The 123902-nt window shown below is 39.3% G+C and overlaps 6 protein-coding genes, 1 long non-coding RNA gene and 6 pseudogenes across 12 annotated transcripts; 7 read left to right on the top strand and 6 right to left on the bottom strand.

The window, feature by feature from the left end:
- Window positions 1-2353: 2353 nt before the first annotated feature.
- On the bottom strand, window positions 2354-11577 carry LOC125201120 (lipase class 3 family protein). 3 transcript variants are annotated; one of them, XM_089064069.1, is made up of 15 exons: window positions 11107-11577; window positions 10505-10614; window positions 10001-10063; window positions 9715-9898; window positions 9476-9580; window positions 9280-9398; window positions 8630-9203; window positions 8339-8404; window positions 8068-8144; window positions 7216-7494; window positions 6661-6997; window positions 6418-6567; window positions 5713-6246; window positions 5288-5479; window positions 2354-3522 (listed from the first exon to the last, which is right to left on the bottom strand). In XM_089064069.1, the coding sequence occupies exons 1-14, from the start codon at window positions 11368-11370 to the stop codon at window positions 5291-5293; spliced, it is 3051 nt and encodes a 1016-aa protein (XP_088920195.1). In that variant the 5' UTR covers window positions 11371-11577; the 3' UTR covers window positions 2354-3522; window positions 5288-5290. The 3 variants fall into 3 exon arrangements, with proteins under 3 accessions (XP_088920195.1, XP_047955012.1, XP_047955015.1); XM_048099055.2 differs by lacking the exon at window positions 2354-3522 and having other exon boundaries at window positions 5176-5479; XM_048099058.2 differs by lacking the exons at window positions 2354-3522; window positions 11107-11577 and having other exon boundaries at window positions 5176-5479; window positions 9715-9866; window positions 10505-10577.
- LOC125201332 (ras-related protein RABA5b-like) lies at window positions 3162-4824 on the top strand. Its single transcript, XM_048099396.2, has 2 exons — window positions 3162-3489; window positions 4392-4824. Exons 1-2 carry the CDS (start codon window positions 3162-3164, stop codon window positions 4694-4696), a joined length of 633 nt encoding a protein of 210 aa, XP_047955353.1. The 3' UTR covers window positions 4697-4824.
- Window positions 11578-15107: 3530 nt separating the features above from the next.
- Window positions 15108-16813, bottom strand: LOC125202001 (uncharacterized). Its single transcript, XR_007173016.2, has 3 exons — window positions 16536-16813; window positions 15455-16444; window positions 15108-15377 (listed from the first exon to the last, which is right to left on the bottom strand). It is a non-coding gene; the product is annotated as an uncharacterized LOC125202001 (long non-coding RNA).
- Window positions 16814-21867: 5054 nt separating this feature from the next.
- LOC148932422 (uncharacterized) lies at window positions 21868-22361 on the top strand (annotated as a pseudogene).
- Window positions 22362-26634: 4273 nt separating this feature from the next.
- LOC125223006 (Tetratricopeptide repeat (TPR)-like superfamily protein) lies at window positions 26635-29142 on the top strand. 3 transcript variants are annotated; one of them, XR_016135505.1, is made up of 3 exons: window positions 26635-27952; window positions 28899-28937; window positions 29046-29142. XR_016135505.1 is itself a non-coding variant. In XM_089064676.1 (2 exons), the coding sequence occupies exon 1, from the start codon at window positions 26813-26815 to the stop codon at window positions 27935-27937; it is 1125 nt and encodes a 374-aa protein (XP_088920802.1). In that variant the 5' UTR covers window positions 26635-26812; the 3' UTR covers window positions 27938-27952; window positions 28369-28501. The 3 variants fall into 3 exon arrangements, 2 of the variants coding, with proteins under 2 accessions (XP_088920802.1, XP_088920803.1); XM_089064676.1 differs by lacking the exons at window positions 28899-28937; window positions 29046-29142 and adding an exon at window positions 28369-28501; XM_089064677.1 differs by lacking the exons at window positions 28899-28937; window positions 29046-29142 and adding an exon at window positions 28315-28332.
- Window positions 28447-31980, top strand: LOC125223026 (adenylyltransferase and sulfurtransferase MOCS3-like; annotated as a pseudogene). The gene is made up of 7 exons (XR_016135576.1): window positions 28447-28527; window positions 28899-28937; window positions 29046-29150; window positions 29445-29561; window positions 30039-30462; window positions 30751-30975; window positions 31854-31980. The product of XR_016135576.1 is annotated as an adenylyltransferase and sulfurtransferase MOCS3-like (transcript).
- LOC125222997 (receptor-like kinase TMK4) lies at window positions 31571-34518 on the bottom strand. The gene is made up of 2 exons (XM_048125942.2): window positions 32283-34518; window positions 31571-32196 (listed from the first exon to the last, which is right to left on the bottom strand). Exons 1-2 carry the CDS (start codon window positions 34516-34518, stop codon window positions 31736-31738), a joined length of 2697 nt encoding a protein of 898 aa, XP_047981899.1. The 3' UTR covers window positions 31571-31735.
- A 1770-nt stretch (window positions 34519-36288) lies between these two features.
- On the top strand, window positions 36289-38252 carry LOC125195253 (uncharacterized; annotated as a pseudogene).
- Window positions 38253-38835: 583 nt separating this feature from the next.
- LOC148932423 (uncharacterized) lies at window positions 38836-39490 on the bottom strand (annotated as a pseudogene).
- Window positions 39491-65865: 26375 nt separating this feature from the next.
- Window positions 65866-66515, bottom strand: LOC148932424 (uncharacterized; annotated as a pseudogene).
- Window positions 66516-66691: 176 nt separating this feature from the next.
- LOC148932425 (uncharacterized) lies at window positions 66692-67341 on the top strand (annotated as a pseudogene).
- Window positions 67342-72368: 5027 nt separating this feature from the next.
- On the top strand, window positions 72369-75912 carry CNX5 (co-factor for nitrate, reductase and xanthine dehydrogenase 5). The gene is made up of 10 exons (XM_048100543.2): window positions 72369-72814; window positions 72905-72960; window positions 73176-73240; window positions 73330-73404; window positions 73504-73582; window positions 73919-73957; window positions 74082-74190; window positions 74326-74444; window positions 74631-74747; window positions 75233-75912. The coding sequence occupies exons 1-10, from the start codon at window positions 72484-72486 to the stop codon at window positions 75629-75631; spliced, it is 1389 nt and encodes a 462-aa protein (XP_047956500.1). The 5' UTR covers window positions 72369-72483; the 3' UTR covers window positions 75632-75912.
- Window positions 75913-82989: 7077 nt separating this feature from the next.
- LOC125194950 (uncharacterized) lies at window positions 82990-84036 on the bottom strand. Its single transcript, XM_089064558.1, has one exon. It carries the CDS (start codon window positions 83971-83973, stop codon window positions 83110-83112), a length of 864 nt encoding a protein of 287 aa, XP_088920684.1. The 5' UTR covers window positions 83974-84036; the 3' UTR covers window positions 82990-83109.
- Between the last annotated feature and the right edge of the window lie 39866 nt (window positions 84037-123902).

The raw sequence follows: 123902 nt of genomic DNA on the forward strand, positions 1-123902 counted from the left end.
GAAGTCAAAGATTGGAAAGTATTAGATGAAGAAATTGAATTCAATCTAAAGATAAAACAAAATTTTATATATTTTTGTTATTCTTGATCCAAGACAGAAGATGAAGCATGTTGATCTTGCCAAAAGGAGACACGGAGTATCGAAGGAAGAAATGACAAACTTTAATTTATTGAAAATGTGGTCTGAGAATACACACAATCATGTTTGGAGTGAGATAGCAAGAGATTTATGTCAATTTTCATTTTGAGTGTTGCTTCTGAGTCTGCATTTAACATAGGTGGTCATGTTCTCACTCCATATAGAAGTTCATTGACTTGCACGATATTGGAGGCTTTGATACGAGTCAAAGACTTGTAATTTGGATAAGAAAGATGATGATATTGCTAACAAAAAACTACAAATAGAATTTCATAGTGGTAAGTATAATTACAATTACTAAACAAATTATATTTCCTTTTCATATTATAATTATTTGTAAATTATATATTAGAATTATAAATACCACCATGAAATTCCTTTTGTTATTATTCTTCAACGACATCTTTCTAATCATTCCTATCCAAGTTATAAGTTTTCTACCAATCTGTGGCACGTATTAAAGCCTTTACCATTTTCCAAGTCAATGAACTTCGATATGGAGTGAGAACATTACCACCTATTTAAACACACATTACCACCTATTTAAATGCGGACTAAGAAGCAACACTCAAAATGATAATTGGCATAATATCCTTTGCCATCCCACTCCAAACGTGATTGTGTGCATGCTTAGACCACCACTTCAATTAATCAAAACTTGTCATTTCTTCCTTCGATACTCTCTGTCTACTTTCAGTAAGATCAACACGCTTCATCTTTTGTCTTATCAAATAAAACAACAATATATAAAATTTTATTCAATTCAGTTCCTCCATCTAATATTTTACAATCTTAGACTTCATCCTTAAAGTCATGAAACTTACTTCATTGTCACTGCTCCTCACTAACTGACGGATAAATTTAGAGATACCACACATCTCTGGAAATAACAAATGTGTTGTTGGTTTTTGGTAATGGAGACGATATGAGTTAATGAGTGGAATGAAGCAGGCAATCATCTTCTTCACATTTCCCAATGTTCTTCCTCATGCGGTCCAATAGGAGCATTGTCATGCTTTCTTTCACGCAAATCTTTCTTGAAAGAAGAATTCATATTTCCAAATATCGTGAATACATCACCATATGGTACAATCGGCGTTGTCATCAAATATATAGAATTCCACTGAGTAGGAACATCAATGCACAATATCTTCTTGCAATCAATTTTGTCTCCTTGATAATCCAATACTTTTTCCCACAAACCAATCTATGTGGTGAATTCTTAAGCCATTTCCCAGACTCTCTAACTTGTCTTATGAAAATGTCTATTTCATTCAAACAATATTTTACAACCAAATTCAATATATGCACTACATAACACATATGGAAGTATTTGCCACCTAAAACATCTTTACTCAACGTCTCCATGTGAGACCTCACGACACTAATTACTTAGTCATTTGCAGATGTATTATTCAAAGTGGAAAAAAAATGTGTTAAACCTCACTCCATCAATGATGTCATTATTGCACCACCAATGACATTACTTGTGTTGTTGTAGATCTTGAAAAAGTTTATGTAGTATCTAATCTTTCCTAATGTAGCATGCAATAACAAATAAGTTATTATTCAATGAAGTTCAACAGTCTGTTGTGATCGATACTCTTCCCATGTCTCTTTTTAGAAAGAACTCCTAGTTTCTCTTCAAATAATTTCACACAATCCATTCTTAGCATTTGTCTCGAATGTCTTTGGAATTGTGGACAAACAAACTCCATGAAACTATGAAAACATTACCATTCAACAAATAAAAAGGAAGTTCATCAAGTAGGATCATCTTGCAAAATCCTAGTCTAATCGTCTAACTGGTTTACCAATGAGCATGGAGTGCTCATCCCAGCTCATCTAATCAACTAGCGTCCAGTCATGCCTCCAATGATCACACCCTCTACACCATCATTGATCTGTTCGTTCATTAAGGCGTCGCAGGCCATAAGGTCAAATCCACCATCCGGCAAATAAGGTGTTTTAACGGCACTAATCAACCTAAGCGACTTTATGTCATAAACATTAGTCTTGCAACTGGGAAGTTAACATCTTGCTTATAATCTTTAGAGGTGATGAAGAAGTAGGTTAAAGAGTAACATGTTTTAAGCTTCATAGCTAAGCATTGGAAGATGAAAATTGGGGATTACAGCTGCCTTTGATTACCCCCCATTTTGGGGATCCTTCATGCGTTGTTAAGACTGGCATAAATACAACTCAACAGCATTACTACTCACAGAAATAGAGCAGAGCTACAATATGATCGCATTATTTGTCACATCCAAATCCACATATAAAAGCATCAACATCTAGGAATTCGTATTTCTATACATATATCAGTAAGAAATTTTCTCATATAATACATCTTCATCTTGGTTGCATACTTATTTTGCTTCCGATTTCAACGTCGAAATTAGAGAGTACAGATCGCACCACTATTGAGCAGCTTTGTAACTTTGCAAAGTGAATCCAAATAACAAAACTATATATCAGTAAAAAATGTCGTACCTCGATAGCTAGCATTGAGGAAATAACAGCCGGCAGCCGAAGCTATTGCAGAAAATTTGAGAGAACTGAATGGTACAAATTGAGAAATAACGTGACGCAATTTCACTTAATTCGGCGGTGGCTGTAGCTCCGCATCCGCCGGAATGATTGGTACTTTGAGAGTAGCACTTTATTTGAAAACAACTAAAAAGACAATTTACCTTGCGTGAGCGCGGCGGCGAGATTTTTATTTAGGGTTTTAGTGGTTTAAATATAATTCCCTAAAAAAAAAAGTGGTTTATGGTAATTATAATATAACGTCGAAACTGATAAATATTTTACTATTTGTTTGGCACAACTGCCAATAATTATTGTATAGGAATTAGGAATAGGATTCTTCTTTGCATGCGTATCATTATTTTAATTAAATAGAGAAAAAAGAGACGAATTTATGAATCCTTGAATTGAGCAGCACGCCGCCAAAGTCCACTACAGTCCACACTGTTTCTTTCTTCCTTGAATCGCAAATCAATCGAAGCACCTTTTCGTCTATGGCGGAAGAGAGTGGTGAAGAGTACCTGTTCAAGATAGTGGTGATCGGCGATTCCGCTGTGGGGAAATCGAATTTGCTGTCGCGGTTTACTCGAGATGAGTTCGACCACAACTCCAAGGCCACGATCGGAGTAGAGTTCCAGACGCAGGTGCTCGAGGTCGACGGGAAGGAGGTGAAAGCGCAGGTGTGGGATACCGCCGGCCAGGAGCGATTCCGCGCCGTCACCTCCGCCTATTACCGCGGCGCCGTCGGAGCTCTCGTCGTCTATGATATTACTCGGAGGACTACTTTCGATAGCGTCAAGCGTTGGCTCGATGAGCTCAATAGTAATCTCTCTTTCTCTCTCTCTTCAATGGAATCTGGTTAGAATTCAAGTAGAAAATCAGAAGAAGAACAAAAAAGTAGACTGTTGAAGCTTATCAATTTGCTCAGTTGGATTTATTCTTCTAGCCTACAATTATTCATTTCTCTATATGCAAATTTATCTTTAAATTCTCCACTTTCTACATATGTTCGTTTCTGTATGTGCGAATCTACGACTATCCATAAACATATAAGCACATTTTACTTGCATTCATGTTGATTGCGAATATCTATTCAAGCTAATCAATCATCAAATCTAAGATAGATACGTTCAATTCACCTTGCATCGTGATCTTAGCACTAGAATATTGCAGTTTGATTATCTATTTTGCATGATTAGAACATTGAAGCTGAGATCAGTGGGGATAAGTTCTTGTTTAGTTTTGATGATCGTAGTACTATTTGTACATGTTAATTATAAATACGCCAATTTACTACCGCATGAGTTTCCTTTTTCCCTCCATTGATAGGAAGGTAGTCTGCAGCCATACTCGATGTTCAAGCAGACTAGAACATTGCAATTAGCTTTATCTGGTTTGCATTACTAGAATACTGAAGTTGGGATTGGTAGAGGTCACAATTTCTTGCTCTGTTTTGGAGATAATGGACTGTCACACATCTTATCTATATATCTATACGTCGAACAGCTGATTCACATCCAGTTTTAGTTGAACTTTTGCCTTGTGGATTAGTTTTCCTTGTTCATTTCGCCCTAGCTCCTATCCCACGATTCTCAACGTTTTAGTGATTATCTTGATAGTTTTGGCACCTGTGTAGCTGTTGGTGTTTTGGTGTCTTGGTGCTAGATGTTCGGTCTTAATTTCTATCTTAAGTGACATTCTGATTTTTCTCGACCAAAATGCAGCTCACTGTGACACTGCAGTCACACGGATGCTTGTGGGGAACAAGCGCGACTTGGAGAGCATCAGAGAGGTGACAACAGAGGAGGGCACGGAGTTGGCTGAAGAAGAAGGGATGTTCTTCATCGAAACATCTGCCTTGGATTCGACTAACGTGAGCAAGGCATTTGAGATTGTTATCCGTGACATCTACGAGAAAGTGAGCAGGAAAATCCTCAGCTCCGACTCGTATAAAGCAGAGTTATCTGTCAATCGTGTTAGCCTTGATTTATCGAAGCAGAAAAGCTATTTCTCATGTTGTTCAAGTTAGGTTGATAAGTGTGGGAATGCCTCTTATTTATTTCTCTGTTGCTGTACTGGCTTATATGTATCATTTATTTTGTCACAAAAGGAAAATAGCATTACTATTTACATATATAGTGTTGATTATTTCAGTCTTGTGGATCCTATTCAGTTTACCAATTGTGTCCAAGTAATAACTAACAACTTCATTTCACTGCTTTTTTTGGCCAATTTTGAAGTATTCTATTGTCCTCCCTTTATAAGTGGAATGAGAAAGTTAAGCTGCGTGTAAAGTGATAGGATTCACTAAACTTTGACTAATTTTATGCATAAAATATTTCTTTTTTGGACTAGAGCACTTATACAGGGACAGCTCAATAAGATAAGCTATACTACTAATGTTTTAGTATTAGTAAATAAGATTCTCATGAGCAATCATTCATTCATCTCCATACTAAGAAAACCAAATGCTTCTGTGCTTACTTGCCTAATGAAAACTCGTGTTACTCATCCAAAAAATTGAAGAATTAAATTAAAAATAGATTATATATGGATTATTCGTGTCTAAATATGTACAAGGAATATATAGCATCTACAAAAAATAAATTCGACAACCTACTTTTCATGGCTTCCTTAAGGCCGAGGCTGCTCCCAGGACAACTGCCAATAAGATCCCAACTCCGGCTCCAACAGATGCGCCAACAGTTGCTGCACCTAAAGTATTCGACTTAGCTGCTGCATCTCGATCTGCTCTTCCAGCAGCTGCACGCTCTCGTGCCAGTTCAAAGAAAATCCTATCTCTAGCAAGTTCCTATAGAGTAATGAAAGAAATTAAAGCAAAGAATCAAAAATGTCCATGATCAAGTAGTTATATACTTCTTCACCGTTTTTAACTGAGTTATTATACTTTCGTTTGTATAATATAGTAGATAAATAGATCCTAGTACTTCAATTCAGAAAAGTATAAGGGCATAAATATAAGAGAAAGATAGAAGTGAATGGACTCCATTAGAATTTAGGCACCAAAATTCAGAAAAGTTTTACCTGTAAGGCAGCTTCCTCATTGTTTCGGAGCACACGATGGACAAGCTGACAAAGAGATGTTACACCATCAACAGGGAGAATTGATGGTTTCCTTCGGAAAGGTCTCCGAACAAGATTGAGTGGGGCAAAAATTAGCCTTCGGCCGACAGATTTCCTATCAGGGACTGTGTCTTCAGCACGCCATGATAGTTCGACCCCTACTGAGGTGGGCATTACATATGGGCATGAATTGACAACCTCGGTTAGTGTAGGAGAGGCTTGATATGCCTGTAATACGCCATTAATAGCTGTCTTTTGCTGGTGTGCACTAACAGAGAATTTGTTTGTTATAGCAAGAACCCAAGGGATGCCAACAGTTTTAGCCTCGTCTAAGAGTAGTGACAGAGCTGGTTGTGGTGATGCATTTGATTGGCCATACCGGGGTATCCTATGAGATAAGTTGTGCACAAGAACAACCAGATCCGTTTTCTGGCTAAGATCACGGATACCCTTCCACAATTCATCCCTGAAGTTTGAGGCTTCCAGATTCAGATTCTGTACCAGAGAGAAGGTGGACTTGATAATAAGAAATAATAAGAAAATCATGCCGCTAGATAGTTGGCTTAGCAACTTGTACATGAAATGCTAACTACCTAATAAAAGAATAGTTCAATTCAACTAAATGAATTCAAACTTATACATGCTAGAGCAGTTATAGGTAAACACCTGCAGATTCACTCCTGTGGAATCTGAATAGAGCAAGCCACCAGCAATACCTTCCCGGACATCAACATCCATAGGAAAAGCGTCAAGGCTTGTCATGGTAGTTCTTCCTTGATTCAAAATAGCCTTCATAAGAGAGGTTTTACCGGCACCCTACAAGATACACAAGCTTCAATGATTACAAAATGATGGAGAAAAAAAGAATGCTTCTCAATGCACAAAACAATACACACAATTTTCAATCACCTCAATGCCAATTAGCCGCACCCTGCGTGTTCTTACATGAACCTCTTTCGCAACAGTAGAAAAATCTGTTGTACAAAATACAACAAAATCACTTAGGCCATCAGGATGGACAAAGTTTTCCTCCATTTCTAGAGACCTGTTCTTCAACTTCAGATCAACAGAGTTTGGATCAATGGAAAGGAAAGCAGGCATCAATGTGTCATCACATATTTGATGTTTTGGTGGTCGTTTTAATGGAGCTCCTATAGTTATTCGCAACCTCTGCATCTCTTGTTGCAATTCATGTTGTGAAGAATATGTTGGTGGAGAAGGGAAAGATTCCACAGTAGTTGAACACCTGGTGGATCAATCATGGATGAGTAAATATTCCAGTGTTGTGAAATTGCCTTGAAAAGAGAGTCGCTATAGATTAGTAGTCATATGCCACTTATTATACATTGAGGGGGCAAGGCTCAACCAGAGAAATAAAGATGAGACTGAGAAGCAAACTACAAGTGAGACGACATATGATTCATGAATATTGTAAATAGGCAGTTCATTGTTCAAGAAAAATACCATTTACCATTCACTCGAGCTTGAATCAATGTACATTGATGTAATCCAAAACCAGATACATCTACTTTCAGTTGATCTCCGTTCTTCTCGCTTGGAATACCAGTCCATCCCAGAGGAACCAAAGAAGTAGCCGCCCGGATTATTGGAGAGTCAACAATATGCCCAAGTTCAACTGTGCCAGCAACTGAAATTCCTAGCCATTTTTGCAATTGGGGAAATTGCAGGTCTTGCTCCCCCAAGAACGAAAATGCATTTTCGTTTACGTATTGTTCGTAGATTCTGTAAGAAATAACAAGTTATAGCAAATAACTAATTAACTACAGGATTCCATGAGAAAATGACAATTTCTATACGATTGAGTCAGTGGCACGTGTGACAATGAAACAATGTGGCAAAACTAAACATACGGCCTCAAATGTTTTGAAACAACCATATTATTTCAAAGATATCAATAGTTGTTTTTCGTTTGCGCAGAGATAGAGATACAATTGCCAATTTTCAGATGAACAAACTTTTTAGCCAAGGAGAGACTAGAAAAGATGACTTGAGAAATACAAAATATTACTCCCTTCATTCCTTGTTAATTGAGTAGTTTTTGCATTTTGGGATGTTCCGAGATAATTGAGTCATTTCTATTTTTGGCAAAAAAACAATGCTCCGTACAATTTCTCTTTCATACTTTATTCTCTCTTATTTTATTCGCTCTCCACTTAACACACTAAACATCTCTTTCTTAATCTCCGTGCCGAAAAAAAAGACTGAATTAAAGGGAGTACTTAATTTTTAGGGTTGACAAACATAACTGGAAAACAGCAACATGGGGAAAAGGAATACCGAGGTTCAAAGTAATACCTTTGAAAGCGGGACCTGTATGATTTCATGGAATGTGACTGGAAACGCTCTTTAACTTCAGCAAGTACAGATCTCACCTGAAAATGACAACTTTTTAATTAAGTTCAAGATTGAATGGCTATATAAACTGTATATGATGCATTTTATAATTAAGTTCAGGTTGGATGGCTATATAAACTGTATATGATACATAATCGTAAGGTCCAAAAGCTCCTGTAGAGGAGCACGAAGAGACGTCTACATGGCAGATATTAACAAGCACTCATCTTACCGATGTCAATTTTGAGTATTCTGAACCCGATAGTGATTCCACAGATGAATTTCCCAAAAGATAAAGCTGTTACAAAAGAATGCAACACGGTTGATTAAGAAATCATATATTGACAGCATCTGAGATTCAACATGTGGTTTTAGATGCATGTCCATATTAGTGAATAACCATTTCGTATAAATCAAAAGAAGCCAGACTTACAAGGCTCAATTCAACAATCATAGTTAGGTTGCCACCTTAATGAGCAAACAAGAGAACAACAACGAAAATGTAATCAACCGATAGTCTTACTTGACCAAATGGTACATATGATGGTAAGGAAGGTATCCTGCGCCATCTTCTCTTATCCCCAATGCTAGTATTACTAGCACCAGATGATTTGTCATTCTTCATTCCTCCAGTTATGTCTTCACTTTTATTGGGTAAAGGCCGAAGAGAAATGCCGTCTGAACTCTCCTCTATTTCAAGAGATTGTGGAGTAGTAACTAAGTCATCGATAGTTGATGTAGCAGAAGAATCAGTGGCAGATGTTTCAATTGGCTCAACTCTATTTCCTTTATTAGAAAACTGTCTCCGAAGACCTTCTATAGGAACAAGTCTAGAAAGTCTCCAAAAAGAATTCTGCACTGGACCCAAACCCAGAACCAACTGCTCCCCTTCATTCTCTTTCTGTCTATTCGCCTTCTGCTTCTCAAATCCTTCAACATATTTTGACACTGATGGTGAAGTTTCAGTCGTAGCCAACCCTGTTGGGTTCTGTGAGTTATAATGATGAAAGTATGCGGGGGATAATATTCGAGGCACCAAGTCTTCAGGAATGCAATAGGTCTTAAAATAGTGATGCCATCCTCTTCCGTTAACATAGCTGAAAGGAAACATGTCAGAATTCTTGCAAGCAAAAATTAGTTAATAAAGAACAACATATAGATCGGTAGACATACTCTCTAAGAGCAGCATTTCCCACTGGCGGCTGGGAGAATGTTATACACTTCACTTGTATCTTATCCGTAGATGTAACAGCGATGACTCTCAAAATTGCAAGGGTTGCCAAAACAGCTACCTAAAAGAAAATTAGATTAACTTCACCCAGTAACATAAAGGTAACGCGAGCTAATTTTACATTAGCGACAAACTTACTGCTCCACCAAGTGAGTGTCCACATAACACCAGTTTTCGTTTCTTTTTCTGGGCTAGCCTGTATAATTCCAATGCAGGAATTCCTTTAGCACGAGCCATGAATCCCTAGTGATGGATAAATATTATTAACCACAAATGAAGCATAAAAGAAAAGGTAGCTTCAGCAGTAAATAAAGGGGCATCCCCTGTGAATAAGAGATGATACATATCAGTATAAAAATGTAATGTCATAGAAGTACCCGATGAACGGCAGGTGTTGGGGCGGAATTTGTTGGTTTATAGTTGGTTTCGATATGTATTGTGCTGTTCTCCCCATTACTCATTTGACCATCAGTTTCTGTAAAATCCATTCTATTTATGTCTTCCGTTGTACTGTCGTGGAATATGGCACCTTGAAATATATTTGCATCAGCCATGATATCCCTTTGTAACAGGTAGCAGCAAAGAGAAAGCAAAGCACAATTCAAGCAATGATTTCAGAAAGAAAAAAAAATATCTAGCCAAAAGTATATGCACCATACTTACTTGTACCGCTTGGTCCCAATGAAGGAGGCAAATAAAGTGTCTCCTGCTTCAGCTAATAGATACCTATGAATTAGGATCAGAGTGAAGCTAAGCAAAAAAGAGAACTTATACACCAGTATGTGGAGAAAATAGAACAATAATAAGAAAGCATAAACATGCCTCATGAAAAAGGGCCGTAGAGCGTAGACAATTAAATACTACTCCCTCCATCCCGGCTAAGATGATACATTTATTAGTTGGCATGGGATTTTAGGAGTTGTTGGTTAATGTGGTTGATTGGAGAGAGAAATAGTGGGTGTAAGTATTAAATGGAGAGAGAAAGAGAGTTGAATATTTAATTGGAGAGAGAAAAAAGTGCTTGGGTGTATTAATTGGAGAGAAAATGTGTCATCTTGGTTGGGACAAACTAAAAAGGAAAGTGTATATCATCTTAGTTGGGACGGAGGGCAATGAACAAATGCATTCGAATAAATATTCACCAAAATAGCATGTGAATGTACACACCTGTGAGGAACATGATCTGAACATGGTTGGACACGCTCTAAGGATACTAAATGCCCTCCAAAGTCGGCCTTAAATTTGTTCACCGCCCGAAGCATCTCAGCAGCAGGTCTCTATCAAGAAGAGTATCAATTTCAGAAACTAGATAGTACAATCCCAATTCACATAAAGAAGATAGGTGCAAAAAAATTAGTTTCAATGCTTCGAGATCCAAATCTGGAAACTAATATGGAAGGTCCCCTGAACACAATCTATTGAATGACAGAAATACAACTATATATGGTATACCACGACCCGAAACTTCAGCAGATGATTGTGAAATCAAATAGTGCTTAGCAACAACGATACAAATTCCATTTCTTCACAAATCATACTACTATCCATTTTAACGAAAAATGGACTCTTAAACCTCATTACCGGGAGTAAACCAATAAATTAAAGTATCTGAATGACAATGCACTGTGATGTACCTCAAAACAGAAACCATATATATGCAAATTAAAAAAGGAAAAGGAGAAATCAAAGCACCACTCCTAGTTCACCAGATTTTGACCAAAACTCAAATAAGTCGAAACCAGAGTTTTAAAAGCGACAATGCCAAGCACCTTGTATACACACTCGGAGAGGACCATGCAGCACAAGATTTCCTGCAAATCGGAGAGCGTCTCCGCCTTGAGGGCGGCGCAGAGCTCATGCCATTGCTTCTTGCGGCGGTCGAGCTCCTCCTGGAGCCTCCTCTGCTGCTCGCGGCGGCCGTCCTGCCAAGGCCACTTGACAGTGATCCGCCATGGCTGAGGCCACGTGACCTTGAGGATTTTGGTGCTGTGATCTCTGATCCAAGTCTCCACCCTTCTGTGCAGCGTTTCCATCGCCCATTCAATCAATCTGAGACCCTAATTGGATTTAATTAGGGCAGAGACAGAGAGAGGGGGGAAATGTGGCGGTAATTTGCCTAATTCATCAAAGGGAATAATGCCCGAATCTGTACCTATTTCTAATATCTAGAAACTAGAATTCTGAATAACTAAAATTCGTATCCAATAATCGAATTTGACGAGGTTAATCCAGCCCAAACATAGAGTCGGTTCAAATATAAAATTTATAGCACTATTCAAATTAAAATTAAAATTAAAATAATCAGTTAGACCTAATCGGGCTGCTGGATTGTTCGGGCCCATACAATATGCAAGTCGGCCAATATGATTGGATACTGAAATTTGAAGAAAATAAATATCTTAGGATTTAGTTATATAGTTTTCAAGTTTCTTGTGGGTGAGTGTTTTGGCAATCCAATTCGGCCAATGCATGGATAGTTGCAATTCAACCTCTTTTTTTAACGTTTTTAAGTTTACCTGACTTTTCGTGCAGTTTCATAATATTTCTCACCAAAATTGAATCTAGTTAGATAGATTCTACTAGCTATTCTCTAGGTATTACGATAGTTATGCAAATATGACAATATCAATATGGTTGTGCTCCCACTTTTATATCCTGATCAATGGCTACATGGCAGACACAGGGTGAAGAAGATCATTTATGAAGTGCTGAAGGAGACTAAAGTTATCAATATGGATGCAAAACATCAAGGGTATATTTTGCTGAGTGATAGCTTTCCCTCTTTATATCCATAAAACGGTGATACTCGAGAGTGGACCTTTATGGTAAAATTAGTATCACATCCGTGCGTTGCACGATTCTTTCAATTTTCCTCATGCGTATTTTACATCATGAAATAATTCTTGAAATGATAAACATATCATCATACAAAATCCAAAAGCATAAAATATATACCAAAAATTCATTATATAAATATATAAAATCAAATATCACTTGAAAATTTAGAGGTGGCCAAACCCAACCGGACCGACGGTTAACCGTCGGTTCCCAACCGGCGGGTCGAAACCGGAACCGGAACCGAACGAGGTTCCGATTCGAAATTCGGTTTAGGGTTTATAACGGGCCGGTAACGACCGGCGGTTAACTGGGAAAATGTAGTCGTCGCCGGTAGGTTCCTAGGGTTGCAGGCGTAGGGCTGAAAACGGTCGGAAAACCGTCGGTTTGTGTCGGAAAACCGCCGGTTTCTGACACAAAACCACCGGTTCCCGACGGTTCAAGGCTAGGGTTGCAGGCGTAGGCGTAGGGTTGCAGCGTAGGGTCTGAAAAGGTATCGGAAACCGCCGGTTTTCGGTCAGAAACCGGCGGTTTTCGACCTTTTTCAAAGTCTCTTTGGATTTTACTATAGAATTTAAAAGTTATAACTAAAAGATTTAAATAAAAAAATAAAATAAGAACCGGAACCGGCCCGGAACCGCTGAAAAACCGGCGGTTAGTAACCGAAACCGGCGGTTAAACCGGAACCGGATAACCAGTATCCAGGCCGGTTACGGTTCAAGCATTCGACGAACCGGAACCGGCGGTTTTTGAACCGTGGCCATGTCTACTTGAAATCAACAAATTTGTAAAAAATATTGCTCAGTAAATTCAGCAAAAAATTCTCAATAAAATAAAATGACCAACTGATTGGAATCAACAAAAAAGCTTATTACTACTAATTAAGAATTAATCTACATCGATCTTCTCTTCTATTCCAATATGCCTTCATCTTCCTTCTAATCTCTCCCAACCTTTTTTATCTGCTTGCCTCCTTTTTCGTTCATCATCTTCAGCCCTTTGATCGCCCTATGTTGCCGTTATCTTCTCCATCATGTCGGATTGACTCCAGCTATATAAGAACTTCAAACAAAAAATAACAAAACTCTCCTCTTCTATAACCCTACCATTTTGTCATAGAACACACGCAATGACAATTGTTTTGTCGTCGGGCTTGGCCATCTCAAAAACGCGTATATATCTCATTTTGATGACCGATGGAGTATTGCTAGGCTATATAATTCATTAAGGAATGTGATATTCATATGGAAAACAATGTCTTGTTGGAGAAAATTCAATAATAGAAAGGGAAAAGTCAATGAAAAAGTGAGTAAGAAAGTATCAAATTAGACATATTTATAGAGGGTTTAGGTATATATTACGTTACAACCTCTCAACCAAATTAGGCTAGTGAACTTATTCGGGCATTTCATTAATAATTACTTACGCTGCAAAGTCTTGATAGGAATTAAATTTAAATTAAATTAAATTAATTTTCATGAATGGAATTATACATTGATACATGCTATAATTTGTACAATAATTATAATAAATTCACTTAATTTAAATTAGTGCCTAAAACCATATAACTTCCCATTAATTAATAACGGCATTACTTGAAATTAAATTGAGTAGTAATACTAATTCCTTCGTCCCACAATAATTGTCACTCTTAATCTATTATTGCGGGCACAAATTTTAAAAATTGTAAAGAAAAGTGTGTTGGAAAAGTTAGTGGAATGTGAGTCCTACCTACCATTTATGATAAAAATGAAGTATGACAATCATTGGGGGACGAATGGAATATTATTTAATAAATTTGTACTAATTTAAAGCTGTTGGATATCAAATAATAAAATGCAATTCTAGAAAATATATAAAACTAAGAACCTTGAAAGAAAAACAACAGTAAAAAGAATATTTGAAATATTATTTAAAATTTACTTAAAAATGATTCGGCAACTACATTAGCAATCAACGCCACTCAAAATAATACTCTCTCTGTCCCATTAGAAATGAAATGTTTTCCTTTTTGGTATGTCCCATTAAAAATGAAACGTTTCTAAAAATGGTAACAATACTCTCTCTACTTTTTCTTCTCTCTTACTATACTCTCTCTTCACTAACTCACAAAACAACACTACATAAAATCCCGTGCCGAAAATCAAATGTTGCATATTTAATGGGACGGAGGGAGTATTAAATATATATGTAACAACATTAATTTTATTTTTTTGTTTTAGGAAAATCGATAATGGTTTTAGAAAAACATTTTATCAGTGAAGTTAATTTAAATTTTGTGATAATAATAGCATATAAAAAGTGAATAATTCCATTTTAAAGAAAAATGTTTTTCCATACATTTAAATTGTCCTTCTCGTTAGAGAATCATATATAATTATATTTTCTTGATCATATTATAGCGAAAGCGAAATTGTCTTGGTCCTCAAATGCTTGAAATTAGATTTGTCAATAAGACTAATTTTTTATTCAGCAATTAGTTAATGAAATGGTTTAATATTTTTAGGTGAATAAAACATTATTGAATATAAATGTACCTAGAAAAAAAAAAAAAAAATAGTTTCACTGGAAAATAGAGAGAAGAAAGTGACAAATAAAATAAACACCTACAAAACACAACACACCCACAGATGCAATATTAATTGTAAAAACACAAATAAAAAATAATTACAAACAAAACTGGCTCAACCTGTAGTTACCCATAAGGCCAATCACAATAAGATGGCTTATCATCAATCGATTTAAAACCCATTCAAAATACATAAAAACTAATTCTAACTGTAATACCCGCACCATTAGTTTGCTTTCGATATATTAATGTGGAACTAGAAATGTAACGTCCTCTCTTTTCGTGAAGTTTTAGTGGATCTCGAGCCTTTAATGAAACTTAATCTTTTTAGTTGCGAAGTAAAAACTAAAGAAGTAAGTGAGCAAGTTAAAACAGACTAAAGACACACTTCGGAAAAATAAAATGTTTCGAATGGCATTTCATGTTCAACAAAATGAACAACTAATGGAATAGGTTACATGGATCAAAGTCCTTAAAGAAAGAAAACAAGGAAAGGAAAATATAAATTGTGGAGTGCATTTCGGGCCTTTTCTCCAGGCCCAATTTAGGGCCCGTTTCGGGCAGCCCGTCGGCCCAGACATCAAATCCAGGCCCGCTCGAAGTGCAGCTAGGTGGGAGCTAAGATTCCTCTCTCACCTGCAAGATAAAAACAAGTTTTAATGGCCATGGGACAAGAGTAATTAATGGAATACTTATAGAGGGGAAGAAACAACCTTTCTTTTCCTATGAAGACCAAGGACTTACCCAAAAAGGGGGCAAGTCCAGCCTGCAAAGCCCTTCACTAATGCAGCACCTGTTATACCTAGCCACAATCAAACAATGGGATTTATTCACCAAGTACCAAGTACCCAAACTAGCCAACAAACTACATTAAGACAAAGGGGCTGCATGATCAGAAAAAGAGAGATATGTTGTGATATGAAGACAAGAGAGATCAGCCCCATTTAATTCCCCCATAGTACGCCAAAGCCCAGCCTATAAAATCCCCTCCACACCACCTTTAAACATCCTCCTACACATCTCAAATTTTAGCAACTCTAGTGAGAACGAAGAACAAGCAGTAGCAAGTTCGAGAGGAAGAAAACTGAGGTTTTAAGAGCTGATTTCCTCAAGGCAGCCGCAGCTTCAAGAGGTATTCCACCTCTAACCCTTCTCCCAATCAAATTTGCATATCAACCATGTAGAAATCAACCCAACGCATGTTAAAGCACGTATCTTAAACCTGGGCTGTTAGCTGATAAAAGATGTAGTATAATTATAGAATCATGGCAATAGAGACCTCTAGCAAGTATAGAAAATCATGTTTAAAGCTCAAGAACTTAGAACATTAGGATTTCCACATCATACAATCTGTAACAAGAAATATCATAAGCTGCTTTAGCCAAGATCAGTAACAGTTTATCATGACTACTACCCAAGGAAGATCAAGCTTAAGCACACATAGTCAAGACCTTCAACACCATATGACTACTACCCAAATTTCATAAGAATGCTCTAAGTAATGAGAGGGGCAAGAGAACTTAGCTGTAAAGCCGAAGGGCTGCCCCGACGACCACCGCGAAGGCGAGGCTACAGGGGCAGCAACGGCACTAGCGAGAACGGACAGAGAGACGACGGAGGGCGAGCTGAATCCGTCTTCGCAGGCGGTGAGCAGGGCGAGGCGGTGGCAGCCCCACACCCCGTTTCGTCACTAATTTCACAACCTTCACAAATTAATTTCCAAAACTTTTAAATCTAAGATTATAAATCCTTAGAAAATGAGAAAAAAAAAAGGGGAAATGAAAAAATCCTTACCTTCTCGGAGTTTGGCGAGGAGGCAGAGGCCGGGGCTGGAGTGGCGCCGGGAAACTGCTCCGGCGGCCCGAGGCACGGAGGAGGCCGAAACCGCCGCCTGTACATGCACAGCAGCGGCGGCAGATCTGGAGAGAGTGGCGGTGGCGTGAGCGTGGCCGAGGAAGAAAGAGAGAGAGAGAGATGGAGCAGAGGTGGCGGATATGGTGCTCCGGCGACGGACAGAAGCGGCGATTTCCGTCGAGAGGGAGAGAAGAGAGGGATTTTGGATTAGGGTTTGGTGTGGGTTTGATTTGGGGATTGTGTTTAGAGGGAGAGGCCGATGGTTTTGAGAAGAGCGAGTAATTGGGCCTCCCTTATTTTTATTTTGTTGGGCCTCTTTAGTAATAGGTTGGGCCACCAATTAAATAAAGTATGGACTAAGAATTTATTTAAATCTTGGACTCTCCTATGTTATGGATTAAATAATAGTCCGCTAATTAATTCCACGAAGATAAGTCTAATTTTTCCGGAAAATAGCAAGAGTGCTCAAATGATTAATTTTAAGAAATTACGATACGCTAACGATGAATAGACCTCGAGCCAAATTTTTAGTACTTAAATGAATGGCTTAGGAGGTAACACCCTCAAGTTAAGCGAATAATTTTCGCAATTTAATTAAATCTACTGATTTAATTAATATTCATGAATTCTAGAACTCTTCTAGAAAATTAGAGAAAGAATAAAATGATCACGCACTTAGGATGCATTCATGTTTAAGCTTAACGGATATCTCAAAATCTAATTAAGTATCATTTTATTTCCTAAAGGGACGTCTTCGAACGTCATCTAAGACCAAGTTAAGGAAATTTTCGGAAGGAGCTTTAGCTTTTGAGGTGGGCATTCTTTCAAAACGTGATTTCAGTATGAAAATGTGAATCTTTGCTCAAGTATATTGTCATGACATGTTTTGTTTTATGATTACCTATCTGCTTGGCTATGCCAATTTAGTTAAATCGAATTCGGGTCCCAGTAGGGCCGCAAACCCTACTCGGACTAGTGTACACATGAGGGGACCGTGAGCTAACAAAGGAGTTGGCCGGTCCAGTGACCGTCGTGGAATGTGGCCACATTCCCGGTTCACATCAGTTTCAGATATGGTATATCTATGTTATGTGATTGCGCAATCAAATCTTTACTAAAGGAAAAGTATTTTAGTGACTCGGGTCTTTTAAGTAAAACCCCGTGATCACTCAACTGTGGCATTGACAATTAAAGATAGAACCATTTTTGGCAATGTGCCCACTGAGTATATCAAATACTCAGCCCTGCATGTTATTTTCAAATGTGCAGGTTGAACGTGGACGAGCAGGCGAAGGTGTTGGGACAAGCTTTTTTAAATAAGTAGTTAGGTAGCCCAAAGTAGCATGTCTTCATACGTGCTATTTTGTCTTGGACTCTTCCGCTGCAAAATCTAGAATTATGTGCTAGAAAGCTATGAACTTAGTCTTGATACTCTGAACACGTTTTGACTATGTACCCATATGCCTTTGATACTATTGATTTAAGTGATTTCATCCTTTTTATGTTTTCCCTTGATTATTGAGAATTGTTTAGTCGCGAAATAGCTACGCTCACTAGCACTAGGGAGTTGTGGTCGTGACACTAACAATCAACGCTCTCTTTGCCTCCCAACGTCGCTTGCTCTCTCTGTAGCTGTGACACAACCTCCAGGCGCAAACAGAAAAACAAATGCATGTTCTCTCACTCCTATATTGACTTGTACAGACATTGATGCCTTGGCGACATTGTCCGCTTTGTGGAATCGTCATCGTGCCATCGCCGAGTAAGTTTCTTTAACTATTTTCTATTTTGCAAATATTAACCCGAAATATCTGATCAAATATTTCTTTTCTTTCTGTAGGAATTTACAGATCCGCACCTTTTTAGAGAATGACATTTTGGGATTGATATTTAATTATTTATAATAGATTTGGTAGTGTTTGGAATTCTTCTTAGATGAATGATTTTTAGGGAGTGCTATTATCATTTATTATAAATTAAAGCAATGAAATGTTTCATCACTTTTCAATACTAAATTGTGTGATGACAATAGGAGTTTCTTTCCAATTAATGCGTTTTTTTTTCCAATTAATACTTTTTTAATTTTTATTTTGATTTGATGGTGGAACCAATAATTATTTGTAACTCTAGGCTGTAGGATTAATTTTAGTTTGCAGTTTTTTTTAAAATATGGCAAAGCAATAAGATGCTAAATAATTATGATTGGCAGTTACATCAAACTCTACTACTATTATTCTTTTAATTCATTCATAAGGTCCATAACTAATAACTATTTAAAATCTTACCTCAAATTTATAAATATTTAAAATGATGGTCAAAATTTGCCTTTTATATATGTATAGATTGTAACGGAATTATAAGACATTATATGCAACAAGGCCCATGTGAAAGTTGTCCTCATCGTGATATCCCAGTGCTAGGATCCTGTGAGATTTCTATATAAACTTGACACAAAAGTTTGTCTTCATTCTCTGTATAACTTTATTTACAAACTGACATTTTGTGAGGAAAAGATAAAAATGACAATTGAGATGAGATAATTATGGTGTGACAAACACGCATTTTGCATGTTTTTTAGGACTAGATTTGACTCGTTTTAATATCAATCATGCAAATTATGTTCTTAAATTGCATATGTTATACATTTGGTATTTTGGACATGTTTGTTGAGAAATGAAAGAAAAAGATAGAAAAAGTTGCAAAAAAACCAAGGTACAACAACCTCAGTTCAAGCCGTTTTCCCAACACTATTGAAGTCCAGTTAGTGATTAATTCATACCATTCTCTTCGTCTTTCGCGTGGGTACTTTGCATGACTTGATCAGAGTTCTGTGGAGAAAGTTATGACTATTCTACTAACATTACGCAATACAGTCAAAGCTAGCGGAAATTCTAGAAATGGAGAAATTATTGCCTGAATCTCTCATTTTAATTGAAGGATTAAAAAATAATATATTTTTAATTACTTGGAGAATACTTTTAACCGGAAAAATGGTATGCTGCACAAAAATCACACAAGTTATAATATCAACAAAAATCGAAAAGTTCAACGTGGTCATGTACATGACCAAACTATACATTTCTACATAATTTACTTCATCTGCAGATGAACACCAACACCACTTTCTATAAGACTAATTAGAAAGAACATCTTCCAATAACTAGCAAAATGCAAATCATACGGCGCACACATCTCAATTAGGCATTTTATCGAACAATTCTCTCGCTTCCACAATATATCCTAGGTGAACTAGCTTATTGGAAATTGCAGGGAAGGAAGCGACAGTTTCAATTCGGAACAAAGAAAGAAGCAGCAAAACGATGATATATTGTGAATTCTAATTCGAAATAAATAACATGGAGAGTGAATTGAGAAAATGAGTATATATGGAGTATAAAAATTGTGCGATGGGTTTTGATTTTCATAAAAGCAAAGGGAATTGGCAAGAAGGATGGAATTGGTGAGTGCGATAATTTCCCGGATAAATTGCACATTAACCATAGCGATCGAATTGAAGATCTTAATTTAGTTGTTGTTGTTGTTCTTCTATGATGGCGGTCAGAAAACTCTGGTGAAAACGTTAAAGATGCAGTGATAAGTTTAGAATTATTGTAGATTGGCAATGGGTATAGAAAATTGGTATAGCTTTTGAAATTAAGAATTGAACTAGAAAAAGGGTTAGAGACTTAGAGGTGTTTAGATATAATATCATAGAGAGAAAGGAGTGGTGACGTGGACCAGGCGCTCAAACTTGTCGCTCATTTGGAGCATAGCATAACATTTCTCCTTTTTACCATTTTAAATCTTTTTCTAGCATATAAATACTACATAACCTAATTCATAGAATTCATCTCAGAGCCTTCAATCATTCCCCCTCTCTACACATTCTTCCATACCATATTTCACACATAATTCATCCATCTTCTATTGAAGCAGAGATCTACAGATCCAGGCAAGAGAAGACTGAAGATTGAAGATTCAACCTTGGGTTTTATCAATTCATTTCATATCTAGTACTTTTATTATTGTTTTTACTACTCTCGTCGTTAAACATACTTTGTAGTTTTTTTGGTGAAGACTGTTATGAACATGCATGTTTTGATTTATTGAATTGAATCTTTTCGTAGATTTTGTGATTGTTTTGCCTGTTCTTGTGCTTTTATTGTTCTTTTGTCTGGCTAACTTTAGAACTATGTCCGTTTAACTAGATTTATTGAAAGATATCTAGTTTTATGTGGTAAAATAAACGAGTACAACACATAGGTTTATCTACACTCGAGAGATGAGATCATTTATGAGGGCTTGAGACTTAGTAACTTAAAGAGTTAGAATCTAATCTATTGGAAGGAAACTTTGATAGTTAGAGTCTAATCTACTGCATAGGTGCACTCAAGAGATGACTTAACCTAAAATTGCGACTTTCCTAATAATATTGGAGATAGGTACATAAAAGTTTTGTGAGATTAATTATCACTAGGTCATAGTAGTTTGATCTTAAAACTCTACATTCTTTAGCCTGCTTTGTATTATTTGTTTTATGTTTTATCTAATTTGTTTATTTATGTCTAGTTTGTAAATTCAAAACCAAAAACTCTGTGTCTCTAGATAGTATATGAGCCAGAAATCATAGGTGGAGGGGTAAAAATACTAAAATACAAATAAATAAATAAATAAATAAATAAGTATTCAAATATAATAAAATAATATATTATAAATATAATGGAAAATATTTGGGTCTTGGGTGATGGAGAGAGCCTTCCCTCCGCAGTTGTCTTAAAAAAGGAAGACAAATTATATACAGGTTTTTTATTTTCTAAAATTTTATATTTTTGTATTTTAATTTGAGCCTTCCCTTCCGTAAGAATTAAGTCCACACTCAGCTCTAAATATGAAAAATTAAAAGGTAAAAAGGGAATCAGAAACTAGCAGTTGGATGTTAGTTATAATAGTTAGGAAAGAGCTATTTCTTGGCTCCAATTCCATTAGGAGCCCTTGCCATTTTGTTTTAGCTACTACTTATAGCAGTTAGATATACTAGATATACCATGCATGCTTATAGGCATTTTTTAGTGCTAATAAATAGTGCATCATGGTATTGTAGTTTCTTGTATTTATAGATATGAAATGATTATTCTAGTTTTTGAATGGATGGCTGGGATTTAAATCTACTTTTACACTGAGTGTCTATGATTGGAAGCACGCAAATTATGCTTTTTTTTTTTTCCGAATTTTGAATGGATGGCTAGGATTTTAATCTACCTGTGCTTTCTATAATCTCACCCAAGGTATTGCTCCTTATCATGCTCATTATGTTATTCAAGGCAAAGAATACAATATGGGTTATTACCTAGCATACCCAAAGGTTACCATTGTGCAAACAATTCACGAGCCTCGTACCTCAAAGACAAAATATTTTGCTATGAGGCAAGAGGCATGTAGAAAAGATGAATAACGCGCATTTGGTGTTCTCCAATCACGTTTCTCAATTGTAGCAGGACCAGTGCGATATTGGGATAAAGAAGTTATAGTGATTACATGTATAATTTTTCATAACACGATAGTTGAAGATGAGTGTGACATGAGTTCCCCAATCAAAGTTGCTAGACAAGCACCACAACCAGAAGTTGAGATGACGACAAATGAAGATATTCGATTTCAAGAGTACTTGACTCGGTATGCCGCAAAAGAAATAAAAATGCACATCTACAACTTCGAAATGCCTTAGTTGATCATTTGTTGGAAGATTTCTCAAATATGCATGTTTGAATTTTAGCTATGTGGTGTCCTATATTTTATGTAATTGTGACGTCTTTAAATGTATTTTATTTTATGTTTGAATGTAATTAAAATATGTTTGATGTATTTTAATTTCCAAGTCATCGTACTATATTTTTTTATTGAATGTGTAATATATTTAATATATATAAATATATTAATAGGGAGATTCATAAGCAATTGTATTAAATTATTTGGAGGGAACTATAAAAATGGTCCCTGAACTTTAAAAATATCGCCAGTAGTCTCTGGACTAAAGGTTTATCTCGAAATTGGTCCTTTTGACTTTTTTTTGTACGAAAATGCCCTTTTGGGGGGTTTTGAGGGTTTTGGGCAATTTGGTCTTTTTACACTTTTAACATTTTAAATATGATATTATTTCAGTTATGTACTAAATTTGATATTATTTCAAAATTATCATTCTTCTTCCCTTTTGTCATCCTTCACTTTGTTTCTTTATTTCAATATTAGATTTAATTTTACAAAATTTTAAATTTTAATTTTTAAATATCAATAAATTTTTTAATTATAAAAATTATTAAATAAAAAAAATTAATAGTCATAATCATTATTTGAAAGTGTATAATATTTAATCAATATGAAAAGATTTAGTTTTAATCATAAATATATCATATAACACGATTTATTCTGAAATAAATATGCATATAATGTAAGACTAATATAATTTTTGTTTATTAATTTGAAAACAATCAAAATTTACTAGTAATTTTCAACAAAAATACTCCTATATAAAATTTTTAGTAGAATCAAATTTTTAGTCAACTTCATAATATTCAATCACAAGCAATTATAACAACCGAACGAAGGCTAAATAGAGTAGCTCTTATTTTTCCATCATGATTAATATTATTTGTGTGTACTTCTTCAATTCAGCTGAATATTATATTAAATAACAAAAATTAATAGTTTTAATCAATATTTATAGTGTCCATGAATTAATAGTTTAATTAAAAATTTTATTGATATTTAAAAATCAAAATTTAAAATTTAATTTTATAAAATTAAATATAATATTGAAATAAAAAAAATAAAGTGAAGGATGACAAAATGGAAGAAGAATGATAATTTTGAAATAATATCAAATTTAGTACATAACTAAAATAATATCAGATTTAAAATGTTAAAAGTGTAAAAAGACCAAATTGCCCAAAACCCTCAAAACCCCCCAAAAGGGCATTTTCGTACCAAAAAAAGCCAAAAGGACCAATTTCGTGATAAACCCTTAGTCTAGAGACTACTGACGATATTTTTAAAGTCCATGGACTATGGGCGAGATAAACCCATAGCCCAGTAACCATTTTTGTAGTTCACTCAATTATTTAATTATATTTGGAAAATTATGGATAAGTGTTGTAGGTAAGATTGAAAAAGTAAAAGTAAAAATGAATATGGAATATTTTTTTAGTTTAAGTTTGGGGTAAATGATTCGAGTAAATTTAGTATTGGATGTGATAAAAATTTAATGTAAATAATTGAAAATGACCTAAAATCTAACTCCACTTTTGGATCAAAGTGCCTTTTCAAACCTAAAACTAGTAAAATACATGACAACACTTCATCTATACATCTAAATGTGACAAATAAAAAATACCACTACATGCTCATAAAATAACGTATAAGCAAAACATTTCATAAAATTAAAAATTCAGTTTAAAAACAGTAATAAATAGTGTTTCAGTCATTAAACCATGAACAAAAGTTTACAAAAATGCAGATGCAAAGATAAAAATATTAATTTATTTATATATTTTTGCCGTCCCATTAAATATGAAACATTTACTTTTTGGTACAGAATTTTATGTAATATTATTTTGTAAATTAAACGGACAGAGAATGAAATTAGACAAAAATAATAATAGAAATGATGTTATTTCTATTTCGTGAAATGTGTCATTTTTAATGGAATGATCCAAAAAAGTTACGTTCATTTTTAATGTAACAGGAGTATTTTTTAGTTAAATTTCCAAACAAATTATGAAAGAGGATCAAAATCTCAAATAATTACTAAGTTTGAGATTTATTATTTCATTGTTCCATCTCCGACGAATTACGCATTGATGTGATAACGATTTAAAATATAGTAAAGGTAAAAACTGGTGCTGAACATATGCCCATTTTACGATTTTGGTCATAAACATTATCTTTTGAATTTTTAGATCCCAAATATTTAAACCCGGATCACAATCGGTAAAGTTAATTATTACGTCAAATTTTAACGGTCAACATTTTAATCCCGATTTTGACCAATTAAATTGTTAAATATGATTACTAACTCCCTAATAATATCCTTAATTATTTTAATAAGTTATCATTTAAAATACAAAATAAATAATATTAAAATTGAAAATGAGAAAATAAAAATAATCAATTCACGAGGGGAGCTTGGCCGTGTGGGGAGGGCGAAGTAGATCTGCGCGGCGTCGAGGCGGTCGGCAGGGGAGAGCAGCGGGATGTAGTCGTCGAAGTAGAGGCGGTCGAAGCTGCAGAGGAAGAAGGAATTTGGGAGGGGGAGGGGGGATTTAGGGATTGGAGCGCTTCGGTGGTGGTTGCGGGGAGGGGGAGACGGATGAGCTCTCCGGTGGCGGCAATTACGGGTCCGAGGGGAGGGGGGAGGGGGAATCGGAGGAGATGCATTGATTTTGAATTTCTAATTTTCTTTTTAATATTATTTATTTTGTATTTTAAATAATAACTTATTAAAATAATTTAGGACATAATTAGAGAGTTAGTAATCATATTTAACAGCTTAACTTGGTCAAAATCGGGATTAAAAATATTGACAGTTAAAATTTGACGAAAAAATTAACTTTGGACCGATTGTGATCCGGGTTGAAATGTTTGAGATTCAAAAATTATAAAGATAATGTCTAGGACCAAAATCGTAAAATGCGCATATTTTCAGGACCAGTTTTGGCATTTACTCTTTAAAATATATGGACAACATACTATTGGGCAAAACAAAAACCATTAAAAAAAAAGAAACAACCATTAGTTAAGTTCGAAATGACATTATGTCTATGTGTTTTAAACAGACAATAAAATAATTGCAAAAATCTCAAACTCGCCAATGTATTTTTAAAATTTTGAAAAATATTACAAATCAAAATGATTTAGTAATTTGTTCTTTATCACTATGCAAATGTAATCAACTAGAGTATACAGGGATAGAACCAGAAAAACGAACTAGCCGATGCTGAAATTTTTAAAAATATAGTTCTTCTTCCGTCCTATAATAGATGACATAGTTGGAGAATGACACATAATTTTAGGAGATGTTGTTTAGTGTGTTAGGTGGAGGAGAGAAAATACTATATTTATATTAATGTGAGAGATAACTTTTTCTAAAAAAGAAAATATGACATATTTTATGGGGCAAACTAAAAAGTGTGACATCTATTATGGGATAGAGGAAGTAATATATAATATACACTTCTTTGTCCCACTTTAGGAGTCCCAATCACTTTTCTGCACTCGTTTTGTAAAAATGCTAATAAATAATTAAATCGGAGAAATGGTAAAGTAAAAGAGAAAATAATTTTGATAAAAGTCTTCTCAACATTATTCTCTATCTTTACCATTTATCTACTTTAACTATCTCTCTCCGTCCCAAGATATTTGACCCGCTTCTTTTTCGCACTCGTTTTAGACACAAATAAGAGTATAAAATAGTTAGAGTGGAGATAGAGTAAAGTAAGACAGAGAATTATGTAGAAGATAGATTATTCTTTTTCTTATTTTACTTTTTCCCCACTTCAACTATTTTATATTATTTTTCCAAAACAAGTGCGAAGAAGAAACGGGTCAAATATCTTGGGACGGAGCGAGTGCTGAAAAGTGACATGGACTCTTAAAATGAGATGAAGAGAATAATAATAATAATAATTATTATTATTGTTATTAAAAGGTAATTTAATACAATTATAATTCAGTGTGTTGTTTTTTCCAATCTTAAAAACTTAAACGAATGAAAAAAATATAAATATGGAATCAAATTTAGAAAAAACTAATGCTAGTATTTTACTAGAATCAAAATACATTAGTTGTTGTAATGTTGTTATTTATCTTTTAATTTGATTTTATCAATTTATGTAACCAAATGAGTTTATCAATAATTGTTTTGTTAAGTTGTAGAGTATATCGCAGAATAGTTTTAAGGAATCCAACTAATTTAACTGACATAAATTAATAATCTCAATATATTAAATTAATCAAACCCCATTTAAAAAATCACAATTAACTTGAACCTAATAATCAAACAAGCCGCTATCTTCTTCTTTTATCTTTCTTCTTCGCGGGGCAGCCATGGCCAGATGGATCCTGCGCCAGCGCTATCTCCGTCCCTGAGAGTATATTAAGTGGTGGAGTAGTATAATTTTCTCGACTGATAACTCCATAGCACACGCCTTCCTCCGCCGCCAGTAATGGCCTTGATTTTACCTCGGACCATCCGAGCTTCCCTCCTCCGCCTCTCTGTCCGACATCTCACCTCCACCACCCTCGACGACCCTCCGCCGCTGCCGACTCCATCCGACACCTCCCCTCAACCCCTACCACCAAAACCCCCAAATCCGCGAATGGAACACCAATTCGAGTCATGGCTTCACAATCTCAAACCCGGATTCACCCATTCCAAGGTCCACGACGCCCTCCGGTCCCAGCCCGACCCGGACATCGCGCTCGACATTTTCCGGTGGACGGCGCAGCAGCGCCACTACAGGCACAACCACGACACCTACCTCGCAATGATGGAAATCGCCGTCTCAGGTAAGCGGTATCGCGCCGCCGAGACTCTCATTGATGAAGTCCTCGCCGGAGCTTGCTCCGCTAGCCTCCCGCTGTTCAACACCATGATCCAATTCTGCTGTGACCGTAAATTCCTGTTTAATCGCGCTTTCGATGTGTATAAGAAAATGCAGAAATCTGAGGATGCTAGGCCGAATTTGGAGACTTATGCCATGCTTTTTGGTTCACTTTTAAGGAAGTTTGATAAGTTGAATGTGTGTTATGTTTATTTGCACGCTGTGAGATCGTTATCGAAGCAAATGAAGTCTTCAGGGGTAATCCCTGATGCCTTCGTGTTGAACATGATCATCAAAGCCTACTCAAAATGCCTGCAGGTTGATGAGGCAATTAGAGTTTTTCGTGAAATGGGGCTGTATGGCTGTGTGCCTAATTCGTATACGTATAGTTATTTGGTTAAGGGTTTGTGTGAGAAGGGTAGAGTGAGTCAGGGGTGGGGTTTCTATCAGGAGATGAGATCAAAGGGGCTGGTGCCAAAAGTGACTACCTATTTGGTTTTGATTTGTAGTCTGGCGATGGAGAGGAAGTTTCAGGAGGCGATCGAGGCTGCATTTAACATGATAGGGAATTCTTTGTCGCCTGATCTTCTGACATACAAGACACTGCTCGAAGAAATGTGTAGGGATGGGAAGGGCAACGTGGCGTTTAAGCTTCTTGAGAGTTTTCGAAAGAGGGACAGTAACATGAACGAGAAGACATACAAGACTTTACTGGAGGGGCTGCACTTTTCAAGTCGGGATTTCTAGCTGCTTTGACTTCTTGTATGGTGATTATAAAAGCTCAGTTAAATGTTTAAGATGATAGTTAGAGCATTTTGTATTTAGGGAATGATTCCCTTCTTCATGTTCAGATAGTTTACCTTCCCTCATTTTATATGGAGATATTTTTGGCCTGGCAGAGTTGAAATTTGATCGAGCTGGAAATTACATGTTGAAGTGTCTTAAATTCTTCATGACTGCATTCTTTGTGAATGAAGAATACAATTTTGCTGCACCTTTTAACTGTTTAGACGACACAGTAAAGGATATATACTATTTTTAGAGAAATGTGAAATGGCTTTATTTTCCTTGCTTTTCTTGCATATAATGAAGGTTTTAATACAAATCTACTTAGTCAAATACAGATAGTCCCTTGTCGCTGATCATTGATGATTCCATTCTCTTTACTGCTATTTTAGTGCCATCAGGGAGTTCTCCTTTATAAACAATGCCAAATCCTCCCTTCAACTTCATTTTTGCGGTTTTCGGTGTATAACATGTATGACATTGTCATTGATGCAACGGATAACATACCCAGTTGTTACATGATCAATGATTGCTCTGTGGTGTTGGGAAAGGTGAGCAGTTGCTTATTTATGCAGTATTTCTCTTGGACAATTAAGTATGCAGAATGCATGGTATTGTTTTTATTTTTTTTGTATTTGTCGCTAAGATATTTGTTTGCAGTCTGAACTTTTAACTTTTGTCAATTCAACTCAGTTCTTTCTGTCACTATGGTGAGAGTTCTGGAGGTTTAAATTCCAGGGGAATCTTAGTGTTCAATGTTGTGACAGGGACCTTAAAGTGCAAATATTATTCTAATCAGGCTATGAACATTTTCATGAACGATTATATTTCTTCTCATAAGCCATAATATTATGTTTCCTAATCTTGTTTATTTGCATATGGACCTTTGCTCTACTGACCAAACACACGATTATGCTTGCAGCCTTTAATCTCTGGAGCTGCACTTGGACTGGAAGGACAGGTATGTTTCTTGATAAATGCATCCCCCTTTGGTTAATGGTTATCGATATGACAAAGGTCGCTTTTACTCATTTTTATGTTGCTCATCCGTTGTCATTTGCTTTTGCAGCTAACTGTTTACAATTACAATGGAGGTCTGTGCTATCGTTGCTTATTTCCTACTCCGCCCCCTTCAACAGCATGCCAGAGATGCTCAGACAGTGGTGTTCTTGGAGTAGGTATATCGAACATCCAACCTCTATATTAATAGTAGTTTTGGAGTGTGGACCTTCTCTGTTTCTAAATCTGGTATATGTTCAAAGACTAAATGCTCGACTTCGTGTTGTGCGTCTTAGTCTTATTCTTGCCATTCAATGTGAATTATTCATTTACTCACTTTAGCATAAAATTACTCAAATTTTTAATTATTATTTTCTCATTGTACTCATTTTGTCCTTCTTTTTACAAAAACAACTAGTCTATAAAAGATGTCATTTATATTCCTGACTTTTGTCACCACATTTAACAGGTCAAAATCAGAAGAAGGTCGCCCAAGAGTGAAGCTTGCTGAGAAAATTCAACATTGGCAGATGAGCAATTCTGTAATTTTGACTACGAAAATTTCACTCAATCTCCTCTATCCACGGTGAAATCGGGTATGTTTATTATTTTTCCTATTTACTTTGCATATTGTATTCTAGAACTAAACTACATAGTGTACTATAATCATTTGGATTTTAAGCGAATATAGGAAGCTTCTAAAACCTGGTATACCTTTAGGACATAAGGTATTACTCACTTAGGTGCTGGTCACTACCCCTGTAACTGAGAAACATATCCATCCGATCTAATACATACAGTTTATTGATCGAGAAGTTCACTAAATGCTACTGTGCTAGTAATATATGGTTAAACTCTCTTTAGTTCCATCATGACAAATTGTTAAATTGCATTTCATTGGTTTGTGGATAACCATGCTTTCTCTACATTTATACTTTAAATGGGTTTAGAGTTGCAGATTTCAAAACAAGACTAGCAATTTATTCTATTCACATATTTCCAGCTGGCTTCTGAAAGGAAATTGTCTGTTAGCTTTTGACCACAGCTGCTTAAATTTTTGCAGTCTCCATTGAAGTTGCACCTGCTTCCAGCAGAAGCCAGAATGACCAGCAACGAGTACAACGAGATAAATTTGAAAGGTGAGACCCATATATTGGTAGATGTCAGGCCTGCTCATCACTACAAGATCACCTCTCTACCGAAGTCCTTGAACATTCCTTTGGCAAGCTTGGAATGAAGGTTGTCTGAAATAGCTACAGCCTTTGCAAGAGAGGAAAGCAACAGGACTGCCACTGGTGAAACCAGTCAAGTTCCTTCTTTGTTTGTCATTTGCAGAAGAGGCAACGATTCTCAGAGGGCTGTCGAGCTCCTCCACAAGAAGGGATTCCCCTTTGCTAAGGACATCATTGGAGGGCTTGAATCGTGGTCACAAGAAGTTGATCCTAAGTTCCCAATCTATTAACGACGGTTCTGCTTGCAAATATAAGGTACATTCAGTTTCTTCTGTGGGAACTGATTGAAATCAGAAGGATGATATATACGCATGCATTCTCGAGCATTTATCAGAAGCATAACGATGATTTCGTCCTCGGAAAATCCTTCATAACTGTAACTTAATCAAATTACAGAGTGAGCTGTGTTTTAGATATATATGATTGAAAGATGATTGAGATTTAGGATGTGTGTCTTGAACTTGAATCGTATGGATGGTTCTAACAAAATATGAATCAAAAAGTGACTACCTATTTTGATCGAGGCCACATTTAACATGATAGGGAACTCTTTGTTGCCTGATCTTCTGACATACAAGACACTGCTTGAAGAAATGTGTTGGGATGGGAAGGGAAACGTGGTGTTTAAGCTTCTTGAGAGTTTCTGAAAGAGGGACAGTAACATGAACGAGAAGACATACAAGACTTTGCTGGACGGGCTGCACTTTCAAGTCAGGATTTCTAGCTGCTTTGACATCTTGTATGCTTTTCAAGCATCGGAACACCCTGGTGATTATAAAAGCTCAAGTTAAATATTTAAGATGATAGCTTGAGCATTTTGTATTTAGGGGTTCAGATAGTTTACCTTCCCTCATTTTATATGAAGATATTTTGGCCTGGCAGAGTTGAAATTTGATCGAGCTGGAAATTACATGATGAAGTGTCTTAAATTCTTCATGACTGCATTCTTTGTGAATGAAGAATACAATTTTGCTGCACCTTTTAACTGTTTACACGTCACAGTAAAGGATACTATATATTACTACTATTTTTAGAGAAATGAGAAATGGCTTTCTTTTCCTAGCTTTTCTTGCATATAATGAAGGTATTAACTATTAACACAAATATACTTAGTCAAATACAGATATCCCTGTTGCTAGCTAGTAGGTGTATTCTTGATGTTTTGTAATTTAATTCCTTTAAGACGATGTTATACGAGTGTGTACACATATATATGTAACCTGTTTTGCCATCTTTCTCCCTCTCCCCCTTCATTTTGCTGATGCCTCATGTAGATAAAACTCTTGTGTTTTAGCTTTCATTTTTGTTAAATATCATGTTTAGTACTAACAGATAGATGATTCTAAATTTCTCAGAAATAAAATGAAACCACCAACATTACTTTATTGAATGTAGACCAGGTATAGCATCCAAAATTACAAAAAAACTGGTAACATACTAAGCTGAACAGCCCAGGTCAGGTACCATTAACAAAACAGAGAACTTGATCATGTTTGTTAATAGTTCTTCTATTTGATGTAAACAGTTGCTATTGTGGAGGTTGTTTCTGTTTTATGTAATCAGTGGCTATTGTAGAAGACGAGTCCTCATTAAGTTTCCATTGCTGCAAGACTTGTGAGAGGCTCATGCCAATGTCTACCCTGCAGCTATCTTCCTCTGCAGCTGGCTTCCACTGCTCCACCAGAGATGAGAGCACTGTGACAACATGGCTCATGTCAGGCCGTTGGTTGGCTTCTCTAGTGCAATGTCCGGCTAGCTCGGCGACCTTCCACAAACTTTCGAAAGTCTCTTTGTTTAAGTCTGAATGGAGGACAGGATCCACAGCCTCTTTGATTTTATCTCTGCCTTGGAGGAATGGCCGAAACCACGTCACCAGGTGGCTACTATCATCGGGCAGGGAACTATCCAAGGACTTTCTCCCGGTGATGATTTCCATCAACACCACTCCAAAGGCATATACATCAACTTTTACAGTAACCTTTCCTGTCGCTGTTCATTCAATTGAGTCGTTTAGGTGAATTAATTCATCATGTCAAAATAAAAGTGAACAAGATGATGCAGGTAACAATACATACCGGCATATTCTGGAGCAAGATAGCCAAAGGTTCCTGCCAACCGTGTTTCGAATGATTGATTGGTATTGGGGGCTTGTTTCACCAAGCCAAAATCACAAACCTTCGCCCTCATGTCATCTCCAATAAGAATGTTGGACGGTTTCAGATCTCTGTGAATGAAGCTCTGGTTTGCCATGCTATGCAAATACTCGACCCCTCGGGCAACATCAAGAGCTATATTTACTCTCTGGTTCCAAGTTAGGGGAGGAGTTCCCATTTCCTTCCATTCGAACAGATGCTGACACAAAGATCCTTGTGGCATGTACTCATAGACTAATAGCTTCTCACTACCATTGTTGCAAAATCCATGAAGGGAGACCAAATTCCGGTGTCTGACAGACGTAAGGACCTCTATTTCAGCCTTGAACTCGCTCAGTCCCTTGTCGCTGATCATTGATGATTCCATTCTCTTTACTGCTATTTTAGTGCCATCAGGGAGTTCTCCTTTATAAACAATGCCAAATCCTCCCTTCCCGAGTATGCTGTTTTGGCTGAAGTTGTTGGTAGCTTTACGGAGAGCTTCAATTGGTATGATAACATTCCCCCCATCATATATATTATAATCATTGATTTCACTACTTTTCATGGGACTCTGGTTGAAACTACTAACATTGGTGCTTTTGCCATAGCCTGTTGTCTGCTCCATACTGATGCTGCTATGCCCTTCACTTATTTTCTTAAACCTTCTGTGTTCTTGCTTTTTATAGAACCATCTGTAGATCAAGCATGCCAAGCCAGCAATGACAATGAGACAGATGAGAATAACAACAACTTTCACCCATGTTGCTGAAGAATCTGTCTCTTCTAGTTCTACACCGGGTGGCCTGCGTCCTCCTGGATAGTAGACTGGCACGACTTTCCCGATGACTGGATTACCATCCGTTTTCAATATCACTGTAGACGAGAAAGATGGCACTTTTCCAGAAATATTATTGTTGGAGATATCGAGAATTTGCAGTTGCTTCAAACTTGTCAAACTCTTAGGTATGACTCCCACCAGCTTATTATCATTCAAATACAATGATCTTAAACTAGGTAAACTGGCATATGAACGTGATATGCCTCCCATGAAATTCTGCTTGGAGAAATTGATCACGACCACGCTCCCCTTCTCACACGTCACAAACTGCCATTGCTGACATGCATCATTCCCTTCCCAGGCTTCTGCTAAGACCATCGGATAGTACATTGAAGCTGCGATCTCGAGCAACACGGTGACCTGGGGACTACACGGTCCGGGGCCAGGGTTGCAGAAATGGTTCTCTTTTCCAAGATTCACTTGAATGCCCGGTGGGAAACTTGGTACCGGACCCTGGAACACGTTGCTCTGCAAGGCGACATTCTTCAGCTTTGGAAGCTTAGTAAGTGAATCAGGGATAACCCCCGTGAGCCGATTGTCACGTAGCTGGAGATCCGACAGCTCTGTGCAGGCAGAGAGGTCAGGTATACTCCCTGAGAACTGATTGCTGTGAATCCAAACCTCTCTCAAACTATGCATTTCACCAAGAATATCAATGGGCCCTGAAAGCCCCAACATCTGATTATTGAGCATCAAAGTTTGAATCCCAGATTTGGCGAACGACCACGGCATCCACCCTGTCAAATTATTGTAGGAGAGTTTGAGGTTCGCGAAATTTGGCAATGATCCGAAAATGTCTGGAATCTCACCCACCATGTTGGCCTTGCTCGCATAGAAAGTAGTGAGAGACGAGGAATCCTTGATGGTGCTAAGCATTGTCCATGGTGGGAGATTGCTGTTGTTGTTGATGCTAAAGAATTGTAAGCTTGTTAGGCCTGAGAGGAAGCCTGGAGGGATGGAAGTGAAACCGTTATCTTCAAGATTGACTTCTTGAAGAGAAGCCATGTTGGACAAAGCTGGCAACGGCCCCGTAAACTTGTTCCGTTGAAGGCTGAGGGTTTTCAGGTTGGAGAGCTGGTTTATCTCGGGTGGCAATTTTCCAGAGAGAGATTTTGATGCAAGGTTGATGGAGCTGACTTTGTTGGGTGTATCGCAAGCGACGCCATTCCATTTGCAGAAATCGGGGCCGGTCCATCCAGGAGGGTTGGTGGCTTTGGCCAGCGCGGCCATGACAGCTCCGTCATCAGAAGAGCCATGACGGATGATGGCTGCGAGCAGGGTTGTTAGGAGGAGGAGGACATCGTCGGAAGGGAGGAATTTGTGTCTCCCTCTAAGCATTTTGGTTCTCCGGTGGTGGAGATAGGTCGCCGGGGCTCTCTGCCTTACCACCTGGTTGGCGTATGAGAGGAGAGAGAGAGCGCCTGGGAGAGATGGTCGGTAAGAGTGAGAACATGAGAAGCGGAAGGAGAGACCGTTATTACCGGTAGTGTTTTGACAGAATTATTCTTGGCTTGTTTTATTTTCCATAAGCCAAAATTCAATATACAATTTAGATTCGATTAGCACATTATTGTTTACTACTGTACTAGTTTATTTTGCTAAGTACAATTCAAATATTTGAAGTAAGATACAGTGTAGTACTACTACCACTTTAGTAAATGTCACGGTGTTTGCAATATAAGATATGATAAGGTTTATTGTGTGAATATTGACATATTGTAGTACTGGACTACTGGTAATTTTCTTTGAGGGGGAAGATTAAGATTTTACTAGTAAATTCTAACTGAGGTATAACGTTGGTCAAAATCTGGCTTACATTATGCATAACAAAGTCTTTTCTCTTTCCATTTTTTCAAATAAATGACTGATATGAATATATTCCACTAGGGTTGCGTTAGTGTGCTAACTAATTTACAGTAATAACTAATAATTTTCAATTTTACGTATTAAAATTATCAACACAAAGACATAATTATATCAATACAACATGTAAAATTTAAATATCAACACAGAGACATAAGTTTATCAGTATAAGAAAATTGATAAATTTATGTCTCTGTGTTGATATTTTTAACATACAAAGTTGATATTAGTTATTAGTTATTACTGTAACTTAGTTAGTATTTGATCACACACCAATTCCACTAAAGTCTTTTCTTTTTTCAAGTAAATTAACGTGCAAAATACTCCAGAATTGATTTAACTTTATATATGGAATATCTATACATATATAAAAGGTGAGTTTTGGCCTTTTTTGAAATATTTATAAGTTTTGTCCTTATTTTATACTCCCTTCGTCTCAACTAAGATGACACATTCCTTGACCGGCACGAGTAGGAGTTATTGGTTAATATGTTTAATTGGAAAGAGAAAAGGTGGGTGTAGGTATTAAAATAGAGAGAGAAAAAAAGATGAATATTTTAATAGAGGTGAGAAAAAGTGGTTGGGTGTATTAATTGGAGACATAGAGTTTCTAAAAAAGGAAATGTGTCATCTTAGTTGGAACAAACGAAAAAGGAAAACGTGTCATCTTAAGTGGGACGGAGGGAGTAATATTTATAAGTCATGGGAACGGGTTGATTCTATTTTTGTTCTAGGATACATTAGCCATTCCAAATTAATACTGGACTTTATTTAGCTTCCCAGTTTGGGAAAGACGCATGAGGATCATGCGTCTTCCGTTAATGAAACGCATCAGATTCATGCGTTTTAGTGTAAGACGCATGACTGTCATGCATCTTTTATTTTTTTAATTTTTTTTATTGAAAGACGCATGACCCTCATGTGTCTTTCCCTAAAACGCATGAGGGACATGCGTCTTTAATTTGAACATAAATCACGAGAGCAGAAGGCAGAATATCATTCTGCGCGAAAGATGAGAAAAAAAAAGAGGCAGCGCGATTTTGAGCCAATTTCCGGCGATTTCTTCCATTTTGCTGGCGATTTCTTCCATTTTGTCGTTATATTTAGGTAAGTTTTTCTCTTACTCTGAATTATTGAATAATATTGTTAGATTAGGTTGGTTTTCCCTGATTTATTAAATTAGGGTTTATAGGAAAAAAATTGTCCCTAATTGTTGTATTTGTTATATTTTCTTATGCAGAAATCATGCAAATATTTGTGAGTTTGTATTGGGGTGGTAAAATAGTTCAACTTCCACACTTGGGTATTTGTTATGATCCACCTCGGGCGAGAGGCTCCATTATATTGAATTCATGCGTTTCGTATTCTGAATTAGTTGCAATGATATGTGGTGCAATGAGAATAGATATGAATCAACACGTCATTCAAATATCATGGAGGCATTGTCTAGTCTTTGCATCCAGTATGAGTTATATATGTACTGAGATTTACACTGATCAAAGTGTGGAGTTTATGTTCAACGATGCTCAAAATTCTTCTCGTTGTATTGAATTGTTTGTTGAGTATTCACCTGTGAAAAGTTCAGAAATCACACCAGCTGTTGATTATGGCGTTGTTGATTGTGGTATTGGATCATCGGCGAGGGTTGAACATGTGAGCTCTGATCGTGATATGAGTGTTGCAGATGCTGTTAATGTTGGTGTTGGAATGAATAACGACTTAGATGTTGCAGATACCCTTGATGATAATACTCGCATTGTACGAGATAATGATGAACCATTGTCGCCAGTAACATCTAAGGCAGATGCCGGTCTAAGTCACGATTCTCCTGGTGATGCTTCTGATGATGAGATAGTAGTTTGTAAACCCGTTGTGCAAGGTGAACAACCACTTCCAAAATACGTTCCCAAGGGGATGAAATTCTTTCGCACATTATCAAGTGGTCCTTCTGAGGTACCTGATGAAGTTGGTAATGAACACAACAACATGTACTGGGATGAGAGACATCTATATCGGATTGGTATGAGAACAAAATTTGACTCCAAGCTGTATGTGAAGATGGCTATGACTATGTGGAGTTTGTGGCATCAAAGGCAGTTAAAGGTCGTTGAGAGCAAGTTAAGAAGGTGGCATGCCGTATGCAAATTTCCAGCTGGAAAGACAGAAGATGGGATAGCTATTGTCAGCGAGACCGACGCTGAAAAAGCGAATGAATGTTCGTGGGAAGTTTCTGTTACACAAAGGGCCCATGATGATCTTTGGGAAATTAGGAAGTGGGTGAGACAACATACTTGTGAAGGTCATCATGTGAATAGAGGACATGCTAACTTTTCATCAGCGATGATTGCTCTGTGCATACGACATCAAGTACAAGAAGATGTTGCTTACAAGGCCTCGAACATAAAAACCTATATTCATGAAAGATTCAATGTGGTAATCAGTTACAAGAAGGCATGGTATGCACGTAGAAAGGCTTTAGAGATTGTCTTTGGTGGTTGGGAAGAATCATTCAGACAGTTACCAAACTACATGCTTGAACTGTAGTCACAGAATCCATACACAATTGTTGAGTGGAAGCACATCGAGTTGTTGAGTCACGGACGTAAACAGGTGTTTAGTTATGTTTTCTGGGCATTTGGTGCTGCTATACATGCTTTTCAGCTGGCCCAACCGGTTTTAACAATTGACGGGACTCATCTCCGAGGAAGATTTAAAGGTAAATTGCTTGTTGCTTGTGGTTTTGATCTAACAAAAAATGTTTGCCTATTGCATATGCTATTGTTGATGAGGAAACCGGCGACTTGAAACATGTAAGAATTCATGTGGTGAAATACCAGAGGGAGGTGTGTATCATACCGGATAGGCATAAAGGAATCTTCAAGGCTATGGATTCTGATGAATGGAAAAAGAAGCCGAAATGTCACCACAAATTTTGTTTGATCCATGTGAGGAAAAATATCTTGCAGAAGTGCAAGGGTCCTATTGTGAAAAGCATGGTGTGGGCATTGGGTGCTACAACTCAAGAGCATAAATATAAGAGAAGGCGGCGTGCACTACATGAGGAAAGCCCTGATGCGATACGGCAGCTGAATAGGGCCGGAAAAGAAAATTGGTCTCTTTGTTACGATGATGGACTTAGATGGGGGGTTACCTCAACAAACATGTCGGAGTGCTACAACAATGTGTTGAGGGGGGTATTATTTCTCTAAGCTCTTTTAGGTGATATTATTTCTTGGAGAATTCCTCCAAGCTCTTTTAGGTGATATTATTTCTTGCTTTAAGTAGATAATAATGCTGACAAAAAACTACTTTCTTGCAGTGTATTGAAGAAATGAAGGTTCTGCTGCTATGTGTGTCACAGTGTGTGTATTTATGTAGATGCAGTAATATTGGGGATTTGTAATTTATGTTCCTTTGATTAACTTATTTATGAATTCGGGTGATGATGTTGGTTGAAAAATTTTATGTATACTATATATTTATATGCACGTGATCATTGTATATTTTATTTAATTAATTATGTGTTCTTACTACTAATATTTGTCGTTAAAAAAATTTATTAAAAAAATGAAAGAACAATATTTTATTATTCAAAGTGGCATCTATTATTAGCCATTTCCACAATTATTAGTCATTTGAAAAAATTTGGCAAGAATTCATCTAAAAATATGACACCATAAACCTGTTACAATATATAATGAAAAACAAGTTCAAGAAAAAACCAATACAAAGTTTAAAAAAAAAGACAGAAGTACACAAAATATACATAACATTACATTCTTCCATAAAGAGCTACTTATACGACGATGGTGTGTATTTCGACGGTTCAATCCCCTTATTCTTCCTGGATGAAAATCTCTTCATCACTTTGCTCACATACTTCCCAACCCCAGTACGTGATGAACCCTCCGCAACTGGTCGAGGTTGTACGTGGATGTTCTGAACCTCTTCTTCCTCATTTTCCTCTTCTCGGTCATCATTTTCTTCTTCAAATTCATTTTCTTCTTCTCCTTCTCCTTCATCATCATCTCCTTCTTCAACTCGTTGAGGAGCCACGAACTGATAATTTTGGAAGTATGAATCGACTGATGCTCGGGCTCCACTCAATTGCGGCTCATTTTGTCTTTGTGAGTATGAGCGACGACTCCAATCAGGCTTAGGTTGGCTTGGGGAATAGAGGGGATGCCCCTATTATGATTGCGACTCCTGGCTTGGATAGAATGACCATTGAGGTAGGTCATATTCTGGATTCATAGGCTCTGGTTGCACATAATCGGGATGCTGCTGCGACATCCTTATCTATTTTGTGTTACCGTGTCCACCAGTTCGAGCACCCCCCACTCTATGATTTCGACGTGGTGGAATGTCTTGTGGTTCAAAAGGCATGACCATATCGGCGGTGTTGGGAAGCTGGGTACTCCATGACATCGGCGTGGTTCGTAGACTGAAGTAACAAAAAAGAAAGTCACCTGACCATGTTTAATCAAGGATATTTGATCACGGTAATGCTCCACCGAATATCTAGGAGCATTTCCTATCTGAGTAGTTCCTTTCCACCTATAAATAAAATTGATGTAAAAAAAAAACTCAAGATGCATAAAAAAATAAATGTTTAAATATATCACCTGGCGCCACATGGCGTATACGGCTCGTACACAGGCGCTACTACGAATGACGGCCTCAATGTAGACATTCTTTCCCACGCCCAAAGCTGCAGAAGAATCATGGGTCCGCCTAACTCTTTCCTCTTGTCCATGGAAGCCTCGCACAGATAATGATACAAGTACGATAAAGCTGCACTTCCCCAACTAATATTTATCACATTGTCTTGATCCTCAAATGCATTCAGCCACATGAAAGGAACCTTACACCCAGTAGTGTCTGATAGAATCAGTCCTCCTAACAAGATTAAAGCATGGATACGTACCCTTTGGATGTAGACATAAGGAGGTAGGTCATCACCCAAAGGTATGCTCGTTTGGTTAATCAGAGCGATCATCAGCATACCGCCTTGCTTTGTCTCTGATGCTGCATCGGGTATCCATCCCAACAAATCTCGGCACTTGCTGGGCCAATCGGTATATCTGGTATGATGGTCACGGCCTGTGAAAACACGACGGTCCGCTCTCAAGCCCCACAGGACTTGCACATCTTCTAGGGTGACTGTCGCCTCTCCAACCGGTAGATGGAAAGTATGTGTCTCCGGCCTCCAACGCTCAACCAAAGCAGTTATAAGCTCGTTGTCGACCTTCATCGACTTCCCACATTCGATCACGCCTCCAAAACCAAACATGTTAAGCCAATACCTCACATTGGCATGTATATCCACATCCCATGTCTTAGTTTCCGTCCGACGAACTTTGAAAATATGTGATGTGCCTTCCGTCAGTAGTTTATTTGATATGTGTTGTTTCTGAAGATATAAAACTGACGGATCTTCAGGTCCATATAACAATTGCCATCTAGAACTTGAAGTTGCCATCTAATCCTACAAGATATTCACAAAACAATAATTACAAACAAGAATCCACCCAATTTAACAATCCAATGTAATTCCTCACATTAATTTCTGAATTTCGTCCATAAATTAGAGACAAAAGACTTAACAAAAATCTCAAGATTCAACAATTTTTCTTCACTGATTGGATAAATTTCACAACTTCAATAATTGGACAAATTTCACAAACATATAGAATCAATTGCTTGCATATCATCAACAAAAACCCATTACAATCAACAAAACAACAAATCATCGGACTAATTGAACAATTTCATCAAAAACCTAATTTACAAAATCACCTAAAACCAAAACAAAAAAGCCTATTACCAACGAATAAGTGAGGAATGTTGAAGAATTAAAGAAAGCTTACCGAAATAAAACTGAAAATTGGAAGAATTCGCCGGGAATCGCCGGAAATCGCCGCTGCCTTTTTTTCACGCTGGGTATTCTGCGTTCTGCCTTCTGCTCTCGTGATTTATGTTCAAATTAAAGACGCATGTCCCTCATGCGTTTTAGGGAAAGACGCATGCGTCTTTCAATAAAAAAATTAAAAAATTAAAAGACGCATGACGGTCATGCGTCTTATACTAAAACGCATGAATCTGATGCGTTTCATTAACGGAAGACGCATGATCCTCATGTGTCTTTCCCAAACTGGGAAGCTAACTAAAGTCCAGTATTAAGATGGAATGACTAATGTATTCTAGAACAAAAATAAAATTAACCCTCATGGGAACATTTATAGTAATTTTAGTACCCCCTCCGTACCTAAAAATTTGTCACCTATTTCCTTTTTCGTCAGTCCCTAAAAATTTATCACCTTTCACTTTTACCATTTTTGATAGTGGATCTCATATTCCACTAACTCATTCTCACTCACATTTTATTATAAAACTAATATATAAACGTAGGACCCACATGCTACTAACTTTTTCAACTCACTTTCTATTACATTTCTTAAAACCCGTGCCGAGTCAAATGGTGACAAATTATGGGGGACGGAGGGAGTAATATTTATATGAAATAAATGTCATGAAATGATTTAGGCTATAAACGGCCGTTGCCTAATGAATTTAGATTACATATAGCAATTACAAAAATATCTCTGAGTTTTGGGGTACCTGGGTATTTGAAATGGGACGTTACAAATGTGCTATAAACGGCAGTTGCCTATACAAATCATCTACTCCCTCCGTCCCACTTAAGATGACACGTTTTTCTTTTTAGTTTATTCCAACTAAGATGACACATTTCCTTTTTTGAAAACTCTCTCTCCAATTAATACACTTATCCACTTTTTCTTACCCCTATTAAAATATTCATCTTTCTTTCTCTCCCTATTTTAATATTTTCACTCACCTTTCTATCTCCAATTAAACACATTAAACAATAACTCCTAAAATCCCGTGCCGGCTAAGGAATCTGTCATCTTAGCCAGGACGGAGGGAGTATTAGTCATAAATTGTATACGTTGGTACTGATTTGGGCTTCATATTTTGAGTAACAAAATCGAGTACTATTAAGAATCGAAAAAGGATATATCTATTTTTTTTAATGACTCTGCTGTTTAAATCAAAAGAAAAATTAACAAATATCCTCTATCATGTAGATTTGTGCTTTTGATACCATTTATCTAAAGATCTTGATACCATTTATCTAAAGATCAATACTAATAAGAACCACGTACTATAAACTTATGAAGTTTAGTGGATGATTCAAAACTTAAAAAAAAAAAACACAATTCACAACATAAAGCATATTTTAATCAGCCATCCAAATATATATGTTTGTGATTATAATCAACAATTAACCAATTCATTACAAGAATCAAAGAATATTATTTTGATTCAATTAATAATTATAACTGATTAAGTAATTATATCATTTCCATAAATGTGATCAAATTAGTCAGCCTATATATAATTATAATTTTAAATTCAACCGTAATAAATCAATTCCTATAATTCTAATGAAATCGGTCGGCTACTCTTAATAAAAGAAACGCTCCTTATATATTTTAAATAGCCATTCTTATGGACAAGCTTAGAATTTCTCACCTATAAATATTTATCTCATTAAATCATATATATTACAGAAAATACGTAAATGAAAGAGAGAGAAGTAAATTCTTAGGGTTTGAGTTGCGCCACTTAATCAAGAAGAGTTTAAAGAAGCTTCCTTCTTCCATAATCGCTCCTGCTATGTAAGTTTTTGATCATATTATGTTACATGGTTAATTACGTACTGTTCAAAGCATTATTTATATTCAATTATTTATGCATAAAATTAAAGTCATTTCATATAAGTATCATATTTGTAGTTTATTTTGAGAATTTATATTTAGTTGTCAACATTTTCTTCATTTTGAGATAATGCAATTTGATTTTGGACCGTCATTTGAAGAATAAGGAATAAATTGGTTGATGCATATAGAGGCTGCGGCGGAAGTGGATTGCAAAAGAAATGAATAGATGAGTGAAGAAGAAAATGTGACGTTGTATTTTTGTTTGATTAAGATTTCTTTTGTTTATTTAATTTGTAACTACTTTTATGTTTGTGCTTAGACTTTTAATTATTGAGCTTCTTCTTGGAATATTGCAAGCAATAGTAGTATCTTTTTTCCAAAACACGAGAGATATTGTGTGGATATTTTAAAAATTTTTATTTATATTTCCGTGGCTAATCGCACTTATGATTTCACTATTAATATAATTTTTTAATACATATGAACTAATATGGTATTGTCATCATATAAACTTATTTATGTCCTATATACTTAGTTACTCTTCTATATATTTTAATATTCTTTAGTATTGATGACTATTGTTGTGTATTAATTTTTTAATGTGAGTGATTTTTTGAATTGTTTGTGTTGTCCATTACTATAATATAAAATTATGATTGCTATTTTAGGGTAGAGATAAGAAATTGGTTATTAGAAGTTTTGAATAATTTCGTAAATAAGGCAACTTCCATACAATTACCTTTAAATATGAGTATGCACTTGGTATATTTTGTAGAGTTGTTTAATTTTATGTTTTGGCAAACATTTAAATTGCTTTACATATTTTGCGATTTTTAACCCTTGCATATGATTTTAAGTACTTAATTCAAAAATATAAATTTAATGTGATAAAATTAATTCGATCCGTACATCGTACGGGTGTGATACTAGTTTTTGTAACGTCCCACCTTTTCGAACCCTAATTTTCGAACCCTAAAGTTCTCGCAATTAATTCTTTTAATGCCGCGAAGTCCGTGAATTAAATGATGAGTGGAATTATTATGTGAATTTTTTAGTGACCTAATTTTGATTTGGAGTTAAGATTCTGGGTTGACTAAGTCAACTCCGTTGAATATGTGACGTGACTGTTTTGAATAATCGAGGAAATCAACTTCCGGATATGTGTTTACCTTAGGAGGTGGAGCCGTAATTTGGAAGAGTGTAAAGCAGAAATGCATTGCAGACTCTACCATGGAAGCCGAATATGTGGCCGCTTCGGAGGCTGCAAAAGAGGCTGTATGGCTTAAGAATTTCCTTCTGGACTTAGGTGTGGTTGCGAATATGCCCAAGAGCATCACCATTTATTGTGATAATTCTGGTGCTGTGGCAAACTCGAGGGAACCACGTGCTCATAAAGCGAGCAAGCACATAGAGAGGAAGTATCATATCATTCGAGATATAGTGCAGAGAGGAGACATACAAGTGGTCAAGATTGAGTCAGAGAACAACCTGGCAGATCCTTTCACGAAGGCATTAGCGGTAAAGCCGTATGAAAGCCATGTTGAAGGAATGGGAGTTCGACTAATTCAAGACCTCAATCCGCTTTCAGTATAAGTGGGAGATTTAGACGTTAGCACATTTTTTGTATACTCGAAAGTGTTTTGAGTATAAGTGGGAGATTGTTAGAGTTTGTATACTAGAAATCACGTTTCGAGTGATTGAATACTGTAAAACTCTTATTTTATTTTCCAATAAATAAAACAGATTATTTTTGTCATAATGTTGTTATGTTTTACATTTAATGGATGTTAATGCATGTTTAAGTGTATAAGTTAACTTAACAAAGTCTATGTCTTTGTTTTAGTAGACCGGTTGTGGGCGTCGTCCACTTTAAGGTAACACGGTCAGTTCTAAACAAAGAAAAAGATGAATTTCACAACCTAGATGGAATTTGACTATCCATCGAGAAAGGTTGCAATGTCAGTCCGCATATTTCTAAGCCTTACTGAAATAAGATGACATTGGTGTGGTATAGCACTGAACGGATCTAACAGCAAGACTTGCCTTAGGCTATCTACTGAAAGGCGAGGTCTTGATAAATATTTGTTTCTTAATCAATGTAGGTTAGCATTGAGCATACGGTATTGATTATGCACTACTTTGACTTATCAAATGGTGCGGGTTTTTCGTAACCCAATTATCCTGATATATTGGGTATTGGTGATCGATACCTAGCGGTGCTAGGATTGCTATTATATTGAATCGTGCGCGAGCTGAGTCTCGTTTGATAATGTCCTCAAGAGGAGCGCGAAACAAGGTTTTATTATTCGGAACCTAGCTAGTTGGAGTGTGATTACTCTATGAATAATAAATAAGCGTTTCATGCTAAGTCCACTCTTGGAATTAATAAGAAGTTAATTAATTAAGTCAATAGCAGACATTAATTAATTAATGGACATTTTAATCTTAAGCAGGGAAATGAAAGTTAAACGGAAACCCGGATTACTTGTAATTTCGGATTTGGATGGGGAGAGTTCAATATTACTTCTGTAGTGGCTGCTCGTAATATTCCAATTATAACTTATATTAAATTGTGGGTTCAATTTAATTAGTAAAAAGTAAATTGGATGAGCCCATATCCAAAACCTTTCATAGATCCCTGTCTGGGCCCAAAAGGAACTTAATATAAATAGGAGAATAAAGGAGACAGAAAAACACAATTTTATTTGCTAAAATTTTTGAAAATTTCAGCTGTCACAAGCTGTAGGAATTTTCGAATTCCTCTCCTATTCCAAAAAGGATTTCTTCTGTCTTCTTTATTTAAGTCCTAGTATTCTAGTAAGATCAGCCCACACTGATATTGGGATACAGTTCGGGAACCAGAGAGAAGATTTGTGGTTTAGTACTCAAAGCATCACGTGGAGAAGAAGCTAGCCATCTTCAATTCTTTGGAGAATTAATTAGGTATTTTTCTGCTCCGTAGAAAAGCATGTTTTAGGTTTCAATATTCTTAAAGCATGATTAATTCAAGTTATGAGCATGATACATGTGATAATTACGCGAATAGGTTTTGTCTAAATAATCTGCTAAATAGATCTGAAAATTATGTGATTTATTATGCGGCCGCTTCCGCTGCCAGCACCTTCATTTGGTATCAGAGCCAGTCTTTGGCTCTGATTATTTGGATTTAAATTTCGCGAAATTCATGTATGCATGTCTTATTTGATTACGAAGCATGTTCTTGTTTTATTGTTTATGTTTATGCATGTTGAAGTCAAGAACATTCGAATCATAGAACTTGAATAATTCGAACGAACGAGATGTGCGATTCGTCGGCGCTAGCGCCGGGACGAATCGCGCTACGTGCGATCGGAGATAGGGTTGTCGAACTGAGTGGGAGCCGAGGGCGACGGGCAAGGGGCGACGCGCCGGCGAGCGAGGGCTCGCGCGCGCCACCAGTCGTGCCCGCCAAACCCTAGCCGGCACCGATCCATGTTCAACGCGAAGTGACGCAACATGTGCCGAGGAATTGCGATCGCGCGGCGACGCGCATGCGAGCAAGGGCTCGCGCCCGCCGCCGGTCGAGACCGCATGCTCTGGCCGGCAATCTGCTGCGTCGGGCGGAGCAGACAGCACGGTGGCTCGTCCGAGAGCCGCCGAGGCGCTGTCCTACTTCGCCGGAACCCTAACCCTAACCCTAACCCTAAAGACCAGAACCCTAGTCGACCGCGCCGGTGGTACGCGACCGAGAGCAGCCGCACCTAGCGCGGCGGTTGCTGGCTCGCGTGAGACCGCCGGAGCAGTGGGAGAACGCCGCAGCTTCGCGGATTTAGCCGCGCGGTTGGTGATCGACGATGGATGGTGACTTGGCGGTTTTACCGCCGGGAAGAAGGGAGTCGCGGCGAAGCCGCGAAGGAGGGAGGAAGCGACGCGCCGTTCGGCGCGAACCGCCGGCGGCTGTCGGGCGACGAACACGCCGCTCCGGCGAGAGTCTACGGGCGGATATCTTCAAATCTTCGTCATGTTGATTTGTGCAAACCTCGAATCGCAAGATATTGACGAAAGATTATTTTAATCATTATTTAATTGATTAATTAAAAATAATATTATTTAATGAAATAAAATATTTTGGGAAGATTTCCCTAGATTTTAGGAATATTTGGATTATTTTCTATATCTATGAATATTTTATATCCTAGATGATATAGATGAGAATAATTTAATAGTTTCCTAAATATAATATATCTAGAATCTATAATAAGATAGATATATAAGATTACATTAAATAATATAATTTAATATTCTTCCTAATCTTGAACTTGGAAATTATATGAATTTAATTTTTCATGTCTAATTAAGATTATAAATATTGTACTTTATTTTAGATATATCTTATAGTATGACATGAATAAGAATTAAATTTTAGATTAATAATTTCTATAATGAGACTTTAAAGATTATAAAAGATTTAATTATCCAGTCAATTAAATACCAACAGAATTTAATTAGTCTTAATCTGCCTTAAGGCTAAAGGATAATTAATGAAAAACCATAACTAAAATGTCTAAGCGATAATTATGAACTTAAGGTTTATATATGGTCTCCATCGGTTGGACTGCCAAATTTTGTGAAGCTGATTTTCTAATATTATCGCCACCTACAAAGTAGGGACAATAATCCTATGAAAACGGTAAGTTCATAAGGGCGGACTTCTCACATAATAAATAGAATGAACTAGAAAGTGGTTCCCAATATTATTGCCACCTGCAAAGTGGGGACAATAATCCTAAGGAACTGCAATTTTCAGGGTTCAATCAGAATTTATGAGATAGCTTGGTTTTGTTATCAGCGCACGAACATTGTTATGGGAGTGTGTTGTAGAAATAAAATTCTGTAATGCTAAATCTGATGGTCATGCTTAGGCAGCATTTGGCGTGTTGACCTCCAAAGGAGGAAGATATTGATGCGTCGGTGTTGTGACCAGTAATATTGTAAAGTTTTTGATGCGTACTAACCTCCAAAGGAGGATACAATTTATTAATTTTGCTGTTGTAAGATTTTGAAAAATTCTATGGTTAATCTACTCAATTTCCTTACATAAGTTTATGACAAATAGTAAAATCTTCTGTTTGCAGTGCAATAAAATCCGTCAAGATGTCTTTTAATCCTCTTTCTGCCATTCTCAAAGAAAACAAACTCGAAGGCCAAAATTACATCGAATGGAAACAAAACTTGGATATCGTTCTCACAGCCGAAGAGTACAAGTTCGTGCTCACTACTCCACGGCCAGCTGTGCCGGCAGCTAATGCCGCGCAAGCATTGCGAGATGCGCATAGACGGTGGCATAAGGCGAATGAGATGGCTAAGTGCTATATGTTGGCTTCTATGTCATCAGTGCTCAAGCATCAGCATTCTGCCATGGAAACTGCCGCCGAGATCATGACAAATCTCGCAAATCTTTTTGGTACTAAGAATCGAACGGCTAAGTCTCAAGCTTTTCGGAGTATCATGACGAAGTCTATGAAGGAAGGCTCGTCTGTGAGGCAACACGTCCTCGAGATGATGAGTCACCTCAACCAAATTGAGGTATTGGGAGGGACGATCGAACCCAAGTCCCAGGTTACTATTATCCTTCAGAGTCTTCCCCCTAGCTTCCAACAGTTCAAGCTCAACTTCGAGATGAACAAGCGGAATTACACTTTGGCAGAGCTGCTGACTGAACTTCAGTCGGCGGAGGACCTCATGGTTCAAGCTAAGGTAGCTATGTTGAGTTTGGCACCTAATTCCTCTGGCTCTAAGCCTAGAAAAGGAAAGAAAAAGGCACCGAACCCAGTGGCAGCTAAGAATGCTAAGGGAAAGAAGAAACAGCGGGGTGACAAGAAGCAAACAGGAAAGTGCTTCAAATGTGGAGAGAAAGGTCATTGGAAGCCAGATTGTCCTAAAAAGGGCAAGGCTACAGGTATGCACCATGCTCTAGTAGTCGAGTCATGTTTGGCTTCGACATCTACTCATACTTGGGTTATTGATACTGGAGCAACTGATCATATATATTTTGATCCTGACTTAATGCAGGTGACAAGACGGCTACATGATCGTGAGATCGAAGTCCAGCTGGGCGACGCTACAAAAGTGGCGGCCGTTGCAGTGGGAGACGTTTATTTACGTTTTTCTAGTGATAGATTTTTGATTTTGAAGAATGTTTTGTTGATACCCTCTTTTAGAAGAAATTTAATTTCAGTTTCTAAATTGTCTTTTGATGGATATTCGATTTCTTTTAATGACAATTGCGTTATTAAGAAAGATGGTTCTTATATCTGTCGTGGTATCATGGAAAATAATCTGTACACGATCACTTCTACACAATTTAATCAACGCAAATCTGAACTCAATGCTACATCGAAAATTTCTAAGAAAAGAAAAAAACCTTCAAGTTCAATGAATGATACGTACTTATGGCACCTACGACTTGGTCATGCCAACGAAAGAAGGATTCATGCGATGGTTGATCAAGATCTTATTAAAGGTCTTGAGAAGGAACCGTTTTCGAAGTGTGAATCCTGTCTCGAAGGCAAGATGACTAAGAGACCTTTTAGGTCAAAGGGGAATAGGGCCAAGGAAGTACTTGAGCTCATTCATACTGATGTGTGTGGACCAATGTCAACCGAGGCAAGGGGCGGCTATCGATACTTTGTCACCTTTATAGATGACTTCTCGAAAGTTGGATATGTCTATTTGATGCGCTACAAGTCTGAAACTTTTGACAAGTTCAAGGAGTTTAAGGCTAAAGTAGAGACGCGTCATGGCAAGACTATCAAATGCCTGCGATCTGATCGCGGAGGCGAGTACCTAAGTGCCGAGTTTTTGGACTACTTATCAGTGGCGGGAATTCAATCCCAAACGACTGCGCCGGGCACACCCCAGCAGAATGGCGTAGCTGAAAGAAGGAATAGGACCTTATTAAATATGGTCCGCTCGATGATGAGTTATGCACGGTTACCTGTTTCGTTTTGGGGGCATGCGTTGCTTTCCGCAACTTATCTCTTAGACCACTTACCTTCTAAATCAGTTCCTACTACCCCATATGAGTTGTGGAATGGGCGAAAACCCAATCTAGAACATCTCAGAGTATGGGGGTGTCCGGCTCATGTATTGGAAAAGGATCCAACTAAGCTGGAGTCTAGGACTGAGGTTTGTGTGTTTATAGGATACCCTAGAGGAACGAAAGCTTATGAATTCTATAGTCTCAGAGATCAGAAAGTGATTGTGAGCACTCATGCCACATTCTTAGAGGAAGACTATGTAATAAATCATAAGTCCAGCAGTGAGATAGCTCTTGAAGAGCTAACTCAAGTCACAACTTCCATTAACCAAGAACAATCACCTAGTGTAACAACAATTCCACAAATTTCAACTAATACTCCAGATATTGTAGTGCCGCGCCGCAGTGGGAGGGTCTCTCATGAGCCCGATAGATACATCGGTTTGGGTGAGTGCATGGATCACTCCTCGGACAGCAATGTACTTGATCCCTGGAATTTTGCAGAGGCGCAGGCAGATGTCGATCATTGCGAATGGGTGAAAGCAATGGATTCGGAACTACAATCAATGGTAGACAAAGACGTCTACGATTTGTCTGTCCTACCCGAAGGCTGTACTGCCATTGGGAGCAAGTGGATATATAAACGTAAACGTGGACCCGATGGACGAGTTAAAGTCTTCAAGGCAAGACTAGTGGCTAAGGGGTATACCCAAAAGGAAGGCATCGATTACGATGAGACCTTCTCCCCAGTGGCCATGCTCAAATCGATCCGTATACTTTTGTCTATAGCAGCTTACATGGATTGGGAAGTATGGCAGATGGACGTTAAGACTGCGTTTTTAAACGGGAGTCTTGAGGAGACCATCTACATGGAACAACCCGAAGGCTATGTGATAAAGGGCAAGGAACATATGGTTTGGAAGCTTAAGAAGGCCATTTATGGCCTCAAGCAAGCGTCTAGATCATGGAACCAGTGTTTCGATCAAACCGTTCAAAAGTTTGGATTCGAAAAATGCCCTAATGAAAGCTGTGTGTATAAGAAGATTGAAAAAGGAAATGTTGTGTTCTTAGTTTTGTATGTAGATGACATTCTTCTAATTGGAAACAATAAAAAGATGTTGTCATCAGTGCGAACTTGGTTGTCCAGCCAGTTCGAGATGAAAGATATGGGAGATGCGGGACACATTCTCGGTATCAAGGTTCTTAGGAACCGAGGTAAGAGAATGTTGTGCTTATCCCAAGAATCTTACATCGAAACAGTACTTAGACGCTTTAGCATGCAAGATTCCAAGAAAGGTTTCCTACCTTTTAGACATGGCATCCATTTATCTCAAGAGATGTGTCCTAAGACAGCATCTGAGATAGCAGAGATGAGAAGGATACCATATGCCTCGGCAGTTGGTAGTCTCATGTATGCTATGCTTTGTACTAGACCCGATATCTGCTTTGCTGTTGGCATGGTAGCAAGATATCAATCAAATCCCGGCCAAGGACATTGGACTGCCGTAAAGAACATACTCAAGTACCTTAATCGGACTAAGGACTATGTTCTAGTTTACAATGCAGCCGAGCTCTGTCCTTTAGGATATACAGATTCAGATTTTCAATCTGATGTAGATTCGAGGAAATCAACTTCCGGATATGTGTTTACCTTAGGAGGTGGAGCCGTAATTTGGAAGAGTGTAAAGCAGAAATGCATTGCAGACTCTACCATGGAAGCCGAATATGTGGCCGCTTCGGAGGCTGCAAAAGAGGCTGTATGGCTTAAGAATTTCCTTCTGGACTTAGGTGTGGTTGCGAATATGCCCAAGAGCATCACCATTTATTGTGATAATTCTGGTGCTGTGGCAAACTCGAGGGAACCACGTGCTCATAAAGCGAGCAAGCACATAGAGAGGAAGTATCATATCATTCGAGATATAGTGCAGAGAGGAGACATACAAGTGGTCAAGATTGAGTCAGAGAACAACCTGGCAGATCCTTTCACGAAGGCATTAGCGGTAAAGCCGTATGAAAGCCATGTTGAAGGAATGGGAGTTCGACTAATTCAAGACCTCAATCCGCTTTCAGTATAAGTGGGAGATTTAGACGTTAGCACATTTTTTGTATACTCGAAAGTGTTTTGAGTATAAGTGGGAGATTGTTAGAGTTTGTATACTAGAAATCACGTTTCGAGTGATTGAATACTGTAAAACTCTTATTTTATTTTCCAATAAATAAAACAGATTATTTTTGTCATAATGTTGTTATGTTTTACATTTAATGGATGTTAATGCATGTTTAAGTGTATAAGTTAACTTAACAAAGTCTATGTCTTTGTTTTAGTAGACCGGTTGTGGGCGTCGTCCACTTTAAGGTAACACGGTCAGTTCTAAACAAAGAAAAAGATGAATTTCACAACCTAGATGGAATTTGACTATCCATCGAGAAAGGTTGCAATGTCAGTCCGCATATTTCTAAGCCTTACTGAAATAAGATGACATTGGTGTGGTATAGCACTGAACGGATCTAACAGCAAGACTTGCCTTAGGCTATCTACTGAAAGGCGAGGTCTTGATAAATATTTGTTTCTTAATCAATGTAGGTTAGCATTGAGCATACGGTATTGATTATGCACTACTTTGACTTATCAAATGGTGCGGGTTTTTCGTAACCCAATTATCCTGATATATTGGGTAGTGGTGATCGATACCTAGCGGTGCTAGGATTGCTATTATATTGAATCGTGCGCGAGCTGAGTCTCGTTTGATAATGTCCTCAAGAGGAGCGCGAAACAAGGTTTTATTATTCGGAACCTAGCTAGTTGGAGTGTGATTACTCTATGAATAATAAATAAGCGTTTCATGCTAAGTCCACTCTTGGAATTAATAAGAAGTTAATTAATTAAGTCAATAGCAGACATTAATTAATTAATGGACATTTTAATCTTAAGCAGGGAAATGAAAGTTAAACGGAAACCCGGATTACTTGTAATTTCGGATTTGGATGGGGAGAGTTCAATATTACTTCTGTAGTGGCTGCTCGTAATATTCCAATTATAACTTATATTAAATTGTGGGTTCAATTTAATTAGTAAAAAGTAAATTGGATGAGCCCATATCCAAAACCTTTCATAGATCCCTGTCTGGGCCCAAAAGGAACTTAATATAAATAGGAGAATAAAGGAGACAGAAAAACACAATTTTATTTGCTAAAATTTTTGAAAATTTCAGCTGTCACAAGCTGTAGGAATTTTCGAATTCCTCTCCTATTCCAAAAAGGATTTCTTCTGTCTTCTTTATTTAAGTCCTAGTATTCTAGTAAGATCAGCCCACACTGATATTGGGATACAGTTCGGGAACCAGAGAGAAGATTTGTGGTTTAGTACTCAAAGCATCACGTGGAGAAGAAGCTAGCCATCTTCAATTCTTTGGAGAATTAATTAGGTATTTTTCTGCTCCGTAGAAAAGCATGTTTTAGGTTTCAATATTCTTAAAGCATGATTAATTCAAGTTATGAGCATGATACATGTGATAATTACGCGAATAGGTTTTGTCTAAATAATCTGCTAAATAGATCTGAAAATTATGTGATTTATTATGCGCCCGCTTCCGCTGCCAGCACCTTCAGGGACCCTATTACCATTTATAGTAGAAGTGAACCGGGACTCTTATTCGCGGGAGGACTAAAATGGAAAAACGAGACTCCTATTCCCGGATGGAGGGAATAATTTTTAAAGTGTGAGTGAATCTAAATAGGTTTATCAATAATTATTCTAGCCATTTTAATTGGAAATTTCGACCACCACCATTTGTTGGAAAGGAATTCTATTTTCTTGAATTTAATTAAATATTTGTCCAAATTAAATCCAAACCAAATTATCCCTATCTTCTTTCCCCTTGAGAATTTCGAATTCTCCTATTAAATAGAAGAATGAATTATTTTGTGGATTTAATTGATTCCTTGTTTAACTCTTTCCATGAATTTAAATTCAATTTAATCCTAGCAAATCTTACTATATCTAAATAAATCTTTCCATATCTATTTAAATTAGGAATCAAATTAAATCTTTGTTGGAGAAGCATAAAAATCGCCCCCTCCCTCTTAATGGTAGGATTTATTATTTTCTTCCATTTTATGGTATACTTCTCTCCAAGAAAATTTAAATTAAATCCCACACCTTTTTTATAGGCAAAAGTCGCCTATTTTTACTCTCTCAACTTCACGCTATTTTCTCTTCTTCCTCTAATCCCACAATATTTAATTGTGGAATCAAATCTTGGAGGTTCTATTTATTTGGAAAATCAAAATCTTGGAGATATCAATATATATATGACACAAAAGAAAAACCTTACCCTAGCCCCCACATCCCACGTTCCTCTCCTTCACGCCCACTCTCTCTCCCACTCTCTCAATTTATCTTCCATTCATCTTCAAGAATTCTTCATCTATTGCATAGAATTGAAGTTGAAAACTCAAGAATCGTTGAAGAACCAAAGCTAATATTTGTTCTATCTTTCGATTTCTTCAAGAAAAGGTACTTTTGACCCACCTTTTCATGTCTAATCAATTAGTCAATAATGTTGAAACCCTCATGCATGTAGATCGAGCGAAAAGATAATTTAATTGATGAATAGAAAGTATGTGTGCATGCGTGTGTGTCGATGTGTGTGTGTGCATGTGTTGTGTGTAAGTGTGCGCACGTTTGGGGCATGACTATGGATTTCTTATAGATCTGAAGTTGAAAGTATGAATATGTATGTGTGAAAGCATGATGAATAAATTAATATGGTGAGCATGCCTTGGTTGTAAGTGTAGATAAAGCGAGTGAGTGGTGAAAGGAACGTTCAGGGCATGCATGATTTTTAGGTTGGGTGTTGAGACTGATTGTTGATATATGTGTTATCTAAAGGTGATATCTCGCACGCGAAACGTGACACCGAAGGGAAGAAAATACTTGTGAATTAAGCAGTTGAGGTGGACTTTCTTTTAAACAAGGACAATGTCCTAAATATTTTATCGATGGAAATGAAACTATATTTATCATGTTGTGTTTTGATTTTAACGTGCCTATCTGATGTGGCTTTGGCCATCATTATTTAAATCAAATTCGGGTCCTCGTAGGGCCGCAAACCCTACTTGGATTAGTGTACACCTATGGTAGACCGTGTGCCAGCGTACGAGTTGGCGAGTCTAGTGACCTGGTTTGTGGCCACATTCCATGTCATGTTTGTGGCCACATTCCATGTCACTCGCTCCAAGGGGATGATAGGGTTAGATGAGTCGCGTGATGGGTGGCTCACACTCGCGCTAAGGGGGTGGTAGGGTGTGGATGAGTCTTGTGATTCCCGCGTGATGCACTACTAGATAAATTGTCTGTCGCTACATTTTCTTTACCACACTTTATTAAAGATGCCACCACAAATACCCTCACAATGCATTAGCCTTCTATGCATTGATATTGAATACTAATACCACAGTTAAAAATAAATGTAATAAAGACTTTAGCTTAATGGAACTTTTGTTAAGTTCCATAAGTTTCACCCAAAATTAATATGAGCGGCAAACCCAAACACAAGTACAAAAAAATACTCCATAAAATAAAATTCCCTCTTTTGAGAGGTGAAATGTCCCGCTCGATTCCAGCAAACATGGAAATACAGATCTCGTATTTCACCTCTGTCAATCTATGTGCTTCTCCTCAATCCCATTCACAAAGATAAACCATCAATTCTGTTGATTTTTTACCCATTCTAAAAATCAATTCGATATGCGATGGGTGGTTAAAAGAAGACGAGGAAGCGGTCTGCCCCACCGTTTGGATTTTCCAATATCGTTCAGGGTAAACTTCCAGAGTTCAACTCAAATTTTTTCTATAAATGTGTCGATGTTAATTCTCAGTGAGCGATTATTGATAGAGAGAAATAGGGCTTTTTGTGATTTTATCTAGCTATATTTATTCTGATTCATCGTATTTTTGTATAATTGATTTTGAGTTATTGCAAACTTTTGTGTAAAATTGATGATATTTACCACTTGCATTTGGTTCATAAATATTGGGCGCCTAAATTTGTGACAAACTAATTGTTGACTGCAATTTCCTCGGTTGCCCAATTTTTGTTTTATGATCTGTTGATGGGTCTAATCATGTAAATTTTAATGAGTGTAATCGTGAGTGTTATCTTAATTGTTGGAAAATTGTAATGCCAAACTTTAGTGTCACATGTGCTAAGTGCCTGATTGTACAAGTGCTTATGTGAATAAAATCGAGGTGGGTGGAACTCTTAATGAAGTTGTTGTGATGATTCCCAATACTCTATCATCATATGAGCCTAAGGCAAGGGGTTCTTCATTTCATGTTAGATGCTTATAATAACTCAACTTGATATTTTCTTATGTGTTGGTCCTTGGCAGATTTAGCAATCTTGAAGAATCCAACATTGTCAATCCTCACATGAATGACCAGAGGCAACTCCACAACACTAATGTTACACCTCACTCTCTACTCTATTTACAAAGTATAGATGCATGCCTTGATATCTTGCTTTTAATATTTGTTTACCTAGCAGTTATGCATAATCTTGTCCTGATTCATACCAATTTAAAACCAGAAAATATTTCAGGTAATTGTAGGGATTGGAACAAGGTTAACGTTGATATATTAGGGGAATCAGAGTATAGGCAGACAGGCTAGTGGTTTTCAATGTAATGGTTGATTCAATATAATTTTCCATCTAGAGATAAGCACGATGCAGTTGAGAATCATTATTGCAAACTTATTTTTCCAGGGTACTGAACTTCCTGCATAGAAAGGAAAGAGTTCAATATCATTGGCAGCTTGTACGACATGGCATGGAGAACTAACTTAGGTAAGATTTCCAGCTCCTACGATTATTGCATATAATGTCAGAGGCAGGTTTATGTTTGTAGTATTAAGATGAGAGTGTTTCTTCTCATGGAATATCACTCTAGGATATGAACTTGAATGCTTGTAATTTCATCTTGTTGTTATATGGTGAAGTTAGGCTATGTAATAAGAATGAAATAATGATAGGGTGTGAGTGGTGATTGCATGAAGAAAGATTTCCTTAGTTAACATTGAGTACAGATGAGAGAACAAAGCTAAGAAGTGAAGTATGTGATTTGTTCCTTTTGTGAAGTGTGTTTACATTTAAGGGAATGATATTAGGTTAACATGTATATATTGGGGAGTCAGAATTTAATAAGTTAATGAAGTTGATGAATTAGTTGATTTCAGTTACTTCGGTATAATGGTCATATAGAGATAAGCATGTTGTAGTTGAGAATCACCATTGCATCCTTGTTGTAACATTTTTTTTCCAGAGTGATGAACTTACTGCACAGAAGGAAATAGAGCAACAATATTGACAACTTGTGGGACATTCACTGCAGAACTGAGTTGTTTTTCTAGGATTCTCGCATTGAAGGTACGAGAGCTGGTTTATGTTGTAATGTCAGGAAGATGGTTATTCTCATGGGAATTCTATATTTAACCAAAGTTACTATTGTGTCTGTGACTGTTACAGGAGGGGAGAACACAAACTTGGTATTTTGTGCCCATTCATATTTGTTTCACATATACTTGGAATACTACTATTTAGAGTGCTCATATTTTTTTTGTGCTCTTTGGACATGTAGAAGAGGATCAAAACTCACTCTCTAAAGAGATAAGCAATGTATCAACAAATATTTTGAGCACTTCGGATAGATTGGGATGTTGCAATTTTTAGTAATAGTATTGTTTGTGTTTTAGTAGAAGCAAATAGGCACTTGGATTTTTGTATTTTCTAATTTGATTTTTATTCGAATGAGTTGTATAAGAATTTTTTGTTGAATGATTAATAGTTTCATATGATTTTTGTACGTTGGAAGTTCTTAATTATACATATTAAAGAAAAATGTAAAGTTTAAGTATTTAATGGATGTAAATATACTTTATAGAAATTCGTAGGTGGAAATATAAATTAAATAAAGTAACAGGAAAAATTTGTAATTTCAAATATTTATAGGATTATTTTGTAAGTTTTCAGCGTAGAACATTAGTGTAGTTTAGACTAGTATTGCATGACGCTACCTATTGCCATTACACACTATTTCTCAGGAAAGATTGAAGTGCAGTTTTAGGTGTCATAAAAGGTGGATTTTCTAGTAGTGATGGGTGGCTTCCCCATACGCGGCATCCATCCAATGATCGTAATAGTCAGTGACTTAGGTTATAAGGAAAGTCTTCCCATCCCACTCGTATTCTCTGTAGCTCTCAACTGAGAAGTTCTTGTTTCTGGCGTAACGATTACGCATCGGATCATAATTCCGTTAGACCATCTACACAAAAGGAAAACTCAAAATCATCGCAAGGGTAGAACGAAACAATGAGGGTACGAGGTTTCAAAAGATGCTGAGAACATGATGCAGATGGATATATATATCAAAAGATGGGAGTATGGAGGTAGTATCTTGTCAAGAATAAAAAGAAATTTGTTTCCAAGGTAAATGGTTCGTGCATTTTCATGTTTTGTCGAATCACAGTACGTCGACTTCCCCTTAGGTTACTGGCCTTGTTCTAGGCATTTTGCACCTCCACGTTCATTATAGTCACAAAATTTTACATTCATCGCACATCCAAGTATGGATGGAATACTCGGTTCATCAAGTCCATGAATGCTGCATGTGCATTCATTAGTCCGAACGACATCACAATGAACTCATAGTGACCATATCTTGTGCAGAAAGCAGTCTTCGGTATGTCCTCCCTTCGGACCCTCAATTGGTGATATCCGGACCTTAAGTCCATCTTTGAGAACACACCGGCTCATCGGAGTTGATCGAACAAGTCATCTATCCTTGGCAGTGGATACTTGTTCTTGAGGGTCAATTTTTTCAACTCTCTATAGTTGATACATCCTCATCGACCCATCCTTCTTCTTGACAAAGAGCACCAATGCGCTCCATGGTGAGAATGGGTCTAATGAAACCTAGGTCCATAAGCTCTTGAAGTTGTATCTTGAGTTCCTCCAACTCTTTAGGCGTCATTCGATATGGTGCTTTGGGCATAGGTGCGGACCCTGGCCCAAGGTCAATTGTGAACTCCAATTGTCGATCTGGCGGTGGCCCAGACAACACTTTGGGAAAAACTGTTGGGGTTTGTATACTAAAAGATGCTTCGAGCGTACATGCCTTTGTACAGTCAGCTTGTGCATGTATACGAGAAACGCCACTTCCACTTGTTTACCTAATTATGAGAATAAATAATATAATATAAATGGTTTATTATTGAAATATGATAAACAAGTCTAAGCCTTCTTACTAAGAAGGTCAAGTAGGGAAATTCGATGAATCTCTGATGGGTTCGGTCTGGGTCTTATGTCCTCGATGGTTTCGCATGTGGAATTGGAGTGTATCCAACTGATCAGGAAGAGATTCCCGACCCAGCTGAGTCGTTGATACGACGACCGAGACCGGACTTCAAACAAATTTCCTCAACCCACTTCTACTGATTAGTATAGCGGAGGTAAGGGTCGAATCCCACGAGGATGGACACGTTTAGATAACTGTGGTGACTTTCCTGGGTGTTTGGTTAGCTACCACGCTTGGGTAGAGATTTTACCTAGACAGGAAATAAGGTAGTACTCTACTGACTAGTAGGCGGGAAAATAACAGACATGTGGGAGTGTTCGTGAAAATAGGGGACAAGGTGTATCAGAGACATATGGAAGGTAGACAGTTACTAAAAGGGGAAAGTTAGACAACAAGGTGTATCTGATGGCTGGGGGCTTTCTGACAGGTCTGGATAGTACCTCTGAAAAGTAGGGAACAAAAGTAAAAAGTAACTTAAAAGTAAAAATGGTTCAAACTAAAGTTGATTTTGACGTTTTCTTCTTCACCAAGTATTGACAAAAATCATATGAACACAGACACCATAACTAAACTTCAGATTCATGAATTCAAACTCAAGATCCATCGATTAAAATGCTTAAACTTAAATTAAACGGTAACTGCAACTTTTGCTTCTACTGACTGACATGCAAGGTGGTAATCACTACGCAGAAAAGAAACTCATGCACGAGAACTTCACAAAACATAGCTACACTTCGAATCAAACAACTTCCGATGAGAAAACACTTAGAAATTGAAAGCAATAACTAAATCTAACTTCCCTAGGCAGAATGAAGCAAACTCAAACCAAAGTGACATGCGAAATAGAAACTTCATAACGTAAAAGCTGGAATTTAACAAAGTACTTCAAAAGAGCACCAACGATGAGTGTTTGCAGAATAACTAGCGATGCAAACAAGTAAACTTTAACTAAGAAGGCGATTAAGATTGTTTGTGCCACTCCGGGCGATGATACTACTATACTACTGCGATAACTGGCTGGAAAGGCGAACTGATGACTTCTCCGGCAGACTCTTGGACGTCAAGTGACCATGGCTGTGGCGAGGAACGAGAGGTAAGATAATGCTGAAGGATGGATCTTCTAGAGAGAATTCTACTAAGTGTGATTGTCAAACTCCGAACCGAACTCCTTCTCTCTCTCCAAATGGCTCCTTTTATAGGGAGGCTTGCCCTTGCTTTTAGGGTAGACTTCTCCCGCATTGTGACCTTTTTGCCCTTGTAAAATAATCATCCCAGCTATCCTCCTTCTCCATCTCGAGCCTTTTCTCTGGCGTGCATTCTGGTCAGTGTCGCACCCTTCTAGTGCCCTTTTCACTTTCGTCACACGAATCGTCACCTACTGACTTGGATCCTTCAATCCTGCACACTTAAGCAACTGTTTTGTAGATAATACATGTATTTCACGACATACTGACCAGTAACCAAGGCTTAGAATACGACTTATCAAACTGCTCACACTTACCACATGCTTGTCCTCAAGCGTGAAGACAAACAAAAAGAAATAAGTCGAATTCGAGCCTGGTTACTCCCCCTGACCGACTCTACCTAGCTAGACTCAAGACTCTGACGCAAAAGAAAAGAAAACACTAACGACACAAACACATACACATAGTTAACTTAAACACACAGAACAGGCTATATTTTCAACCACCCTTCCCCTCGAGATCAGGTGCAATCCGGCCTTAGGCAGCCTTGAACTTCCGCCGCCCCCCTTTTCTTCCCCAGTCAGTATATCTGCTTGTCAAGATCACCCAATCCTAGGCCAAACACTGGGTTCACTCAGTCACTCATTCCTCACAGGGGATGTTAGGACTGTTTTCTCTCAATGCTAAACCACAGATGTTTCGGACTCAGATCTCACATGCAGCTCCCGAAGGTCTTTAAGGCTTGTAATGGGGCTAGTGGCTTGTAGCATTTGGGGTAGTTGTCCCTAAGGCTCTAAGTTCAAAAACTAACTTTTTATTTTGATGAGGGAGAACTGTGTGCATTCGGGCTTCTGGCTAGGGCTTCTTCTTCGGCCGGACAATTTCTGACATTGGCCTCCAATTGGTCAGTAGCTTCCTTGTGGCTTCGCCACCCTTATTCCTTCTTCCTCCTTCGTCTTTTAATGGTCAAGTATCTGCGACCATTTTCTTCAATTTTCTTCTTTGTGGCTTTGCCACCCTTATTCCTTCTTTATTTTTTGGACCTGGAAATTCCAGATCGATTTTCTCCTTCTTTCTTTTCTTCAGCTGGTTCCTTTTGTATGTCCTCCTGGGCAGTTGCCTCCTTGCCTTATGCTTTGCACGCACATAGTTCCAGTGGCTGATGGGTTATTTCGGGGTATAAGTCAGGCTAGAAAGTGGGGTTCTAAAGGTAGGGTTTTTTTTTTTTTTTTTTTTTTTTTTTTTTCGAGGTGGTTTCCTACTGCCTTCAGGGTTTGCTACACGCGGTCACCTTGCCCTAGACATCATGTGGTAGCCTCTCTTCTTTTTTTTTCAGTATTTAGTGGAAAGTGGTTCCACCTTAGGCCTTTAACTCACCTTTTAAGAGGGCTTTCGTGTCTGACCTAAGGGTTGGGTTTTTCCTTCATACTTGCATCATCTATACTGACTAGGGGTTACTGGAGGGGGTGGTTTCCGTTTTCCGGCATGTCTTATCTCCCTCAATTCCCCTCACCGTCAGTTCGAGGCAGTTGAGTTTTAAGCCCATTCATAAAACATAACACATAATTCCTAGACCTAACAAACCCTAAAAAAAACTAATATGCACTGACTCAAATAACACATATATACATGTCATACTGGCCATTAGCTCCCCCCTCTCACTTCACAAGTGTCTGCCCCAGATACGGGCTGTGAAATGAAAAGTGGGAATGGCTAGTATGACGGACACACACTTATAACAAACACATATTATATCTAAAAACTTCTCACACTTAGACTATGCAATAGGCTAAGTGGGAGAGTTTCAGATATAAACATAGATGTACAAAACAGAACAAAATATTTTACAAACATGATATATAAACATATAAACTCCTCACACTTAGACTACGCAGTAGGCTAAGTGTGAGGTAACATGCTCACGACTAAACACAAAGGAAAACATAATAACATATGCACCAAAGAAAAACATAATAACATAATAAAAGAAACACTAAAAAAAATCAAAAAGAAAAACTAACTGGTCAGTTGGGGTGGTTCGATCAGATGTTCCTCCTGCTCCTTCGTGGTGCAGGGTTCTGCGCAGTTGGAATTTATTCCACGAATAATAAATAAAGTTTCAAACTAGAAAAACTCTTTGGAGAATTAATTTAATTCTAGTCACATAGCAGACAAAAGAATTAAATTGATGGATCAAGATAATCTTAAACGCGGGAAATATTATAAAATAAAATGGACCCAAGTTATTTGTAATTTGGTGATTTAAGTGGGAGTGCAATATTATTCTTTAGTGGAATAAAATAATATTCCATTGATAATATATTAAATCATGGGTCATTTGATTTAATTAGCAATTTATCTAATGGGTGAGCCGAACACTTAAGTCATTCCATGGATCCCCTTACTAGCCCAATAAGGTCCACTATAAATAATGAATGAAAGGGAAACCCTAGCACACAATCCTAGACACACTAAACCCTAACCCTAGCCGCCAAAATCGGCGCCTCCTCTCTCTCTCACTTGGTCTCGATTTTCGAGCCATAGTTGTGGGAGAATTAGGGTTTTGATTATTGTTCTTGATCTATCCTAATTCATAGGATTAGATCTAGACAATTTGGTGTTTGTATTGGGTTTCCCTAGATTCATTCAAAGTTATTTAATTGGTTTTCTAAGATCCGCCCACACGGATGGAGAACCAAGGACGAGGGAATAGTACGGAAGATTCGTGGTCGATAAACCAAGGATCTCCGGGTGGTGCAGCTAGCAACGTCAATCCAATGATGGATTATGAGGTAACAATCGAATCTACATCGAATATGCATGATTATGTGTTTATTTGATGTTATATCTATAGATCTATGAATATTGCATGAAATTGGAGTCGAATGCATAATCACCTAAATAGATCCGTTCTAGGACCTGTTTGATTTTCGTGTCTTCCGCTGCGGTAGTCCCAACAAAAACGTCCAGGAATTCCCGCACGATAGCGACATCTTCCACTGTCTTTTCCTCTTTCTCCTCTCCGTGGAGGTAGACGAGATAGGCAGGATGCCCTTTTCTCATCATTGTGGTAGCTTGAAGTGCGGAGATTATAGCTGTTCACCGGTTCATCGAGATTCCATAGTATATTGTTGGTTCCTTCCCCAGGGCTTGTAGAGATATATGTCTCTCCTTACAACGAATAGTCGCAAAATTCACGGTTAACCAGTCCATTCCTAAAATTATATCGATATCCTCCATTTCCACGACTTGTAAGTTGTGAGCGACTAACTTAAGTTCTCCCGTAGCAATTTCTACGTTCGAGCAAGTTCAAGAAATCTCTATTATCCCCCCCCCCCCCCACTGGTGAGGTCACCATCATCTTATGCTCAGATTTGTCAGCAGGCAAGTTTAAAGTGGCTACACATAGTTCTGAGATGAAAGAATGCGATGCGCCCCTGTCAAACAATACCACAAAAGGGGTGTCGAGAAGTTTGCACATACCTGCCAGGTTTCTGACTCAACGTGTATGCTCTAGCCTGGGAGGGGAGTCTTGGGCGGTAAGGTTGTTGTTGCTGCGGGGGTTGATCGCAATTTCCCCTTGGTTCACCCTGCGGTGCCCTTGGCTGCTGACGGGATTCCTGATTATTCTGCCTCGACCCCATTCCCACATTCTTACACGGACACTCCTAGAGAAGTGGTCATTTCCTCCGCAGTTATAGCACTTAATAGTGTTATGAAGCCTGCACTCTCCGAAATGGTACTTGGAGCACACATTGCATTTTGGCGCCTTGGGTCGGAAGTCTCCTCTCTGGTTAGATGTATTTTGCCCTCTCCCATATTGGGGTCGATTCAGAGTAGACTAGTAACTTTTATTGTCATATGGGGTCCTACTCTCATCCCACTTCCTCTTTTCTTGGGAGTGGTGTGCTGGCGGAAATGCCAAAGTATTGGTTTTCTTCACTCTCACCTTGGGCATAGCCACCTCAATCTCTAGTGCAAGGGTTAACGCTTCTGCGTAGGTATGTCTCCCACGACTAGCCAATGACATCTTTATCTCATGCCATAGACCCTCACAGAACTTATCGGCCAGCTTCTCGTCGGTATCAACTTGATCAGGTGCATATCGAGTTATGTAGCCAAGCGCGCGATCATATTCTGTCACAAACATGCGCCCTTGGGTTGGGTTGTAGAATTCAACCGCCTTTGCTTTTCGGTAGCTCTTTGGTATGTACTTTTTGTATATTTCCGTCTTAAAACCTACCCTCCCAAGCCATCCCATTCGCTTGATCTCGTGGCATGGTCTTCATCCTGGTATCCCACCAGAAGTCAGCTAACCCTAAACCTTAACGACACCCTAAAGAACAGATATGCCGGTTTTTTAAATAACTCAAGGAGAAATGGTTGTATTTTGAAATGATGTAGAAAATGATTTGAGGATTGTTTAAGATATTTTTAGTATCTCGGACCTTTTCAAAGTTAAAACCCCGAGGTCACTCAATGGCGGCGTGACATAACTATTTTTATAAAATTGTTTTGGCATTTGTTCACTGAGTACATCAAGTACTCTACCCTGCATTTGTTTTCCATATATGCAGGTTGAGCTGTGACGAGTGTGGTGGGTGTTGAGCTCTTCATACTGGTATCCCACCAGAAGTCAGCTGACCCAGTTAGTTGGTAAGTCACACAAATCAACCGTTCCCTATCGTTGCATATCAGGATCGTGAAAATTCACTCCAATGCGCGTATCCATGTCTCGGCCTTTGCCGGCTCTCCCGTTCCATCGAAGACAGGTGGTTTTTGTTCTAGGAACAGTTTCACAATTTTCCGATCAACCTGAAGTGGAGGAGGTGGTGGTGGTGGGATGAGTTGTGTCACACTTTCCTCATCCACAGTCTGAAGGGTAGGCTCTCGGTCCTCATGTCTCATGTTACGTCAATTCTGATTTATCATCACACGAGTTATTATTGCACATATTCAAAATCCAACAGTAGTCATGTGGTATAGTTGACAAGTAAGGACCAATGGACAATTACACAGTAGACTAGTGAAAGGGCTCTCGCAAGACATGATATCAAAAGTAAATCGCACAAAAGAATAGCAAGAAAGCAATGGCAAAATAGCATAGCAAGAGGCAATTGCACCATATGATAGCAAAAGACAATTGCTCAATAGTAGAAGATAATTGTACATTATTGTAACAAAGACAATTGTACAATAGAATAGCGAAATATAAGGGCACAATAGGGTATTAGAAGGCAGTTGTACAGTAGAATGATATAATAAGATGGCACAATAAGATAGCAAAAGGCACTTTGCACAATAGTATAGTAAGTAATAATAAAATATCATTGCACCATAGGATAGTAAAAGATGAAAATTTCCCCATGGTATATCAAAACGTTGCTTCCAAGAGGTATTAGTATTAATTACAACGAAGGCAAAAGATTAAAGTAAAACGTAGAAAGATAATGGTAAAAGTCAAGCAAAACATTAGAGTATCAAGACATGGAGAAAAACAAAGCAATCTACTCCAGAATTATCATTTCTGATTATCTCCGTCCTCATCCTCTTCTGGCTCCTCGGTCTCTCCAACACTTTCCTATTTGAGTCCCGCTCCTCCTCGAGTGGTTCTGCTTCCTCGTTTTCCTCTCCGGGGCTTGAGGGTGAAGGGGTTATCGCGAGCATCTCCTCGACCTCCTCTCTCTATATTCTTAAAGGGGCCAAAGTGCGCATCCTGAGCCTTGCTCTCTTGGGAGCGCAAAAGACATGTGGTTCCTTGTCGTAGCGATAATTCCACCGGCGGGCTTGACCAGACAAAATTTTATGCGGAGGTGGATAATGTGGGGGTCCTTCGGATGCAGTCGCCATGGCCGGAAGTAGTACCCCTAAAAGGCCGATCATGTCCCCTCGCGGTTCGTATTCGGGCGGGCTGTACCATGTAAACGGTTATGCCGCCTCGGTGACCCACTCGCTCCAAGGCGATGGTAGGGTATGGATGAGTCTTGTGATTCCCGTGTGATGGGTGGCTCCCCTATACGCGTAGGCGTCCATCCAATGATCGTAAAAGTCGGTGACGTAGGTTATAAGGAAAGTCTTCCCATCCCACTCGTTTTCTCTGTAGCTCTCAACTGGGAAGTTCATATTTCCGGCATAACAATTACGCATCGGAGCATAATACCGTTGAACCATCTACAAAAAAGGAGGTTTCAAAAGATATGAAAGATGAGAAAGATGCAGAGAACATGATGCAGATGGTCTAACAGTATTATGTTTCCTTCATTGTTTTCTTTCATATATTTTGAAACCTCATACCCTTATTGTTTCCTTCTACCCTTGCAATGATGTTGAGTTTTCCTTTTGTGTAGATGGTCCAACGGTATTATGCTCCGATGCGAAATCGTTGCGCCAGAAACAAGAACTTCCCAGTTGAGAGCTACAAAGAATACGAGTGGGATGGGAAGACTTTCCTTATGACCTACGTCACCGACTTTTACGATCATTGGATGGATGCCTACGCGCGTAGGGGAGCCACCCATCACGCGGGAATCACAATACTCATCCATACCCTACCATCGCCTTGGAGGGAGTGGGTCGCTGAGGCGGCAGAATCGTTTACATGGTACAGCCCGCCTGAATACGAACCGCGAGGGGACATGATCGGCCTTTTAGGGTACTACTTCCGGCCATGGCGGCTGCATCCGACGGACCCCCACGTTGTCCACCTCCGCATAAAATTCAACCGGGTCAAGCCCGCCGGTGGAAGTATCGCTACGACAAGGAACCACATGTCTCTCGCGCTCCCAAGAGAGCAAGGCTCAGGATGCGCACTTCGGCCCCTTTAAGAATAGAAAGAGAGGAGGTCGAGGAGATGCTCGCGATAACCCCTCCACCCTCAAGCGCCGGAGAGGAAAACGAGGAAGCAGAACCACTCGAGGAGGAGCGAGACTCAAATAAGGAAAGTGTTGAAGAGACTGAGGAGCCGGAAGTGGATGAGCACGGAGATGATCAGAAATGACAATTGTGGAGTAGATTGATTTGTTTTTCCCCATGTCTTGATACTCTAATGTTTTGCTTGACTTTTACCATTATCTTTCCACGTTTTGCTGTACTCTTTTGCCTTCGTTGTGATTAATACTAAGACCTCTTGGAGGCAACGTTTTGATATACCATGGGGAAAATTTTCATCTTTTACTATCCTATGGTGCAATGATCTTTTATTATTCCTTACTATACTATTGCGCAAAGTGTCTTTTGCTATCTTATTGTGCCATCGTATTATACCATTCTATTGTACAACTGCCTTATGATACCCTATTGTGCCCTTATAATGATGTACAATTACCTTCTACTATTGAGCAATTGCCTTTTGCTATGCTATTTTCATTGCTCTCTTGCTATCCTTTTGTGCGATTTACTTTTGATATTCTGTCTTGCGAGAGCCCTTTCCCTTTCACTATTCTACTGTGCAATTGTCCATTGGTCCTTACTTGTCAAATATACCACATGACTACTGTTGGATTTTGAATATGTGCAATAATAACTCGTGTGATGATAAATCAGAATTGACGTAACATGAGACATGAGGACCGAGAGCCTACCCCTCAGACTGTGGATGAGGAAAGTGTGACACAACCCATCCCACCACCACCATCTCCTCCACTTCAGGTTGATCGTAAAATTGTGAAACTGTTCCTAGAACAAAAACCACCTGTCTTCGATGGAACGGGAGAGCCGGCAAAGGCCGAGACATGGATACGCGCATTGGAGTGAATTTTCACGATCCTGATATGCAACGATAGGGAACGGTTGATTTGTGTGACTTACCAACTAACTGGGTCAGCTGACTTCTGGTGGGATACCAGTATGAAGAGCTCAACACCCACCGCAGTCGTCACAGCTCAACCTGCACATATGGAAAACAAATGCAGGGCTGAGTACTTGATGTACTCAGTGAACAAATGCCAAAATAATTTTATAAAAACAGTTATGTCATACCGCCATTGAGTTACCTCGGGGTTTTAACTTTGAAAAGGCCCGAGACACTAAAAATATCTTAAACAATCCTCAAATTATTTTCCTCATCATTTCAAAATACAACCATTTCTCCTTGAGTTATTTAAGAAACCGCCATATCTGTTCTTTAGGGCGCCGTGTAAGGTTTAGGGTTAGGGGTTTAATGCTTTTAAGAAACCGCCAAATCTGTTCTCATCATTTAGGGTTAAGCGTGGCGAGTCGGGATGTTGAGCCTTCAATTCAAAACTTTTAAGTCTAGGGAAATGTTGTGATTTTTAGGGTGCAATTTAAGTACACAAAACAAGTAATAAATCCCTAAAAATACCACATCTGCAAGCAATGCATCATAAAAGGTGTCGAACCCACAGGGAGGAGATTAATTGCTAAAACTAGTAAACCTAACTAAAAAGCAATAAAATAGTTTAATTTTGGGTTTTTTTGATCTAGTGGCGAGTGAAAGACGAAACGAGAAGGAAAAATACAAGGGAATCACGATAAAGAGGGGGGGACTACTCCTAACTTGTTTTGGGTTACTTGTTCACATGAATCCTAAAGTCTAATTACTTTCCAATATTTATCGGGATCGTGTTGATTTTACGCTCTCACGCAACTGATCATTGATCGTGGAATTTTACACCTAGGATAAGCTGATCACGTCTCCTAGGCTCTACTCACCAACCCCTCACTCCTACAGTCGCATAGTAAGCTCAGGATTGGCTTTTACGAACGTTCAACACACAAGATCCACCCCGGACTATCCCCTGATCAGTTTTAGCCTAGGGTTCCTTATCTATGTTAGCTCCCTACTCCAAGTTAAAGAGACATTGAAGTTAAGGCCATTACCGGGTTAAGTTCCTAGAAAAACCAACACGGATTGAAAATAAGCACATAGAAAAGAACCAAAACATGGAAATCAATCAAAACAAAGTCATGGATTCATATTTACAAGCTCCCCTAACTAACTAGGAGTAATCCCTAAATCTAGCCACTCATAGTGAGCAACAATACAAGAAAACAAGTAAATGCTACCATATGGGCAAGATTAGGGACAAATTAGCCCAAGCTTCTTCTTATTCCTCCCAAAAATGGACTCCAAGCCTCTTTCTCTCTCTAAAAATTGCCTCCAGCCGCCAAAAGATGCATTGGAAGTCGTGCCCTAGCTATTTAAATAGCTAGGACTCGAAAAACAGGCCCAGTACCAATTGCCCGGTCGGGCGATCTACACCTTGAAAAACGCCCGATCGGGCCTTTTGTCATACTCTCAATCAGGTCACGCGTTTTGACGGCCGGTCACGCGTTTTGCACTGCATTGCGCAGTCTTCATAAAACAGCCGTATCTTCTTCATCCGGATTCCGATTGAGGCGTGCGAGGTATCCACGCGAAGCTCTTTCGAAGGTGAATGGGATGGTGGACTTGTAGAAGCATTTTAAGTTAATCTTGCAGGGCTGATTACTGATCAGATTCGGACCTTTGTTTTCTTCCTCCTCTCTCTTATGGATTGGTCTTTTGTCCTACAATATATCAAAATGAGTCCATTTTTCACCTAAAAATGTGTGTTAAAACAATACAATAAAGGACTACAATTTGATTCACATCAGGAAACGAGTCTAGACTAAGATTGAAAAAAGACTCTTAGGTCCAGAGCGGAAAGAAAAATTTCTCTGATACCACTTTGTCACGCCCACATTTTCTAAGGATAGAAAACACGGTTGATTGCGACCGGGGGAGAGTTAAAGAAGCGAGAAAGAAAGGGGAAGTATTCAGCGGAAGCATTCGAGAGAAGAATAATATTATGTATGAAGACATAATATATTCTGAACATTTAAAAGCAACACAAATCTTCACCAGCTCTGCTCAACATCTACCGCGCTCGTCACAGCTCAACCTGCACATTTTTTAAAACAAATGCAACGTTGAGTACTTGATGCACTCAGTGGACTCATGCCGAAAACATTTTATAAAAAGTATTTATCATGCCACCATTGAGTGACCTCGGGTTTTTAACTTTGAAAATGTCCGAGACACTAAAATCCTTTCCATCGTAAAATTTGGTTGATCAACCATTTTCCCATAGATGTCTACCATATCTGATCCATTGATGACAAGGAATGTGGCCACATTCCAAGTCACTAGACCGGCCAACTCAAAAGACGGCTCACGATCCCCATTGGTGTACACTAGCCTGAGTAGGGACTCATTCCCTAGTCAGACCCGAATTCGATTATCCATAGATGTCAAAAGCCACAATAGATAGGTTCCATAGATAAAACAAAACACGGCATGACAAATATTCATATCATTTTCACATAGAATATACTTAGGGCATTGCTCTTATTTAAAAAAAGAAAGCTCACCTCAAAAGCTGAACTCCTCAATCACCTTCCTGTTCCAACCTCAAACGATGTGCAAAAGTTCACCCTTTTTTAAATAACATAATATGCAAAAATTAGACTTTACAAAATAATTTAATTTAAAAAATGATGCATGCATCCAATGTGTGTGTTCAAATTATCCTTCGTTCATTCGTAGAGAAAACATAAATCCTTAAACTGTTCAGTTTAAAAATTATTTACTGTCGCCCAAAACAATTGCTCAGCCCATCTAAACCCAACATAACCTTTTGTCCAATACGTAGCAATTGATTGAGGCCCAACTAAAACTAAGGAAAAAGAATAAGAAAATCATCTAAAACCAGCAACTCTCTTCCTAAAACTAACACATACCCAATTTGCAATTCCCTCCCCGTCTCTTCTTCATAAAATTGATAAAAAAAATTACTTTCACAAAATGCTAAGTCTAAGTTACTAAGACTCATCTCCCTCCCTCAAAGTCTCTTCTCTTTTCTCAAGCAGCCTCCCCCCTTTTCCCCATTCAAGTTTTATTAAATTTCGGAGTTGATTAATGAATTGGCAAACGATTTGATTCAAAGGGAGGCTAAAGTACTTCATCGTGAATCAAAGATTGGAGCTTGATCATAAAAAGTTCTCTCAAAAGGTTTCAAGGTGTTGTATTAATTTCATGTGGATGAACTAACATGAATATGAACAAATAATGCCATGGAGAAAAAGAAACGTGGAACTTGAATATACCTTAAATTTGATGGATCAAAAATTTGTGAAGCAAAATCTGAGAACTCACGGCTGCCTACTCCTCTGCTATCTCTTTTGTTTTTCTTAGAATTTAGAAGAAAAGTAAAAATTATGGAACGTGGGAATATATAAATTGTTGCTAGGGTTTTGCTAAAACTTAAGTGCAGATCGTGGCAGATTTCTTTGTATCAGATTGAGTGGAAGAAAATCTCATGCATTTAAAATCTTGATTGGGCTTTGGGCTCATAACAATTGGGTTTCAAATTGAGCTAGAAAAGAATAATTATTTGGCCCAAAAAGTAAAATTCTTCTCTCGACAAAAGAAACGAGGTCGAAAAAAATTAAAGTGCACAAACGACGGTCCTTTCAAGAACACAGAAAAAGTCGGGGTGTTCTATTTTTCTTTTATTTATTTTAAAATTAATTCAATTGCAATACTAAATTAAGAATTTATTGAAACGGATATTCTTAAACTAAGGTTGTACTTGAATTAATTTTAAAATAAATAGTAGCAAAAAAGATTATTTAAATTTTTGAAACGCACTTAATATCGATCTAATCAAATTCAAAATAAGTGTAAAAATTATTTTAAATCAAAATAGACAAAATAAACATGAAAAACTTACTCCCTCCGTCCCAGAGTATTAGACTCACTTCTTTTGGGCACATGATTTAAGGAATTGATATTTAAATAGTTAAAGTGGAGAGAGTAAAGTATGAGAGAGAAAAAAAGTAGGAGAGAGAAGATAGAAAAAAGTAGGTGGAGAATAAAATAAGATAGATGCTTTTTGCTAAAAAAAGAAATGAGTCTAATATGTTGAGACATCCCAAAAAGGAAAGTTGGTCTAATACCTTGGGACGGAGGGAGTACCATTTATTAAGAGATTAGTACTATAAAAATAGACGAAAAGATGAAAAAATAAAGACGACTACTACTACTACTACTTTTGTTTGGGGAGGAGGGATTAACTCATGAATTAAACAACAAATTAAAACAACAAAACCCTAAACTGCCATTGCTTTCCTCCATCCAAAACTAGCTCACTCCACTTCCATGAATTCCAACGGAGTGAGCCAAACAGCGGAGGATATCCGCCGGGAAATCGCCGCTCTACAGGAAGCGAAGGCGGATATTGACGGTCGTATATCAGCTCTGCAAGCGCAGCTCAGCACCTGCGTCTCAAAAGATGGAACCAACGGCACCAGTTGCTGCGCCTCGCCGGGCCAATTGTCGGCGGATATGATATATAGGTACAGCCGCCAGCTGATCCTCCCTTCGTTTGGCGTCGAAGCGCAGGAGAATTTATTGAAGTCTTCTATTTTGGTTATCGGCGCCGGCGGATTAGGCTCTCCCGCTCTGCTATACCTCGCTGCCTGCGGCGTCGGTGTGTACTTTATGTGCTATTCGTCTTCTATTCTAGTGATTTCACGGTATTAATGAAATGACGGTTTTGGATTGGCGCGTTCTGTCCCAGGCAGGTTGGGAATCGTTGATCATGATGTGGTGGAGCTCAACAATCTGCACAGGCAGGTAAACAGATTTTAGCTCAATTGTTTAGTGATGGCGCAGTTATGCAATGTTGTTATGGATAAATTTGAAAACAAGGAAGTTATGTATGTTTGGAGTGTATATGTTGTGTTTTCTGTTGCTTTAATTTAAATACAAAAACTCATTTCTGAAATAGCAGAGTGATTATATCATGTGATCTTACCTTTGTTGGCTGATTCTTGCCATCGTTCATCTAGATAATTCACACGGAAGCATTTATAGGAAGATCAAAAGTAGAGTCAGCTGCTGCTTCATGTCGCGCGTAAGCGGTCCTGTACTTCAATATTACAAAATTGCAGCGAGAGGATGCGACGGTATTTATGTATTTTTATTTTGGTATTGTGTCTTCAGGATTAACTCTACCGTCCAAATAGTGGAGCACAAGGAAGCGTTCCGGACATCGAACGCCTTGGAAATTATGAGAGGGTATGATATTCTTTCTCTGTTTTGATCCTCATAGAACATGTATTATTTGTGTCAAATACTGAGTTCAACTTCATTTTTGCGGTTTTCGGTGTATAACAGGTATGACATTGTCATTGATGCAACGGACAACGTACCCAGTCGTTACATGATCAATGATTGCTGTGTTGTGTTGGGAAAGGTGAGCAGTTGCATATTTATGTACTATTTCTCTTGGACAATTAAGTACGCAGAATGCATGGTATTGCTTTTCTCTTTTTATTTGTCGCTTAGATATTTGTTAGTGGTCTGAACTTATAACTTTTGTCAATTCAATTCAGTTCTTATCTGCTACTATGGTAGTATTCAATGTTGTGACAGGGACCTTAAAGTGCAAATATTATTCTATATTAGGCTATGAACATTTTGATGATACGATTTGATTTCTTCTCAAAAGCCATAATATTATGTTGCCTGATCTTGTTTATTTGCATATGGACCTATGCTCTACTGACCAAACACACGTTTATGCTTGCAGCCTCTTATCTCTGGAGCTGCACTTGGATTGGAAGGACAGGTTTGTTTCATGATAAATGCATCCCTCTTTGGTTAATGGTTATCAATAAGAGTTCGTTACAATTTTACAAAGGTCCCTTCAACTCATTTTTATGTTGCTTATTCATTGTCATTTACTTTTGCAGCTAACTGTTTACAATTACAATGGAGGTCCATGCTATCGTTGCTTATTTCCTACTCCGCCCCCTTCAACAGCATGCCAGAGATGTTCAGACAGCGGAGTTCTTGGAGTAGGTATAGCGAACATGCAACCTCTATATTAATAGTAGTTTTGGTGTGTGGACCTTCTCTGTTTCTAAATCTGGTATATGTTCAAAGACTAAATGCTGTATTTTTTAATATTCTTGTACGTGTTGCATTTGACTGCAGTTCCAGGTGTTATTGGGTGTCTCCAGGCCCTCGAGGCTATAAAAGTTGCTGGTGTAGTTGGGGATCCCCTATCTGGAAGGATGCTTCTGTTTGATGCACTATCTGCTCGACTTCGTGTTGTGCGTCTTAGTCTTGTTCTTGACATTCAATGTGAATATTCATTTACTCGCTTTAGCATAAAATTACTCAAAATTTTAATTACTCCTAATTTCTCACCGTACTCATTTTATCCCTCTTTTTACAATAACAACTAGTCTATAAAAGATGTCATTTATATTCCTGACTTTTGTCACCACATTTAACAGGTCAAAATCAGAGGAAGGTCGCCCAAGTGTGAAGCTTGCGGAGAAAATTCAACTTTGACAGAAGAGCAATTCTGTAATTTTGACTACGAAAATTTCACTCAATCTCCTCTATCCACGGTGAAACTCGCCTTTGTTTATTATTTTTCCTATTTACTTGGCATATTGTATTCTAGAACTAAACTAAGTGTACTATAATCATTTGGACTTTTAAGCGAATAAAGGAAGCTTCTAAAACTGGTATACCTGTAGGAAATAAGGTATTACTCACTTAGGTGCTGGTCACTACCCCTGTAACTGAGAAACCTATCCATCTGTTCTACTAATACATACAGTTTATTATTCGAGAAGTTCACTAAATGCTAGTAGTATGTGGTTAAACTCTCTTTAGGTCCATCATGACAAATTGTTAATGCGTGCATTTCCTTGGATTGTGGATGACCATGCTTTCTCTACATTTATACTTTACATGGGTTTAGTTACAGATTCCAAAAACAATTTATTATATTCACATATTTCCCGCTGGTTTCTGAAAGGAAATTGTCTGTTAGCTTTTGACCAGACTTACACTTACTCACAAGTCACAGCTGCTTAAATTTTTGCAGTCTCCATTGAAGTTGCACCTGCTTCCAGCAGAAGCCAGAATAACCAGCAACGAGTACAATGAGAGGAATTTGAAAGGTGAGCCCCATATATTGGTAGATGTCAGGCCTGCTCATCACTACAAGATCACCTCTCTCCCGAAGTCCTTGAACATTCCTTTGGCAAGCTTGGAAGGAAGGTTGTCCGAAATAGCTACAGCCTTTGCAAGAGAGGAAAGCAACACGACTGCCACTGGTGAAGCCAGTCGAGTTCCTTCTTTGTTTGTCATTTGCAGAAGAGGCAATGATTCTCAGAGGGCTGTCGAGCTCCTCCACAACAAGGGATTCCCTTTTGCTAAGGACATCATCGGAGGGCTTGAATCGTGGTCACAAGAAGTCGATCCTAAGTTCCCGATCTATTAACGACGGTTCTGCTTGCAAATGCAAGGTACATTCAGTTTCTTCTATGGGAACTGATTGAAATCAGAAGGATAATATATAAGCATGCATTCTCGAGCATTTATCAGAAGCACAATGATAATTTCGTCCTCGGAAAATCCTTCATCACTGTAACTTAATCAAACTACAGAGTGAGCTGTGTTTTAGATACATATGATTGAAAGATGATTGAGATTTAAATTACTCGAAAGTCGACAGTATGTCTTGAACATGAATTGGAAAATGAATTGTCTTGTTTTTATGAATATTCTCTACATTAATTCTTTTCAGGCCTGTTTTGGAGTGACTGTTGATCTAAATACTTGAAAATTAAATAAATACTAGTATATCAGAGAAGTAGAACAACTTATGAAGTCAGCCAATAATCACTTGGGATCTGCTCCACAATTTTTTTCATTTTCTCCAAATCTAGTATACCAGAAAGTAAGTCGGGCTTTAAGATTTAAATCATATTGAAATCTGATGTGCAGCGAGTTTAAGAGCATCCCAATCCGTGCTCTTATTTAAGAGCAAAGAGCACGGAGGTGGGCCCGACCCCACTTTTACTTCTTGTCCTTAGCTAAGAGCACAACACTCACATCTGTGCTCTTCCGCAAGGACAAGTTCAAGGGTCCCACCATTCTATTATTCAATCTAAATACTTCAATTACTAAAAACATTTCTACAATATAAAAATACATTAAAATATAAAAAATTACATAATTAAATCCTAAAAAATAAAAATTACATAATCAAAATCCTAAAAAATAAAAATACCTAGTTAAAATGTGAATTTTGGAAAAAAAATTTAAAAAATAAATTAAAAGTGTGTATAAAACGGATGTAATTTATTTAGAAGTGGGAAAATATTTTTTTTATTTAAATATGATTTTTTTAAAAATTAAATTCGAATTAAAAAAAAATAATCAAAAAACGAAATTGTCGTTGGCCAATCGCGTGCCGCCATGTCAGCCTGCTCAACGGCACAGACGTGCTCTTATTTAAAAGCAGTGCCTTGTCGCTGGCACGGACGGATGGCATGCAGCAGTGGACAGCGGCGTCCTTGCCAGCGGTAAGGACGGACGGACGACGGTGTCATGACCCCTGAAATGATGGGAAAGGTCAAGAATGGTTTAAATTTTATGTAGCTAAGTTTAAAATGATGGGAAAGCTCAAGATTAAAATAATGAAGTTTGACCAATATATTAAATTCGAGGAATAATTAGATCGAATCAAGATATGTATTGATCTTTTGCAAAAAGGAGTCTCATAAAATATGATATCACAAGCCTAATTAATAAGACATCGCTGGTTGCATTAATCAACTTTTGTTTTCATTAACTTTAAAACATCAGTCTTTATCGAGATTTGAAATTTGATTATGAGTATGACGTTGTAACTAATTAATAATTCCAAATTAAGATTAAATTTTAGCTACTAGATTAATTCCAAATTAAGATTAAATCTTAGTCATTAGATTAGAAGATCTAATGGTTGAAATAATGTCACATGAATTATATTTTTAATTAAAAAAATTAATAAATAAAATTAAAGAGTATTAATGTCAATTCTCTTCCATTAAAATCATCTTAAAACTTTAAATTTACGTAACTCTCTCGATTTAAATTATTTTTTCACAAAAAATATATCAAATTAAAGATAATTTTATAAGGATTCCAATGAGATTTCAATTGCATATGTTCCGACGACGTTCGGATGATGAAATTTGATATTTTTTATTTTAGTTTTCGTAAATGTTGATAAACAGATTTTTATCAACAAACACATCAAAAAATCTCAATAAAACCATGTAAAAATATCAATATATGTGTTGATATTTTCTTGTACTAGTGTTGATATTCTTATGTCATATTGTTGATATTTGTAATACACTATGTTGATATAAAAAAACATTTACGAAAATTATCATATGATAACATAATGACGATATTACCCTTTTGTTGATATTTTGTCTACTATTTATTGAGATTCGTATGATTTAATCTCATCCACTCATTTTAAAATTTAAGGATGGAAATTTGGTCTTGATTTTAAATTAGGGTGCTATAAGCATTAGAATATGACCACTAGATAATCCTATAAAATTAACATATTTTACTCATCCCCTAATTACGTTTCTAAATTATAATTAAATATATTAATTGGGGCCATCATTATAATGTTGTTTATCTTAATACAATAATGCAAAGCCGCACAATTTGCCTCACCTCAAAATAAATTGCAGCAAAGAAAAAATATTATGCTGCAATTAAAGATAATTTATGAATGTTCTTATATTTATTTTGGACATCAAAATTAGACACAAGCTTTGCCCTCAAAAAAATAATTAGCTCTTAGATTAATTTTGGATGATTATGTGACATCGAAATTAATATTCGGAACAATTGTGAATTATTGTAAAATTATAGTTTAATTTTCAAGATATGAAGTTATGAATTTCAATCACCATAAATTAATCCAAATTATGAGCTAAATAATATTTTTTTCCAATTGAAAACGAAATATTGCTCCCACTTTTTATTAAATTAAACAATATGTGTGTTGTGTGTATATCATATATAGTATTATAATTGATAAATTAAAAACAAAATATTCATTGTATCCTCTGCATTATAGATGAGAAATTTACTAATAATACTTATTGTTGTTCTTGGTAGGCTTTAAAATCATAAAATTAACATTTATGAGTTTCAAAATTTAAAGATGTAATTCCGATAAAAGCTACTAGTTATATTACGTAACGCTGGTCCACGAGTTATAAGTAGGTCCATCCAGACATCCAGTACCTAGGGTTAATCGATATGTAAATAATTTGATAAATTAATATATGTTGATGGATACTAGGGAAGAGGAATAAAATAAGGGAGTGAGAAGCAGCGATTGGCTCCACGATGGTAGAAGAAGACAGCCAAAAGGCAAAGGGTCACTACCCTTATCAAAAGTATACTATCAAACCACAAAATGACATACACTTGTTCCCTACTTTTAATCTGACTTGCCTAATTAATTTACCTTATCCTTAGTTCATGCACCCCACCCCTTCTCTCTCTCTCACGCACATAAGTAATAGTATAATGGGAGAGTATTATATTTCTAACTCAATATTACCTCCGTCTTTTAAATATTGACATACTTAGACCCGGCACAGGTTTTAAGAAATACTCTCTCCGTCCTCGATTAAGAGTCACATTTTTCCATTTCGGTCTGTCCCCAATTAAGAGTCACACTTCATTTTCACCGTATATAGTAAGTAAGTCCCACATTCCACTAACTCAATTCCCTTACATTTTATTATAAAACCAATATAAAAAATGGGTCTTACATTCCACTAATTTTTTCAACCAACTTTTCTTTACATTTCTTAAAACTCGTGTCCGGTCAAAGTGTGACTCTTAATTGAGGACGGAGGGAGTATAATGGAAAATGAGTTGAAAAAATTGGTGGGATATGGGTCATACTTTTAAAGTATTAGTTTTATAATAAAATGTGAGTAGAAATGAGTTACTGGAATATGAGGTCCACTATAAAAAATGGTAAAAAGTGAAGTATGTCAAACTTTGAGGGACGGACCGAAATGGTAAACTATGTCAAACTTTCAGGGATGGAGGTAGTACTTAATTGCTAATTACAACTAAATAATAACCATTAGATATTCAAATTAAAGGCCTAGATCATAACCCTGAAATGTCAATAAACGATCAACAAAAAAGTCAATAAAGCCATAGAATTAATTCCAAAAATATCAATAGGGGTATTAATGTCAATTAACTACAAAATTAGTTATAACTAACTTTTAAAAGAAATCCCAAAACTTTAAATTCATATAACATATATCAAATTAAAGATAATTTTATAAGGATTCCAACGATATCCTACATGCATATGTTCCAACGTCAAAATTTGAAAAAAAAATCAAATTTTTTTAATTTTTCCGTACAACAGAAATGTCAACATACTATATAAAATATGTCAATATAATACATGTAGAATGTCAATATAAGCAATGGGTTAATATTCTTAAAGTATTGTGTTGACATTCTCAAAGCATTGTGTTGATATTTTCGAAATACTATATTGACATTTTCATCCAAAACCCTAATTTGGAATTTTTTTTTATCTTTTTCGATTTAATTAATAAAAATAAAAATTACACGTGACAAATTGTAAACCATGCGTTTTCTAAAATCCTATGGCCTTAAATTAGTTGTAGTTAGCAATTAAATGATGAGTTAGCAATTGATCACTCCCCTAGTATAATGTATCTACATATTAATATGTAACCATAATAGTATTTTGATATTGTGAATTATTAGCAGTTAACACTATCAAAGGTCCTAGATGTAGCAAATCTCGCGGAAGATCATCTCCAATATATCTTTTATTGATTTTATTTGATTCAGTATCTTTTTATTTTAGTTAGTTATCCTTATTTATTTTTCATATCTTTTGTAAGCTTTTCATTTAATTATCTTGTTTGATTAGCAAGATATGTTTTAGGGTTTAGAATTCTATAGTATTTTCATTCATCGAGAAATAAATAAACAAATTATTCTCATTCCTTTGTTCTGGCGGATATTGTCCCCTAGCACTTCAATTAGGGTTTATCTTCCTTTTGATCTTATTACAAATGTGTGTGCTCAATTTCGGTAGAACGAGGTTTTATCATTCTATATGTATATTCAGTTACAAATGAAAGTCTTTGTATTATTTGAATATAGCAGCTAACTATCACGAACTTGACACATTATTGATAAATGTTACTCGGTTTGCAAGATTCTATCTCATGATTAAATATGTACTTACTACTTATAAAATTCTTATTTTTGATTGTCACAGTACTTACTACTTATGTTTTATAAGTAGTAACTATCAAATTGATCAGGAAAGTCCTAGTATTATGTTTGATTAATGAAATTGAGTCTCACAATTTAACCCTAGATGGATAGTCATAGTCACTCCCTTCAATTCAAAATACTATAGAAATGCCAAGATATAGATTTATATCTTTATATTTACAGCAGTTTGGTACCAAGTTATTACTATCTCATGGCCCGCATTAATGCGCTAAGCCCATCTAGGCCGACAAAAAACAGGTATTTCACCCAGTTTAGTATCTTATCAAATTTGTAAGATACAATACTGTTCAACCTAGTTTTCCATAATGCCCTTTTCTTCATTCTCTCAAATCGCACCCCTCTCACCCTTCTCTCCCCATCCAGAGTGCTTATGTCGCTGCATCTCACTCTGTCAACCATGGCGACTCTCTCGCTGAGCTGAAGGCGGCCAACCTTCCGACGGTGCGCCGCCGTTGGATTGCTCTCTATCCCTGCAACTTTGCCTCTCTCCTTCGATGTGTGCGGTGGTGTGTGCGCAGTTGGAATCGGTTGCCTCTGGCGGAAGTGAGGGTGTTTCTCAACGGCAGTTGTCGTAACCGTGCCACCATCGCACCATCCTTTTCTGTTGTCGAGTTCTTAAGACAATGAATTTAAAATTCTAGATCTGAAACTTTATGTCTATGTTCTGTGTGCTATGCCCTTGCCCTTCGTCGAGGAAGTAAATGATTTAACTGTTACGACTCTCCATTCATGTTCTGTCATTGAGTTCTTGAGGCAGTCAACAATTTATTGGTTGTTGTGGCTTGATTTCTAGTGAGATACGTTCTTGTGGCAATGATTGGAGGCTCTAATTCAGTAATTCTCCATAATTTTGTGTTCTGTACTCTACCGTTCTTCATCTGTGTTGGGGTGTAGATGTGCTCTATGTTCATATTGTCACTAATGAAGAATATTAGCGATTCGTTAATACCTTAGAATGAGAATACTGAAGCAATTTAAACATATAGTACATATTTAGAATAAGGGCAAATGTGTCTCTTCGCTTCTATATACAAGATTATATTGATAACTATTTGATCTATCAAACAATAATATAAAATCTTTATCTTGTTCCTAATCTAGACTCCGACACGTGTTTCTTGTCACGAGTTACGTATATTGCTATATCCTACCTAGGTTATCAAACGTATAAATGAATATTAAACATATGACAATAAGTCATGTCAATCGATGGACACCAAGGAGTATTTATCTCTCTTTTCTACTTTTATTCAAGTTGAACTATATCTTAGAAAACTTATAGCATCAACACTATCGGCCAATCGAGTGACATTAAAATAAGTTAAATAAATTAAAAGAATTCTAGTATTATGGTGCCATTATCTTCTCATATCGCGTGCCTGGATGAATAGGCGATATGTTAGTACATTTTCACAATATTAACACTTTCTCTCAAATTTTATTAACTTGAATAAATAAAATGAAATAGTAAGTACATTTTACAAACATAAGAACATATCTCCAGTCCTGTAGCAGGAGATGAACATTAAGGCTGAGTTTGGTTACCAGTGACGGTTGAATAATTGCAAACGAATTTACCTTAATTATATAAAAGCTTGTGTGAGTATTTGGTCGAATTTACTTATATTTTATGCAACCAATTGCGCCGCCAGTAATAAAAAGTGCATCCGCCGCGTTACATTAATAAAAGCAAGGATACATATATTTTAAATTTGCAATCCGGTCGAGCAAGATTGATTATTCATATATATATGGGCAAATTACATGTTTAGATTTTTTCTGTGAACTTTAAATGTTGCATAAAAAGTCATGAATTTTATTAGATTGTGTAAATTTCTCATTAGATCCGACCCACTAGATTTTCGACACAAACTTATCATATGAAGGCGTGCCAGAGGCGTGACTTGATAAAACTCCACTAATTCTGATTGTTTTCCTCCATCCTTGCAATCTCTGACTCTGAACTTATCACAAACATACAAGTAGCACAAATGAAAACATACAAATCGAATTCAGCACACAAATCGACATAAACATACAAATCGAATTCCACAAATCAAATTCAGCATAAAATTAACATTAATTCCACAACTCGAATTGAACCCTAAATTTGTCATTTGTCAAGTCATGCCTTCGGCGCCACGTACGATAAGTTTGTGTGGGAAATCTATCGGGTAGGATGGAAAATTTATACTCCCTCTGTCCCATTAGAAATGAAACGTTTTCCTTTTTGGTCTGTCCCATTAAAAATGAAACGTTTCTAAAAATCTCTGTCCCATTAGAAATGAAACGTTTTCCTTTTTGGTCTGTCCCATTAAAAATGAAACGTTTCTAAAAATGGAAACAATACTCTCTCTACTTTTTCTTCTCTCTTACTTTACTCTCTCTTCATTTACTTACAAAACAACACTACATAAAATCCTGTGCCGAAAAGCAAATGTTGCATTTTTAATGGGACGGAGGAAGTATAATCTAGTAAAATTCAGGACTCATTTAAAGTTTACGGAAAAAATTAAACTATCTAGAAAGTTCATTACTTTACATACAGTTTGCCCCGACGATATTGGTATTCTTTTTGTTAATTAGTCATCTCGTTCTAGCAGCCGCGGGAAACACCAAACGACCGCCGTTAGCTGCGGCGTCAAAACCAACAGCACGGCATTTGACGCCGTTACTGCGATTCGCCGCAGAAGAAATCAGACTAGTCGTCCGCCTGTACGGCCCTAGCCACTTGCTCTGCATGAACCGGTGCTTCCTCCACGGCGGCAAAATCAGGCCGCCGCACTTCATCGACCACCTCGCCGCGTTGCTCGCCGCTCTCAAAATCTGCCTCAATTCCTCCGCCGTTCCGACGTAGATCCGCGGCAATCGCTGCAACAAACACTCGTACGACCTCGCCGGCCGCGCGATCGCGAACTCCGCCGCGAAATCCAAATCGACGACGTATCTCGATGCGGAATCCCCCCGCACGACGTCGACGAATTCGTAGCTTCCGCCGCTCAATCCGCCGGAGCTCTCCCACTTTGTCTTGCAAACCGCCGCATTGTAGCCGCAATTCCTCAAATACGCCATCACATTCCGCCGCATCATCTGCTTGTTCGATCTCAGGCACGTGAAAATCTCCGCCGCTCTCGAAACCTGAACCCTAAGCTGATTCCGGTACGCATCTCTCTCGTCCTCCACGATCCTTCCGATTAGATCGACGCTCTCCGCGATCGACTCGCACATTGACCGATCGAGCTCCTCGTCGCCGCCCTCCGCGGCTGGCTCTGCGGAATCGCAGCCGAGGAAGAGCGAGGATGTGGCGTCGTCGTCGTCGGGCGGCTGGCTGTGGTCGCTGCCGCTGCTAACGTAATCGGGTCGGGTCATATCAACGCCGAAGATCCGCGCCTTCGCGATCTCGTCAAACGTGTCAGTCACTCGCTTTATTTTCATTAAACTCGATTTCATTTTTTTTTTCAAATTGTGTGTTGTTTGAAAAGAGAAAGGAAATTGAAGTTTTGGCTCGAAGATTCATTGAATAGAATGACGTTTATTTATATAGGGAAAGGTCACGAGAATTAATAATTGAAAAATATTCCGGAGATAATTAAAAATAAAAAAATATGGGTAGGATAGAGAAATGGATAATACTACCTAGGATTAATGTGTATTATTGTGTTTATATTTAGTTTGAAGCATCTAGCATATTCGATGGATTGTTCCAGTTGACATGGCGGGAGATGATTGGACCATGTGAGTTGTGATTTAACTCTTTATTTTCTCATATTGCTTTCTAATTTGCTAACGTAGTTTTTGTATTGATGATACAAAATTTATTTACTAATACTATTAGATATAGTACTACCTTCGTTCCAGAAACTCATTCCAGAAAGTTTGTCTTATTTTTTCATTTTGGTCTATCCCACAAAATTTATCTCATTTTATTTTTTGCTATTTTTGAGAGTAAAACTCATATTGCAATAACTCATTTATATTTATATTTTATTATAAAACTAATATATAAAAGTAGGACTCGTATTCTAGTAATTTTTTTTAACTTACTTTTCATTACATTTCTTAAAATTTGTATTGGGTTAAAGTGAGATAATATTTGAGAGATGGATAGAGTAATTTGCAAGCATGATTTGGAAAATCAAATAGGTGGATTTAATAATACTAAAATATACAGTAGAGAATTGAAGGGCATTGGCTTCTGGCGTGGTGTGGATGGTAGGGATAAAGCATGGGGCAATAGGGGGTTGTCTCTTGGTGAGTGGTAAAGGTGTAGAGAGAGGGATGAATGATTAGGGGAATAAGTGGGGATAAATAAGTTTGGATATTATTGCGAAACGTGTTATTTGGCGATAAGGAGCTAGTACGACCATTACTATTCAATATGTTGTCTTGATTTCCAAGAAACAATCACAAACATTTTTTTGATTTCAATATGTTCAATGTCTATGTGGTCACACCTCACCTCACACACTTGTTTGTAGTTGTTACCACGAGTTTATTGTGACTTTTATACTGTATGTCATATTTATTCATCACATACATAATAAATAAATCTATAAATTAACTATCATCGTGTAGAATAATGTCAAATTTATCCAAAATTCAACTAAAATTAAATGTTACTATGATTTAAATGACAAACTAAAATCATAATAGCTTGAGTGTGTCATTCGAAAAACTCAAGTAATCAGAGAGACAACATAAAATGGTAAAAATAAATTTTAGAACCTAATTTCAGTAAATGAAATTTTAATCACCATAAATTCGTATATCAATTTTCCAGTAAATTTTAAGACAAATTTCAAATTTGTGACACGTAACAGGTATGTGCTCTATTGTTCATTCATTTGGGATTGTGCCATGTACTTGAATATGACAACACGATAATAATATATTTGGAAGTTCTTAAGACTCCTACGTTTTAATTTGCAAGTAGTGAGTCATCAGTTTCGACCATGTGAACGACATACGATATATACGTACACACGCATATAACAAATGTATACTATTGAAAGGTTAGAGCATCTACAGTGCCGGCTAGCCAATCGGCTAACCGATTCGCGTCGCTAGCCGGTCGGCTAGCTGAACCATTGCAAGCGGCCAGCTTGAAATCGGCGAGAAAATCGGCGTGGGCTAGCCGATTGGCTGGCGCTGGCCGCCATTGTGGCGTGCCGATCGGCCAGCGATCGGCCAACGCCCTTTTTCGTTTTTTTTATTTTTATAAAATCTATATAAACGCGATTTTAATTTCATTTTCATTTGCACCACTTATTTTAACGAATTTTCTCTCTCTCTAAATTTCTGTACAAGAGCATCATCGAGCGATGGATCACAACAACGAGTCCAGTCCAGCGACGAGTGGATCTCAGACTCCCACGGTACCCATGGGATCTGGATGGGGCCAGATGGGCGGGCAGATGGACCCAGGGTTTAACATCCCTTGGAATCAGTTGATGGGGATGCCGAGCGGCTGGAGCGCCGGGGGGGGGGGGGGGGAGGAACTAGGGGGGATGTCGAGCGGCGGGCAGGGGTGGGGAGGTATGCCCCGGATGCAGCAGCAGATGGTGCATCAGATGATGGGGATGATGCCTGTCTGGCAGGGAGGGATGTAGCCCGGTATGCATCCCGGGATGCAGGGGTCACCGGGGGGGGGGGGGACGCGGTCTATCGTCCCTCTCTGGATTTTTTGACGGCTTTTCTCACACGACGACCCGAGTGGAGACGCAATTCACTGGCGATGACCTTTTGTCATTGCATGACATGGGGATCGATCTCGGGGATCCGGACAATCCCGTTCCAGCGGGGCGGGCCGCGCCGAAGAAGAAGAAGAAAACGAAGGGGAAGGGCAAGGCGGTCGGCGAGTCGTCGCAGCCCGCTGTTCACGACACCCCCGCCCGGAGGAAGTGGACGGAGGATGAGTACGCCGGGGTGGCCAAGGCGTGGTTGACGGTGTGCGACGATCCGCTGGTTGAACAACCAGCGGGTAGTCAACATGTGGGCGAAGATTAGAGTTGCCTACAGGAGGAACTGCCCGCACGGGAAGGACTACAGCGGGGAGGAGTGCCGGAAGGGGTGGGAGCGCATCAGGGCCGCGGTCGGCCGTTTTTCGGGTTTGTACGCCAACGCCCTCCGTCAGCTCACTAGTGGGCAGAATGAGGATGACGCCCGGAGGATAACGAAGAGTTAGTTCCCCTTGGCGGGGAAGTATAAGGATTTCAACTTCTGGGAATGCTATGTGTTGCTGAAGGACTCCGAGAAGTTTCGGGCGGGGTGCGACGCTGGGTGGCCGAAGAAGCAGAGGCTGAACTATTCCGGCGACTACAGCAGCAGCGGCGGCGGATCCCACTACCTACCCCCAGATGCTGAGGAGTTTCCGTCCCCTCCATCCTTTGCTCGTCGCCCTCGCCCGGTTGGACAAAAGCGGGCGCAACGGGCAGCGAGGGGAGGATTCCCCCTATCGCCTCAGGAGGTCATCTCGGCACCCCCCCCTCCACGCGAGTACACCTTATTCTCGCGTCAAAAAACGGAGGAACGGATGTACAAGGTCTTCCAAGCGTGGAATGCCGCAACTGACCCCACGGAAAAGATGTTTCTCCACTCGATGCTCGAGAACATGCGGGTGGATTTGAATGCCTCAGGGCACTGGTGGGGGGTTCCGACGTGGGCTCAGATATCCCGGGTGGCGGCGGCGACAGCGACGGCGACGAGGAGTAGAGAGTGGCGGGGCTCGTGTGTGGAAGCCCTTGTTTTTTTAAAAAAAATCATGTATTTTTTTTAATCTTTGTACTTTTTTTTTTTAATGAAATGAATTAATTTTTCCGTATATGTGTCGTAAATTTAATTTCGTAATTTAATCGTAATTTTAATTCCGTAAATGTAGTATATTTTGAATTATTTTTATTGCGGGCTGACCTATAGCTGCGGCAGGTAAATTTTTAGTGCTGCTGACGTGGCAGGGAGAGAGAGTGGCTGACCTATGGATGACCTATTTCTATTGTGGATGCTCTTAGTTTTGATGAATTCATATGCATGTGAACATAGTCGGTAAATTATTAAGAATATAGTCGAATTGTGAAGAGAATTATATTTATGCTATTTGAGTTTGGCTACTTGTTTATGTCAAATCTAGCTAGTTTTTTTCGTTGTGTACATTTAAACCGAAATAAATTAAGGAGTCAATTATTGTTATGGCTCGAGTTTTAAGAAAGAGTGGAAGTGTGTAATAAATGAAGTGAGATGATGGAGTGTGTAATAAATAAAGTGAGTTGGTTGAAGGTGGATCCCTTTTGACTTTTTTATTTTTGTTTTGGTTTATTTTAATGTAGATAATGTTATTTTTTAATGTAATTTTGATGAACAATGGGGTAAAATTGTATGACCAAATATGAAAAATTTTAAATGTGACTCTTAAACTGGGATGAACTTTTATGGCAAAAAGTGACCCTTAATATAGAACGGAGGGAGTAACAGTTTAAGTTTGAGCGTGAGTGTGTGTGTGTGTAATATATTTAATTGATTCAAATTCATATGTAGATACTAATATTAAAAACTTAAGAGTATATCGGAAGCTAAGTTAAGAATTTAGATTAAATTCATCCAAGTGAAAAGATTTTATAGTACACAAGCTAGCTTAAATTCGACTTTAAAAATATATAAAATAATACAGTAATAAAATTAACAGAGAGACGAACCTGCAATTAAAAATTCAAAAATTCTGACTTAACCATGAATTTTCTAAGAGCATCCACAATGGATGCCCTAGTGCATGCCCTAGTGAGAGCCCTAGTGGTTGCCACGTCAGCATGCCCTATCTTTCTGCAATGGTGGAGCCCTAGTGCATGCCCTATCTATTATCCATTTCTCATTTCAATTTTAATTTTAATTTTAATTTTTTTTATGTTTACCAATTATAAATAGCAAAATTAGTGTAACATCCCGCTTTTTCGAACCCTAATTTTTGTGACGTGGAAATTTTGCATTAAATGCTTTTAATGATATGATTATGTGGAATTAAATGATGAGTGATTTAATTGCAATATTCTTCGTGACCTAATTGCGATATGGAGTTGAGATTGAGTTGAATGGTCAACTTGTTGAATATGTGACGTGGCTATTGAATAGTCAGTATTGTGGAAAATATGACGTGGCCGTGGAATGGTCAAAGTCGTTGGAAAATGTGAAGTGGAGGTGAAATTCGAATATGTGGATATTTTAATGTGGGAGAAATAATAATTGTGGTGGATTATTATCCTAAGGGATGAGTGAGAATTTAATAGGAGCATTATTTAACTATGTGGAATTTTCGACCCCTCCTATTTATTGGAAAGAAATCCTATTTTTCTTGGATTTAATTATTGCTTGGGATAATTATCCAAATTAAATCCAAAGTCCGAATATTCCTTATTTTGGTGATGAGATTTTCGAAACCCTTGTCATATAATGGGATTTTCGAAAATCCCTTAAATTATGGGAGAATGGATTATTTTATTCTATTATTTGATCCCTTGTTTATTCTCTTCCATAAATAAATTCAAATATCCTAGCATATCTTGCCAAATCTAAGAAGATCTTACCATATCCTAATTTAATTAGGATTTATATTAAATCCCTTTTGAAAAAATGAAACTACACGCCACTTTTGACTATACTTGGGGGAATTTATTATTATTTTTCTTGCTCCGTGATATTTTATTCTACTCCGTGAAATATTCAAAAATAAATCATAGGCTAAATAATAGCCTAATATTCGAAATTTACATACTTTTCTCCCCTACTTCACGCCAATTTCACCAACAAATCTTTCCAAATCTTTATTTATTTAATTATTGGATTATATCTTGCACTCTATAAATAAGAGTGAGAACCCAAAACCCTAGCATCAGAAAAACCGCCCCCCCTCTACTTCACGTCGCTTTCTCCATCTCCCCACTCTCTCAAATTTTTCTTCTACCTTCTCCATTAATTCTTCATCTTTTGGAGAAGAATTGAAGCTGCAATTCAAGATTTTGTTGAAGAATCAAGATCCTACTTGTTTCTACTGTTTGTTTTTGCAAGAAAAGGTACTTCTATTATTAATTTTTTCTTCTCCTACCGATCAATCGGTGTTCTTGAGTCCACATGCATTTAGAACGAGTGAAGGGGGAAATTAATCGGTGAATTTTGATGCATGTGTGGGTGTGTGACCGTGTGTGTGTGTGCACGCCTCGGTATGCGTGCACACGTGTGTTGTGTGCGTGTGTTGTGTGTGGGAAACACTCACGCGTGACACGATGTGATGATAAATCTGGAATTGTTGTGTGAATAAAAACGATATGATAATCGTACTTTGATTTTGATTGGTGATATTGAAAATAATCGATGGGAAAAGGGAAACGTGAGATCATGCATGATTTTGATCCATGATTGAGACTTATTTGAAATATATGAACTAAAGGTGATAGTTCGCGTTCCCGTTGTGATAACAAGAAGAAGTGCATTTTTGAACTCGAAGGAAATCGAGGTGGGCTTTATTCTTAAACTCTCGCTTATTTTGCAAATTTATGAATGTGGAGCGATAAGGGTGGATTAAACTGTTATGCCATGCCTATAATTATTTTGGATATTGTGTGTGCCTGATGCCTAGATTGTGAGTGCGCTCCATTAGGCTAAAGGGCTATAAAAACGAATTCGGGTCTGAGTAGGGCCGCAAACCCTATCAGGCTAGTGTACACTGGAGATCGGGAGCCGTCCTTGCTAGTCGGCCGGTCTCGTGGGCGAAAGGTTGGCCACACTTCGTCGCACCATATGAAATGACGATTGATGAGAAAATGGGAGGTATTGTTTGACTGGCCAGTCCATGAAATATTTTGTGATACTCGATGCTTATCTTTAAATAAATGCAAAACCTCGAGTTCACTACGGTAAGGGTGGCATAACTATAAAATGTTTTGGCATGAGTCCACTGAGTATGTTTAAAATACTCAGCCCTACATGTGTTTTCCCTATGTGCAGGTTGAGCGGCGATGGGCGGTCGGTGGTGTTGAGATGGGTGAATCAAATAATATGGATGGTTGGGATTTTGAGTGTAGTCCTGTCCTCATACATGGCTTCGCTTTCTCTTGAAATGCTTCCGCTGAATATTTGGAAACCTTATTATCTTAGTTTGTTTTGAACTTGTTTCTTGATTTGGAATAATGGGAATTATTGCGTTATGTTGGAGTTACGCTAAACCTTTGACTTTTGAGCTCAGTCCATTATATCTATTAAATCTTGATTCTCGTGAGTTAGCCGTTGACTTAATGCCTTGATGCTTCATTAAATACTTGGTCAAATCTCTTCAATTGAAACCCTAGTCTACTTTTCTTGATGCCTCAAGTTCGCCTAGTTAACAGTCGCCGTATTTATTATACCCTAGAAAGGTCGGGCTGTTACAGTTGGTATCAGAGCCTCAGTTCTTTCCGCTCTGGACCCAAGAGTCTTGTTGTCTTAAAATCTGAAATTTGTGGGAATTGATTAAATAATATCGTCGAAGACTCAACACCACGACTCGTCTCCGCTCAACCATGAAGAATGAGGTAACCCGTATCTCAGAATATTGATTTGAATTATGAAATGTGGGAAGTTGAAGAGAATGGAAATTGTTGTGATATTTGGAAATTTGTGTTGGAGTATAAAATGATGATTATGCATGCATGCGAAATTGCAAAGTGTGATTATGCAAAACAAATGATGAATGTTGTTATGCTAGTGATTATATGTTAAGACCGTTATGAGTTGAATGAATAAAACTCTATGGGAATTCTATGTGATTTGTGATTTCGTGATTGTTCGATGAACAACGTTATGAGTTGAACTGGAGCATGCTATACTTAGTTGAAAATCGAGTTGTGATTGGAAAATTTATATGACGATATCGAACTTGGAGGCATAAAAACGCCGAATGCGAGGCGAACGACTTACGAGAACAAAATTGCGAACTACCGAAATGCGAAATATATATATATATATATATATATATATATATTATATATATATATATATATACGAACCATTTGCCTCGGAAATGAAATTCCGTTTATTCTTGATATGATATTATCTTCACACCTCCATCGTTCGACCTATATATATATCCATCGTACTCTCAGCATCATTTGAAACCTCATACACTATTGATATTTTCTTCGATCCTTGTTCTGATGCTGAGATTTCTTTTGTAGATGCCTAACCGGTATTACGCACTGATGCGCGACCGATACGTGAAGAACAAGGTTTTCCCTGTCGAGACCTACCAAGAGTTTGAGTGGGATGGAAAGTCCTTTCTCCTAACCTACGTCACTGAATTCTACGATCGCTGGATGGATGCATACGCGTATGGAGGAGTTACCCATCACGCAGGGATCTCGAGATTGATCCACAGCCTGCCTTCTCCATGGAGCGAATGGACTGCTCAAGCTGCGTTACCGTTTACGTGGTTTAGTCCGCCCGAGTACAAGCCTAGAGGCGATATGATCGGCTTGATTGGAGTGCTACTCCTAGCCATGGCAGCTGCAAGGGATGGACCGCCGCTTAGTCCCTCAGCGCACAAGTACCCGCCGGGTCAGGCCCGTCGATGGAGATATCGTCATGATAAGGAGCCGCATGTGGATCATGTCCCTACTAAACCAAGGCTTAGGACTCATACGTCTAACCCGTTGGTCATAAATGGGAACGTGGAGGACATGCGTGCGATAACCCCTCCGCCCCCGGATGTTGGTGGATCAAGCGAGGAAGAGGAACCCTACGAGGAAGGACACGATTTGGATATGGGAAATGTCGACGAGGATGAGGACCACGAGGAGGATATGAACGATATCGACTAGGAGTGATAGTCGTGGAAAACATTGTTTTGCTTCCCCCATGATTTTTGAATATTTTTGCTAAACTCTTGCCGTACCTTCTTACTTTTTGATACTAAGACCTCATTGAGGCAACGTTTTTTTATACTATGGGGAGAATTTTTACGTTTCATTCCGTGCTCGTTACCTTATGATGCAATGGATTCCCATATTGTTATTCTCATGCCATTGTGAAAATTGACTACCACTATGTTATCATGTCATCATATCATCACACCACTATCTTTGAATATCTTATTACGCCCTATACTTGCCACTTGAATTGCATAAGTGCCTCTTGATTACAATTACCTTATCGATAAGGACCAATGATTATTTTGATACCCTATGGCGCAACCAATTTTGGTGATAATAATGCTTTGACACTTGAAAGGGGTCCTCTAGTGGTCTATAGTCGGTTTTCGTATGTAATTTGGAGTGTATCCAACTGATCAGGAAGAGATTCCCGACCCAGCTGAGTCGTTGGTACGACAACCGGGACCTGACTTCAAACAATTTTCCTCAACCCACTTCTACTGATTAGTATAGTGGAGGTAAGGGTCGAATCCCACAAGGATGGGCACGTTTTGGATAACTGCGGTGATTTTCCTGGGTGTTTTTGGTTAGCTACCACGCTTGGGTTGAGATTTTACCTAGGCAAGAAATAAAGGAGGTACTCTACTGACTAGTGGGTATGAAAATTACAGGCATGTGGTGGTGTTCGAGGAAATAGGGGACAAGGTGTCTCAGAGGCATATTAAAAGTAGACAGTTACTAAAAGAGGAAATTTAGACAACAAGGTATATCTGGTGGCTGGGTGGCTCTCTGACAGGTCTGGACAGTACAACTGAAAAGTAGGGAACAAAAGCAAAAGTAACTTAAAAGTAAAGTGGTCCAAACTAAAGTTGATTTTGACGTTTTCTTCTTCACCAAGCATTAACAAAAATCAGATGAACTCAAACACCATAACTAAACTCAGATTCATAACCTCAAACTCAAGATCCATTGATTAAAATGCTCAAACTTAAAATAAACGGTGAAACTGCAATTTTACTTCTACTGACTAACATGCAAGGCAATGATTATAATGCAACACGAAGACTCAGGCACGAAGATTAGACTAAAACATAACTATAACCTCAGATCGACAACTCCAGATAAGAAAACACTTAGAAATTAAAAGCAACAACTAGTTCTAACTTTCCTAAGCAGAATGAAGCAAACTCGAACCAAAGCGACATACGAAATAGAAACTTCATAATTTAAACGTTGGAACTTCAAAAAGTACTTCAAAAAGGCAACAACGATGATTGTTTGCAATAAAACCAACGACGAAAACAAGTAAAGATTAAACTAGAAAGCAAAATAACGATTGTTTGGCCACTCCGGGCGATGATACTGCTATACTACTACGGCAACTGGCTGGAACGGTGGATCGATGACTTCTCCGGCAGATTCTTGGACGTCAAGTGACCATAGCTGTGGCGAGGAACGAGAGGTTGGACAATGATGAAAGACTAATCTTCTAGAGAGAATTCTACTAAGTGTGTTTGAGAACCGAGAACTTAGAACTCCTAACCGAACTCTAAGGAACCAACTCTAAAGGCCGAACTCTTTCTCTCTCTCCAAGTGGCTTCTTTTATAGGGAGGCTTGCCCTTGCTTTTAGGGTAGACTTCCTTCAAGTTTTGACTTTTATGCCCTTGTTAATGATCATCCCAGCTATCCTTCTTCTCCATCTCAAGCCTTTTCTCTGGCATGCATCCTGGTCAGTATTGCACCCTTCTAGCGCCCTTTTCACTTGCGTCACCTGAATCGTCTCCTACTGACTTGGATCCTTTAGTCCTACACACTTGAGCAACTGTTTTGCACATAATACATGCATTTCACGACATACTGACCAGTAACCAAGGCTTAGAATACGACTTATCAACACTACTTGTGAAATCCATCTATGTGACGAAACTTTTTGCTTGGCCATATGCACCAAAACAATTGTCCCATGAACCTTGTTATACCACGCGACTGTTGTTAGAATTTTGAGAATAATCCGTGTATTGATAAATCAGAATGCCGCCGAGACGCCATAACAGTCAACCGACACCTCCGCCTTCGAGCAAGGAGAGTGTGACACAGTCAATTCAGACACCGCCGCCTCCCCCACCCCCGGTTACTCGGGAAATAGTGAAGTTGTTCTTGGAACAGAAACCACCGGTGTTTGATGGACTCGGAGAACCGGCCAAGGCCGAATCATGGATCCGCGCGATAGAGCGTATCTTCGCAATCTTGGGATACAATGATAGGGAACGGATGAGTTGCGTTACTCACCAACTAACCGAGGCAGCCGACTTTTGGTGGGATACTAGAACGAAGACCCTGACGCGAGACCAAGTAGAAGCAATGACGTGGGAAGATTTCAAGACCGAATTATACAACAAGTATGTGCCGAAGAGCTACCGGAAAGCGAAGGCATCCGAGTTACACAATCTGACTCAAGGACGCATGACTGTGACCGAGTACGATCGGGCGCTCAATAGGATGACCCGATACGCCCCTGATCAAGTCGACACTGACGAGAAGCTGACCGACAAGTTCCGTGAGGGACTAAGGTCCGAGATAAAGATGTCGTTGGCCAGTCGAGGGAGACTCACCTACGCTAAAGCTTTGGCACTCGCGTTGGATATTGAAGCAACAATGCCTAGAGAGAGAGTGAAGGAGAACTCTACACCGTCCTTACCCCCATCACATCACTCCCGGGAGAAGAGGAAGTGGGAGGATACTAGGACTTCCTACGACGGAAAACGGCACCAGTCGAATTAGCATCGACCCCAGCACGGAGGAGGGCAACATACGTCTAGCCAGAGATGAGACTATCGTGTTGGGGATAATCGCAGCGGAAATTGCAAAACAAATAAATCCACATAAGAATCTATTTAGGTGATTATGTGGGTCAATTCAATTTCATGCTTGAACATGTAGAAACATATAACTGCGCAATTAATCACATAAATTAAATTATGTTATTGAATACTTACAACAATGATTCTCCAAAGAATCGAAGTGGCTTGCTACTTCTCCACGTGTAGATCTTGAAGCTTGATTATGAATGTGATAAGTCGTATTCTAAGCCTTGGTTACTGGTCAGTATGTCGTGAAATGCATGTATTATCTGCAAAACAGTTGCTTAAGTGTGCAGGATTAAAGGATCCAAGTCAGTAGCAGACGATTCAGGTGACGCAAGTGAAAAAGGCGCCAGAAGGGTGCGATACTGACCAGGATGCATGCCAGAGAAAAGGCTCGAGATGGAGAAGGAGGATAGCTGGGATGATCATTGACAAGGGCAAAAAGGTCAAAACACGGGAGAAGTCTACCCTAAAAGCAAGGGCAAGCCTCTCTATAAAAGAAGCCACTTGGAGAGAGAGAAGGAGTTTTTTAGGCAGTTCGACAATCACACTTAGTAGAATTCTCTCTAGATGATCAATCCTTCAGCATTATCCTACCTCTCGTTCCTCGCCAAAGTCATGGTCACTTGACGTCCAAGAGTCTGCTGGAGAAGTCATCAGTCCGCCGTTCCAGCCAGTTATCGTAGCAGTGTAGTAGTATCATCGCCCGGAGTGGCACAAACAATCTTAATCGCTTTCTTAGTTTAAAGTTTACTTTTTTTCATCGTTGGTTATTTGCAAACACTCATCGTTGTTGCACTTTTGAAGTACTTTGTTATTTTCCAACATTTGCATTATGAAGTTTCTATTTCGCATGTCACTTTGGTTCGAGTTTGCTTCATTCTGCCTAGGATAGTTAGATTTAGTCATTGCTTTCAATTTCTAAGTGTTTTCTTATCGAGAGTTGTTGATTCGAAGTTGTAGCTATGTTTAGACAAGTTTTCATGCATGAGTTTCTTTTCTGCGCCGTGATCACCACCTTGCATGTCAGTCAGTAGAAGTAAAGTTGCAGTTTTACCGTTTAATTTAAGTTTAAGCATTTTAATCGATGGATCTTGAGTTTGAATTTATGAATCTGAAGTTTTAGTTATGGTGTTTGTGTTCATATGATTTTTGTCAATACTTGGTGAGGAAGAAAACGTCAAAATCAACTTTATTGGACCACTTTTATTTTTAAGTTACTTTTGCTTTTGTTCCCTACTTTTCAGATGTACTATCCAGACCTGTCAGAAAGTCCCCAGCCATCAGATATACCTTGTTGTCTAAATTTCCTCTTTTAGTAACTGTCTACTTTCCATGTCTCTGAGACACCTTGTCCCCTATTTTCACGAACACTCCCACATGTCTGTTATTTTAATGCCTACTAGTCAGTAGAGTACCACATTTATTTCCTGTCTAGGTAAAATCTCAACCCAAGCATGGTAGCTAACCAAAACACCCAGGAAAGTCACCGCAGTTATCAAAACGTGTCCATCCTCGTGGGATTCGACCCTTACCTCCATTATACTAATCAGTAGAAGTGGGTTGAGGAAACTTGTTTGAGGCCAGGTCCCGGTTATCGTACCAACGACTCAGCTGGGTTGGGAATCTCTTCCTGGTCAGTTGGAAACACTCCAATTACATACGAAAACCCGAAAAGGAACAAGCTCTGGGCCGTCAAAATGGCGCCGTTGCCGGGGATGGATGGCGTTCATACCTGTTATTGTGTGTGATCTTTTTGGTGTACATACTGTTTATAATTTTTCTTTTCTTTTTGTTTTCAGTTTATGAGAAGTGGCTCGGCTCCTGGCCAGTGGAGACCAAGGATACTTTCCCGAGGAACAATACTCGTTACCACTCGTTCTGGCCTGTCGATAGCACTGTCCGACCTAGGCACGAGTAGCGACGAAGAAAAAGAGGAGCTAGAGTACCAACTCCCGGAGCTTCCACCCCAGCCAGTAAGAACACTAGTGAGGATGGCTGACCATGGTGAGGACGATCCCGAGCTCGCAACACTTACCGCACACGCCGACGGAGATCCTCCACAAGCCATAGTGGTCACCCCAGGCCAGACCGCCTGTGATGTGAAACCCCATGTTATCGCAATCTTACCGACTTACTGTGGGAAGAGCTACGAGGGACCATACGAATTCTTAAATGAGTTCTGCAAAATCTGTAAGGCACAGAGGCGGCCAGCAGGAGCGAGCGAGGACGATTACAGACTGAAAACCCTACCTTTTGTCCTGAAGGGAGAGGCCAACACTTGGTTCATGCGCCTGCCAGCCGACTCTATCAATACATGGGCTGATTTCAAGTCAGTTTTCCTAGCCGAGTTTTTCCCGTCTTCGAAGACGAGTGCATTGAAGAGGAAAATATCGTGCATAAGGCAAGAGTATGATGAAACCCTGAGCGAGTATTGGGAGAAGTACATGAGCCTTCTGGAGTCATGCCCCAACCATCGCATGAAGGAGATAGAGGTGCACCACACCTTCTATGAAGGGATGAACAAGGAAACCAAGGATCTGGCGAATTCATCATCTGGAGGCGATTTCACCCAGTTGAGAGTAAGTGAAGCCAAGAAGGTGTTACGTAAGCTGTTGAATGCAAAGAAGACATACGACAACGCTAGAGATGGGTACAGCAGAGAAAGGGTAGCGAGTGCTTCGGCTACTGACAAGGAGGAGCGGATGGACTTGAAGATGGAGGAATTAAAGAAGGAATTGATGACTGCAATCAAGCAGAACACTCCACCACCTTCTCCAACTGGAGGCCAAGAAGCCCCAGCACTACCATATGATCAGCCGGACAACTCGCTGGATATGGAGCAAGCAAATGCCGCAGGATACTACAATTCCAACGGCAATTGGATTCTGGGGAAACAAAAAGATGCACCGTGGAGGGACCACCAAAATTTCCGATGGGGAGATGGAAATCAGAATCAGAACCAAAATCAGGCTCCAAATCAACCCAACCCCCAACGGAACCAATATCCCAACCGCGGACCAACAAACCTTGACTACCAGTCTAACTGGGTAGGAAGAAACCAGCATCCTCAGAACCAAAACTCTCAAAACCAGAACCCAAACCCTACCTATGTACCACCCCATCAGCGAAACTCTCAAAACCAAAACCAGAACCAAAACCAGAACCAGAACTAATTTAACCCAGGGCCTCAACATAACACCCACCACCAAAACCAAAGTCAGTACCAGCACAAGCACGACCAGTATAACCCTCTTGCCCAGTATAACCAGTACCCACCGAACCAAAACCAACATAATTTCTCAGGCTACCAATCAAACCCACCACCTCAGTATAATCAGCACCAGAGCTCAACCCAATTCCATTAGCCAAACAGGTCGAGGAGGTCTATGAAGGACATGATGGGGGAGATGCTTGCCTCGCAGCAAAGCATTAAAAATGACTTGCAGTCCAGTAATGAAACAATGCAAGGAATGCAAAGTGCCCAGAAGGAGCATAGGGCAAACATGGATATGATGAACAGGCAGTTGGCCCAGCTCGCTAACTCGGTGGGCGAAATGAAAGGGAACTCAGGAAATCTCCCATCTACAGTCCATGTACCGGAAAAGGCAAATGTGAGCAAGATTACACTGCGGTCCGGAACAGCCTATGATGGACCTCAGCTCAAGAACCCTGTTGGGGAATCTAATAGAGAAAGGGTGTTGAGCGACACCATCTCAGCGGAAGAGCTCAAGAGGCCTCTGCCTCAGATGGAGGATCCGTTTTTTCTAAACAAGGAGCCTACCGTGGAAGGAAATGAGGGAGAAACACAACCTGGAAATGAGCAGCCGGGAGGAGTGATGCCTACATCGGAAACTCCAACCCAGGAGAAGCCAAAGGGAATTCCACAAGGACTGACTGAAGAGGCTAAGGGAGAAAAACCGTTTCCATATCGGTTTGTGACGAAGAGGAAGAAAGAAAACCCTGTAGATTTCATGTCGATCTTTGGGAAGCTGGATGTCACCATACCATTCCTCCAAGCCGTGAGACTGCCCCCTCTGGGGAAGTTTATAAAGGAGTTCATAGCCGGGAAGGCCCGGGAGGATGGAAAGATCATGGTGGAGGGAATAGCGTCAGCCATTGTACATGAGAAGCTACCACCCAAGAGAGCCGACCCAGGTATGTTTACCCTACCCATAACAATTGGAGATGTGAAAATCGAGCATGCAATGTGTGATCTAGGAGCATCTATCAATGTTATGCCGTTATCCATTTATAATCGGTTAAAGGGGGTAAAATTGTCGAATACTAGGGTGTTGATCCAACTGGCTGATAGGTCATGTATCAATCCTGAGGGTGTGTTAGAAAATGTATTGGTCAGGATACAGAACTTTACTTATCCCGCTGATTTTTATGTCATTAAAATGAGTGAACCAGAAGCTAGGGAGTCTAGCGGGATATTGTTAGGAAGAACATTTTTAAGAACGGCTAAAACAATTGTGGATATGGCCGAGGGGACAATATGCATTGACTTTAATGGTGAGAAATTTGTCTTTGACATCAATGAAGCCATGAAAAAACCAATAGATTCTGAAAATCTATGTTATGTTGATGTAATTGACCCCTTAGTCCAAGAATTTTTTGAGACCGAATTATTGCAGGAAAAGCTCCAAGCCTTGGATGTGTATGCCCAGGTTGATGTGGAAGCAGCTGCATGGTGTGATCTGATCAGTAGCCGGGGGTTAACTGACGAAGAGATCAAAGAAGCAATTACGGAATTCTGTCAGAAGTCAGAACTAGCAGGATCCGTAGGGGCCGTGGTACCGGCCAGTATGGAGGAAAAATCAGATGCTGAACAAGAACAAGAGGAGGATTCAAAGAAGAACCCTCTACCTACAGAAACACTACCCCCGCAAGTGGAGTTGAAAAAGTTGCAAGCGAACCTTAAGTATGCCTACCTAGGGGAGGAAGACTCATTCCCTGTAATCATCAACAACGGGCTGACTGAAGAGCAAGAGTCAAGACTACTCACTGTGCTGGGCAAAAACAAGAAGGCTATTGGATGGAGCCTTACGGACCTGGTAGGTATAAGCCCAGACGTCTGCATGCACCACATTAGGCTAGAGGATGGAGCCAAGGCGCATAGAGATTCTCAAAGAAAGGTGAACCCAAACATGCGAGAAGAGATACTGAAGGAAATCTTGAAGTTGCTCTCACTGGGCATTATATACTCGGTGCCAGACAGTGAATGAGTTAGCCCAATCCATATGGTCCCCAAGAAGTCAGGGATCCAGGTGATTAAGAATGAGAGAAATGAGCTAGTGCCCACCAGACTAGTTACCGGGTGGCGAATGTGCATAGATTACCGGAAGCTGAACAATGCAACCAGGAAGGACCATTTTCCCCTGCCATTCATCGATCAAATGCTGGAGCGACTGGCTGGGAGGAAGTACTTCTGCTTTTTGGATGGGTACAGTGGTTACTTTCAAATCTATGTGGACCCGGAGCACCAGGATAAGACCACGTTCACTTGCCCGTTTGGAACCTATGCATATAGGCGTATGCCATTTGGCCTATGCAACGCCCCCGGTACTTTCCAACGGTGCATGATGAGCATATTCTCGGATTTGATTGAAGATTGTATAGAGATCTTTATGGATGATTTCACTGTCTATGGAGACTCTTTCGACTCGTGCTTGCAACATTTGGATGTGGTGCTAGAAAGGTGTCAAGCAAAGAGTCTGGTTTTAAATTTTGAGAAATGCCACTTCATGGTTACAGAAGGAATTATTTTAGGACACGTGGTGTCAGAAAAGGGGATCCAGGTGGATCAAGCTAAAGTGGATGTCATATCCAAACTACCCTTCCCTACTGATCAGAAAGGAATAAGAGGTTTCCTTGGCCATGCTGGATTTTATCGAAGATTTATCAAGGATTTCGCCAAGATTGCCCAACCTCTTACCAGGCTTCTCCAGAACGAGGTGGAGTTCTTCTTCGATGAGCATTGCAAGGCTGCTTTCAACCTCCTTAAGGAAAAATTGATTTCTGCACCGATCATTCAGGCTCCTGACTGGGATCACCCCTTCGAGGTGATGTGCGATGCTAATGACTATGCAGTGGGGGCCGTACTGGGTCAGAAGATCGATGGGTAAAGGTACGTGATATTCTATGCATCAAAAACCTTGAATCAAGCCCAACGGAATTATGACACCACCGAGAAGGAGATGTTGGCGGTTGTCTATTCATTCGAGAAGTTCAGGCAGTACCTACTGGGATCCAGAGTCATCGTCTATACTGATCATGCGGCGATCAAGTATCTCATTGCGAAGAAGGAGTCAAAGCCCCGACTGATCAGATGGGTGCTGCTTTTACAAGAATTCGACTGGGAGGTAGAAGACAAAAAGGGAGTTGAGAACAAGGTAGCGGACCACTTGAGCAGAATAATACAAGAAGGGAACAGTGAAGATGTGAGGGATCGATTCCCGGAAGAGCATTTATGTGAAGTGATTTTCTCCGAAAAGAAAATCGATTGGGAAGAAGTGATGAGACTCACTGGTCAGGATGCAACAACCAAGAGCAAGGAGAAAGAGGGACAGGAACCCTGGTATGCGGACTTGGAAAACTACCTAGTAACAGGAGAGCTGCCAATGGTGCCAAACGTGACAAAGGCTCAGAGGATGAAGATCAAGAGCGAAGCAAAGTATTATTTCTGGGACGACCCATACTTGTGGAAGGCAGGAACAGACCAGGTCATTAGAAGATGTGTTCCTGACTGGGAGCAACGGGATGTACTGACGCACTGCCACTCCTTGGCATGTGGAGGACATTTCGGGCCAAGAAAGACTGCCAGGAAAGTGCTAGATAGCGGATTCTAAATAGAGATGCATACGAGTTCTGCAAGGGCTGTGACCGTTGCCAACTAACCGGTGGGATCTCCGCGAGGGACGAAATGCCGCAAGTTCCAGTAATAGTTTGTGAGGTGTTTGACATTTGGGGTATGGACTTCATGGGTCCTTTTCCCTCATCCTATGGGAACTCCTACATCCTGGTGGCAGTTGACTACGTATCAAAATGGATAGAAGCCAAGGCTACAAGCACTTGTGAATCTAAGGAAGTCACCAAATTCCTCAAGAGTCATATATTCAGCCGATTTGGGATACCAAGGGCAATAATCTCCTATCAAGGGACTCACTTCTGCAACCGAACAGTCGAAGCGTTGATGAAGAAGTACGGAGTTCATCACCGCCTATCCATTCCTTACCACCCTCAAGCCAACGGGCAAGCAGAGATCTCAAACAGGGAATAAAGAGCATTTTAGAGAAGACAGTCAACCCCTCCAGAAAAGATTAGAGCACAAGGTTGGAAGATGCTCTGTGGGCATATCGGACAGCCTACAAAACTCCTATAGGGATGTCCCCCTTATCGCATCGTCTTTGGGAAGATGTGTCACTTGCCAGTGGGAATTGAACACCGAGCATACTGGGTAGTACAACAGGTTAATGTGGATGCTAAGGCCTGTGAAGAGGAAAGGAAGCTACAACTTCAAGAGCTGGAAGAACTCAGATTAGAGTCGTTCGACTCAGTCATGTGGTACAAGGAGAAAACAAAGATGTGGCACGACAAAAATCTGAGAACCAAGGATCTCCAAGTTGGTCAGAAAGTACTACCCTTCCAGTCAAGATTGAAGCTAATGCCTGGGAAGCTCAAGTCCAAATGGGCAGGACCTTACATTATCACTGCGCTACGTGCTAATGGAGCGGTCGAGATTTCAGGGAGTATCTGTTAGAGTTTGTATACTAGAAATCACGTTTCGAGTGATTGAATACTGTAAAACTCTTATTTTATTTTCCAATGAATAAAACAGATTATTTTTGTCATAATGTTGTTATGTTTTACATTTAATGGATGTTAATGCATGTTTAAATGTATAAGTTAACTTAACAAAGTCTAAGTCTTTGTTTTAGTAGACCGGTTGTGGGCGTCGTCCACTTTAAGGTAATACGGTCAGTTCTAAACAAAGAAAAATATGAATTTCACAACCTAGATGGAATTAGACTACCCATCGAGAAAGGTTGCAATGTCAGTCCGTATATTTCTAAGCCTTACTGAAATAAGATGACATTGGTGTGGTATAGCACTGAACGGATCTAACAGCAAGACTTGCCTTGGGCTATCTACTGAAAGGCGAGGTCTTGATAAATATTCATTTCTTAATCAATGTAGGTTAGCATTGAGCATACGGTATTGATTATGCATTGCTTTGACTTATCAAATGGTGCGGGTTTTTCGTAGCCCAATTATCCTGATATATTGGGCAGTGGTGATCGATATCTAGCGGTGCTAGGATTGCTATTATATTGAATCGTGCACGAGGTGAGTCTCGTTTGATAATGTCCTCAAGAGGAGCGCGAAACTAAGTTTTATTATTCGGAACCTAGCTAGTTGGAGTATGATTACTCTATGAATAATAAATGAGTGTTTCATGCTAAGTCCACTCTTGGAATTAATAAGAAGTTAATTAATTAAGTCAATAGCAGACATTAATTAATTAATGGACATATTAATCTTAAGCACGGGAAATGAAAGATAAACGGAAACCCGGATTACTTATAATTTCGGATTTGGATGGGGAGAGTTCAATATTACTTCTGTAGTGGCTGCTCGTAATATTCCAATTATAACTTATATTAAATTGTGGGTTCAATTTAATTAGTAAAAAGTAAATTGGATGAGCCCATATCCAAAGCCTTCCATAGATCCCTGTCTGGGCCCAAAAGGAACTTAATATAAATAGGAGAATAAAGGAGACAGAAAATACACAATATCTCATATTGCAATTTTCGAAAATTTCGATCTCTCCCAGCTGTAGGAGATTTCGAATTTGAGTCCTATTCCAAAAAGGATTTCTTCTGTCTTCTTTATTTAAGTCCTAGTATTCTAGTAAGATCAGCCCACACTGATATTAGAGTACAGTTCGGGAACCAGAGAGAAGATTTGTGGTCTAGTACTTAAAGCTACACGTGGAGAAGTCGCTAGCCATCTTCAATTCTTTGGAGAATTAATTAGGTATTATTCTACTCCGTAGAAAAGCATGTTTTAGGTTTTCAATATTCTTAAAGCATGATTAATTCAAGTTATGAGCATGATACATGTGATAATTACGCGAATAGATTTTGTCTAAATAATCTGCTAAATAGATCTGATTATTATGTGATTTATTTACATGCTCTTCCGCTGCGTGCACCAACAATTGGTATCAGAGCCAGTCTTTGGCTCTGATTATTTGGATTTAAATTTCGCGAAATTCATGTATGCATGTCTTGATTGATTACGAAGCATGTTCTTGTGTTTTTATTTTTTTTTATGTTTATGCATGTTGAACTCAAGAACATTCGAATCATAGAACTTGAATTATTCGAACGAACTAGATGTGCGATTCGTCGGCGCTTGCGCCGGGACGAATTGCGCTATGATCGATCGAAGAGGGTTGCCAATCGAGTGGGAGCCGAGGGCGACGGGCATGGGGCGACGCGCCGGCGAGCAAGGGCTCGCGCGCGCCACCGGCCAAGCCCGCCAAACCCTAGCCGGCCCCGATCAAACGCGATGCGACGCGACAGGAGCCGAGGACGTGCGATCACGCGGCGACGCGCATGCGAGCAGGGGCTCGCGCGCGCCGCCGATCGAGACCGCGAGCCCAGGCGGCACCAGACGCGTCGGACGGAGGAAGCCTGGCACGGTGGCTCGTCCGAGAACCACCGAGGCGCCGGTCTTCTTCGCAAAACCCTAACCCTAACCCTAATACCGAAACCCTAGCCGACCCAGCCCTAGCGAGGCGCAACCGAGAGCAGCCGCCGGCTGCTGGTGCGCGCGAGCTCGTCGGGCAGTGGGAGATCGCCGGGAGGTCGTGGCTCTGGCTGCGCCTTCTGGCTCGACGACGACGGAGGGTGAAATCTCGGCGGTTGTCCGCCGGGAGGAAGAAGGGAGAAGGAAGAGCGCGCCGTAAGGCGCGGGTTTTCCGGCGGTCGTCGGGGGGCGAACACGCCGTCCCGGCGAGAATCTCCGGGGATATCTTCATATCTTCGTTGTGTAGATTCGTGCCAACCTCGAATCTCTAGAAATTGACGAAAGATTATTTTAATGATTATTTAATTGTTTAATTAATAGATATCATTAAAAATAATATTATTTAATGAAATAAAACATTTTGGGAAGATTTCCCTAGATTTTAGGAATATTTGGATTATTTTCTATATCTATGAATATTTTATATCCTAGATGATATAGATAAGAATAATTTAATAGTTTCCTAATTATAATATATATCTAGAATCTATTATAAGATATGATATATATAAGAATACATTAAATAATATAATTGATATTCTTCCTAATCTTGAACTTGGAAATTATATGAATTTGATTTTTCATGTCTAATTAAGATTATAAATAATGTATTTTATTTTAGATATATCTTATAGTAAGACATGAATGAGAATTAAATTCTAGATTAATAGTTTCTATATTAAGATATTAAAGATTATAAAAGATTTAATTATCCAGTAAATTAAATACCAACAGAATTTAATTAGTCTTAATCTGCCTTAAGGCTAAAGGATAATTAATTAAAACCATAACCCAAATATCTAAGCGATAATTATGAACTAATGGTTTATATATGGTCTCCATCGGTTGGACTGCCAAATTTTGTGAAGCTGATTTTCTAATATTATCGCCACCTACAGAGTAGGGACAATAATCCTACGAAAACAGTAAGTTCATAAGGGCGGACTTCTCAAATAATGAATAGAGTGAACTAGAAAGTGATTCCTAATATTATCGCCACCTACAGAGTAGGGACAATAATCCTAAGGAATTGCGAGTTTCAGGGTTCAATCGGAATTTATGAGATAGCTTGATTTTGTTATCAACACATGAACATTGTTATGGGAGTGTGTTGTAGAAATAAAATACTGTAATGCTAAACCAGGTGGTCGTGCTTAGGAAGCATTTGACATGTCAACCTCCAGAGGAGGAAGCTATTGATATGTCGGTGTTGTGACCAGTAAATTGTCGAAATTTTAATGCGTATTAACCTCCTGAGGAGGATACAATTTATTAATTTTGCTGTTGTAAGATTTTGAAAAGTTTTATGGTTAATCTACTCAATTTCCTTACATAAGTTTATGACAAATAGTAAAATCTTCTGTTTGCAGTGCAATAAAATTCGTCAAGATGTCTTTTAATCCTCTTTCTGCCATTCTCAAAGAAAACAAACTCGAAGGCCAAAATTACATCGAATGGAAACAAAACTTGGATATCGTTCTCACAGCAGAAGAGTACAAGTTCGTACTCACTACTCCACGCCCAGCTGTCCCGGCTGCTAGTGCCAGCCAAGCATTGCGAGATGCGCATAGACGGTGGCATAAGGCGAATGAGATGGCTAAGTGCTACATGTTGGCTTCTATGTCATCAGTACTCAAGCATCAGCATTCTGCCATGGAAACTGCCGCCGAGATCATGACAAATCTCGCAAATCTTTTTGGTACTCAGAATCGAACGGCTAAGTCTCAAGCCTTTCGGAGTATCATGACGAAGTCTATGAAGGAAGGCTCGTCTGTGAGGCAACACGTCCTCGAGATGATGAGTCACCTCAACCAGATTGAGGTATTGGGAGGGACGATCGATCCCGAGTCCCAGGTTACTATAATCCTTCAGAGTCTTCCCCCTAGCTTCCAGCAGTTCAAGCTCAACTTTGAGATGAACAAACGGAATTATACTTTAGCAGAGTTGCTGACTGAACTTCAGTCGGCGGAGGACCTTATGGTTCAAGCTAAAGTAGCTATGATGAGTATCGCGCCTAATTCCTCTGGCTCTAAGGCTAGAAGAGGAAAGAAAAAGGCACCGAACCAAGTAGCAGTCAACAATGCTAAGGGAAAGAAGAAACAGCGGGGTGACAAGAAGCAAACTGGAAAATGCTTCAAGTGTGGAGAGAAAGGTCATTGGAAGCCAGATTGTCCTAAAAAGGGCAAGGCTACAGGTATGCACCATGCTCTAGTAGTCGAGTCATGTTTGGCTTTGACATCTACTCATACTTGGGTTATTGATACTGGAGCAACTGATCATATATGTTTTGATCCTGACTTGATGCAGGTGACAAGACGGCTACATGATCGTGAGATAGAGGTCCAGCTGGGCGACGCTACGAAAGTGGCGGCCGTTGCAGTGGGAGACGTTTATTTACGTTTTTCTAGTGATAGATTTTTGATTTTGAAGAATGTTTTGTTGATACCCTCTTTTAGAAGAAGTTTAATTTCAGTTTCTAAATTGTCTTATGATGGATATTCGATTTCTTTTAATGACAATTGCGTTATTAAGAAAGATGGTTCTTATATCTGTCGCGGTATCATGGAAAACAATCTGTACACGATCACTTCTACACAATTTAATCAACGTAAATCAGAACTCAATGCTACATCGAAAATTTCTAAGAAAAGAAAAGAACCTTCAACTTCAATGAATGAAACGTACTTATGGCACCTTAGACTTGGTCATGCCAACGAAAGAAGGATTCATGCGATGGTTGATCAAGATCTTATTAAAGGTCTTGAGAAGGAACCGTTTTCGAAGTGTGAGTCCTGTCTCGAAGGCAAGATGACTAAGAGATCTTTTAGATCAAAGGGGAATAGGGCCAAAGAAGTACTTGAGCTCATTCATACTGATGTGTGTGGACCAATGTCAACCGAGGCAAGGGGCGGTTTTCGATATTACGTCACCTTTACAGATGACTACTCGAAAATCGGATACATCTATTTGATGCGCTACAAGTCTGAAACTTTTGACAAGTTCAAGGAGTTTAAGGCTAAAGTAGAGACGCAACATGGTAAGAGTATCAAATGCCTGCGATCTGATCGCGGAGGCGAATACCTAAGTGCCGAGTTTTTGGACTATTTATCGGTAGCTGGGATTGAATCCCAAACGACTGCGCCGGGCACACCCCAGCAGAATGGCGTGGCTGAAAGAAGGAATAGGACCTTATTAAATATGGTCAGATCGATGATGAGTTATGCACGGTTACCTGTTTCGTTTTGGGGTCATGCTTTGCTTTCTGCAAACTATCTCTTAGACGTCTTACCTTCTAAATCTGTTCCTACTACCCCATATGAGTTGTGGAATGGGCGTAAGCCCAATCTAGAACATCTCAGAGTATGGGGGTGTCCGGCTCATGTATTGGAAAAGGATCCAACTAAGCTGGAATCTAGGACTGAGGTTTGCGTGTTTATAGGATACCCTAGAGGAACGAAAGCTTATGAATTCTATAGTCTCAGAGATCAGAAAGTGATTGTGAGCACTCATGCCACATTCTTAGAGGAAGACTATGTAATGAATCATAAGTCCAGCAGTGAGATTGCTCTAGAAGAGCTAACTCAAGTTTCAACTTCCATTAACCAAGAACAATTACCAAGTGTAACAACAATTCCAGAAACTTCAACTAATACTCCAGATATTGTAGTGCCGCGCCGCAGTGGGAGGGTCTCTCATGAGCCCGATAGATACATTGGTTTGGGTGAGTGTATGGATCACTCCTCGGACAGCAATGTACTGGATCCCTGGAATTTTGCAGAGGCGCAGGCTGATGTCGATCATTGCGAATGGGTGAAAGCAATGGATTCGGAACTACAATCTATGTTAGACAAAGACGTCTACGATTTGTCTGTCCTACCCGAAGGCTGTACTGCCATTGGGAGCAAGTGGATATACAAACGTAAACGTGGACCCGATGGACGAGTTAAAGTCTTCAAGGCAAGACTAGTGGCTAAGGGGTATACCCAAAAGGAAGGTATCGATTACGATGAGACCTTCTCCCCAGTGGCCATGCTCAAATCGATCCGTATACTTTTGTCTATAGCAGCTTACATGGATTGGGAAGTATGGCAGATGGACGTTAAGACTGCGTTTCTAAACGGGAGTCTTGAGGAGACCATCTACATGGAACAACCCGAAGGCTATGTAGTGAAGGGCAAGGAACACATGGTTTGGAAGCTTAAGAAGGCCATTTATGGTCTCAAGCAAGCATCTAGATCATGGAACCAGTGTTTCGATCAAACTGTTCAAAAGTTTGGATTCGAAAAATGCCCTAATGAAAGCTGCGTGTATAAGAAGGTTGAAAAAGGAAATGTTGTGTTCTTAGTTTTGTATGTAGATGACATTCTTCTAATTGGAAACAATAAAAAGATGTTGTCATCAGTGCGAACTTGGTTGTCCAGCCAGTTCGAGATGAAAGATATGGGTGATGCGGGACACATTCTCGGTATCAAGGTTCTTAGGAACCGAGGTAAGAAAATGTTGTGCTTATCCCAAGAATCTTACATCGAAACGGTACTTAGACGCTTTAGCATGCAAGATGCCAAGAAAGGTTTCCTACCTTTTAGACATGGCATCCAGTTGTCTCAAGAGATGTGTCCTAAGACAGCATCTGAGATAGCAGAGATGAGAAGAATACCATATGCCTCGGCAGTTGGTAGTCTCATGTATGCTATGCTTTGTACTAGACCCGATATCTGCTTTGCTGTTGGCATGGTAGCAAGATATCAATCAAATCCCGGCCAAGGACATTGGACTGCCGTAAAGAACATACTCAAGTACCTTAATCGGACTAAGGACTATGTTCTAGTTTACAATGCAGCCGAGCTCTGTCCTTTAGGATATACAGATTCAGACTTTCAGGCTGATCTGGATTCGAGAAAATCAACTTCCGGATATGTGTTTACCTTAGGAGGTGGAGCTATAGTTTGGAAGAGTGTAAAGCAGAAATGCATTGCAGACTCTACCATGGAAGCCGAGTATGTAGCCGCTTCGGAGGCTGCAAAGGAGGCTGTATGGCTTAAGAACTTCCTTCTGGACTTAGGTGTGGTTACGAATATGCCCAAGCGCATCACCGTTTATTGTGATAACTCTGGTGCTGTGGCAAATTCGAGGGAACCACGGGCTCATAAGGCGAGCAAGCACATAGAGAGGAAGTATCATATCATTCGAGATATAGTGCAGAGAGGAGACATACAAGTGGTCAAGATTGAGTCAGAAAACAACCTGGCAGATCCTTTCACGAAGGCGTTAGCGGTAAAGCCGTATGAAAGCCATGTTGAAGGAATGGGAGTTCGACTAATTCAAGACCTCAATCCGCTTTCAGTATAAGTGGGAGATTTAGACGTTAGCACATTTTGTATACTCGAAAGTGTTTTGAGTATAAGTGGGAGATTGTTAGAGTTTGTATACTAGAAATCACGTTTCGAGTGATTGAATACTGTAAAACTCTTATTTTATTTTCCAATGAATAAAACAGATTATTTTTGTCATAATGTTGTTATGTTTTACATTTAATGGATGTTAATGCATGTTTAAATGTATAAGTTAACTTAACAAAGTCTAAGTCTTTGTTTTAGTAGACCGGTTGTGGGCGTCGTCCACTTTAAGGTAATACGGTCAGTTCTAAACAAAGAAAAATATGAATTTCACAACCTAGATGGAATTAGACTACCCATCGAGAAAGGTTGCAATGTCAGTCCGTATATTTCTAAGCCTTACTGAAATAAGATGACATTGGTGTGGTATAGCACTGAACGGATCTAACAGCAAGACTTGCCTTGGGCTATCTACTGAAAGGCGAGGTCTTGATAAATATTTATTTCTTAATCAATGTAGGTTAGCATTGAGCATACGGTATTGATTATGCATTGCTTTGACTTATCAAATGGTGCGGGTTTTTCGTAGCCCAATTATCCTGATATATTGGGCAGTGGTGATCGATATCTAGCGGTGCTAGGATTGCTATTATATTGAATCGTGCACGAGGTGAGTCTCGTTTGATAATGTCCTCAAGAGGAGCGCGAAACTAAGTTTTATTATTCGGAACCTAGCTAGTTGGAGTATGATTACTCTATGAATAATAAATGAGTGTTTCATGCTAAGTCCACTCTTGGAATTAATAAGAAGTTAATTAATTAAGTCAATAGCAGACATTAATTAATTAATGGACATATTAATCTTAAGCACGGGAAATGAAAGATAAACGGAAACCCGGATTACTTATAATTTCGGATTTGGATGGGGAGAGTTCAATATTACTTCTGTAGTGGCTGCTCGTAATATTCCAATTATAACTTATATTAAATTGTGGGTTCAATTTAATTAGTAAAAAGTAAATTGGATGAGCCCATATCCAAAGCCTTCCATAGATCCCTGTCTGGGCCCAAAAGGAACTTAATATAAATAGGAGAATAAAGGAGACAGAAAATACACAATATCTCATATTGCAATTTTCGAAAATTTCGATCTCTCCCAGCTGTAGGAGATTTCGAATTTGAGTCCTATTCCAAAAAGGATTTCTTCTGTCTTCTTTATTTAAGTCCTAGTATTCTAGTAAGATCAGCCCACACTGATATTAGAGTACAGTTCGGGAACCAGAGAGAAGATTTGTGGTCTAGTACTTAAAGCTACACGTGGAGAAGTCGCTAGCCATCTTCAATTCTTTGGAGAATTAATTAGGTATTATTCTACTCCGTAGAAAAGCATGTTTTAGGTTTTCAATATTCTTAAAGCATGATTAATTCAAGTTATGAGCATGATACATGTGATAATTACGCGAATAGATTTTGTCTAAATAATCTGCTAAATAGATCTGATTATTATGTGATTTATTTACATGCTCTTCCGCTGCGTGCACCAACAGTATCCCTAACTCTGAACCTTTTGTCGTTAATGGACATAGATTGAAAATATATAGGGAAAATGAAGAGGTGTGTGTAGTGGAAGAAATTCCACTACACTTTAAGAGCGTCTAAATGACCAGTAGGAAAGGGATTTGAAGTTCCACCTGGTCAACGTCATATGTATTGTACTTACTGACCGGGTAAAGCTTCAAATACCCTTAGTAATGATGTAAATATTGTAAATATTTGGTAATTTAATTTAAGTTAAGAAGGAAAAACAACAAATTTTTTTTTTCGGATCTTAAATATTAATTCGGAGTTCGTACTAACCACGAGGATACTACTTGGATGAAACTCTGAATTATATTAAAGACCCATTTATTTACTTTTTTCTATTTCTAGCTAATTGAGAAGAGGGAGTTGAGTAAAGTTTGAATTTTGGGGTGTTGCAGCTTTGCAGGCGAGTACAGAGGCTGGGAGACGCGTGAAGCAAGGACGTGACAAGCAACGTCCAATCAGCTGTCAGCAAGCGCAACCGCCTTCCACACGAAGCGTCTCAACCGGGCGACTGACTACAACCGGTCAAAACCCTCAACTACCCACCCCTCTATAAAACACCCCACCGCCTACTACCCTTCACTTTACAAACCCTTACCTGCATTCTCTCACCCACAACCACCACCCCACTCCAAAAACCACCACCCACTACAGAAACCACCGCAAACCACCACCGGTACAGTCATGGCAAAGAGAAAGGCAACCAACAACCCGGAATCTACCACCAGCGAAGCCTCGTCAGAACTCCAGCCAGCAGCCGAGTCGCGGCCGCCAAGCCCACAACGATCACAACCACCGCCGACGACACAAATTCCGGCGATGGTTCCTTTAGAGGCACTGGCGGCGTTTCTAAGGCAACAAGGCCCCAACAGAGACTGGGCAACAACCCTAGCCGGATTTAGCCTAACCGGAGGAATGCCGACGACATCAAACCCTACCCCAACTGCAACCACAGAAAACCCACCCACCACCACCCCAAAAACCTCAATTCCGACGTCCGAAAATATTTCCTCAACAATTGCTGCACAATCAGAACCCTCCCACCCTTTTCCTATACACCAACAAACAGAGCCGCTGGACGTCAGCCCTCTTTCCGCCTATCAAGATCCCAACTGGGGAGAAACAGAAGATAAGGAAAGCGGAGGGAGAGTAAGCGAGAGCGAGAAAGGTGAAGCAGAGGAGATTAGGGCCACCGAAACAAAAATCGATGAAGCGGAGAAGAAGGAGATAGATCTGAACGAGACGGCCAGGAAGCAAGGGTTAATGACGGATGATGAATTCCAAGCGGTTTTGGGCAAAGGGGATAGGATCGTGGTAAACCCTGAAGGGGTGGCTGAGGTACTGAACCTCGCATCCCAGGCAGTAGGGAAGGGGAAAGCAACAAAGGAAGCGGAAAAGTCGGAAGGGGCAGTCCACCAATCAGTGGAGGAAAGGACAGACGACCAACCGGAAAAGGCAGAAAGACCTGAGGAGAAGGGGCAAGAGCCAGACACACATCAAAAGGAAGCCTCAGTGGTAACTAAATCCAACCCAGTAAAGAGGAGGCTAGTGTTGAAAAACGACCCCAAGGCAGAAAGGCAGAAACCCCAAAGAGTGTCACAGAGATGTTTGGGAAAGTGGACGTCCAACAAGGCAGGAGCAAACACCGCAGCCGATGCAGTGGAGGTTTCGAGTGACGACGAGAAGACTACTCCTACAAAACCTGGGGAGGAGCCCTCGAATGCTAGCCAGGAGGACACCCAAATGGCAACAGGGACAGTATCAACAACGCCGACTGACCAAGAGGAGAATACTGACAAGGTGGCTGAGGGTCTGGACCTCGCATCAGAGTCAGTAGGTCGGGAGGAGGCAGCAAGAAGTGATACTAGTGCCCGCATGGTGGCCGAGCCTACCGCCCAGGAGAACACTTCAACACAAGCCGACGAGGAAGCAGAGGCAATGGATATCGAGGAAACCAAGTACATTCAAGAAAGGAAGAGGAAGGGGAAAGCCCCTGTCAAAAAGAAACAAGTCATGAAGAAACAACGCACTGCCAATGCAAGCACAGTGATCAGAGAGCCGGAAGAGAAAGAGAGATCAAGCGACACCGACTACACTTCCAGCGAGGATTCTGACTCAGAGAGTGATATCTCTCTGGAAGGAGAAGACTATCATGAGCAGCAACTCCCCGACAACCACCTTGAACTAGTCCATCCTCCGGTAGAGAGGATCGTGTACCGGCAGTGGAGGGTAACGCTCACTGATGAGCTTATGGAGGACATGAAGCACTACGACACCAAAAAGCTTCAAGATGTATTTGACGACAAGGATGACAGTAGCAAGCAAGTCAAATGCGGAAAGGTACTCCATATACCCTCTTTGGATGAGTTGTCTGTTCGTGATTCCTTCCTGGCCAGTATGGAAGCATTGGGTTTTGAATGGCTGTTAGAGAATAGGGACCCAGAGATATTTGTGAGATTAGCGAAGGAGTTCTTCACCACGTTTAGATTCCAACTCACTACGGATCTAGACGAAGTGTCAATTTCCTTTAGGATATTCGGTAGAGAACTGTCGATGAGTCTGATAGAGTGGACTGTGCGATTGGGTATGTGTAGCCTGGAGGAGCCTATAGGTCCGGACCGGAGAAGCCGTGAGAGGGGGGTACCAAGGCGACATATAGAATTTGAGCCCCAGGAAGCCTGGGAGGAGCTAACCCACCCCAATCCTGGCCAGTTCGCGTCCACAAAATCCAGATCCACCCACTTCAACAATTTCATGCTGCGATTGGTGCAGCTCTACTTAGGCTATAAACTACTGGGGCAGAGCAACTCCGCTGCAAGAACGTCCATGACCGAATTGTACCTGGTATGGTGCGCTAAGCATGGAAGGAAACTGCACCTAGGGTTTTGGATAGCCTACCAATGCCACCTGATAGCCACCTACCCAGCCAGAAACTTGTCGCCCTGCCACATACTAGGAGCCTTCGTGCGCAACAACATCATCATAACAGAGGCAGAGGATCTGTCTCCAATGTACATGGTCGACGCTCCTGGCCTATTTGATATACCCTTCTTCGTCCGCACCAACTTGGTATACTACATAGAAGGTGTACTACAGTTCTACCCAATGGGAGAAGCCCCTGGAGGAAGGGCACAACAAGGCCAAGAGGTGCAAGTTGCCCAGATCGACCAAGCGCAGAGGCTGAGGCAAGAAAATCTGGAGCGGGCAGTGACTGAGCTGGCTGAGGAGAATAGACAATCGCGGGCTGAGATGGCGAAACTGACAGCCCTAATGGAGAGCGTCCTAAGGTAGTTGGCAAGAGGGAAAGCAAGCAGTGGAGCTGGAACAAGCGGACATGGAGGACAGGAAGAAGAACCCACCGGACCTGAGGAAGAAGACGGCGATGGACAACAGGAGGATGATGACAACCAACCCGGACCTACTGAAGAAGAACCAACGGACCCACCTGCACAGAACCCTGCCCCAAGAAGGAGCAGGAGGAACATCTGACCGAACCACCCCCAACTAACCAGTTAGTTTTCTTTTTAATTTTTAAGTTTTTCTTTTGTTTATGTTTTCGTACTTTTATTAAATAGGTAGATTTATGTGTTTTAACTGTATGCAAACCCCATTCATAACACTTAGCCTATTTAATAGTCTAAGTGTGAGAAGTAAAGGGTTTGCTACTTTGGTGCATGTATGTTTATTATGTTTCTCTTTGTGTTTTGTCGTGGGCATGTTACCTCACACTTAGCCTACTGCGTAGTCTAAGTGTGAGGAGTTTATATGTTTATATTTCATGTTTGTAAATATTTTGCTCTGTTTTCTTAAATAAATTTAGGTATATATCTGAAACTCTCCCACTTAGCCTATTGCATAGTCTAAGTGTGAGAAGTTTTTAGATATAATATGTGTTTGTTATAAATGAGTGTCTGTCATACTAGCCATTCCCAATTTTCACTTCACAGCCCGTATCTGGGGCAGACACTTGTGAAGTGAGAGGGGGGAGCAAATGGCCAGTATGACATGTATATATGTGATATTTGAGTCAGTGCATGTTAGTTTTTTTTTTAGGGTTTGTTTAGGTCTAGGAATTATGTGTTATGTTTTATGAATGGGCTTAAAACTCAACTGCCTCGAACTGACGGTGAAGGGAATTGAGGGAGATAAGGCATGCCGGAAAACAGAAACCACCCCCTCCAGTAACCCCTAGTCAGTGTAGATGATGCAAGTATGAAGGAAAAACCCATCCCTTAGGTCAGACACGAAGGCCCTCTTAAAAGGTGAGTTAGAAATCCCAAAGTGGAACCATTTTCTAGCCTGAATTATACCCCGAAATAACCCATCAGCCACTGGAACTGTGTGCGTGCAAGGCATGAGGCAAGGAAGCAACTGCCCAAGAGGACATACAAAAGGAACCAGCTGAAAAAGAGAAAAACAAAGAAAGAAGGAGAAAATCAATCTGAAGTTTCCAGATCCAAAAAAATAGAAGAAGGAATAAGGGTGGCGAAGCCACAGAAAGAAAAATTGAAGAAAATGGTCGCAGATACTTGACCACAAAAAGAGAAAGGAGGAAGAAGGAATAAGGATGGCGAAGCCACAAAGAAGCTACTGACCAGTTGGAAGCCAATGTCAGAAATTGTCCAGCCGAAGAAGAAGCCCTAGCCAGAAGCCCGAATGCACACAGTTCTCCCTCATCAAATAAGTAGTTAATTTTTGAACCCTAGAGCCTTAGGGACAACTACCCCAAACACTACAAACCACTAGCCCCATTACAAGCCTTAAAAACCTTCAGGAGCTGCATGTGAGATCTGAGTCTGAAACATCTGTGGTTTAGCGTTGAGAGAAAAGAGTCATAACATCCCCTGTGAGGAATGAGTGACTGAGTGAACCCAGTGTTTGGCCTAGGATTGGGTGATCCTGACAAGCAGATATACTGACTGGGGAAGAAAAGGGGGGCGGCAGAAGTTCAAGGCTGCCTAAGGCCGGATTGCACCTGATCTCGAGGGAAGGGGTGGTTGAGAATATAGCTTATTCTATGTGTTTAAGTTAACTATGTGTTTTATGTGTTTGTGTCGTTGTTGTTTTCTTTTTCTTTGCGTCAGAGTCTTGAGTCTAGTTAGGTAGAGTCGGTCCGGGGGAGTAACCAGGCTCGAATTCGACTTATTTCTTTTTGTTTGTCTTCACGCTTGAGGACAAGCATGTGGTAAGTGTGAGCAGTTTGATAAGTCGTATTTTAAGCCTTGGTTACTGGTCAGTATGTCGTGAAATGCATGTATTATCTGCAAAACAGTTGCTTAAGTGTGCAGGATTAAAGGATCCAAGTCAGTAGGAGACGATTCAGGTGACGCAAGTGAAAAAGGCGCCAGAAGGGTGCGATACTGACCAGGATGCATGCCAGAGAAAAGGCTCGAGATGGAGAAGGAGGATAGCTGGGATGAACATTGACAAGGGCAAAAAGGTCAAAACGCGGGAGAAGTCTACCCTAAAAGCAAGGGCAAGCCTCCCTATAAAAGAAGCCACTTGGAGAGAGAGAAGGAGTTTTTTAGGCAGTTCGACAATCACACTTAGTAGAATTCTCTCTAGAAGATCAATCCTTCAGCATTATCCTACCTCTCGTTCCTCGCCAAAGCCATGGTCACTTGACGTCCAAGAGTCTGCCGGAGAAGTCATCAGTCCGCCGTTCCAGCCAGTTATCGTAGCAGTGTAGTAGTATCATCGCCCGGAGTGGCACAAACAATCTTAATCGCTTTCTTAGTTTAAAGTTTACTTGTTTTCATCATTGGTTATTTGCAAACACTCATCGTTGTTGCACTTTTGAAGTACTTTGTTATTTTCCAACATTTGCATTATGAAGTTTCTATTTCGCATGTCACTTTGGTTCGAGTTTGCTTCATTCTGCCTAGGAAAGTTAGATTTAGTCATTGCTTTCAATTTCTAAGTGTTTTCTTATCGAGAGTTGTTGATTCGAAGTTGTAGCTATGTTTAGACAAGTTTTCATGCATGAGTTTCTTTTCTGCGCCGTGATTACCATCTTGCATGTCAGTCAGTAGAAGTAAAGTTGCAGTTTTACCGTTTAATATAAGTTTAAGCATTTTAATCGATGGATCTTGAGTTTGAATTTATGAATCTGAAGTTTTAGTTATGGTGTCTGTGTTCATATGATTTTTGTCAATACTTGGTGAGGAAGAAAACGTCAAAATCAACTTTATTGGACCACTTTTACTTTCAAGTTACTTTTGCTTTTGTTCCCTACTTTTCAGATGTACTATCCAGACCTGTCAGAAAGCCCCCAGCCATCAGATATACCTTGTTGTCTAAATTTCCTCTTTTAGTAACTGTCTACTTTCCATATGTCTCTGAGACACCTTGTCCCCTATTTTCACGAACACTCCCACATGTCTGTTATTTTCATGCCTACTAGTCAGTAGAGTACCACATTTATTTCCTGTCTAGGTAAAATCTCAACCCAAGCGTGGTAGCTAACCAAAACACCCAGGAAAGTCACCGCAGTTATCAAAACGTGTCCATCCTCGTGGGATTCGACCCTTACCTCCATTATACTAATCAGTAGAAGTGGGTTGAGGAAACTTGTTTGAGGCCAGGTCCCGGTTATCGTACCAACGACTCAGCTGGGTCGGGAATCTCTTCCTGATCAGTTGGAAACACTCCAATTACATACGAAAACCCAAAAAGGAACAAGCTCTGGGCCGTCAGAATGCAAGACCAAAGATCTTCTAACCTATGACCCTTAACTCTATAGATCTAAATTCCTTGTGGGAGGAATCTCTTAGAAATTATAAGAATCTTGAAGGAGAAGACATTAAAGCCAAGTGTGGAGGCTAGGGTTTGTTATAACCTTTGTCTCATCTCCTTACATTCTTATTTATAGAGTTTATGATGGGCTAGGTTAGGGATCTATGGGGCTTGGATTGGGCCTCCCCTATTGGACCTTCTTTACTAATTAAATTATAACCCATAATTTAATATAAGGCCAATGGAATATTTCTTATGCCACTATAGAAGAAATACTGACCGCCCATCCAATCCGTGATTACAAGCAATCTGGGTTAACCTCTTTAATATATTATTTCCCGTGTCTAAGACTTTCTATATCCATTAATTAATTTGTAGTCTGCTATAGACTTTAAATTAATTAATATCTTTTTATTTCCAAGAGTTTGTCTAGTACGAGATGTATATTAAAATATACTTTTCCTTTTCTATTTATTCTTGGATTAAATCCAAACCGGCCGGGTTTTCGAATAATAGAACTTCTCTCGAACACCTCTTGGGGATATAGTCAAACCACGCAGGCACACGATTCAATGTAATAATAAAACTGACACCATACTAGTCATTAATTACTACTACCCAAGATATCAGGAACATTGGGTTACGAAAAACCCGCACCTATTGATAAGTCAAAGCAGCGTATGATTAAATAACGTGTGTCCTATATATTACAAAGATTAGGAAATATTAAATCTCCAAGACATCATCTTACAGTAGATAGCAACAAAGACGTGTCTATACTTTAGATCCATTCAATGCTATACCACACCAGTGTCACTAGTCATTCTCAAGGTAAAGACGACTTTCGGATGGACACTGCAACCTTTCACGATAGGTAGCCAAAGCCTATCTAGGTTGTGAAAAAGTTTTACTTCTACAAGGTACTGGTTGGGCCACCTACTGTGATGACCTGTTCCACGACCCAACCTTCAATGTAGAAGATTTAGACTGATTTTACTTTCCGGCGTTTTAATTATATAATTTAATATATAATTAAATACGGTCAATACCCACTAAAGTAAAATACACAGTGTGAAGAAAACATTTATTATTCTCATTAAATGAAGAGTGTTTACAATATACAAGCAATTTATCAAATTCAAAAACTCGAAAAATGTTTTTTAGTATATATGTTCCAACATATCGACCCAGGGCACCGCAGTGCAATGTGTGCTCTAAGTATCATTTCGGAGAATGCCGATATCAGAACGTCGTCAAGTGCTACACCTGCGGAGGAAACGGCCACTGCTCTAGGGAGTGTGCAAATAACAAGGTAAGATCGGGATCAAGGCAGAACGATCAAGGATCCCGTCAGCAATCGAGGGCACCGCAAAGTGAACCACGAGGAAATCGCGATCCACCGTCGCGACAGCAACAACCTCCCTGCCAAAGACTCCCTCCACAAGCGAGAGCGTACGCTGTGGAACAAAAGAAGCCGAAGAAAGAGCAAGATGATCGTGAGAAAGGAAACTTGACAGGTATGGGTGAAATTCTCGATACCCCCGTTGTTGTGTTATTTGACACGGGCGCATCGCATTCATTTATATCTGAGCTATGTGTGCACACTTTGGGCTTGCCTTCTAGCGAATCTGAACATAGAATGATGGTGTCCTCACCAGTAGGAGGAATGACAGAAATATCTAGAACATGCTCGAACATAGAAATTGTTATGGGAGAACTTAAGTTAGTCACTCACGACCTGCAAGTTATGGCGATGAGAGATACCGACGTGATCCTAGGAATGGACTGGTTGGCCGCGAATTTCGCGATGATTCGATGTAAGGATAGGCAAATATCCCTACAAGCTCCGGGAAAGGAACCTATCGTGTATCATGGCATCTCGAGGAACCGGCGAACCGCGATAATCTCTGCACTGCAAGCTACCGCGATGATGATAAAGGGGCGACCTGCCTATCTCGTCTATCTTCGCGGTGATGAGAATGATGAAAGAAGAGTGGAAGACGTCGCTGTTGTGCAGGAATTCCCAGATGTTTTTCCCGAAGTGCTACCTGGACTGCCGCCAGATCGACAATTGGAGTTCACCATCGATCTCGAACCAGGAGCCGCACCAGTATCTAAGGCACTGTATCGAATGGCACCTAAGGAGTTGGAGGAACTCAAGATACAACTCCAAGAGCTCATGGACCTAGGTTTTGTTAGGCCTAGTGTCTCGCCGTGGGGCGCACCAGTACTCTTCGTAAGGAAGAAAGATGGATCGATGAGGATGTGCATCGACTATAGGGAGCTAAACAAGTTGACCCTTAAGAACAAGTATCCACTGCCGAGGATAGATGACTTGTTCGATCAACTTCGAGGAGCCGGAGTGTTTTCAAAGATGGACTTGAGGTCCGGATATCACCAGCTACGAGTACGAAGGGAGGACATACCGAAGACCGCATTTCGCACAAGATATGGACACTACGAGTTTGTTGTGATGCCGTTCGGCCTAACGAATGCCCCAACGGTATTCATGGATTTGATGAATCGAATATTCCATATGTACTTGGATAAATTCGTCCTAGTATTCATCGATGACGTTTTAGTCTACTCGAGGAACGAGAAGGAGCACGAGGAGCATCTACGAATCGCTTTGGAGACTTTGAGAAACGAGAAACTGTACGCCAAATTTAGCAAGTGTGAATTTGGCTGAAAGAAGTAAACTTTCTTGGACATATTGTATCGGCAGAGGGAATCAGAGTAGACCCCACCAAAGTTGAAGCCGTGCAACAATGGAAGTCACCATCAACCCCAAACGAGATTCGGAGTTTCCTAGGCTTGGCAGGATACTACCGAAGGTTTATAGAAGGGTTCTCTAAGATAGCGAGACCAATGACGCAACAACTTAAGGAGGGAGTCAAGGTGAATTGGACCCCAGAGTGTGAAGCAAGCTTTCAACTCTTGAAGGAGAAGTTGACCACCGCGCCAGTGTTAGCTGTGCCCGAGTCTGGAGTGAACTACGTAGTCTACACCGATGCTTCGAAGGTTGGACTAGGATGCGTGTTGATGCAAAACAACAAGGTGATCGCCTACGCGTCACGACAGTTGAGACCACACGAGTTGAACTACCAAACACACAATTTGGAGTTAGCAGCAGTGGTTCATGCCCTAAAGATTTGGAGGCATCATCTCTACGGAGTTCGATGTGAAATCTTTACGGACCACAAGAGCTTGAAATATTTCTTCGAGCAGACGGACTTAAACATGAGACAACGAAGATGGCTCGAACTAGTGAAGGACTACGATTGTGGTATCAATTACCACCCCGGCAAAGCAAATGTGGTGGCAGATGCTTTGAGCCGAAAAGACCATTCGCAACTAGCTTTCCTGACAGAAGAGGAAAGTTTGATATGAGAGTTTGGTAAATTGCGATTGGAAGTGATAAGGGCACCTGAAACGGTGGAAGGACGAATCGCCACCTTAGTGGTGGAGCCAGACTTGAAAACAAGAATCGTTGCAGCGCAACGAATGGATGCAAAACTCGAAGAGATTCGAGTGGAAGTGAGAACGGGCAAGTCGGGAAATTTTAGTGAGGAGTCCGATAATGCCCTCATGTTTGAAGGAAGACTATGCGTGCCCGACAACGAGGAACTCAAGAACGAGATCATGAGTGAAGCTCATGAGACCCCATACACTGCTCACCCTGGAAGTACGAAGATGTACCAAGACTTGAAGAAGTCATTTTGGTGGAATGGAATGAAGAAGGATATCGCGGCGTTTGTAGAGCGTTGCTTAGCCTGCCAACAGGTGAAGGCTTTACACCAACGACCATATGAAAAATTACAACCGTTGGAAATACCCGAGTGGAAGTGGGAGCACATCACCATGGATTTCGTGACGGCCTTGCCAAAGACTCTCAAAGGAAACACCGCCATTTGGGTGATTGTGGATCGACTCACCAAATGTGCGCATTTCATACCGATTTCGATAACGCATGGATCGGACAGACTAGCTCGTATCTACATAAGAGAAATCATGTGATTGCATGGAGTCCCAGTGACGATTACGTCTGATCGTGACCCGAAGTTCACTTCAAAATTTTGGATTAGTCTACAGCGCGAGCTTGGAACGCGATTGAACTTTAGCACGGCGTTTCACCCGCAGTCCGATGGACAATCCGAGAGGACGATACAAACTCTCGAGGATATGCTAAGATTCGTGGTGCTCGACCGAGGCGGAAGTTGGGAGACCGCACTATTGTTGATCGAATTCGCTTACAACAACAGTTTCCAAGCAACGATTAACATGGCGCCGTATGAAGCCTCATACGGAAGAAAGTGTAGATCACCACTCTACTGGGATGAAGTTGGCGAACGAAGGGTACTTGGACCCGATGCAGTCGAGGAGATGATTGAAATTGTTCGACAAATCCGTGTGAGAATAAAGGAAGCCCAGGACAGACAAAAGTCTTACGCTGACGTCCGACGGACCGACTTACAATTTCAAGTCGGTGATAAAGTATTTCTCAAGGTATCCCTGTCGAAAGGGATAACGCGTTTTGGTGTTAAGGGAAAGTTGAAACCACGTTTTATCGGTCCTTATGAAATTCTCGAAGGAGTAGGACCCGTAGCCTATCGATTAGCGCTACCGCCAAACCTTGGGAACGTACACAACGTTTTCCATGTGTCACAGTTGCGGAAGTACGTGTTCGACCCGAAACACGTGATTCATTATGTAGAAGTTGCTTTGAATCCGGATTTGACTTACGAGGAGCGATCTCAGATGATCTTGGACCGTAAAGTTCAAATCTTGAGGAACAAATCTATTGCTAGCGTAAAAGTACTTTGGAGAAACCACGAATACGAGGAAGCCACGTGGGAGCTCGAGGATAAGATGATGGAACTGTACCCGGAACTCTTTCCATGAAGGTACCAAATTTCGGGACGAAATTTCTTTTAAGAGTGGTAGGATGTAACATCCCGCTTTTTCGAACCCTAATTTTTGTGACGTGGAAATTTTGCATTAAATGCTTTTAATGCTATGATTATGTGGAATTAAATGATGAGTGATTTAATTGCAATATTCTTCGTGACCTAATTGCGATATGGAGTTGAGATTGAGTTGAATGGTCAACTTGTTGAATATGTGACGTGGCTATTGAATAGTCAATATTGTG

Source organism: Salvia hispanica, chromosome 2 (genome assembly GCF_029641045.1).
Source record: "Salvia hispanica isolate PSC_SH4W2 chromosome 2, Shi_PSC_v1, whole genome shotgun sequence".
Lineage (NCBI taxonomy): Eukaryota > Viridiplantae > Streptophyta > Magnoliopsida > Lamiales > Lamiaceae > Salvia > Salvia hispanica.

Excerpts from the sequence above, each read along its gene's own strand:
- CNX5 (XM_048100543.2), top strand. The coding sequence starts at position 72,484 with ATGAATTCCAACGGAGTGAGCCAAACAGCGGAGGATATCCGCCGGGAA. Across the intron at positions 72,961-73,175 it reads TCAACAATCTGCACAGGCAG|ATAATTCACACGGAAGCATT; the intron begins GTAAACAGATTT and ends TCGTTCATCTAG. Across the intron at positions 73,405-73,503 it reads GCCTTGGAAATTATGAGAGG|GTATGACATTGTCATTGATG; the intron begins GTATGATATTCT and ends GGTGTATAACAG.
- LOC125222997 (XM_048125942.2), bottom strand. The coding sequence starts at position 34,518 with ATGCTTAGAGGGAGACACAAATTCCTCCCTTCCGACGATGTCCTCCTC. Across the intron at positions 32,197-32,282 it reads TCTTGCTCCAGAATATGCCG|CGACAGGAAAGGTTACTGTA; the intron begins GTATGTATTGTT and ends TTGAATGAACAG.
- LOC125201120 (XM_089064069.1), bottom strand. The coding sequence starts at position 11,370 with ATGGAAACGCTGCACAGAAGGGTGGAGACTTGGATCAGAGATCACAGC. Across the intron at positions 8,405-8,629 it reads CATATGTACCATTTGGTCAA|CTTTATCTTTTGGGAAATTC; the intron begins GTAAGACTATCG and ends CTTTTGTAACAG. Across the intron at positions 6,568-6,660 it reads TGCGGCTAATTGGCATTGAG|GGTGCCGGTAAAACCTCTCT; the intron begins GTGATTGAAAAT and ends TGTATCTTGTAG.
- LOC125223006 (XM_089064676.1), top strand. The coding sequence starts at position 26,813 with ATGGCCTTGATTTTACCTCGGACCATCCGAGCTTCCCTCCTCCGCCTC.
- LOC125194950 (XM_089064558.1), bottom strand. The coding sequence starts at position 83,973 with ATGAAATCGAGTTTAATGAAAATAAAGCGAGTGACTGACACGTTTGAC.
- LOC125201332 (XM_048099396.2), top strand. The coding sequence starts at position 3,162 with ATGGCGGAAGAGAGTGGTGAAGAGTACCTGTTCAAGATAGTGGTGATC. Across the intron at positions 3,490-4,391 it reads TTGGCTCGATGAGCTCAATA|CTCACTGTGACACTGCAGTC; the intron begins GTAATCTCTCTT and ends ACCAAAATGCAG.